This window comes from Amaranthus tricolor, chromosome 10 (genome assembly GCF_026212465.1).
Source record: "Amaranthus tricolor cultivar Red isolate AtriRed21 chromosome 10, ASM2621246v1, whole genome shotgun sequence".
Classification (NCBI taxonomy): domain Eukaryota; kingdom Viridiplantae; phylum Streptophyta; class Magnoliopsida; order Caryophyllales; family Amaranthaceae; genus Amaranthus; species Amaranthus tricolor.
This window is the reverse complement of record NC_080056.1, coordinates 8,479,481-8,618,016: the sequence shown is the minus strand read 5'-3', so window position 1 is coordinate 8,618,016 and position 138,536 is coordinate 8,479,481. Positions and strand designations below refer to the sequence as shown.

At 33.0% G+C, this 138,536-nt stretch overlaps 12 protein-coding genes and 1 long non-coding RNA gene across 22 annotated transcripts; 9 read left to right on the top strand and 4 right to left on the bottom strand.

Moving 5' to 3' along the window:
• Positions 1-12,641: 12,641 nt before the first annotated feature.
• On the bottom strand, positions 12,642-21,737 carry LOC130825259 (folate-biopterin transporter 1, chloroplastic). Its single transcript, XM_057690394.1, has 9 exons — positions 21,385-21,737; positions 18,366-18,601; positions 16,688-16,752; positions 16,429-16,591; positions 15,390-15,538; positions 15,052-15,306; positions 13,839-14,007; positions 13,665-13,757; positions 12,642-13,406 (listed from the first exon to the last, which is right to left on the bottom strand). Exons 1-9 carry the CDS (start codon positions 21,590-21,592, stop codon positions 13,107-13,109), a joined length of 1,638 nt encoding a protein of 545 aa, XP_057546377.1. The 5' UTR covers positions 21,593-21,737; the 3' UTR covers positions 12,642-13,106.
• A 1,663-nt stretch (positions 21,738-23,400) lies between these two features.
• Positions 23,401-29,554, bottom strand: LOC130825258 (U-box domain-containing protein 14-like). Of its 2 annotated transcripts, XM_057690393.1 has the most exons (5): positions 29,041-29,181; positions 26,970-27,058; positions 25,403-25,519; positions 24,875-25,288; positions 23,401-24,638 (listed from the first exon to the last, which is right to left on the bottom strand). In XM_057690393.1, exons 2-5 carry the CDS (start codon positions 26,997-26,999, stop codon positions 23,562-23,564), a joined length of 1,638 nt encoding a protein of 545 aa, XP_057546376.1. In that variant the 5' UTR covers positions 27,000-27,058; positions 29,041-29,181; the 3' UTR covers positions 23,401-23,561. The 2 variants fall into 2 exon arrangements, with proteins under 2 accessions (XP_057546376.1, XP_057546375.1); XM_057690392.1 differs by lacking the exon at positions 26,970-27,058 and having other exon boundaries at positions 29,041-29,554.
• A 1,767-nt stretch (positions 29,555-31,321) lies between these two features.
• LOC130825257 (pyruvate kinase isozyme A, chloroplastic-like) lies at positions 31,322-41,154 on the top strand. The gene is made up of 6 exons (XM_057690391.1): positions 31,322-32,178; positions 33,711-33,801; positions 34,070-34,263; positions 36,167-36,288; positions 38,418-38,896; positions 40,411-41,154. The coding sequence occupies exons 1-6, from the start codon at positions 31,657-31,659 to the stop codon at positions 40,710-40,712; spliced, it is 1,710 nt and encodes a 569-aa protein (XP_057546374.1). The 5' UTR covers positions 31,322-31,656; the 3' UTR covers positions 40,713-41,154.
• A 3,301-nt stretch (positions 41,155-44,455) lies between these two features.
• Positions 44,456-51,954, top strand: LOC130825256 (probable protein phosphatase 2C 35). Of its 4 annotated transcripts, XR_009046863.1 has the most exons (5): positions 44,465-44,759; positions 44,965-45,946; positions 46,705-46,836; positions 49,074-49,432; positions 51,037-51,946. XR_009046863.1 is itself a non-coding variant. In XM_057690389.1 (4 exons), exons 1-3 carry the CDS (start codon positions 45,038-45,040, stop codon positions 49,275-49,277), a joined length of 1,245 nt encoding a protein of 414 aa, XP_057546372.1. In that variant the 5' UTR covers positions 44,464-45,037; the 3' UTR covers positions 49,278-49,280; positions 51,037-51,954. The 4 variants fall into 4 exon arrangements, 2 of the variants coding, with proteins under 2 accessions (XP_057546372.1, XP_057546371.1); XR_009046864.1 differs by having other exon boundaries at positions 44,456-45,946; XM_057690389.1 differs by having other exon boundaries at positions 44,464-45,946; positions 49,074-49,280; positions 51,037-51,954.
• Positions 51,955-52,256: 302 nt separating this feature from the next.
• Positions 52,257-58,441, top strand: LOC130825255 (rRNA-processing protein EFG1-like). 2 transcript variants are annotated; one of them, XM_057690387.1, is made up of 7 exons: positions 52,257-52,726; positions 53,014-53,143; positions 53,238-53,365; positions 53,572-53,710; positions 56,922-57,036; positions 57,230-57,293; positions 57,905-58,441. In XM_057690387.1, exons 1-7 carry the CDS (start codon positions 52,571-52,573, stop codon positions 58,124-58,126), a joined length of 954 nt encoding a protein of 317 aa, XP_057546370.1. In that variant the 5' UTR covers positions 52,257-52,570; the 3' UTR covers positions 58,127-58,441. The 2 variants fall into 2 exon arrangements, with proteins under 2 accessions (XP_057546370.1, XP_057546369.1); XM_057690386.1 differs by having other exon boundaries at positions 57,893-58,441.
• A 4,633-nt stretch (positions 58,442-63,074) lies between these two features.
• LOC130825253 (glutamate receptor 3.3-like) lies at positions 63,075-67,561 on the top strand. The gene is made up of 4 exons (XM_057690385.1): positions 63,075-63,446; positions 64,971-65,241; positions 65,928-66,328; positions 67,144-67,561. Exons 1-4 carry the CDS (start codon positions 63,120-63,122, stop codon positions 67,417-67,419), a joined length of 1,275 nt encoding a protein of 424 aa, XP_057546368.1. The 5' UTR covers positions 63,075-63,119; the 3' UTR covers positions 67,420-67,561.
• A 2,940-nt stretch (positions 67,562-70,501) lies between these two features.
• Positions 70,502-83,683, top strand: LOC130825252 (uncharacterized). Of its 2 annotated transcripts, XM_057690384.1 has the most exons (11): positions 70,502-70,711; positions 76,382-76,570; positions 76,686-77,506; positions 78,329-78,458; positions 78,573-79,015; positions 80,101-80,181; positions 80,281-80,379; positions 82,135-82,293; positions 82,390-82,476; positions 82,594-82,665; positions 83,001-83,679. In XM_057690384.1, the coding sequence occupies exons 3-11, from the start codon at positions 76,772-76,774 to the stop codon at positions 83,316-83,318; spliced, it is 2,124 nt and encodes a 707-aa protein (XP_057546367.1). In that variant the 5' UTR covers positions 70,502-70,711; positions 76,382-76,570; positions 76,686-76,771; the 3' UTR covers positions 83,319-83,679. The 2 variants fall into 2 exon arrangements, with proteins under 2 accessions (XP_057546367.1, XP_057546366.1); XM_057690383.1 differs by lacking the exon at positions 76,382-76,570 and having other exon boundaries at positions 83,001-83,683.
• A 2,337-nt stretch (positions 83,684-86,020) lies between these two features.
• LOC130825251 (protein REGULATOR OF FATTY ACID COMPOSITION 3, chloroplastic) lies at positions 86,021-90,970 on the top strand. Its single transcript, XM_057690382.1, has 5 exons — positions 86,021-86,410; positions 87,440-87,494; positions 87,599-87,655; positions 89,238-89,315; positions 90,177-90,970. The coding sequence occupies exons 1-5, from the start codon at positions 86,117-86,119 to the stop codon at positions 90,623-90,625; spliced, it is 933 nt and encodes a 310-aa protein (XP_057546365.1). The 5' UTR covers positions 86,021-86,116; the 3' UTR covers positions 90,626-90,970.
• A 425-nt stretch (positions 90,971-91,395) lies between these two features.
• Positions 91,396-94,674, bottom strand: LOC130825250 (pentatricopeptide repeat-containing protein At3g48810). Its single transcript, XM_057690381.1, has one exon. It carries the CDS (start codon positions 94,571-94,573, stop codon positions 92,582-92,584), a length of 1,992 nt encoding a protein of 663 aa, XP_057546364.1. The 5' UTR covers positions 94,574-94,674; the 3' UTR covers positions 91,396-92,581.
• Positions 94,675-95,840: 1,166 nt separating this feature from the next.
• LOC130825249 (ferritin-like catalase Nec2) lies at positions 95,841-99,144 on the top strand. The gene is made up of 3 exons (XM_057690380.1): positions 95,841-96,154; positions 96,513-96,738; positions 98,653-99,144. Exons 1-3 carry the CDS (start codon positions 95,841-95,843, stop codon positions 99,022-99,024), a joined length of 912 nt encoding a protein of 303 aa, XP_057546363.1. The 3' UTR covers positions 99,025-99,144.
• Positions 99,145-100,941: 1,797 nt separating this feature from the next.
• LOC130825248 (uncharacterized) lies at positions 100,942-107,067 on the top strand. Of its 2 annotated transcripts, none has more exons than XM_057690379.1 (5): positions 100,942-101,115; positions 101,598-101,741; positions 104,557-104,752; positions 106,379-106,398; positions 106,729-107,067. In XM_057690379.1, exons 2-5 carry the CDS (start codon positions 101,638-101,640, stop codon positions 106,757-106,759), a joined length of 351 nt encoding a protein of 116 aa, XP_057546362.1. In that variant the 5' UTR covers positions 100,942-101,115; positions 101,598-101,637; the 3' UTR covers positions 106,760-107,067. The 2 variants fall into 2 exon arrangements, with proteins under 2 accessions (XP_057546362.1, XP_057546360.1); XM_057690377.1 differs by having other exon boundaries at positions 100,944-101,115; positions 101,633-101,741.
• Positions 107,068-107,160: 93 nt separating this feature from the next.
• On the top strand, positions 107,161-112,844 carry LOC130825247 (uncharacterized). Of its 2 annotated transcripts, none has more exons than XM_057690375.1 (4): positions 107,161-107,295; positions 108,320-109,144; positions 110,750-110,899; positions 111,524-112,844. In XM_057690375.1, exons 2-4 carry the CDS (start codon positions 108,494-108,496, stop codon positions 111,809-111,811), a joined length of 1,089 nt encoding a protein of 362 aa, XP_057546358.1. In that variant the 5' UTR covers positions 107,161-107,295; positions 108,320-108,493; the 3' UTR covers positions 111,812-112,844. The 2 variants fall into 2 exon arrangements, with proteins under 2 accessions (XP_057546358.1, XP_057546359.1); XM_057690376.1 differs by lacking the exon at positions 107,161-107,295 and adding an exon at positions 107,327-107,589.
• An 8,746-nt stretch (positions 112,845-121,590) lies between these two features.
• LOC130825246 (uncharacterized) lies at positions 121,591-127,489 on the bottom strand. Of its 2 annotated transcripts, none has more exons than XR_009046862.1 (4): positions 124,173-124,489; positions 122,382-122,571; positions 122,221-122,287; positions 121,591-122,125 (listed from the first exon to the last, which is right to left on the bottom strand). It is a non-coding gene; the product is annotated as an uncharacterized LOC130825246 (long non-coding RNA). The 2 variants fall into 2 exon arrangements; XR_009046861.1 differs by lacking the exon at positions 124,173-124,489 and adding an exon at positions 124,691-127,489 and having other exon boundaries at positions 121,594-122,125.
• Between the last annotated feature and the right edge of the window lie 11,047 nt (positions 127,490-138,536).

Below are 138,536 nucleotides of genomic sequence, written 5' to 3'. Positions count from 1 at the left end.
TTCTTAAGCCGATAGACTCTTTGACCGTACTCTCCTCTATAGGTATGAGTTGCCGTCTTTTTTTCCTCTCTAAACTCTGATCATAGTTTTTCCTCTTCAAATATTGAGTATGATGATGATATATAGAGTTTCAGAAATACATGCGGGTCCACAAACAAACCCCATTGTTATTGTTGGGACATGTGGGGTTGTCATTACATATGTAGGTCATAAGCTAATTAATCAAGGACCATTCTATCCTTTTTTTGATGATAAAAAAACATGACATTTATGATTATAATCTAAATTTAGGGACAGGGTTGGGAGATTCATACATGGATGAATTTAATTCATTGAGTAGCAAGCTAGGATGGAAACTAATGAGTAATGACTAATGACTAGCTGGAACACCAGCATCAAACACCTTTTCTCATTCACTTTTATTCACAATAAATGCACTACCACTATCAATCTGCAGCAAGCCTTCCATTTTTCAACAGCTAGCTACTAGCTAGACGGTATTATACGGGTTTGCCATATTACCCTTTACCTACCTCTTTTAATTCATGCATTTAATTTAAATTAATATATCACATTCATATGTATGAGTATATGTATATCCACTATTATCTAATACAAAAATTCTTATACCATTTTTAATTTGACTAGACTAGAAAGAAAAATATAGAGTAAGTTTTTCAATAGGCATTAAGAATATTATAAGTAGGTATTTAGAATCTTATAAGTACTTAAGAACTTACTCGGTGTGCATTAAGTGTATTTTAAGTAGACAGAATATGGTAAGTATTAAGAAATATTGTAAGTAGGCATTTTAAGTATTTTTTCGGTGGTCATTAAGTATATTGTAAGTAGACATTATGAATAATGTACGTAGGCACTAAGGATACAGTAAATGGATATTAAAGTTTAAGAAGTTAGGTCTAAGAGACTTCTTTTAAAGAGAGATCTCTCAAGAGACCAGCTATATCTAATATACTTTTTGACATAAGCGAATCTAAAAAGTAGTTTGGACAGTTAAGCGACAGCCCTCAAAAATTATTAAAAATTTAATAATACTGCAATAAAAAGCACCTTAGGAATCAAACCCTTCCACACATGGTGCTTCTCGATATATAACTGCTAAAATAAGTCAATTAATAGGTAATATTAGTGGCAGAGGCAGAGGCAGAGGAAGGGTGACTAGGCAGGTTGTGTTACCTTTCAAGTTTTGAATTTTCATTTTTAAATATGGATGTTGACATTTCCGATAACTATGGTCTGGGTTTTAGTGTCTCCTCATCTTAGATTATCGGTGTACCCACCATAGGTTTAAGGGGTGATGCAATGCAATGCACCCCCAATTACAAAAAAAATTGAGTCTTTTTTTAAGTAAAAAAAAAATCATAAATAATAAAGTATGTAATAGCATAGGAGATTAAGATTGTTAATTGATATCCTTTGATCAAGATGATGAGTATTAAAGTTTCTCGAACAAATAAAATTTAATCCATTATCTACACTACGATAAAATATAATTTTTTTATGAATATAATTACTACTAATAAAAATGTTGTACGAAAAAAATTCTAAAAATAGAATTATCCATTGCAACAAAAATACCCAATTCTTAAACTTCACTACTATTTTCATTATATCGCCACCCCTTTTTTTAATAAAAATTTACTAAAATGCCCTTAAATCTATTTTTAATTATAAAATCAACCATTATTATTACTAAACTAAATTTATTAATAATAATTAAATTAAAAATAAAAAATATTAATTTTAAAAACGAAAACAATTTTTTAAAATCGGAAAATAAACCTAATCACACGTTTTGTGTTAAAATTTTGGCCAAAACTTTTGGTAGGAAAATCTCACTACTGCAATATTTGCAGCATTAGAACCTAGACTTCAAGAACTTTCCAATGATATATTACATGCCCAATTTCGATAACCGAGTGAGAAATAATGATCATTTAAAATTTGCTTGTGTTAAAATTTAATAATTGTTCAATCTTTTGGGCATAACGTTTTATAAAAAAACTTATTAATGCAAGGTTTGCGGCATTAGAAACTAGACTTCAAGAGCTTTCCAACGACATATTATATGCCCAATTCTGACAATCAGGCGAGAAATGACAACCGTTTAAAGTTTTCAGTTATTTCTAACATTTAGTCGCGCGCGACCGGACTGCGGTGGAGTTGCGCGTTTTACGTAACCATACTGCGGTACGGTCGCGCGTGACTAAATGTTAAAAATCCCTGAAAATTTTAAATGATGTTCATTTCTCACTCAATTGTTGGAATGAGGTATATAATATGTCGTGAAAAGCTCTTGAAGTCTAGTTTCCAATGACGCAAATTTTGCATCAATATGACTTTTCTACAAAAAGTTATGCCCAAAAGATTGAACATGTATCAAATTTCAGCATAAACAAACTTTAAACGATCGTCATTTCTCGCTCGATTATCGGAATTGGGCGTATAATATATCATTGGAAAGATCTTGAAGTCTAGGTTCTAATGCTGTTTGCAATTATATGGTTTTCCTATTTAAAGTTATAGCCAAAAGAGTGAACATGTATCAAATTTTAGCACAATCATATTGATGCTCATTTTCGTTAGCCATTGTAATTCGATTTTTAGTTTTAGCCTTTTTTAGTTTAATGAGTGTTCGGAGAGAGTTTTTAGATAAATGTTAGAGATTGAAGGTTTGAAAAGTAACCAAAAATAATCTTGAAAGTAATGCCCAAAAATAAACTCAAAGAAAGCAAATTCAGATACACTCCAATAAAACAATTCCTTGAGAGTCAAGGGTCACGCCTTAATGGATATAGCAACACAGAATCTTTTGATGAACCAATAAATACGTATGATTAAAATTATCCTTAGGAATTCTGGTGCTATGAATTATTTTTAAAGGGCAACAAATTAGTTGAATCAATAATTTAATCTATGCAGACAACAATTTTTTCATTTCCTCATAATATTAAATTAAGTCCGACAAATTATTTAAATTTGAATATTCAAATTAAACAATTTTTCTTTTTTATTAAGAGTATATGATAGGCTAAAAGAAGAGAATTGCTAAAAGAAAGAATACCGAGAATGAACTAATGACATTAATAGAAGAAAGTAATACATACTTCAACTGATAAAATTTGAATATTTGGTTAACAATTTTTCTTTTTTATTAATCTCTTTGTTTTTTTGTTCTTCTCGTTAATTTTTTGGACTGTTTTAAAAGTAAATTTTGAGCCTTAGTATTTCTAAATACGCATCATAAAAATTATAAAAAATATATAGTAAAAAAGTATACATTAAGACGAATCTAATGAGATCTCACATAGATATACTTTATCATCTATATATGCCTTAAAATCTTAATTAAATTTTTCTCTCTAAAATAGTATATTCTAAACGGAAAAAACATTAGAAAATAGAAAAAGTATATAATAGAAAAAAGTGATACATACTTTAACCGATAAAGTGTTCGCAACGGGACAAAACATGTAAATGTAAACTTGTCTGGTAGGCATGTGCGCAAGTCGGAAACTTATTACGAATTCATGGTCAGTCTACGCACGATAAAATGGACTGTTGTGGAGTAGGAGTAGCCTCCTTGCCTAGACTTAATGTTTGTTTAATAGTAGTAAGTAGTAACTAACTAATCATGTTATGTTATACTCCAATGCTTTCACAAAAAGTTAAGTAGCCGCAAACAGAAAACTTGTCATGCCAAAATAACACTCCCTCTTTGTCCCAAATCATTCACAACAATATGATAAATATTTGTCCTAAACCATTCACAACAATTGCCAATTATGTCTTCAACTAACGGCTAAAATTAAGTTTTTCGGTTACATTTTAATACCCAATTTCTCACTTTATTCACAATAAATTAATCTCTAAGAATTTACTAGATGAATCATAATAACACTCACAAATAATAATGGTCTTCTTGTGATCTCTCTCAATTTGTAAATTTTTTGCGATCATAGTGAAATTATTCGATCTCGGTGCTGGTGGATGTAGCTACCACATTGATAGTGAACCACATTAAATCTTTTGTGTCATATTCTTATTGTTTTTGTTTGAATATCTTTATTGTTTCATTATTGTTCATCGATCTTGCTTCCGCTATCGCACAACAATTGGCATCAAGAGCTCAGGTTTTAGTCCTTGGAGAGTTTTTTGAGTGAAACAATGGCTGTAGATTCTACAATAAGAATTGAGAAATTTACCGGGAAAAATAACTTCGAGCTATGGCAAATAAAGATGAAGGCTCTATTGAAACAGCAGCAAATCTGGCGTCCGTTGGCTCCAAAGAGTACTACTGCAGGGTCGGAAGACGGACTAACTGACGGGCAATTAGCAGTAATGGAGGAAAAGGTTCATTCTACCATTTTGCTAAGTTTGGATGATCATATCATCACGGAGGTCGCTGATCAAGCTACAGCGGTGGAATCATGGTTGAAATTGGAGTCATTGTATATGACTAAGTTACTGACCAACAAATTATTGTTGAAACTGGTTGTTCAGCCTCCGAATGCAGTCAGGTACTCCCTTACGGAAATATCTGGAGAAACTTAACTCTATTTTACTAGATTTGCGTAATTTAGATGTTAAGATAGATGATGAGGATGCTGCGTTGATTTATTTATGTCTCTACCGTCTAGCTATGAGAATTTTGTTGAGTCTTTTGTTGTTGGTAAAGACTCACTGACCTTAGAAGAAGTGAAGGCAACACTTCATACTAGGGAACTTCGTCAGAAAGCTATAGGTGATAACGGGAAAAATGACAGTGGGTTGTTTGTTAAGTTTGGGAAATCTAAAAAGAAGAACGGGGTTAATAAGAGCAACAATACTGGGTCAAGTGCTAGAAACGGCAATGAGGGATCTAGTAAGACTGCGGGAAAGACCTGTTATTACTGTAAGGAACTGGGTTACTTTAGGGGTAATTGTCCAGTGAGGAAGATCAAGTCCCAAGCTGCTATAGTTGAGAAAAAACCGAAGGAGAACTATAATTCGAAGGAAGACTTGACATTAGTGAGTTCTGCTAAGTATGGGGATCTTTCTGATGATGGGTTACTGGATTCGGGGTGTTCGTTCCATATGAGTCCACGTCAAGACTGGTTTGATACGTATGAGTCTTGCAATGGGGCACGGTTATTTTAGGTAATAATGCACCTTGTAAGATTAACGGGTATTGGGTCCATGAGATTGAGGATTGTTGATGGGAGAAAGTTGACATTGACTAAGGTGCGACATGTCCCTGCTTTGGGGAAGAATCTGATTTCATTAGGTACCTTGGATGATTTGAGGTACAATGGTGTTTTCGGATGGGGAGCTGTCCATTTATAGAGGTTCGGAGTTGGTACTCAAAGGTATCAAAAGGAACAATCTCTATGTCTTTGAGGGTGTTACACTGTCTAGTTCTGCGGTTTGTGCATCGGTGTCTTTCCAAGAGATGACCAAGATTTGGCACATGAGACTTAGTCATATGAAAGAGAAGGGTATGCAACTATTGTCTAAGAGGGGCCTACTATCCGAGAACAAGGTTGCCAACCTTGAATTTTGTGAGCATTGTGTGTTTGGGAAGAAACATAGGTCAAAGTTCAGAAAGGGTGCTCACATTACTGATGATGTGCTCGATTATATCCATTCAGATTGTTGGGGTCCTGTAACAGACTCAAAACTCTTAATCATAATCTTCCAAATTATTCCGAATTTTCAATTCAAATCTCTAATCCTTTGGTTATCCATTTCAAACCATCTTTAATTCCTAAACCTGTTCCGATTTCATAATTTCTTTCAAATATTAAACTTAAAAAAAATATTATTTTGTTTAAAATCTTTTTATAAGTACTAAAATATTATTTTATTATTTTGTAGTACGAAAAGTAAAATTTTATTATTATATTCACGATTTTGTAAAACGTTACGTTTTAACTTTCTTCCTTAAACTAACATTACTACTTATTATTTTAACCTTATAACTTTGATTTAATTATTTTATATATAAAAATGAGTTGTATTTTTATTATTAACTTTAAATATAGTTTAAGCAAAATTTTCTAAGTAAACTACATATTTTCATTATCAAATTTACCCATTATTTTAAAGTATATTTACTTGTACATACTAGAAAAAAATTTGACAAACCAAAATCTTTTCTATTCATCACTTACACAAGTTATCACCATTTCTTTATACAAGCTAACCTTCTTCTACACTCCAAACTCTTACACAGTCACTTACACACTCTAACTCTTACACAATCACTTAGACACTCAAATCACTTACACAAGTTAACCTTTTTTTATACTCCTAACACTCTTTTTCATACAATCTAATGAACTACAAAGTTGTCCAAACCCATTATAAATATCCCCTTAGCCATGAGATCACTTACACCACCATCATCAAATCTTTCGAACATTCTTTCTTATATTTTCACTTCATTAAAATCTTACTACATTAATACCTTTATTATTAATTAAAGAAATTCAAGAACATGAAGCTTAGAACACTCTTTATTTAGCTTAAATCATCATCATTATGGAGCATTATTGAGTTATTACTTTGGGTACTTAATGTAATATTATTTTTGGAGTTTACATTTAATTATTTTGGGAGCTTAGAAGACCATCATTATTTTGAGAGTTTGGATTAATTATCTTTGGAGCATTATTATCTATCTTGATGGGTATTATTTCTTATTATTTTCTTAATTAGTACTTAGTACTAATCCTTTGTGTTAGTATAGTATAAGTTCTTACCCTACTTTTTTTGTGGAATTTTACATTATATTATTTTATAATATGCAAAGTATGAAATATGCTAATATGTTTTAGCGGAAAGTTAGTTTAATGAAAATTATGACCAAGATTATATTAAGTGTGTGTATGCTAAAAGTATTTTTTGGTATGTTAATTCAATAATCTTTGAACAAGTTTAGGAAGTTGGGTGCAAAATTATATTCTAGTGATATTAAGTATGATTCATGTTATAAACTAGTGCTAGTATGTTTATAAGTTATGTGTTATATTAGGAATGTTACTATATTCAAGAATTTTTATGTTAACACTTTATTAATATGTTTATGTTAGCCTTCAAATTAGTTTGTAAGGTAATAAGTTATTTTATGAACTTATTTTTATTAAGTATGGTTATATAAAGAATATTGTTATTATATTTTATTTTGAGATTTAAGTTTATCCTTAAGGTTATAGTAAATTTCTAAGTTATTGTGTAAAGTTTTTATTTTTTTGAAGTGGTTATGTTAATTATTTAAATCTAGGATCTAGTATGATAAATTAAATTAAGTCGTCCTTTTTATGTGAAAAGGGCCTAAAACACTCATAGGTCATTCACCCACTATCATATAAAAAAAAAGAGTTTGATTTACTATTTTAAATTATTATAACTATTTTTGTGATAATAATAAAATAACAATTTAAAAAGATATTTTTGAGAAATTTTTATAAGTTATTAAATATTGGAGTGTTTTTCTTAAATATATGAGATTTCATAATAAAAGTAACTTTTAATCACTATTTAGTACAAAATTTTATTTGCTAACTATTTGACCAAAATTTATGTAAAATGATGTAAAAGTATTTTTAGTATACTTGTCGCTCAAACTATGTGTGAAAATTGATTTTGTGAGATTCCAAGTTTTACTTGTTTTATAATTAGAAATATTGACTTTTGTGAAAATTATAAGTATGACTTGTTTTAAAACTAGAAATATTGATTTTTGTGAAATTATAAGTTTTATTTGTTTATAACTAGAATGTTGATTTTTAAACCTAATAAGTTTACTTATTTTTCTAAACTTGTAGAATTTTCGAAACTTATCCAAGTGATGCAATTTTAACTTGAATTTTAATTAGAATATTTGATTTTTTTTTTTAAGAGAATAAAGTCTTATTTATTGTAAAGTTGAAAATGTTGATTTTGGGAACTTATTTAAAGAGAAATAAATTTTAGTAGCTACTTGTGGAAAATATGAATTTCGAGACTATTGATAGAATATTAAGTTATTAGTGTGAATTTAGCAAACTATTAAAAATAAAGTTCTAAATAAAATTTAATGTGTAAAAATTTAATAATGAATGTATAAAGACATAAAGGTTAATTTTACGTTATGATTAAGAATTTTATTAAATAAAAAAGGTTATCACCTAAGTTGATCAAAGTCAAAGTCAAAGTCAAATTGTAGTAATAAAAATGTGATGTATTTGTGTGAATGAATATTGATTGAATGACCCTGATAGTAAGGTAATGTCGAACCATGGACCGGCATGTAAAATCCCAGCACCCGTGTTGGCCGGCACGTAAAATGCGGTGTAAGACAGGGGGTTAGATACCTATCCTACAGAGCTCGAGCATAAATTGTATTGGAGAGGTGACGATTCCCACCACGGTTAGGGTTTTGGACTACAGTCCTCATCTAACCAGACACTTACATATATCAGGTGTCATATTGATGTGTTTGTTGATCAGTGATAAACTTGATTAGTGTTGATGCTATGATGCATGGTACGGTTATGAGTATTAACCAAATGAACTTACTTAAGTGTTAAGATTACCGAATTGTATAAGTGGCAGTAACGTACTTCTGTCAGGATCGAGAATGGTATCTTAATGACTTAAAAGTATGGAACAGAAAAAGAATATGGTAAAAGTATACGCAGCTGTCAGTTAATTATAAGTTCGTACTTAAATTATTATTTTGTAAATGTAACGTATAATTTCCGTATTTTGAGCTGGATAGGAAGTTATGCTCGGCGTTAAGCGCTGACCGATTCAATCGGCTGTCATCCATATCATGGATGGCAGCATTTTGCAGGATTTAGTTCAGGTTTCGATCCAGGCCACAGCAATTAATATTTATCGAGAACTTAGCTGCTTTTTGTATCTTTGTTGATGATTTGATGATGATGTATTTTTTTTCATTTTGAGAAAACAATATTTCTTATCAGATGTAATATTTTACTTTTGTTTTAAACAGTTTCAGTTTTTATGATTTAAAATTTTTTAACAGTTCGGCATTTTGAGACTTTCGCAATATTTTTGTATTAAACATTATTATTATACGTTAATTATGTATCGAGATTGCCGCTCCTGTTACAGGTCCGTCTAGGGTTGAAGGTATGGGAGGTTTCTGCTATTTTGTGTCATTTGTAGATGACAAGTCCCGATGCACATGGCCTAGGTTGCTTAAGTCAAAGGATAAGGCCTTCAAAGCTTTTAAGCAATGGAAAGCTTTAGTGGAGAATCGAAAGGGTAGGAAGAAGCTACGAACAAACAATGGGCTAGAGTTTTGCAAAGAGGAGTTTAATCAGTTCTGTGTAGATGAGGGTATTGGTCGACATCATACCGTCAGGATGACACCACAACAGAACGGTGTTGTAAAGCGGGTTAATTAGACACTGCTTAAGAGAGTTCGATGCATGCTCTCTAATGCAGGGTTAGGGAGGAGGTATTGGAGTGAAGCTATGATGACAGCTTATTATATCATCAATAGGGGTCCTTATTCGGGAATTGACTTTAAAATCCCGTTTGAGATCTGGAGTGGTAAGTTGCCTAGTTTCTCTAATCAGAAGATCTTTGGTTGTGTTGCTTATTATCATGTTAGTGAGGGTAAGTTGGATCCACGAGCCAAGGTAGGGTGTTTTGTTGGGTACGGTGATGGTGTGAAGGGGTTTAGGATCTATTCACCTTCGGAGGGTGGAGTCATTCTTAGTAGGGATGTTACTTTCAATGAGAGCACCATGTATTCCAAGAAGAACTCGGAGTCTTCTGACTTGGGAAAGGAAGGGGAGAATTTGCTACAGACATATGGGTGCTTGAGGTACATCAGTCATCCATTGCTGAGTTACCTTGAGTGCAATTTATTGATGATGATGTGGAGGTTCCAGTGCCGGGTGATCCTGAACCTGAGGTTGTTCCATCTTCTCCTAACTCTGGGGAGGAGGTGGAACAGTCTAATCAGGGGACATCTAGTCAATCTGACACCATTCTTGAGTAACTTAAACGAGTTACCAAGAAGCCTGTTAGGTTGATTGAAGAGGTGGAAGGAAGGAACTGCTTTGTTGAGAATTTAACAGGTTATGCATTGTGTGTAGCTGATGATGTAGAGTCATATGAACCTGCCACGTATAAATAAGCAATTAGCTGTAGTGAGTTCGACATACTTCTATTCGTGGGCTATTGTCAATTGTGGCACATTATGACCTTGAGCTGGAGTAGTTGGATGTTAAGACGACTTTCCTCCATGGTGATTTGGAGAAAAGATTTTGATGAAGCAGCATGAGGGATTCGAGATTCCAGGGAAAGAGCATTATGCATGCAGATTCCTTAGGTCATTGTATGGACTTAAGCAATCCCCTCGCTAGTGGTACAAGAGGTTTGATTCTTCTATGGTTTCGCATGGATTTGATAGGAACTCTTATGATTGCTGTGTGTATTATAGTAAGCTGAATGATGGTTCCATGATTTATCTGTTGTTATATGTTGATGACATGCTTGTTGCCACAAAGAATAAATCTGATGTTGCTAGACTTAAAGAATTACTTAGCTCGGAATTTGACATGAAAGATTTGGGTCTAGCTAAGAACATTTTGGGTATGGAGATCTATAGGGATCGGGCTAGGGGTAAGCCTTTCTTGACTCAGAAAAGTTATATTGAAAAGATTTTGTCTCGTTTTGGGAAGGAGAAATCAAAGCCTATAAGTACACCAACATCTGTGAGCTGCAAATTGTCTTTGTCTATGTCACCTCAAACTGAGGAGGAGTTGGAGTATATGTCTAGAGTCCCTTATGCCAACGCAGTTGATTGTTTGATGTAGGCTATGGTCTATACTAGGTCGGATATTGCGCACGCTGTTAGTGTTATGAGTAGGTTCTTGGCTTGACCTGGGAGAGAGCACTGGCAGGGGGTGAAAAGGATTTTTCGCTACTTGAGAGGGACAACTGATATTGGTCTTGTGTATGGGAATGGTAAGGAGTATTTAGTAAGTGGATATAGTGATTCTGATTATGCAACTGATGTGGATATCAGGAGGTCGGTGACCGATTATGTGTTCACTTTGGTAGGTTCTGTGGTTAGTTGGAAGTCTACATTTCTGTCTTCAGTTATGTTGTCTATTACTGAAGCTGAGTATATGACTTTAACTTCTGCAGCTAAGGAGTCTATTTGGCTTAAAAGCCTTGTAGGTGAACTGGGTATTGCACAGGATTTTGCTACGGTGTATTATGATAGTCTAAGTGCCATTTGCTTAGCTAAAGATCAAGTGCACCATGATCGGACCAAGCACATTGATGTCAGGTATCATTTCTTGCATACTGACAAGAGGGTAAAGGTAAAGAAGTCGAAAACCCAGCTGATTTCTTTACTAAGTCTGTTCCATTTAGTAAGTTTAAACATTACTTAAAATTGCTAAATATTGATTACTATGTGATGTAGTAGGCCCTTAGGGGCGGTGTTGGGGAGCTCCTGTTGTAGGCATGTAAGCCTTAAGGTGGAGCTTGCCCAGGGCTTATGATGCAGGTGGAGCATTATGAGTTGTTATACTTGGAGACAAGTATGTGATGGGTCTTGGTTGAAGACTTGTCGGGATGGGTCTTGATTGAAGACTTATCAGGATGTACGGCTTATGCATGAGCTTTACATTGGGTTTTGGCTTGAGATATGTTCACTATGTGTTGATGGGATCGTTTGCTGACTACGAGTTCTCGTCAAGGTGGAGATTGTTGATGATTGGTGACTCGAATCGAGTCTTGATCGTGGTTGTAGATGAATTGAAGTCGAACGAGTGGAGATGAAGGTCAGAAGCTGAGCGACGAGTCGTCTCACATAGGCGACGAGTCGTAGCTTCTCCTCTGAAGTTGCATTTTTGGGTCAGAATGTTTGCCACGAGTCGTGGCTTTTTAGAGACGACTCGTCGCTTTTTTCCACGAGTCGTTGCTCACTGGAGACGACTCGTTGCTTTTGACGGTTATGCGTTTTGTCTATTTGTTCGTGGGTTTTTTGACGGTTATTTGAGTTTCTTGGAGCCCAAGTATCTTTTAGTTAGGTTTTTAGTATATATATCTTCTTCTATTAGTACTAGGGTTTCATTATTCACAAATTGAGAGAAATCACAAGAGAGCCATTATTATTTATGAGTGTTATTGTGAATCATCTTGTAAATTCTTTGAGATCATAGTGAAATTATTCGATCTCGGTGTTGGTAGATGTAGCTATCACATTGATAGTGAACCACGTTAATCTTCTTGTGTCATATTCTTATTATTTTTGTTTGAATCTTTATTGTTTTATTATTGTTCATCGATCTTGCTTACACTGTCGCACAACATTAAGGTTATAAATAATATATTACTTTAAAACAGTAAATATACATTGGATCAGTCCAATAGATATAGTCTCATCATGAGACCGTCGAATTTAAAAATTTATAAATATTTTATTTTAAGTAATAGCTATTTTTCATGCAGGCCCGCTTGGGCACGGCCTCTTATGACATGACACGGCACACACCATAGCCAGACATAACATGTCCGGTAAATGTTTACGATTTTTTGAAAATGGCGGAGCACAAAACCCTCAAGCCCGCCCTTTAAATGGTATTATACCAAGATAATTAACATACATGAAAATCAGATTCTAATACTAATTTCGAAAAATTATAAGTATGGTCTTGTACACAAATGATCCAAAGGGAAAACCCAACTTCGAACGGGTGCGATGAACTTAAACTAAATTGCCCCGGCATGTCGAAGAAGATCATTATAATCAAAGAACATAGTCCGCCAGTTGTACATGCTTTCTTTTTTGTTTTCTTCAAGATCAGTCTGGTTACCCAACCGGTCTGTCAACTAATCTATACACTATTGTTTCCTGAAATTTGAAAATACAATTCTCTATTAGATATTGTACAGGTAAAGGTTCTCTCAGTAGAGACCTGATATGTTCAATCATCGAGGAAAAGAAGACGCGATCTTCTGAATGAAATAGGCACCAGCAAGGTCGAAGCTTCATACCCCAGAATCAACAAAGGGCATCTGGGTTAAACTGCTTGATGCAGTTGCATCCATTTGATTTATTCGAGGGTTCAATTCGACTTCATTTCAATGTCACCCTCTTCATTCGTTTTCCCCTCGAAATCATCTGAAGGGAGAAGGCCAAGCAGCGGCAACGGAAACAATGAGCTGAGGTTGCATAGAATAATGAGGGCAGCCAAATTATCAAATCTGTCTTTGGTGACACCAAAGACTTGGGTCAAGCCAGCACCAATCAAGCCTCCTAATACACTTCCAGCATTTGATATAGACATTAATGTAGCAAAGAGAGTTGCTTCCACCCCTTCTGGACATAATTTTGCAGCTAAAACAAGGATAGGCATAAATGAAATCTGCAATAGAGAAACAAGTCTATACATCACTAATTCATCTTAATCTATTCAAGAAAGGAATAAATTAAACAACCCAGCTAAGCGACTTATGAAAGATAAGTAACTACATTCTAAAGCCCCAATGTTCCATTGCCCCAAATCCCAATGCCTTTGAGGTAACTCTTGATGAAAATGGGAGATATACTTGAATCTCTTCTCTTGTGATAGATTACACAAATAGAAGAATACAGCGAACAAAGATTGTATTAAGCAATTAACCTGGGCAAGAACAGTGAGGATCAAGGAATCTCCCATAGCAAACCACTCATCACTGATACCTAATAGACGATTCAATCCCGTTACAAGTAGAACCTGAATATTGAAACCTAAACAGTTTAGCACATGAGAATCACTTTCAGTGATAACGAGAAATAGAAATAATGAGTTGCAAACCTGTGTCATTCCAAGAACAGTTCCAGAAATAGTTGTTGCCAAAAATATCCTCCTCAGACTAACTTTCTTCAAAAATCCATTATAGAGTCCAACTCCAAGCAGTGATGCAATAGAAGTTACAAGTTTTACCCGTCCAAGAAATTCAGGGGTAAAGCCAAGTTTATTTGTTCTGAAGTTAAAAAATCCTTACTAATATTAATTAATTATAAACAAAAGTTCGGAAAGCTAGTAATTGCAATCTTAATGAGAAAAATTAGTACTGAAGACTAGACTTTAAAGAGTTGCTCACATAGAACAAAGTGAAAGGAAGTTCTGAAATGGCACAATGGAAGATCAAAGGACTAGTGACTAGTCTCAACTAGAATCTAAAGATAATGACACTGCAGACCAGAAACCCACAATCAGACAACACTAAAAAAGAGAATATCAAAAAGCTAATTAATAAGCTAAAACATCATATGCTCACACCAAAATAAAGATAAAAAAAGAATAAAGCTTAAAAATATGTTTCAGTAGCATTCTAGAAGAGAAAGGAAGGAGAAGATGCAAAGGGAGGGAAGGGAAAGAAAAGGGAGGGAGACGAAGAAAGGGAAAGAAAGATGACGGAAGGGAAAGGCAGGAGAGGGAAATGGTAGTGTGTTTTCCGTCCAGATATATCCATTGTCGAATGAATTTGGTTTGTAAAAAGTATGGAGTTCTTCCTTTCAATCCCCTACCTCCATTTCCCTCCCTTTCCTTTCCCCCATCTCCTTCCATCCAAAAATAGCATACCGGTACATATGGTACGTTGTTTCAGATACAGAGAGAAGAGTGAGGAGAGTAGACTTTTTGATGGATTTGACATGCTGAATAGTATTTGTACATAATATAACAGTTCGGTAGCTTACATCAATTTTTTCTAGGGTGTAGAGTGTGCATTTGGACAACTGAATTATTGTGGAATGGTCATTTAATCTTCTATTTACCATTGTCTTCTCTTGAAGAGCTATTTTGAAATCATAGTTTCATTGGGAACAGCAGGTTACTGAAATCAAGTCATGTTCCTACATATTTGTAATAATTGGGTTTCTTTGAAATCTCTCCTATGTCAATGTAAATAACAGATTGCATACAAGGCTATGTATGCTCGGATTTAACGACTCTAAATAAACTCAAAAATCTATTTTAATCTACTTTCAACAAACATAAATAAATTGAAAAATCAAATACATACGTAAAGTAGAACATGGCAGAATCTGACTGCGGTGTTGCCTGCCACAGAAAAACAAACAAGGTTGGATAGTATACATTTGGCTGCTTGACAGCTTCCCACAACTGGACAACACTCTGGCTGAAGCTTTCCAGTAAATTGATGCTTTCAGAACTACGATTGTAGTTCCACACAGGCCCAATGACACGTTGTTCTTTAACCAGAACAGCAACTGCAGATGTGATTAAAGGAAGCAATGCAGTGACGCCGAAAACAAATCTGAAATTCATAAGGAAAGTAAGTTCAATTTAGCAAGAGACAGAAAAGAATTCAAGACACCAAAGGTACAAATCTGAACAGACCTTACACCATAAGCATCCACCAAAGAGCCACTAAAATAGGCACTCACAATACCACCAAACGCTGAAGATCCCCAACATAATGACTGAAGAGAACCTGAAAGACTTTGTGACTCACCACGAGCTCTTTCTACAACCATGGAATCTACAACCTAAAAAATGCACCAATTCTTGACATTGAAAACAAATGGTATCATAAGATTATGTCAACTAAATTTTGAACCAACTCAACTCCACAAGATTTCATTAAATGGCTGACTAATTTTCATCACAAAATCAAAGGAATGGAAACACTAGCCTAGTTGATAACATATGAATTCAAGGAAAAATTAAAGAATCCGTAATTAAAGCTATTTGAATTTTGATACTCAGATTTGATCAACACTCCTACGCTAGAGGAAGGAACAAAAAGATAAAAATGTGAAAGCACCTCCATATCCGAACACAAGATAAATTTCTACAAGAAGGCAAATGTTGAATTTAATTGGTTAAAGGAAATTCAATTGTGCTTAGGTAGTACCAAAAATAGTAGTAGTACTATTCTAGCTTAGTAAAATAACTTGACACATCATTATAAACCTACCTTGAAATACCATTAGACCGTTGTATTTCAAGTCAACCCAAAAGTCAAAAGCCAAAAGAAACCAAAAATTCAACCCAAAAGCAAGCTACCAAACCCCCAAGTTATGCAACTATCAATGAAGGAAACTAACAATAATCAATATCCTTCACAAATCAAGTCAGAAAAAGAAATACCAATGTAGATAATACAAATAGTCAAATTACATAGCTATGAGTGCTCATTAATTTTCTATCATTGTAGAATTGCAGTGATGGCATCAAAATTCAAATTAAAGGAGAAATTTTCATTTTTGCTATACATTGAGAAACAATTTTGTGTTCATATTCAATGGTTTATGTTTGTGTTCATTATTTGCAATACGTATTATCTTCAAATTTTATTTCTTTCAAATTCAATAAAAACAGATTTGATTTACTAAAGCACAAGTGGTTTTAGTCAAAAGATGGTATGCAAGCTTACAACGTCAGAGAAAGCAACTGAAAGAGATCCAAGAAGTATGCAGAAAGCAGCACTATATTTGCTGTCAACAATAGTAGACATCAATGTCCATGAAAATGCACCAAGAAGCCCTGATAGTACTAAATATGACCTTCTCCGGTACCCAAAAAGAGGCATAGAGTCACTGCAATCATTGTAAATCAAGAAATAACGCCTAATTATTGAAATACAGATAATTTGACAGAAATCAACATTGATAAACACAATAAGATGCACTCACCTTATAAATCCGTAAAGTGGTTTGACAAGCCATGGAATTGAAGAGAATCCAGATATCACAGCTGTCTAGTCAATCAACAATCATTTTGTTATTAATAATGTATGGAATATATGACACATTAACACTAAGAATACATCGGAGACGAGATTTGTTTTTAAACTAATTGAAATAAGAAAATCAAAGCATCAATATCACATACAAATAAACCAATGGGCAACCTAGTGACTCAATGAAAACACATAATATATGGAATAATTATTTTAAAAAAGTCTCATCTTTGGGCCCTACGATTAAAAAGAATAAAAAAGTTAAAAAAAAACACTCACTTTTACATTAATATCTAATAATCAACCTTAATGTCACTTATATTTCATTGAAGTATCGAATGAACTCAATCATTACGCAACACATTTTCATTGTTAAACAATGTGTAGGACCACCAAATGCTTGATGAAATGCTTGACCAAAGTTTGACATGATGGAAATTGTAAATAAAGTACTTAGAAGTATGATAAAATTGATTGATGAAATGCTTGACCAGAAGTTTGACATTGTGGAAATTGTAAATAAAGTACTTATAATTGAACATAAAAGTGATTGCTCTTTGTTGGATATCTTTCTTCACTGTAATTAATTTCTTTCTGTGGTGCCCAGACCATCGAATTTGTGTTGCTTAGAGAAATAGAAGTACATGCTCTGAATGTGACTGGATCAATAATGCAAGGGTACTCTTGTGCCAAATTCCATAAGGCGAAAAGAAGCTACCTAAGACGGCTCCTAATTCCCACAGCTGCTACATTCATTTTTTATTCTGTTTTTGCCCTTTTAAGTGTAAGTTATTGTACGAACGCAAGTGGTTCCAATGTTTGTTGATGTTTCACTAATTGAATTGGGAACTACAGAGGAAGAAAAGGAAAGAAAAGGAAGGAGAGGAGAGATAAAAATATAGAAGTAATTTTTAACTTTTAAATTAAACAATAAATGGACCAATTAAAATATAACATGTGCCACATCATACCTAGCGACAAAGCTATCAATTACTACTCACAATAGGCCATAGACTCATAGCTAATCCAACACTTTAGTGGAATAAAGTCTTTAACATAGCATTTCGAACAAGAAATTTATTAAGTGTCAAGTATTATTTGTTAATTTAATTGTGCTTCTATATTCTAATACCCAATTTCACCAAGTTAGATGGGTGTCATTACTTTTGCAACCCCATTTCCTTTCATAAACTTAAATTTGCTATTTGTACAATGTTAATCATTACATGTACTTACAACTTGCTTGGTTTCCAATACAAATCTCCAACTCCAACAAGACATAAGACTTACTCTTTTGTCTCCTAGAAATTGCTCCAAAAGGATGGCACAAGGATTAACAAAAGTGGTGACCGGGTATTTTAGTGGTGTATTATAGGTGAAGTCAACTCTTTTAGTGGAATAGTTATAGGTTTTGATATATATAGAAAAAAGAAATAAGTTGTAGATTTTAGTAGGGGTATTGTAGGTGGAACTATATCCAAAAATTGTAATTGTGCAAACTCAAGGGGAAGATGGAGTACATGAATATCGTCATCTCATTGGCAAAGGGTATAAAAGTTTAGGCCTACCTTATGAAATGCATAATATTATAATAAAAATAAAGTGAACTAAATACACAGTCACATGCATACCTCTGCTGGATCTAGATGCAAATCATCTTTCAAATAAAAACTCACAGCAAGTCTTGATAGGCCTAAAACACCCTGAACAAAGTAAACCATAGCAACGGCAATTGTATCTGGTGACATGTCCACACCAAATAATCTAAACCAGCTATTAGATTTACTCTTGCGCTTGACTGGAATTTTACTCGTAGTGAATGACTCATTCTCCACATCAGTTGTTAAGAAATTTCCTTCTCTAGAGTCTGAATTGAGAACATATAAAGGACGATTAGATATTTCCAAGGTAAATATAATGATACAAACTGGAAGGTGAAACTAGCAAGAAATTATGTTATTTGAAAGAGCATCTTATGTAAATCATAAACCTCAAACTTGAAGGAAAATATTCAAAATGACAATTGATTTCTTCAGCAAACTCTCTAGACTACATAATTTTAGAAAGAAAGACAAAATCGATGAATCAATAAACTAAAGACCAAAAGACTCAACTGAGAAATGAAAGCACATATGCTTTTAAAGCTACAAATCCAAGACAATAAAGCAAAAAGCCATATTGGTATAAGACCAATGACTCTTTCCTTCACAAACCTATTCCTTTACCTCATTTGTTTGAACCTAGGTTGAACATATTTTTATATTTGTTCATAAATGATCGATTAGAAAGTCTTTGTTATTACAAGGTAATTTTCATACATCCAACACTCTAAACGGTGCCTAGGCAAATGACATCTTGTTCTTGTTTATTTATTTCTCGTACCTTAGACGCATCGAGGGAATCTGAATCTATATATATTAGATAAAGCTTTGGTTGAAAAGTAGAAACGCAATGAAGTCAATTGCCGAGGAGGCTAGACAAGAGTTATTTAATTTAACAAAAAAAATTCAAAACAACAACACAAACAAAGAGTGCTACCAAAGAGTGGACCAAGACCTTTAGCAAAAATCTTAGCCTTAAGGAGTCTATATGTTCTTTTCCACACTTAGTAATCCTTAATGTCACAAAATTCTCATCTAGAAGCTTGTGAGTCACATTTAACCATTACAAATTTTCTTCAACCATTATATATTGTTGAGCCAGGTCATTCTTAAAATTAACATGTTATACCCAAATTTTAAAGAACTACGCTTAAAGTTTGACAAGGCATATTATCAAAAGGCTTTAAGTCTATCGTTGAGTCAGTTTAACACGGACCAAACCAAAGGTTAGCTTCCCCTTCAAGTACTTTGAGAGTTTAGATCTTTTTCTTCCTTGACGAGAAAGTATTTGAATCCTGCATTGATTATGAAAAGAACTAAAGAATGTTGCGTGAATAAAGTATGTTTTAGCCTTTCTTTCCTTTGTCTCAAAATTGCGAATTGTGCCTTGAATTTTGGAGTACTTGAGAAAGAAATTTGAATTAGTTGGATGCTTGATTGGATTGGTCAACACAGTCCACCCACACTCGAAACTGCATCAGGTGGAGAAGCTTGAAGCAGCACACAATCACGAACCAATAACAGTTGGCTGATTTTTTATGACCCTGTCCCGCTGTCCGTTTTGTTGCTTAAACAGGGATATGGGGTTCCAACCATGTAAAATAAAATAGGGTTTCATGTCTTACAAGGGCTTCATTGTTCATTGTAAATAGGCTCTTTAGGGCTATTATTTAGAGAGAGCCAATCAGCCAAGAGCCAAGAAGTTATGTAACTCCACTAGTAACTAGATTTTGAGGAAGGTTATCCTCCTTCGCTGAGATTAGAGAGATCTTTGTTACTCTCTTTTCTTTTGTCCTATTATTCTGATTTCTCATGAAAGCTATGACAATCTCTTCCCTTGCCCCAAAATACAGATTACATTTAGTGAATCACGTAAATCTTCCATCATCTTAACATAGATGCTTCTCAAATTTATGTGCTTATATTGTTGTCTATGTTCGCAGTGACGAAAACAAATGTAGCACTTGCTATTATGAGATGCTTCCTATATAAGTGTAACATACCTTTTGCGGTGCAAAGGCCCGCTCTGTCGGTATATCACATTCCTTATCCAAAGTAGACTTCCTCTTCTCTTTATATACATCTCCTTTCCAAAATAAGCATGCCCAAAGCAAGTGTCACAATTAGTTTGAAACAAATACAGTGGTCACAAACCACGATTCAGAACCCAACCATTTCAGGATTACTAAGCTCATTATTTTTGGCATCTTTCATCAAAGCCTCATGTAATGAACAGGTTTATTTTTTTAAATGTTCATATAAAAGATAGTTTATGGTTTATACCAGAGTATCAAAACTCAATGACACATTGACATGAGCCCATGGCAGTTGCAAACAATTTACACTTCCAAGGAAAATGGTTGAGATTGTTATAGCAATCTGGATTGCATCAAATATTGATTGTGCCTTTTAAAATCCAGCACTAGACAGACAAGCTTAAGCTATATTAAAAGTAGTATACAAGGATCTTCAACCGAACTGACCTTTCAAAACCTTTTCATTACAGTGCCATCCCTTTGTATCTCTATAGTTCTGCACCCCTCCTCCGGAATAATATGGTTGCTCAAGATAAAACTAGGATAGTTCAATTCAATAAAATGAACAACTAGGCAGTGCACTTGTGCTTTTTTTCTCAAGTCAAATATAATCTTCCACTATACACGTGTTACCAAGGCTTGAATTAGCCTCCGGTACCCTTCTTGGTACCCTCACTCTACATAGACGCTTTCTGCACCCGACTGCCCTTTATATCCGCAATTTACCATTAAATAGAAAGCGTAATCAAACACAATCACACTAGATCCACTTCAATAATCATGAATTGCAAACATTAGTCACTTTAAACACAACAAAAAGGAAAAAGCCACCTAAACACAGCTCAATAGATTATCATTATTGTTACAATTGCAATAAAATCTACCAAAACATTTAGCAACTATTAAGAATAATAATAATGATAATAAATGAAATAGAATTAAAAAGGAAACAAAATAAACAAAATCTAGTAACAAATTTAAATCCAACAAAAACGGAAATTTGCACTAATTACCATTTACAGAAGCAAGAAACGGCTCGTCATCTTTATCACGGCGATGCGGCATAGCAATGGAGACTGACATATCACCTTCTAGAAGTTTCCGGCGATATTTCCGGCGAGAAGATTTGGCGACCAGTAAAATTTTCCTTGGGTGATTTTTAGAGAGGGAACAAATCGAAAATTGTGGAGTTATTGGTGGTGGTAAGATAGAGATTAACATGGAATTGGCCTAATTAATTTAAATTGCTGTTCAATTTATTCTTTTTTATTTTAGTATTTTTTTTTATTGAAGGACCGTACTATCCAGCACTTCAAGAACAATGCTCCAATTTTACGAGTGGATTAAGCACCCTAAAGTCGTTGCTCCACTCACTATCCCAATAAGAAGAAAATAGGAGCATTAAAACTTTTTTTATTTCTTAGATAATGTTTAAATTCTTCCAAATTTTTAAAATAAAATATAATTCCTCTATCTCATAAAATTAATTTTGATATATAGATAGAGTTAAAGAGGAGAATCGAGCCTTGTATCGAAACAATAACATTTAGTTTTTCGCTTCCCTCAGTCTAATTCGTAATCCAAAAAAATTAAAGAGCGAGTGACTTGCTCTTTAGTTGTTAAAAAGGATAGTAATTAATTTTAAATGGTAAATTTTAAGATATTATTAATTTTTAAAATAAATGTAATCCGTCTACCTCATTAAATTAATTTTGATGTATGGATAAGAGTTAAAGCAAATAATCTTTCCCAAATAATCTTTCCCAAACAAGGTCATGCGATTAAATCTCACTTAGCTTTCCTGTTCCCTCGACTTATTCTGTAATCCAAAAAAAATAAAGAGCGCATGAAATGCTTGTTAGTCCTTAAGAAGTTTATTAATTAATTTTATATAATAAATTAAAAAATATTATCAAATTTTAATTATATAATCATTAATTATACTTCTTTTAATTTTAACCAAATGTTGTCTCATTTAAATGTTGCACAAATATTAAAGTATGATGTAGAATACATGAAAAATGGTCCACATAGGCAAATTATGAAAAAACAAATAATTGGATTAACTTTAATCCTTCTATACAATTTTGGAAAACCAAAAGATGGGAATTATTTGGGAGGATAATTTGCCTTCTAAATTCTAAAATTTTTGCCTCTTTTGTTCATCATCAACAATAAAAACTGTACTTTAAATTAAATCATTGTAACTTTAAAATACTTTAACTAAAATTACGTAATTTAAACTGTCGCTTCTTCAAAGACTTCTTCAACACCACTTATGCAACTTTTGACAACAAACAACCCTCTCATGCTATGTGAATAAATAGATTTCATTTCTTTCATTGAATTCAAATTGAAATAAATTATAACTTGAGATAATTAGATATTTTCGGAAAAGAAAAAAACGAACATAAAAACAAAAAAAGACTAAATTTGACTTCAAAAATCAATCACAAATAATACTTTTTAATGGAGTAATCATTTTTATAGTCACAAAAAAAGGAAATTGAAAGAATATACGTATAAAAACGATAGTATATACTAAACCAAAAAAAATAAAAAATTGATAATATTTTTTTCTTGCAAACCCAGATCAATTAATTGATTTCTTCAAAGAAATATTAAGAATATGTATGAAAAAAATCAAAGGAAGAAAAAACAAAAATCAACTTAAGAGTTGTATGAGACATGAGGGACACGACTTTTTTTAAAAGTTATAATCTAGTCTAATAAGTGTTGTATGAGACCGTCTCAACATAAAATGAGTTCATATAATTAGTTATTTCTCTAATTGATAATTGTAAGATTATAAGTGATCACTGTAAGACTATAAAAAATAATCATTTTAAAATTGTAAGTGATCACTTTAGAGTTATATTGATTACTTTAAGGCAGTAAGTGTATATCGAACCAGCTCAATAAAAATGACTCACCGTGAGACCGTCTCATTTCAGAATTTGTGAATCCAGTTTACATAGCTTATAAGACCAACTTTTCCTAAGGAGTTTTGCTTGATATTGACCCATTACTTTTGATAAACGATCTTATATATAATCAAGAAATACATTGTGCAACGCACAAGTTTGATACAAATATTACAAGTATATATAAACTATTTACAAATAAAGCATATTTGCTACCTACAAACAATGGGACACCATAGAGTAAGACAACAGTTTTCAACCACTGCTTATTTTTGGTCATCAGCGTCTTCGACTCGCTCTAGGCACTCTAAAAGACTCAAAGCTTTTCGCTTGGCCCTATCAGTGCCATTCTCTGAAAGTTCACGAAATGCTTGTTCGGCATTCAGTTCCTTTGCTAGTTTCAAATGCTTGACATCACCCATGCAAAGTGACCAAATTACAGCAGCGGCATTCTCTCTGTTACGAGGCGATCCAGTTCTTATTAACTCGATTAAGTGAGGAATCGGCTCAGTCTGTCCAATTGAAATTTTTCCCTCAGGATGGCCTGCGATGACAGCTAGTATTGCTAGTGCCTCGTCGACCATACCACCATCAAATTCTTTGAGAAATCTCATCAAAGGATCGACAATCCCAGCTCTCACAGCCCGCACTTTGTTGCCTTGGTAAATTGAAAGGTTGAATATTGCAGTAGCAGCATCTTTCTTTCCTCTTGGAGTACCATGAATTAGTAAATCAATTAGAGCTGGAATTGCCCCAGCTGCTCCTATAGCCACTTTGTTCTCATCCACAACTGATAAGCTGAACAGTGTAGCCGCTGCATTTTCTCTTGCCTCCATGCTACCGTTCTTCAGGACTTCTACGACATCTTGAATAGCGCCAGCATTCACAATAATGCTCTTGTTCGTGTCATTGATGGAAAGATTAAGAAGTGCTGTTACAGCATGTTCTTGAGTCCGAGAATCAGGTGAAGATAGTAGTTCTACTAGAAGTGGTATAGCTCCTGCCTCAGCAATACACACCCTGTTGTCTGCATTTCTTTTTCCGAGCAGCCGTAGCTCCCCAGCAGCAGCCCGTTTCTCTTCTATGTTTCCATTGGCTAGCTTCTTCAACAATGAACCAATGGCTGCTTTGTCACAGTTGGAAGCAGAACTTCCAGTTTTCCTGTTTGTACCTTTTCCTTTTGTCCTAGGCAACTCCAGACCATTACTCTCGCACCACAAAGTAATCAGACTCTTCAGAACATAATTTGGTGTTAATGCTGTATGCAGAAGTGTTTGTTGAGTCTTGGGACATGTCTTGTGACCTGCATCCAGCCATTTCTGGATGCACGATCTTTCATACGTCTGTGCACAAAAATATGAACGTAAATTGCATGTACTTGACCCTTGTTTAAAAGGTCTCGATGCACTGATTCATGGAACACAGAGACCTGCTAGAAAAGATACTAAATGATCCACAATAATCAAAAGACCAACTAACACATTGATGAGTATTTAAAATTAACAATGAAGACTTACAAGCAAGAACTTAAATTAGGCTTCAACTATTATTGAAAAGAAGGAGATCTAAGTCATCTAACCTGTCCTGTAGACACAATAACAGGATCTTTCATTAGCTCGAGTGAAATAGGGCAGCGGAAATCATCTGGTATAACAGGAGATCTGTGCTTTATCATGCCCTTATCAACATCATACATGTCAACTTCTGGGTTTACAGTAAGTAGATAGTCATTAAGCTTCTTAAAAATAGTGGACATCTTTTCAAATGAATCACCAAGATTACTACTGCTTGTGATGATTATTTCATGAAAGGCTTTCGATTCAGTTCTCAGATCCTCCATAGTCAAAAGGTTAAGGCTCTGTGATAATCTTTTAAGAACTACAGCATCAGGCTCCGGTTCTTCCTGCACTACCGTTATGTCCATCTCCAATTGCAGATCAGATGATTCTGTTCTAGTTTTTGCACGTTGAAATTGTATATGAACAAGGCCGATCTAAATGAAACATTAACCAGAGCATGCAAATCATAAACTTAGGTAAATGATACTTTGTATTGAGTGCCTAAGAATCTTTTACATTAACAAGAACATTTGGATTAACAAAATTACCTGCTCAAGAACTTCCTCAGACAAATCAAGCTTATTATAAGAAACCTTTGAAAGTGCTTCTTCAATTTGTCCTGTTACGTAAAGAAACTTTGCTGAGATTTTCTCCCTCTGCACAGCCTGTCACATGAAAAATGTTCTGCTTATAGGTGTGTAACTAGGTCAAAATAGAAACACCCCATAAATGATCTGAACCGACCCAAAAAAAGACCCAAGCATACAAATGAAACCTAGTTCACATTTTAATTACGTACGCACTAAATCCAAAAATACCCAAACCAAAACAAGGACCCGACCAATGACCAAATGAATACATTTAATTATCTTGATTAACATAGTAACTCATCGCACTAGAATATGATATGCAAAAACTTTCTTAGAAGAGTTAAGATTTTTACAAAATGAGCCTGCAAAGTTAAAGAAAGAACCCATAATTGAAATAGCAGAGATGAATTACACACAACTAGCACTCCTAATCCTCTCTGAAAATATGTTCAGCTAGTTGTTATTGTGTTTAGAAATTCATAATTCATTTAAGAAGTTTGAATTCCATAACAACTATCCAACTATCTTCAATCAGTCCGACTAAAAAAGTTATTTATCTAATTTTAGTCATCTTAGATGAAGGCTGAGTGACTGACGCTAAAAATTTTCTACCAACTTATCCACAAACTCGCACAAAAGGAGGCATAAAGACACATTGGCAACTCAATTTTGGCCTCTTGGGTAAACTTTCTGAAAATTCATTACTCTTATTATCATGATCAAATCTTGGAAGCCTTCTCTACGTAAAAAATCAAATTTAAAGAGCAAATACTCAATTGCATTCAAGAAAAGTTCTTCATTTACTTCAAGTAAAGTTCGATTCCAATAAGTGCACTTCAGCCAAATTTAGCTCGCCAACTACTTGTTCTGTGACATTATCAAATTTCAGTATTAAAAAAATTCCAACTTAGTAAAATATCTCACTATATTTGTAAGCTTCTTCGGAAGACTAGACAAGGAAAATAATTCATTAAATATCCAAGTTTGTATATGGATGTATATCAATTTATTCTTGTTAGCTTTTTTATTTTACATTCATTATCTAGCTCGTTTTAGATACATATCAAGTGTGGTATCAAACTAATACAGTTGCATCCTTTGTTAGCAGAACACTACAAGGATGTGTTGAGCGTCCTGAAACTTGCCCTTATAAAAAGGACACTTCATGCCCAATGGTTTGAAGGCTCAATGAACACTAGGATGATAGGAGTTCTAAAGCCTAAGCACAAAGCATGAGGTGCAATCCTTGGACTGAAAGATTATATGTGAAAAATCAAGGTGCAAGTCAGTGCACTTTTTGTGGTTCTAAAACATCGGACATGCCATGGTACTCCCAACGTAAAAAGAAGTGGATGAGAAATACAGAGGAAAAAAAACTAAAAAAAAATAATAACAAACAACAATAAACATCACTATCCTTAATCATATAAAATAAAAAGGAGTTGGCTACATAAGCAAATATTCTAATCTCAATCCATAAGAATTCTCCTTCATACATTTAGACTTTTAGGCAAAAATTTCTCACATGCTTCGTCACCCATGTCATCCAAGTCATCTTTTGCCACAATCTTCCTTTCTTGAAATCTTGTTGGTTCCAACCTTCCAGCTTTCTTACTGGTGCCCAAACCAACAAAAACATCATCATATTCAGTATATTCACCTCATAAAAATTATGATCAGGATCTCAGACGGTTGCGCCCATATCCTTATCAAAAGAGATAAAGAGGTTGCGGCCAATGAGATCCTCGACTCAAGAAACACAAACCCAGAAAAACGTCATGGGCAAGACAAATAGCAAAACAAGACAAGTATAAAGACTAACCCCTTCCTTAGGTTCTTATTTCGAATTTATCATTCAATTAGTATGCTCATCCATTTTAGCATACATATCTTAGCTACCCTTATCAACCTACTGTGATTTTTTGACGATACGAAATCCCGCCCATAAAAATCCACGTTATAATGATTATTAGATAAAGTTTTCCTCTAAACATAGAGGCTCGATCACATAAAACTCCAATTGCACATCTATAAAGCCAATAACATTATACTATGTGTGATGCATCTTGATCAATATTTCTATTTCTCTAAACCCACATACTTAAAACATATCGATTGTAGACTTGTAGTTCCCTATTTATCCCTCAATCATAAAACTCCTCTAAGTTGGTTCCTCGATATGATTGTAGACATGTAGTTCCCTACTTATCCCTCAATCATAAACTCCTCTAACTTGGTTCCTCGGTATTAAAGCTGTACTTTTTTTTCAATTTCCCTCCTTTCATTTTCTTCTTTCTCCAATCCATGAGAATTTCATAAACATCCAATCAACACCCTCTTGTTCGCATCAACTACCCCCATTTCAAGTAGCTTCACACCCAGCTTTTCCCTACTGACTAGTCACTAACAAACACAGGAATTTGTCCCCTAATCTACCTCAAACCAACAAAGTTACATTGCAATTTGCAACCCTTGTTTAGAATTTGTGTTTCATTTGTGCCAAGCTACAACCAAAACCATTGGTCATTCATAATCATTATCAAATTCTAAAGCAAAATATTATGAAAAATCAAAACAAATCACTTAAGATATTTAGAATATTCCTCAGTGACCAATTTGCAAAAACCTTATCATTTTCAAATTCTTCAATTTCATAATTGAAATCTACAATTTTAAAAGACTTACTTGTTCCCAAACACAACTTTAAATTATTTATACAATTCCTAAGAATGTTAACACAGTTCCTGTCGTGCATGTCACTCTTAATCTCATTTTTTGGTCTTGGTTTTTGTGGAGTATGTAGTGCTTGGGATAAGTATAAAGGTTGCTACAAAGTGATAAAACAGAAACTGTAGGTTGCTCAAAATCAGAAGCTACTGCTCCCCTCCCCCCCCCCCCCCCCTCTCGACCTGCTCAAGCCTGTAGAACTCGACCAATCTGCTGGCCACTTGACCCACTCGAGCAGGTTGGCTCGACCCATTCGAGCAAGCTAAAGCCAGGCGCGTGTCGCATTCTGTTTTGCGCTTGCTGTCCATCACTCTCTTTAGCCTTATATATACTCCTTATGTACATCTTTTGTAGGTGACATTGAAAGTGTAATACTCTTGTAATCCTTAAGATAGTGAGATTAATCTAGTTAGAGAATGAGCCACAAATTTAGAATTCTTACGGTGAAATTTGGGGGTTTTCAATTTCCCTTTATTTTCATTCTCCATAGTTAGAGTTGGATTAGTACATTGTAATCAAGAACTCTAATCAATAAATTGTCTTCATTTCTTTGGGTAGGGTTTTATAGTCTAATATCAATTTGATATTAGGAATTCCTCAATTTCCAATTCTTGGTGTGTTAATTTCTTTTCATTTTGCAATCTTTTTAATCTTTGTTTAAGAATCTTCAAAGGTAAGAACATTAGCTCTAACAGTTCCACTACATAGAAATGTTTATACTATTTTAACTTACATGCTTTGGTGTAAAGTAAGAATTATAAAAAGTAGATGATATGAAAAAAGCATTAAAAATAACCTAGTAGTAAACAAAATCAATAAGCAATTAAGCAACAACATCTGTTATGAAACAAGAAAAGAAGAAACCTAACCTGATAAAGTTTACTTGATTCCAAAACCCATCTAAGAAGATCTTTGGCAGAAATTAGGGCAGCTAGAAGAGACTGAAAAGCTAGAAACTGATCAACAGGTATCAATTCCAGTTCATGATCCTCTCTATCCACCAATTCCTCAAAGAGAGGACTCAGAAGCTTCACTCTCCGCACCAAATTGGAGTACATTCGCTTAGAACTATTTTTACACTCAGGCAATGAAGAGAATTCTTTGATTATCTGGATGATTTGGGTAATTTTTACAATTGCACTACCTTTTGATGAATTTTCGTTTGGATTCATGCTGGAAAGTAGAAAAGAGGAATTGGAAATGGAATCTGTATGAATTTGAGAAATGTAGTGCAGATGGAAATTGTAAGAATGGCGTTGAAAAATTGAGGAGCATAGAAGTGAAGAAAGTCTTAACGCGTCTTCTCAATATTGGTTTTGATTACCAGGTCCAATTCCACTAGCGTCTTGCGGTTCCTACTTTCCATAATATTTAACGTTTAAGGCAAAAAATAATGACAAAAATTATAGTTCTTTCGCTTTAATTTATTTGTTTTTCGCTCCGTTAATTCTTAATATTTTTAATTATGTATAATGAAAAATTATAAAATTTAATATTAATAATTTTTATAATGAGACGAATCAAATAAGTTTTCACTTGACTATGTTTTTGCCTATAAATTAAAAACAAATTACAAATTAAGGGTGATGGATGAGTAGTGTCATATTTCTAATGTTGCAACTATTTTAAAACGGAGGAATTAAGAGTAAATTATAGTTATGTAGAAGTATTGTGAAATAGATAAAAAAATATTTAGCAAGAATATAAACTCTTTAAGAGTTGATCGGATGGATTCACCTACTTTCAACTGACATTTATTCATGCAAGACCAACTCCTTAATTTGTTATATTTTTCATTTGAGTATGTTCCATAAACATAGCTAGATTTTTTTTTTGGGTATAGGGTAGGGCAGAGGAAATGGGAGGGGCTAGTTAATAATCGAACTCAACATCTTTTTATAGAAAAGCGGTATTAGCATTTAAGAGGATGCATGCATAATTAACAAATCAACAAGCCAAAATAAGACAAGCATTACATTATTCTATTATTCTATGAACATGGAATGTTGTAGATGCGATGGATGCGGCCATTGTTTTACAACGTATCATATCATACTTTTTAAATACTTCAGCTTAAGCATAACCGTAAATTAGATTTTAATGATTATGTTCTTGAAAGATGCAGTTTTGTTCTTCAGAGCATTCATGGATTACTTTGTACTTATTACCTGCGTATATGTGATTTAGTACAAGGTGGTGCTATTTGGATGACATATATCCGCTTTAAAGAGACATTGAGATACAATTAGAGAGAAGACACCAACAATGGTGTGCGTAATGCAAATGCCGAGGATACGAGGTACTTTCAATTATTGGTGGATGAGGTCCTTAGAGCACACCTCGTTTTTGTTTGATATGTCTCAGATAGTCTAAGACCATCTTCATTAAAATCGTACAAATATACCAGAGGCATAAGATAGTCTACCACGCAAAGAAAGAGCTACAATCAGTAAATCACTTAGAAGACAACTTAGTTCAGTTGAATACATAAAATCCTCTTTGAGAGGGCGAGGACGTGGATCTCGTTCTTCATTAAGATGAAGATTAAGTGGGCGATCAACTCAATCAGCAATTAGTTGGAATTGACTTCAAATTTAATTTATTTGTTATGTTCATTTTTTTCTTTAATATTGATAACTAATTCTAATATTTCTTTTAATTATAACTTCTATTTTATAAATGTATTAGGTCGAGATGTCTCACTTTTTTTGTGATCGAAATCTCTTCCACATATTCGAATTGGTGTTACAAGAAATGATAGTTGTTTAGAGCATCACCGTTACAAGTACTACTTAGGACTACCATGGCAATGGAAATACAAGTACATAGGTATTTATTTATTTGTCAATAAGTACTACTTGTTATTTATTGTACCTTAAACTATGTTTGATATGGTCTCTTATTGTAATATGACTCGGTATATCCGTTTGTATTTATCAACAGAAGCAATAGACGATGACTAGTACATGATTGGAGGTCACATTAGAGGGCATGCACCTTGTAGACATTGGTTGAAAGCTCAGTGTGGCTTGTACTCTGTAGCGATTTTATCTTAATATAATCATATCTTTTGAGAATCTTTTTTAATACGAGAGACTTTTTGGCCGCATACTTTTTTATAGTATGCGTTATCATCTTCTTTCGCTTCTCCAGACTTTGATTATAGTTTCTATGAGCGGGATACATTGAATACGGTGATATGATGGAGAATTTTTAATATTCCCTTTTTAAGAAAAATGTAGCGACACATCAAATGCAGCTAAGAAGCGGGTAAAACAAATGTCTTCTATTTGGCATTTTCCATCAATTTTCAGTCACACTTGTCTTTGTCTGCATTTTGCAAGTGATTCTGGGATGCGATAACTACAAGGCGAACGCCTACCGATATTTTAACACTCACCGCCCACCGCACACCGCCCACCAGGCCTCCCGCCATCATCCTCACTTACTCACTTCATTCATCCTCAATTCAATACCAATATACCATGTCAATCATTTCCGCTCCAAATGCAGCCCATTTTATTTTCCCATCCGCAAAATCCTCACAATTTCCACTCTCAAACCTTACAAATTCAATCTATTTCTTCCCAAAAACCTCAATCAAAGCTTCTTCCTCATCTCATGATCTTATATCCTCGGACCTTCCACCATCTTACATTCCAATTATCACAGATTCTTATACGGCATCGTCGGGTATCGAGGTAGATGCAGTTACAGAAGTGGAATTGAAGGAGAATGGGTTTAGAAGCACCAGACGAACCAAGCTTGTGTGTGCGATTGGGCCTGCTTCTTGTGGGTTTGATCAACTTGAGGCTCTTGCTGTTGGTGGGATGAATGTTGCTAGGATTAATATGTGCCATGGTACTAGAGAGTGGCATAAAAGAGTTATTGAAAGGGTGAGAAAGCTTAATGAGGAAAAGGGTTATGCTGTTGCTATAATGATGGATACTGAAGGTAGTGAGATTCATATGGGTGATCTTGGTGGTGAATCTGTTGTCAAAGCCGAGGTTACTCTGCTACTTACTACCTTCCACTTTTATTTAAATCAAAATCTGTCTTTGTTGTGTGGATTGTTTTGTTGGCTCATAAATCAAGTTCATTTTTTATTCATGAATAGTTACCCATATGATGTTGGTTATTTTGGTCAATTGGAAACAACCTCATTTTTATGATTAACAAGGCAAAGTTGTTTAGTTACCAAAGTTTTTTCAATCAAGATCTCTTTGATGATGTTCGTGAGAAGAATTAATCAATGCGCATTAGCATAGTGGAAATGAATGAGTGATTATGTTGGTCCGTCCATGCCCTATGGAGGCTTTGATGTGAAAGAGAAATGAGGGAGAGTGTATTTTGAATTTTACACAAGCATATGATTTATTGGACATATGGAAGGCATTAAAACCATTTAGTGGCTTATAAGATTGGATTGAATGCGACCCAAATCATTTACTTGACTAGGAGAAATGTGAGGACAATTGTTGTAAGGTAATAGTAGGTAGATGTGTAGTCAATACTCACCCAACATAAATTATAGTTGGAGAAGTGATTGGACAAGTAGGGAGGATAAGATAAATTATAGTTGGAGAAGTGATTGGACAAGTAGGGAGGATAAGATTCAACAATGAATGAAGTGTAGTATTTATGCACTAAGGACATCCTAGGAGAAACAAAGTGTGGTATGGTAGTGAAAAAGGAAATAACGTGGAATGAGAAAGTAAAAGTCGTGATAAAGAAAAAGAAAGAAAGTTATTCAGCTTGTATATGTTTTGGGTAGATAGATAACAAGATGCCTTCAGAATAGAAGAGATGCACAAGATTGTTCCAACTACTCGAGAATTGCTTAACCTATCCAAGGAGAAGGTCAGTTCACGTATGACATTGTATAAGTGGACAAAAGGAAAGATAAGACGAGATGAGATCAATGCTAAGTTAGAGATGTAAAGGCAAGTTTGAAGTTTGAACCAAATTGATGTAAGACAAATTATATGGATTGTCAAATTGGCATGGAGGATCATTGTAAAGGTGTTGTAAAGTTAGTTGCAAAGGAACTCTTTCCAAGTGCCTATTTTAGGTACCTTGACTCTATCAAGATGTTAGCATAGATTTCATTGCAAGTGACTTAAATGAAGAGCTCCAAAAGAGGAATAAGTAGGCCATAAATGACTTGGATAACCGGAGTGAAGAAAGACATAATGATTGACTTTTGAGGAGCAAATGGCATATATAAAAATTAATGGAAGAGGAGAATATACATTGATGATCATTGGAATTGTTCTTAGTTGTAGATTAGCATTTCATAGGGCCAAATTAAGTAAAATCTTTGTTAGCGACAATCTGTCATGTCGATTTGTTTGTTTCTTGTTGTCTACCCGATATTATTAGGATTAAGGCTTTATCATTGTTCTTGCTTAGCTAGATTACATTAGACTTGTGCTGCAAATAAAACTCAAGATTTCCTTTCCTATCTGGGTAGAAGTTAGTTTTGTGTATACACATAATATATTGTGTGATATTGTTTCCATCTCTTATCTTGATTCAGGATGGAGAAATGTGGACTTTTACTGTCCGTGCTTTTGGTACCCCACGACCACAACGCACTATTACAGTGAATTATGATGGTTTTGCTGAGGGTAATAATCTTCAACATTAGTGTCACTTGCGTGTAATAGTAAAATTTTGCTTCATGTTCTTGTGATAAAGATTGGTTTTATGAGAATTCACCAACTGTTTGCATCTCATGAACATATTAAATCATCATCCTTTTTTTTTGAAATTTATTTTTTCCTCTTCTTTTGGTACAGTTTTAGACATAGATTGTTCTACATTAATTCTATGGCCAAACTATAATATATATGCTATTAATTGTTTAGATATTGATTGGTGTTTGGTTGGATACAGATATCAGGGTTGGAGATGAGCTTGTTATAGATGGCGGAATGGTAAGGTTTGAGGTCATTGAGAAATTTGGTCCCGACGTCAAGTGTTTGTGTACAGATCCAGGACTATTGCTTCCACGAGCAAACCTGACATTCTGGCGTGATGGTAAAGTAGTGCGTGAACGTAATTCCATGCTTCCAACCATTTCGGCCAAGGTAAATTTCTTTTCCAACGTTTCATTTTTGTAGAAATGTGTTTTTATTGGCTGCATGTGATTGTTTGCCTTCTGTAATCACTGCACCAAAAAGACCAAGGGCCTGGGCTCCCCAAATCATTTTTATTTCAAGTTCACCAATCACTTTCTCTCTCACATTTTCACTACTCAGTAAGTTAGCTTAATCGAATTAGCGAGAATAGGCCCTAAATATTGTTTAGATTAGTGTGGGCAAATTGAGCACTAGTTTCCCATTCCCTTTATCTATTGTTGTGCTCTCCTTAACAATGTAGAACTCGTTTTCGATTCTAGTACATTATGATGAAATTGAAATGAGTGAGTGGACTATTAGTTACCATTTTAAAGTGTTATTTCAGTCTAGTTAATGTCCTTATTATGGTGGAGAACGTCTTCCTTTCATAATTCATTTCATATTTCCTTGATGATCCTCAAATTTGAAAAAGTCCTAAATTTTAGGGTGAACTAATGTCGATTGTGGACTAGAGAATTTTTTTCTAGTATCAAGAACATGAGGAATCCATGAGTGCTTGTAACACCCTTAAAAATTAAACGACTATGTACTTTAGAAAAATCTACTCAGTATACTAAAAGCATTGGTTCAATCCCTAAGAGTGTTATCGATGCATCTATTGTTTGAGAAAATTAATGCAATTCTAGTAGTTTTAAGTTAAAATTTAAATAAAATTGTTACTTAAATCATAATTTAAAAGTCCAACATAGTGAAAGTAATCTAATTTAAATTTATTGTCATTAGAGAAACCGAACTCTTCTAGATGATCCCACTATATGGAACATTCTCACTATCCCCCAATAACAATAACATTATAAATAAAAAACAATAAGAGAAACAAAGCTCCCTAGGTCGCCATCACAAAGTATCAAAACATGGTAAATAATTAAATACTTGGCAGTGTTTTCTAGTGTGGATGTCCCTTCTACTGTGATCATCTATTTTTGTATTTGTCATCATGGAGAGCTATTATTAATAGCAGGTGGATCTGATAGTTAAATGTTTCAAATCAAACAGTTAAAGTCGTTTCTTTAGGTATTTGAAATTAATTTCAGAATTGTATTAATAGATAAGTTGAAGCACTTGACATTGTGGTCGAGTGTGGTGATTATACCTCTATTAAGGCTTTAGCTTTCCATTATAGTTAAAAATTGTAATGTGTCCTATTTTCTTTATTACCTTTTATTTATAGTAAATCAGGGGATCTTACAGTAGTATTACATGTCGTGTAGCTCTCTTGATGATGTGAAAGTGAATGATCCTAATCTAACTAGTCTTACACTCCTACTTTTTAAATTGATTGGACAATGAGATGGATGATGATGTTTTTCAAGATCAGTACAGCCTACCTGTTGGATGAGAGAATTATTTTCCATTATACTCATATTCAGTTCACGCCAAATATGAAGGGCCTATGTATCTACTATTTTTTTGTCACATCTTGTGTGTTGATTGTATGTTTCTGTATTGTACCCACTAATCACTAATAAAGACCAGGGCTAAGAGAGAGTAAAGAGTTAAAAGGGAGAAGAAATAACAGAAAAATAAGAGTAGAGAAGGATAAGTTTGAGAGGAAGAATTCATTTCATATTTCCTTGATATCCTTACCAATTATTACATTATCATATTTATAGCTAACAAGCCTAACAAACTTGTTGCCATTTGCTAGATTGGTTACATGATATTCTTTTTCTAGAAACTTCACTAAAAGACCGTTCTACCCCTCATATGTTCATTAAAGTTTCTCTGCTGCATTGTTTCTCCTTTATGAAAATAGCAGCTTGCTGATATGATGTGTGTATATGTTTTAGTCGCTTTCATCAAATTTAAATACATATTCTGATTTGAGTTTTCACACTCTCTGTCTACTCAGGATTGGTTGGACATTGATTTTGGAATTGTGGAAGGTGTTGATTTTATTGCTGTATCATTTGTCAAATCTGCCGAAGTGATCAATCACCTAAAAAGCTACATCAAAGCTCGTTCTCGGGATAGGTGAGTCCTGATGCACATGCTCTCAGCACTGATACATTTGTTTTTATTTTACTTTTCTATTAGAGATATCTTCTCTGATTATGGTTCTTTTTATCATTTTTTACTCATTTAATTTTTTCTTTAGGGTGTTAGTTCCTCATATTTAGCCGACCCTAATCCTTTGGTATTAAGGCTTAGACATTGTTGCTGTTATTGGAAGGAAAAATTGTTTTAGTTGGGATCTACCGTCTACGTTGCTCCTTCCAACACTAATAGGCTGTACTTTGTGAATTGCATTCACTGAGTTGAACCTTGGGAGTCTTATTTTACAAAGCAGGTTAACTTTTCTAAAATCAAAAATGTTAAAGATAAAAAAGAAAAAGTCAAAATTAATTCCCTCCTCCCGGCAGCTATTTGTACAATGTCATACCATTGGTCAACAACATAATTATGGTACATGGTGGAAATTTAGTGAAGATCATCTTTCATATAGTTTAAATTACTGGATTCGTTGAATTCAATTAGCTCATCAATTTTCTCATGTGGGTATATCTAGACTTACTCTTACTCATGCAATAAGTTTAATCCCAAATTTTCCTGATTCAGCTATTCATCACTTGAAATCAATCAAACCCAGACAAATGGAAGGTGGGAATTGCATGAAAAGTAAGGATAAAAGTTTTGATTGTGATAAACAACGGGTCATTCATGAAGCCATGATGAAGATGAAAGGGATTGAATTGTTGATTTTTAGGCTTTAGTTGTGTGGATTAAGTGAAGTTTTGGGGATTTGGGTTTGGGAAATTGTATTAAATTGGAATGTTTTGATTTTGTATTTGATGAAAAGTTAATGGTAAAGGAAATTGAAGTAGGAAAAGAGATTAAAGATGGTTTAATTGAAGGAAGTGAGAGCAAAAGAAGTGAAACAGTAGCACAAGAATTGAAGAAAATGTGCATGAAAAACCCAAAAGTCGTTGGCCAAACCGAAAAGTTAATGCATCAACCTGTAGGTTTTGGGCATTAATGGAACTGACGCCATTGATGGAGATCGGAGGGTATGAACAGAGTTCTGGGTTTGTGTTCATGGGCTGCTATGGAAGGGTTTAGGAAGGATAAGAGGAGGGACGGGCCGGTTAAGGGTGGTGGCTGCTTGGGAAGGGAGGGTGAGGGGGGAGGTCTGGGAAGGCCTGAAGGGAAAGATTGTTGTTTGAACTTTAATTACTTATTAAAAATCTAATTTGTACTAAAAATAACTAATTAAAGACTAAAAAATTTAAATAATCAATTTTTATTAATTAAATTTAAAAATTTAATTACATTTTTGAATTTTTTTTTAATTCAGAAGTTAAAAAGTAATCAAAAAAGTTAAAAATACTTTACATTACAATGAAAGTTAAAAATTAAAAGGTTACGTTTGCCACATATACTAGCACATATATTGCCCGTCTTATTAATGGTTCTCGCATTGTGACATATCAACAAAGCGATGTTGCATGTTAAGAATCGTTCACTACTCAATGATAAAAAATGACCACAAAGTTGAACCTAATTAATGCGATTCGCAATAAGCCTATCGGTGTTGAAAGGGAGCCCAACTAAAACGATTTCTCCTAAAATAAAAAAAAGGCTTTGTGCTTGTTAGTTTCCAATCGGCAAATAGAAGATGTGTGTTTCTAGATGAATTTGTTTATACTAAAATCTATGTTATTCGAACTTGAGACCACAAGTCCAACATATATACATACTAAGTCATCAAGTGTCAAGCTCCACTAATTTATGGATAACTTTAGCTAATGATCCGAAATGATTGTTGAAGCGTCCTTACTCATGCTTGAGTTTCAATGATCTGACATAGGTTTCTGAAATAAATTGAAGAGATGTAAGTAAATTGGCTCAACTATAAAAGTAAATGCTTAATTTTACCCACCTAAATGCATAGTTGCATATGTGATTAACTTAGGTCTATTTGAGGCACCCTGTGACCATGCAAAATGGTGAGTCTATGAAGACAATTGACAATGGGAGTAGCTTGCATTTGTCTGCATTTTTTATGGCAGATATCTTGAACCTGAAACATCTTGCATTGTGTCGCTCAAACCACTGATATCGTTTCCTCTAATGTTTGTTATATGGTCAATTTTTCTATGCAGTGATATTGCTGTCATCGCAAAGATAGAAAGTATAGATTCACTAAAGAATTTAGAGGACATCATTCAAGCATCGGATGGAGCTATGGTTGCAAGGGGAGATCTTGGTGCCCAAATACCACTGGAGCAAGTTCCCTCGGTCCAAAACAAGATAGTTCAACTTTGCAGACATTTAAATAAGCCTGTTATAGTTGCTTCTCAGTTATTGGAATCAATGATAGAATACCCTACACCTACTAGAGCTGAAGTAGCTGATGTTTCTGAAGCTGTAAGACAAAGAGCTGATGCGTTAATGCTCTCTGGTGAGTCAGCCATGGGCCAGTTCCCAGAAAAGGCATTGGCTGTTTTGAGAAGTGTTAGCATAAGGATTGAAAAATGGTCGAGGGAAGAGAAAAGCTATGAAATCATGGAGCTGAATGAAGTAGCATCATCCTTCTCTGATTACATCTCTGAAGAAATTTGCAACTGTGCGGCAAGGATGGGTAAGGGACAGTTTGTGTTTTACTTTGATGGTTTTTCTAGTAATTTTTTGACTTATGCTTTTCATGCTAATTATGTGGAGCAGCTTTTCTAATAAGCTGTTATAGATGAACACTATAAATTGAATTTGGAGTGCATGATGATCGGTCTTTGGGTTTCAATGTTACTCTGGAGTTCAACTTGATATCCATTTTGACTTCCATTGAGCAACTTGTCAAATTACTCCTTCCATTTATCTTGATCTTTTCATCTTGGACAAGAATTTTAAGTTGTTTACCCTTGACACACTTCACCCTTTTAAGATCCTTTGTGATTGCTTTTCTCCTTTTTCCATTATCTTTCGCCCTTTCTCTGAAGTTCAACTTGTTTACTATTCGTACGCTAAATTTGTCTCAGTTACCACTTCTTTTGTCTTCGTTTGAGCTTTTTTCTAGTTCAAAATGTTCTCCTCACTCTTACATTTTCCTAGAGTTTGGTAGCATTCTTTCTTTTTCATTGCGGCCTACATTCAATCTTGATGTATCTTTTTTCACTACCATAGAATATCCTTTGATGCAAGAGTGATACAAATCTTAATTTTCGTGTTAGTGGAATCATCAATTGCTTATGAGTTATGAACATCAACGACAAAAAGTTTATGCAGGGTGAATGCACAATCACCTAGTATTGTGACCTTACATTATAGGCAAATTCCCCTATCTTTCTCCAAGTCAAGAAGTTTATGCAGGGAGAGTGCACATTGGGTATTTAAAAATCTCTTTCAAACCCAGATCTCCAGATCTCCATCCAACTATCCTTGTAAACTTGCTAGTTATAGGAGGCCAACCCAACAAATTGAAAATCCTGAAGTTTTGTAACCACTCGAGCCATGTTTGGTTCACCTTATTTAGGATAGGTTAGAGTGTATGATTTCACCTTAATGTTTTAACTGACTACGTTTACAGTTTTCTGTAATGGCAGTTAAGCTAATGTGAGAAGATACCAATCTGTACAGGCCATCTTAACTGGCCACGGATTAATGACTTGTTTGATCGTTTTGTTTCTTAAATCATTTTAGATGATGTTAATTATGAGATTCTAGCGCTTAGGACTTTATTCTCCACCATTTGAACTAGGTTTAGCCTTTATCTGAGTTTTCTAACCCCACTTGATGTTGGCTACGCAGCCCCATTTGTGTTTTGTTGTTCTTTTGAGAATTGTGTTTTTTGTTTCTTTGTGATAGTATAATAAATGGTTTAGATTAGGAGAAAGAAAGAAAAAAGTGAAATGAGCGGTTGAGATGTGTTTTAATTGTAAGTAGAAGGTGGGGTCCATATCCCGAAAGGAAAATGTGGCTAAAATTTTGAGACAACCCAAACTGGAAAATGTAGCTTAAATTATGGGGCATAGGTTGATTTGAGAGTTCTGTCAGATTTATCTTACTTGACATTTAAGAGCACATGTTATTTACTTTTTGATGCCAAAGTTTTTGAAGAATCATTGTGTAGTATTGAGTTTGATTTCTGCAAATTTACAGCCAACAATTTGGAGGTAGATGCTATTTTTGTGTACACAAAATCGGGGCATATGGCATCTCTCTTATCACGTTGCCGACCTGACTGCCCAATATTCGCCTTCACGACAGAACCATCAATAAGGCGTCGGCTTAACCTGCAATGGGGTATAATACCATTTCGGTTGAGCTTCTCTGATGATATGGAGAGCAATCTAAATAAAACATTTTCTTTGCTCAAGGCCAGGGGTATGATTAAAACAGGCGACCTCGTTATTGCTGTTTCGGATATGCTCCAGTCCATCCAAGTTATGAGTGTACCATGAACTGATGAACCACAGTTTTTTGACTTAAATATGAACATGAGGAAATGGTATTCTCATACGCTGCGTCACAAGATTGAACTTATCGTCTAAGTGAAGCGAGCTGGTATTTGAGCTTTGTAATTCAATAATGTAGTATCTAATCAGTACGTAGTTTCATAGTCGCCTCCATAATGCTGTAATTTATTAACTCATCGGTTTTTAAACGTTTGTAATAAAGAAAATAACTCGTCGGTTTTTGACTGTTTTGGGTTGTTTTTTAGTTTTCTCTCATGAGTAGAGAGTGATGACAATATCCATTTGATGGTGGAAAGATAGATAAACGCGCAAGCTAACCAGGGGTGAACATTGGTGGGCTGAATATTCATCTCTACATGTGCATTGAATCAATTCGATTATTATTGTTTGACGTCATATTTACACAATTCTATATTATAAGAATTTCAATCAAATTGCTAGAGTTATGGCCTAGACAGACTCGAACATTAATTGTGCTACGACTATCTAAATTTATCACTAGTTCGCAATAAAAATTTTTTTGTTCATCTTTGGCATAGAACTAGCTTGGACTAGCTATGGTGATTAAAACGAGAAGAAGATAAGAGATAGGAGAGGATAGCCTGGACTAAGTAATTGCCTTTGTTCAATACTTCATATCTGACAAAAAAAAAAATAATAAAAAAAATAAAAAAATAAAAAAATAAAACTACTCTAAATTTCCTCCAAAAGTCCAAATCAATTTAGTTATCTCATTTATTTTTTGGCACTATTTATCAATTACTTTTATATATTATTCTTAATCTATAACTTAAAACATAGTTAAGTGTAATCTTGTTTGATTTTTTTAAAAGCAATGGTCACTAATAACAAATTTTTCAAATTTTTTATAACTTAAATTAGAGATATTAAAATTTAAATAAGTACATTAACATATGTGCATTAACATATTAGTTTTGGAAAATAATTTTCATTATAACAAAAACCCTTATATCTTACCATATAATCATACCATCATACCCAACAAATCTTGCTAAGTAGCAAGATTCGGTGGTAGAAGACAAACACGTGATATCCAAACCCTCCCTAAAGAGAGGGTAAGAGAAATGTGGTCAAAGAGACTTTTAAATAGAGAGCCCTACACTAACAACGTAAGTGCTGTTGATGACGCGTATAGAAAAAAAACCTATAAAAACCAACACAAGTTAGCTATAATATAAAAAATAAAAATGTAAACATATAAGCAAGTATACACCAAAACAAAAGTTGTATATACAATAAAGGATAAAATTTAAGACACGTATACACAGTCTCCAGATCCTTTAAGAGGTGGAGCTCCTACAAGTCTAAAAAAATTTGCTGCTCTTACGTTATCTTTGACTTACCTTATCTTCTTCTATCCTCCACTATAAAGTTTTCCACCATTTTCCACGAGTGCATCGACAAATTTTTTCTTCACATACCTAAATTGCCGCAACTTATTTTAACACATCTTTACTAAAAACAATATTTATTTAAAACAAATATTAAAGTAAAAGTAATAAAATTTAGACACCCAAATTTAAATGAACGTTCGAAATCCAAATAAAAAACAAAGTGAACATAGCCCAAAGCAGTGGTACCTAGTAAGCACTACATTTTCATTGTCCCACGCCCAAAATGATCAAAACATGGAACCTTGCGGCCGCCATATTGAGGCTTTGAGGTTTGACAAGCACAACAACCAGAAGTTCCGCTAATATTCGTAAACCCAAAAGATTTGCCCCTTCATCTTGGCCGTGTTTCCAATGCCTAATTGTCCGTTATACTCCATTTAAGTTGTTTGTTTTCGAGGGATTACAACAACATGACATTGTACGTTAAGAAAATATTAGTGTTGATATTTATGGATAAGATTAAAAATAAATATGAATTAAATAAAATTGAAGTTATTATCCAAAATAAAAATATAATAAAATTAAAAAGACGGAGTAAAATGAAAAGTGTTGATTTGTTGAAGAGAGGGAGTAGCTTGATTGCTCTTTTTGTTTTCTCCCAAGGATTTGTCCTTTGTAATGGTGGCATAGTATCCATGTCTTATTTATTTAAATTTATTATTGGAAGTGAAATTTAGTAGGAGTACTTAAAATAAAATGTTATAAAGGAAAATGTTATATATTAAAATTTAAAATAGTAGGAGTACTAAATAATACTCCCTCTAATTTAAATTAAATTAAGTATTTAAATTTTCGATGTTATTTATTAATACTCTTAATTTGTATTTTATTCTTAATTTATAAGCTAAACCACAATTAACTTTTATTAATATCAACTTTTTATAATTTTAATGATGCTTAATAAAAATTAGTTAGAATAAGTTAGTAAATTGAAAAACATTCAAAATAAAATTGGGCAGCTTAATTTAAGTAATAAATAGTTATCAACAATTTAAGTAATAATTTAAATGAAAGAATATGAAAATATACATCTCACAAATCAAAATGAAATTCTCATCCCACTATAATTTTTCTCATTGTTATCAACAATATACAAAACAAAATTAAGTAATAAATAGTAAATGTGTACTCGAATCTCAAATAAATTTTAATTTTAATACTACATTTTAGATATAGCAATTTTCATGTTTTATATATATATAAATATCTTATCTCAATTTGAACTTATCTTACTTTCTACAATAAGATTTTGAGTTCCACTCCTAAAGTTGTTCAAAAGTGATCAGACTTGAAAACCCGAATCAAAACCGAAAGTAAACCGACCCGAAAATGTGTTTCTTTTTAGGTTTATTGAACCAACATTAATCGATCCGAAGTTATACCCGAACCGGTTGACAATCGAAAATGGGAAAACGGAACCCGAGTTGTAACCGATTTTTGTAACAAACACATAACCGTTAACCGAGATTACTTGAACCTAATAATGACCGACCCCAATCATGCTCGAAATCAAACTCGATCCGGCTAAAACCGACTTAACTCGAACGAAATTTAGATCGAACTGCTGTAAACCTGAACCAATTTTTAACATAGAAGTATGATGGACTCATATTCAATCATCTTATTAGTTATTCTAATAATGTGATAAATATTTTAATAAAATGAATTTTATAAATACATAGTTTCATATTTAGAGTTAATAATCAATGGTCCATATTTATTTAACTACTTTTAATCGAATTAGATGAAAAATAATAGAACTTTATAATTTTAATTTCCGGTCAAATAAGTAAAAGTAATAATGTAATAATGATCACTAATTGATTTACATTTTAACTATTTTGCTTTAAGTAAAGGGAACCTTATCATCAATTAAAAAATGACTAACTTAATCTGATACTAACTCGATCAATAGTAATTAGTAATTCGTAGCCGAATTCTACTTGAAAAATACCCGAACCCAATCTGTACCCGGTAAAACTGAACCAATTATTAACCGATGACAACTCGAGACCGATTGAAATTCGACACGAACTTCAACCAACACTGAACTGATGCTAACCCGATAGCTCGAATAACCGATCTTCAACCAAACCGTGACTAATCGACCCGACCCGACCCGAGTGTGACCCGTCGAAATACCCATTTGAAATATAACCAATTCAAAATACAACCGAAGCGAATAACAACCATTTAAAACCAACCAAATCACCTCAATGAATGACTCTTTAATTTTTTCTCATCCCATCCTGTGCGAAAAAAAAACTTTTTTTTTCTCTATACTTTGAAAATTGAGACCCCCAAAATATTTGTTTTGACCTCAGACTGAGTCTATGCGTGGGAGGGGAGCGGTAGATTATTTCTTTAGTCTTCTTGTCCGTTGTCGCACTTGTTTTTTTCACCCTTTTGCACGTTGTCAGAGGCAGACAGAGAAATTTTATAGTCTTTGAGTTTTGGATTTCAATGGTTTCCTCTTTCAATTCTGATTTTTGATATTTGCTCTCATAATTTCTTCTTCATATTCTACTGTCAACATTTTCATAGGGATTAATCGAAAATTGTGTTTCATCAATTGAAGAATTAAGGGTTCGTACTTCGTTCCTGTACTGGATTCTTGGTGAGGAATCGCTTCTTTTGGTACATTGAATTATTTGTGATTTACTCTCTTTTTGGTACTAAATTTTTTCATTTTAAGTAAGATTATACTGTTTATTTGATCACCCATTTGGCTTTTCCTGTTAAGAAGTGCAATTATTTGGTATGATTGGTATTCATACTGGGTTTATTGTTATTGTTGTTTTCTTTTTGGGTTATTTTTCCAGTCCATTGTCTCGAACATGGCGAGTTTACTTTGAAGATGTAGATATTATAGACTAGATAGGCAGTGTATAAGTTATGGGTTGTGTTTATGGTAAATGCTGTAAACGTCATCATGGTAAAGGTCGTGAAAATAGTGAGGCATATGGCCAATCAGGTGTCCATGGAATACCTGTCTTTGCTGAAAGTTCATTAGAATATGCTCCTGTGCCTTTTCACAACTTTTGTTTGGAGTATTCCGTCCTTACTCAGCGAGGGCATTATCCGGACTCGCCTGAAAAAGAGAATCAAGATTGTTATATAGTTAGGACACAATTGCATGATAACCCAAATATTCATTTCTTTGGAGTGTTTGATGGACATGGGCAATTCGGTGCTCAGTGCTCGAATTTTGTTAGGGATAAGTTGGTAGAACTTTTGTGTAGTGATTCCACTCTGTTAGAAGATCCTGTAAAAGCTTATAATGATGCGTTTCTTAAAACGAATGAGGAGTTGCATAATAGTGATATAGATGATGCCATGAGTGGTACAACAGCAATTACTGCTCTTGTTATTGGGAATACTCTTTATGTTGCAAATGTTGGCGATTCTAGGGCTGTAATTGCGATTAAGAATGGGGATAAGATAGTTGCACAAGATTTATCTCATGATCAGACTCCATTTAGGAAAGATGAATATTCGAGGGTAAAGTTGTGTGGGGCTAGAGTGTTGAGTGTTGATCAAGTGGAGGGTTTGAAGGATCCGAGTATACAAACATGGGGCGATGAAGAGACTGATGGCAGTGATCCTCCAAGATTATGGGTTCAAAATGGAATGTATCCTGGCACAGCATTTACAAGAAGTGTTGGGGATAGTACAGCTGAAAAAATAGGTGTTATAGCTGCTCCAGAAGTATCAGTGGTTCCACTTACGCCGGATCATTTGTTCTTGGTTGTTGCTAGTGATGGCGTTTTTGAGTTCTTATCAAGCCAAGCAGTTATTGATATGGTATGCACATCCAATTGCAGACTTGCATTTGTGCTCTTAGTCTATTTCATATTTCTATAATCTATGTGCTATTGCCTCTCTCTGTTGGTGCTCATAGTTTGTTTCATTCTCTTTGGTTGATTTAAAGTTTTATCACATTGACTATTGTTTTTTCTCTTTTGTTCTGTAATTATATTTGGAAAGTGTCCTTCATCATGCATTGATTCTCTTGTTAGTATCCATTTTGATTTCTTAAATGCATTGATTTGTAGCTTTTGAGATTTGCTTATGAACAGACTCAGCAATACTTATACTACTGGATCAATTACAAATGACATAACGTAGTTGTACAGCTCTAGTGCTCTACAAATGTTTAATATTTTATCTGTTTTGCATAAGTTCCTTTGTGTACTTTGGCTTATAAATTTCTGTTGCAAACAACTGCCTGAACTGTGCATGCTTCAATTGTTGGCTTGATATGTTTCTCTTTGAGTAATCAAAACACTAGTGAAGAAGTGATTTGGGGTGTCAGATTTTGCTAAGTTCAGTGTTAAGAATGCCTGGTTGGAACCCAGAAGAAGTAAAACATACATCTTTACTGTTACTGGAATTCATTCTTTTTTCCAACATGCGATTGCTGTTTGAATTAAGTTATAGCAATATGTGCACATAAGTTTACCAGCATTTTACCAGCAGTTATGAAGCTTGAGCAAACACAATAGTCCTTTGTTGGTCATGTCAACCTAATTCTATTTTCATCTGTTGACATGTGTGCTTAGGTTTCCAGTTATCAAGATCCTCGGGATGCATGCTCTGCAATAGTAGGAGAGTCTTACAAGCTATGGTTGACCCATGAAAACCGTACAGATGATATAACTATCATTATTGTGCACTTCAAGGGTCTATCTAGTGTATGTATTCCTTTTAACTATAGCATGATTTCGTTTGCTCTCCTTATATGAATACTTGCATTGTTTTTTTGTATACTTTCTACTTTCTGGGTAAGTATTCTATTTATTTTTTGTACTTCATCATATATAAGCTTCTCATATTTTTAGACTTAATACATCAAAGAAGGAATGGAATGGAACTAATTATGCATGTGTTTCCTGTATAGTATAATATCTTTTTTAAACAAGTTCCATAGCTTGGTATATGTTTGTGGTTTTATTTACACAAGTAACACTATGGTAAAGGTGGTATTCCAGTTTTACACCGAGTTTCAGGGCAATGCATAAATTTCAAATCCCAAAGCTAATATTATGTTAGAGTTTCTCTCGCTGTGATGGCAATAAGCTTTTGGCCTCTTGCATTATGAGTTGTAAAAGCTATATTTACCCAAGTTTTGAGTTGTGCTTGATTTGGTAAATGGCATGCCATGTTTTATTTGATATTTGGTAAATGGTTCATCTTAAGTAGTTGGTTGTGCTTGATTTGACAAGTGCTTTGACACTGTAAAAGTGTTTGGGTAGAATTTATGCTAATAAAAATTCATGTGGTATATCTTGTCATTTTCAAGCGAACTTTGAGATGAGACTACACAACTCAATCAACTCATGAAAATGCTCTTGAATGGTTTTTTTCCCTTGCATTTTGAAAGTTTTGAGACAATAAATTTGCCCACCCTTTATTGTACTAAATGCCGTAAATACATGGTTTGACCATCAAAACCTCCAAAATGCCTCAAATAAGCTTACTTTAGTAACCTTTGTTTTACGTAACACAAATTTTGTGATCTAAAGGGATTAGAATTGGTGAATAATGAAGACAATTTGGTGTGTTCATTTAATTTGAAAGGAGTGGTTAAGAAAGGGCCTGAATAAGAAAGTAAATATTCTGAATCAGGTGTGCCCTTTTCTTGTGCACAAATTCTTGCATGAGACGCACCCTATTTATGGGTTTCATAACCCAACCAAAACAAATTATGAGCATATGGGCTCTTTGTTTTCTCACAAGAGTAACTCTTTACAATGAAGAATAAGTGTGAATATATGGAAGGTGCATCACCTCCTCTCCAGCCCAATGTATTTAATGCTCTTGTGTCACTCATACCCATTTAATATCGATTTTTACGAGTATATTTCAATTAGGTCAGTTGAGTGGGTAATTGAGTACAATCAAATTGACATCTAACATAGTTTTACTGTTTCACCTTATCTTTCTCTCACATCATCAACTTTTCATGTCACCTTTTATATTATTTGTTCTCATCTTTTGTCTCCTCTTTCAGTTGCACCTTTAAAGTTGAAAAGCTTGAGAGTGTTAGTTATTGGTTATGTTTTTCTTTTTTCCTCTTATTTTTCTTTAAGTCGCAAAGCTTGCGAGTGTTAGTTATTGGTTATGTTTTTCTCTTTTCCTCTTATTTTTCTTTTTTCCGGTGCACATTGTCTCACTTCATGCCTAAGAGGTCCTTCGACTTAAGGCTACTCCAAAAATAAAATTCACCAAGCACCTTCATTTGTGAAGTTCTTAGCAAATGAGTTTCTTTGAATAGAAGATGCACCTTATGAATATGGGTTATATTATTCGCCTTTTAATACGTTTTCCTTTATGATCTTAACATGAGGTGTTACAAAGATGGAGAAAATTTTATATCAAAAATAGAAAGATTCCTAAGTGAACAAATAAAGAAAAAGGTAAAAAAATGAAAAGTTAGACTATCAACTGACACCACATGACCCATCAACAACTTGAGCTACAAAATCTGAATCCGTTACTTAGATAAACCAAACGATGTATATAGTCTATAGATGTAACCTTTATTGTTTTCGTTATTCCGTCTTTTCTAATTCATTCCCTTTCCATTCTAATTCAGTAATTCTTGTACCAAACACCCCAATAAAGTGATCAATTAGAAAAATGGGTTGATTGTATGGACTCGTCTCATGGTGAGATGGTCTCATACAAGACTTAGCGTATTCTTGGTGGTCGGTCATGCATGCTTTTGATGATGATCTGTAAAGGAAGTAAGCCGTTGCCTGTGCTTTGTAGAATTAGTGTTTATAATAACAAAGTTTTCGTCTAAAAATCCCAATTCCATATTAAAATATGTAAGCGTCTTGTATTATTGATTAATGTATTTGTTTCTTCTATGTTTTGTTTTATTTATTTGTTTATTTATTTATCAATATTTTCTTATTTGCTACAGTCAGATGTAAGGCCTACTGGTGTAATGACTAAAGCAGAAGCAAAACTTGTTGGTGTGAGGATAGAAAAGGCTACTTCTGACACGTCCACTGGATCGGAGTTCATCCAGTCAGCAGGAAGTATTTTAGCAGATCAGTATCCTTGTCGACCAATGATATCTGTGGATGGTAATGTTGTTGATGTATCTCCGTCTCAGCCGGCATAAAGGGTGAGGTTCGTCTGCATCTTCTATGAAAAGGTTCCCTCTTTTTGGTATTTGCAAGTTGGAGATGATTTTTCTGTGTCTATTCACGGCCGGAGGCCATCTTAGATTGATTCCAAGAAGCGAGGTTCTTTTATATTGATCTATTCCATGAAACGGTAGGATTTTTATTTTATGCGATGCACTTATTCTATTTACATGTTTTGTTTGGTACCTAGTTGGATTTTAACTCATTTAGTGCTCTTTTCTTTTTTTTCTTTTTTTTTTTTTTTTTGCCGGAACCTACTTAGTGACAGATTAGACTACTACCACCTGCTATTTTCCATCAGCTTTTCATTTTCTTGTATTTTGAAATAATTTATCTATACTGAGAAGTTGAAATCTGTTCTAACATTAATCAAAAGCGATGGTCAGCTAAGTTTTAAGCTGTTTATTATTAACTGAATATACTCCCTGTCTCTATATAGTTTATGCAGTTGTTATCTCAACTAGGTCTATGAATGATACTTTAATTTTTATGAACTTTATAATGCTATAGTAGGTGGATAAGCTGTTAGTGGAGGTTTAATGAAAGAAAGAATCGATGATTCCCATTCAGGAATTATTTATAATGCTATAGTTAAATGTTGGGTACTTGCTGTAAAAGGAAATAAGTACACTACATGAGGACAAAACAAGTATGTCATATGTGGGTTATGAGGGCATTATGGATATTTTAGTATGAGTTAGTTAGTATGTTCTAGAAGGGGGGAACTTGTATAAATAAGATGGGAGAGTAGAGAAAGTTATCAGAATATTTTGCAAACACTTTTGGTTTAGTCCTAAACTCATTCTTGGGAGAGTGCAAGCCAGTCGAAAGCTTGTATCACTACCATTGTATTTCTTGAATCTCATTAATACATCAACAATTACTCCCTCCGTTTTTATATTTTTTCTCAAATAGAATTTACTAATTTTAGTGTCAAACTTTGACCATGATTTCTCATCGATGTATATGAAAAAAAAAAATTCATGTGGGATCTTGATAGATTCGTCTCAATATTAACTTTCTAAATATCAACTTTTTAGAACTTTTAAAAACTTAGTTAAAATTATTTGATTTTTAAGTTTGCATTGTGATCCACGAAAAAAGTGAATGGGAAGAACAAATGAAAACAGAGGGGATACATTTCTACTTTCTATTTTGCAAGGGTGAACAATGGATTGTTCCAGTTCATTACAAAGTAACCCCCAAAAAAATCTACTAGCTGGTAAAAGACAGATCAATGTTCTTTCTTCCTTGCGTTTTGCCTCGCCCCCTCTAGTTGCTTTATTAAGGGAGAAGGGAAAACTATTGGGGAATGTGAGGTGACATAGAGAAATGTAAAAAAACCGAGTGGATGGTTTTTAGCCAAAAAACAAAAAGAGAAATGGGTAAACAGTTGCAGTATGCTCAAATAGCGAAAGGAAAAGAAGGGGGAAGGGTTGATGAGAGAGAAGATAGATGAGTTTTTCTTCAAAATCCTTCCATTGTTGGAAAGATTTGTTTCTCAACATATGGAGTTCATCTCTCAAATTCCTTGCCTTCCAATTCCCTTACCTTTTGATTCGTCATTCAAATGAACCAAATTTCATCTCCCAGTTCTTTTTCGTTCCGTTTGCTTATTTTTTTGGGTAAATACCAAGAATGGCATACATTTAGGGATTGTGGGCGTACTATTACATGTTATTACGATAAAATTCTGATTGTAATCATATCGCTCGTTATTTTTGTCTTTGACAGGTAGCTGAAATGGATAGTCAAAGAAGCTTTCAACCAGAAAATGGAGAATGTTATATCCAGTATAAAACATTCTTTGGCCGGGCTTGCTATTTGTGTTTTTCCGTTCAATAATGGGAGTAGTGTGAAATCAATAAAGATGGGAGTTAGTATATAGCAATAGCATTCTGCCTTCATGTTTGCATGTTTTAGTTGATTGAGCAAGTCTAGATTTGCCTGTCAGAGTTGATCGTCAGGCACAGGCACTTCAGCAGTTTATCCATGTTTGGAGTTCGGACTCTCGATTGTTTCGGTATTACATCCGAGATTATGCATCGTCTGTAATGTATTTGTCGACTCAATAGTCAAGTCTATGTAAAAGGAAATCCTGCTTCATCACAACTTTTCAGTTTTCTGTAGGATTAGTATTTGTGGGATATTGAAATTATCCATAATGTATGTATATTTTCTTTCGAGCTGTTCTTTTGTGACTTCAAAACTAAGAGTCAATATGTTAATATTTGTGTCAGTTGGGTTATTCAACCCATTTTTGGGGAATGTTTTATGATGAGACTGTCTCACACAAGAATTTGTGTCCAACTCGTCTTGTATGAGACCATTCCATACAAGTCGTAATGAAAGAATTAATGATGGAATTTGATTTGTTTACAAAAAAAAAATCATTAATACAACATATAGAACAACAACAAATTCCACGTTTCAAGTTTTTTGGGAAGGACAAGAATATCAACACCATGAAGGTAGTACATCTTGAATCTACAAATGTTACTGATAATGCGTTCATTTGAATTTATCATTTGTAGTTCTTTTTAATGATCGTTTGATCATTGTTACTGTCTTTATGAATCATCAATTACGAACATAATACTCCTTCTTATTCACCCTAAATTTCTTATTTTCTTAGTCAAATCACCCTAAATATCTCATTTCTATTTTGGGCATGTTAGCTTTACCAATTTATCTTTATTAAATTTAACTTTTTCACACCTTTACACCTACTAATCTTTCTTTCACATGTGGTCCCATTTGAATACTTAAGTCAAATAGGACACATTTGGTGAATAGGAGTGAGTATGTACTAACAACAACAATGACATTACTTACAATTATCAACCAAGTGAGTCCGTACATTTAAATAATAATTCCACGGTGAGACAATCTTTATTAAACTAACCTAAAGTTCACTAACACTCTCACAATAATTATTTATAATTTAAAATGATCATTTACAAACTTAAACTGAATAATTATAAACTTAAAAAAAATTTTTAAGGTGATCACGTGATCACTACTAATTTTAAAATGTTCAATTAAATAATTAATTGATTATATGAGTTCGTTTAGAGGAGACCATCGCTTTATAACTTGTCTTGTGGGTTGGGGCTTGGTTGCTTCGACAACTACTGCGCTATGGTCTGTAGTCTGTACCGTATCCAGTTCAGCATTTTTCGTTTCCCTTTGATCATGTCGTTGAGTTCCCTGCTGTAGTCTCTCATCCTAAACCCTAATTTCTCTATTTCGCTTATCTCTCTCCAACATGCCGCATGGCGGTTATGGAAAACGCCGAGTTGCTGGACGGAAGACCACTACCAGTACCAGTCATCGTTCCAAGCTTTCCGGAGGAGTTAACAAGAAGCCCAAGGCTGCATCTCTTAAAAATCAAATTCGTTCCACTGAGCGTTTGCTGCGCAAGGTATCTTTCTTCTTTGAATTTTATCAAGTTTTCAACATTTTGTTTATAATTAGATATAAGAAAATTTACATTTTTTTTTTCTTTTTATTGATTGAAATTCATAATTTTCGCTTTATTTTAGATATTAGGACATTAAACTTTTGCCTAATTGAAGATTATTTGGCGCTTTCAAAATTTATCTTGGTGAAGTAGAGTTATTGTGGAGTATTTGGGTCACTGGCTGTAATTTTTGCGTCAAATATGGAGTCATTGATGATTGGTTTATTTTGTTTTGTATTATCATGAAGGAACTTCCTCCTGAAATCAGATTAGCTCAAGAGAGGAAGCTAGATGAGCTGAAGAAGCAGCAGGACCTTCACATTCGATTGGCTGTAGAGCGCAAAATATTTCTTCGAGACAGAAAGATCAAATTCTTTGGTGAATTTCTTATTTTTAATTTCTTTCTCTTTTAAAAGACTTAATGCAAGTATTTGATCATTAATTTGCTTATCGTTAATATTGTAATTCATAGAAAGACGAAAGATAGAAAGAAGAATGAGGCGTTTAGAGAAGCACCTACGATCTTCATCTGGTCAAGCGCAAGAGAAAGAGATTTCTGAACAACTTGCCCATTTGAAAGAAGATCTGGAATATGTTAGAGTAAGATATATATCAAGTATTAGTGCTGTCAATAATACTAGATTGTCTAACTTTTCTTGCTAATGACAATATAAGTCCGGTTATTAAGTTGCACCATTTTACATTTTACTTCTAGCTATTGTTTTACACTTGAATTTCTCTTTACATTTTCTGCTATTTATGTATTTTTTACTCACATATTTTTTTTTTACTTCATTGTGTTGCAGTTTTTTCCCAAGACAGAAAAATATTTGTCTTTGTTTTGTGGCGACGATGACGCAGAATTAGTGGAGAGGAGAAATAGATTTAGGGAGCAGATTAAAGCAAACCTAATTGCTGCCGCTGCTACTGGGAAAGACTTGGAAGGTACCACTTTTTTATATTTTCTTTATTAGCTTCTACTTACTGGATATAAACCCTGTAACATGTGAATTCACAGAATACCTTAGTAATCTATAACTCCCATATGTAGTTAAAGTGAGATTCAAGAATAAATTCGTGCTTATTGTAAAAAGGAAGGATATGAAAGTCTGTTATGTTGTATAAGATTGCTTCTGCAAAGGATGAAGGTTTATATATATGATAAATTGAGAAATGATCAAAGAATATTTAATCATGTTAGGTTGGGAAGTGATGGTTTTCTAGAGAAATTAGATCAGGTTGATAAATAAGTAGTAATGTATTCAATTATTTCCTTTTCTTAATCTAGCTTATTACATATTTTGATTTTGTTTGGTTGGAAAATAGGTCATTTAGTTTATTTATTGAATTAAATTGATTATCCTATATGGGGGTCTTTATAATCGTGTAAACATCTCATGTGCAACACCAAATCAAATAGTAAAATGTAATTTGCAAATCATGTGTTTATTCTATAGAGGGAGATAAATAGTCAGAAGTAGAGTTAGCAAATTAATTAAGTCTTATGTTTTTTGCGGACTTTTAATGAGAGAGGAGCCTCGAGCTTAGAGCAAATCCATGGTTTAGAATAAACTGTAGTTGTCACATATTGGAACAAGTCAACAAGGAGCCATGGAGAGATAATAAGATACTGTTGAAGAAGGAAAACTGGAGGTAGAAGAAAAATACCATCAACACTAATGAAGATAAAAAAGGAACCATTCACGACATATTTAAGTGCAATCATAAGGACTCTACCCATGTATTGTATCCACATCCATGTCGAGTTAGTTGGATTCAGGTTATGGAGATTATGAAACCTAATTTTCTTACTTCTGTATTTGAGAATAGTTCAAACACTTACCTTAGCTTATTGTTTTATGCTATGTTACTTGTACATGGGTACTGATGTTGGGTACAGGTATGTGTCCAAGTGTCGAATACGTCTAAATGTTCTATTTTACGCCAAAATTCAAGTGTCTAAGTGCCATCCGATGTCCAAGAGTATCAAGGATTGAACATGGGTACTTGAAGCAAAATGAAGAGTCCGATTAACATAGGTTTTATGATACTTCTTCCGGCTTTTAAATGTGCCATTTCTGCCAAAGACGTGAGCGTTTTTTGGAGAAATGTGGCACTTAAAAAATTCTTGGGAATCATAAGTTATTTTTGGGTCGTCAATTGTAAATTTGATGGAAAGGTACATGTGATTGAAGATAGAGGAATGATCTAAATTCAATACATCCCTCCAACAAGTTACTTAGGCATTTAGACTTGTGAATTAAAACTCACTTCAATTTTTACAAAACATGCAAAATGTGAAATGATAGAAAGTAATTCTAGATAACTCAAAATCAATGGAGACTCGGACTACTTAATCAAGGCATACTCAAATTAAGCCCCTATTTTAATAACTATTGATAAACTCAAAGTTAAGAGAAAGATAGTTTACGAGATACACTCATATTCGAGCAAAAACTCACATTTTCATATAAACTCAATTGCCACTGTTTTATTCTTTTTATCCAGCCATATCTATAGTGGATACAAGCATAGCTAAGCAATTCTGAGACTATTAAGCTTGATAAAATAACTCTTCATATGACTCAATCAAGTATGAATTGAACTTGTCTCTCGAGCTACTACATTACTCATTTGAAGTGACATTTGTTGCTCCATTTGCTCTTCACTAATGTTGATTTTTATGCCACACACTAGGAGGCTCGTTAATGCTCTTAGTGGACTGATTGAACACTCTTTTAACTACAAAAATTATGCCAGTTAGATTTTTAGGTCCTTAATCCCTCTTTCAGTCACATCATGTGTAAGGAGAAACAAGTTGAAGTTGTGACTCCTGTGTAGCTTGAGTTGGATCAATCTCTGAACTGATAACATATAACTTAAAGTCTTAAACTCTTGTATTTACGCCCATGTGATGCACGTTATCATTGTTTTCCTTGCTAATTATGCTTGATCATTTTGCATGTCTACCTTTCATTAGGTTGTATACAATGATCACAAGTTTATTGTAAACAAACAGACAAAAATAGAATCAACCTGCAATGGTTATATACGGACCTCATCTCCATAGTTGGACCAACTATGCTTCTTAATTTTGTACTTGAAAAAAGCTTGTACAAAAGATAACGCCTAAGAAATGGATTTCAGAACTATTTTGGATATTTTAAGTTTTGGTTCAATGAGAGAATTATTAGAACAATTGTTGATCTTAAAGATGAAGATATCGTGAACTTGTCCATGATTTGATCTGCAAGTTACACATTACCTTTTTTTTGGCTTAAGCTCAGCCTGTGTTCTTCGAACCTTCACATCAGACTAGTGGTGTTTAAAGTCATGGGCTATATGTCTTTGTACTCTATCTCAAATGCTAATTGTTTTGGTGGGGATGGGAGAGGGAGAGAGATCTCCTTAAAAAACTAAGGCTCTATTTTGATGTTTCACGAGTTAGTGAGAGATCTTTGAACCATCTTCTGCTAGCCACTTATTTTTTTCTTTTCAAATTTTAGTTCGATTGGATTAAGTTATAATCTTCAACTTTGATAAATGGAAGTAATATTTCATGCAATTGGAAGAAGCGGTACCATAAAAGGTCATATGAACATGGATTACCAAAGAGGCATTCTAGGGCTTGAAACGGTGTTTTTAAATTGAGTGTCCTTCCCTCTGTGTCCTGGTATGAAAATGAGTATACGGTTCACTTTAATATGTATTGCTGGATGTCTGAGAGAATAAAATTAAAGGATACTTTTGGTTTTCAATATTAACCTTACGTTTGGCTCTGAGGGACAAATTCTTGCCTTTTTTTAGTGTAATTTTTGCTTCATTTTGTCAGCCATTGAAAGTTAAATAATTTAGTGTTTCCTTCAGTGTCGGATTTAAAAACTTGAAAGTTATATGCTTTTTACATGATTTTAAGATTTTGTTTTGATTCCCATGTTTGATAAGGAAGACTCTCTTTACCTATATCTTGTTTTAATCACCTCTATTTGGGGCTGAACAATAAATGTAGTGTCTGTCTGTAATACTAGACTCGTCTGATAATTCTTTTACATAAATTCAAGTATGCTATTGTGGAATTTAGTTTAGTGCTTTCTTGTTAAGTATTGTCTCTTTCCTTCAAACTAAAGCTTATTGTTGTTTACTTTTGCATTTACAGAGACAGGTAGTGAGGATGATGGGCTAGCAGATATGAGTGATGATGATTTCTTTTTATCAGGGACATCAAGTGATGAAGCAGATGCAGATGATGAGTTAACAGATTTAAGTGCAAGGTGCCCCCCCATCCCCCCCCAAAAAAAGCTGCTTCTTTTACCACTATATCATGGTTGCAGGATGCGTGCATTGTGCACCTTTATTTGCTTATCTTAGGCTCTTGAAAAAAATTAGTTTTTCTATCACTGTTTTGGTGCTCCTCGTATCCAATTTTTAGCTAGTAAGATTAAAATCCGCATGGTTTACTGTCAGGGAACAAGCATCCAGTGCTTCCGGCAAAGCTGCATCTGGTTTTTCAAGTGACGACAAAAATCAGGTGCTTTCTGTGCACATTTTAATGTTCTGTACATTAGTGAAGCATTCTTTTTGGGAAATTCTATATGGTAACTGTAAGCATTCAGTTAAATCATATATTTTGAGAACTAGCAAAGGCATAAGGAACAAGAACTTATTGAAAAAGGAGCTGCAAGATGGTTTTAAGTGAATATATTCTTTATTATATTTTGTTAGTTGTTAGAGGCTATATTACTTTCTAGGAAAGGGTTTTGCTGAGCTCTACTGTTAGTAATATATAGATCTTACTTTGAACTATGTTACCTAGACTCTTACACCCATATTTGACTTGCGTTCGTGTCCAAATGTTTGACTCGGGTACGTGTCCAAGTGATTCGGCTCGTGTCCATTGTCTGAGTCGGCTATTTTATGTAAAATTATAGTATTTTGAACCAAATTGAAGTTTGCTAGTGTTACCCATGTTCAATGTCAAGAGTTGGGTAAATGGGGGCGCTAGAAAATCGTTTTTCACAATGTGGGTTCAATAAGATAGTAAAGGAACACACTTTTCTACGTACTTGGGAATTAGAATTTCAAAATTTGTTTTGGTATTTTTGTTTTATATTAGTTAACCTATTATAGATGTCAATGCAGAAGCAGAAATCAGCTCGGTCTTTAATGCCACCTCCTCGACCTCAGAAATCATCAACACACAGGAATGTGTACGCATCCAGGAATACATCACACCCAAGGGCCGCATATTCAGGTAATAGAGGATCATCAAATTCACAAACGGGGCAGAGTAGTAACATGAGTTCCAATTCTGATGCTCCCAAGCGGAAAAGAAAGCGTAGACCTAAAAAGAAAAAGCAGTAAGGGCCGCATACTCGGGTAACAGAGGATTATCGGATTGACAAATGGGGCAGGGTAGCAACATGAGTTCATCAGTTCCAATTCTGTTGCTCCCAAGTGGAGAAGAAAGCGTAGACCTAAAAACAAAATGCCGTAGGTTTTCGTTTGTACTTGCCAGCTTTGTTATGTCTACGACTTAATTGTATTTGTTGAAGCAGACTTAAGTGCATTCGAGAAGGAATCTATCTCTTGACAGGGTTGTACTAAACTTGTGGAAACTATTTTTATGCCATGTATTTGAGCTTGAATTGTTATATTGTAAGTCGAGTTTTTGAGTTATTTGGTTGCGAGGAAATTTATCGTTACTTTGCCTAATGTGGATACCAAATTTATACAGCTTAAATTAAACTGATTGTGGCTTCTGGTTTAACACTTCTGTCTTTTATTTGTAGTATTACTCTCAGGAACCTCACTTGAAAATCTACAGAACACAACTATTTTTGGGATCATGGCCTGCTTCCTTTTGTTACTTTTTTCTGATTTCCTTGTGTTTTCGTTTAATCTGTTTTGCTCTCTTTTGTATTAGGAACAAGTGTCCTTTCTTAGTGGTTTAATAATGTGTCTTGTATAGGCAGAAGAATAATCAAGAGAATAGTAACAATCTCATATCCTCATCTTAATGTAACACTCTGGCCCCATGGAGGCTGTAGACGGGTGCTATAGACTAACACAAGTGCTTTCAATGTACTTTGGCTTCACTATGAAGTTTTTAGCAAATGGGGTTCCTTGAAAGATTTACGTTGTTGATATGGGTAGTCTATCAATCCTTTTTAAAACTCAAGTCGAGGTATCACAAATAGCTTGCGACTCCATGGTATAAGAGCTATTTCACCTTGCAAAACTCTCACACTTTTACTTCGGTCTACGTAGATTACTTGATTAGGCATTGAAGTGAATAGAAGTCCTGCAAGTATTTTTCTTTCTCAACATAAATACACCCAAGAATTGCTCTCAAATCATAACATAAATCAATCCTACCCTCTTAAACTACTAACTGGATACAAATAAAAACTTCATATTAATATAGATTATCCTCTTCCTAATCCTATTGTTCATCAAAGCTCATTTTACCTGACCATTACAAGGCCCGACATTGCATTATTTACTGTCTACGTGCTAAGCCAATTTATGCACAAGCCGGCAACCATCCACATACATGCAACAAAGATAGTTCTCAGGTACCTTAAAGTTCTCTCCTCACAAGGTGTCCCTGTAACACCCCGGCCCATCAAACCGACAGTGATTATTTATAGAGGTTGTAAACTGGCCCTACAGACCAACTCAAGTCCTTTTAATGCACTTTGACCACACTTATACGTACCTTAAAAAACGTTTTAGGAGGTTACCCATCGTAAGATTATTCCACACCTTAACTAGAATAATTAAGAGAATGGTACCAATCATATTTCTTCATTTTAGTTTTGAAATCACTCATTATATTACTTCAAATTTAATAATGTGAGATTGCAATATATAGTGATAGTTTTCGAAAGTCAAACATAATTCAACCCTACAAAGCACAAGCGTGTTCAAGGTAAGAAACAATTAATAACATGAGAATAAATGAATGTTATTTTATTTTGAGAAATGATAATTTGTTGAAAATTAATAAGCAACTTGTTAATTATATATATGTATGTAAGCAAAAAAGAATCAAGAAGAAAGGAATGATTCTTTTATAAGCAAGTTGTAGTTATTAGTAAGTAGCAAATTGCAAGGTCAATGCATCTCTTATGTTTTCTTCCGGAATGCACGTCGAATATTCATCCAAAACAAATACTCCAGATTATCGATAAAATTTGTTATTGAGCTTGTAACACAATAAAATTTACATAAGAGAAGAGTTGACTGTATATAAATTCGATTTGAGATCTTATTCTAAAACCAATTGATAATAAAAGGAGTATCCATTAACCTTATATGTTAGTCTACCTCTCTCTAATTTTTCGATGCGGGATCACATATAGGGTTATTTTTCCAACAATGATTTGACTAGCAAGTGAACCATTCCTCTTTTTATAATAATAATAATAATAATAATAATAATCTCTATTCAATTACTTGTAGCATTCTCTATTTAAATTTTCGTATGAGAAAAAAAAAAAGCTTTTTTGATCCGCATGTTAATCCTTTAGTTAGTAGTAAAGTTGCACCATTGTCATAATAACAAATAATATTAGATTTAATGTTAAAAAAGTTTCTAATCTTGTTTTATAATTGGCTTATTCTAATGTAGTTTTGTATTCTTATATTAGTAGTTGATTTGCCTGTGTTTTAGTCGTTTATGTCATGTTTTTTTAATAAATTGATTTATTGAATCATAGTAAAAAGATGAGAGTGCGTATAATTTGAAATGATATAAGAAAGGGTTTAGGAGTTATAATTATATTGAGAAAAAGATAAAAGGTTTAAGATGGTTTTGTGGATAAATATATATATTCTAATCTAAATGGGACAAACAATAAAAATTCTGTCTTTTTAAGTTTGTTACTGAAAGTGATATAATGTTAGGAAAATTATCACTTTCAATACCAAATTGAAAGAGATTGAAAAAGTAAGTGATATGACAATTTGATTTCTTCTTTAGTATATGTGTTCTATATATTCCTCAACCCCAGCCAAATAGTCTTATTTACTTTTCATACAGAGATTAAGAAATTGAGTATAATGAGTTAAATTAGTAAAATATTCAAAAATAAGAGCAAAAATATAAAAGTAAAAGTGATGAGTCATACCCAAAATATAAATGACAAAAATTCATTAGGACAGACTAAAATAAAAAATAAGGCAAATTCATTGGGAACATGGAATATATGTACTACAGTAATTGAGTTAAATAATTATAAATACTACATGAGGGATTATAGAAAAACTGCTGAGAAAAAGAGAAATTTAATATATAGAACTATTGAGTACTTTTACACTAATTTAATTCTTAATAACTCTAACTGTGCATGATTAAAAATTATAAAAATTAATAAATTTTGGATTAAGATGAATTAAATATCTCACGAGTCAGTGCAAGTTTCAAATGAGACATTTAAAGTGTATAACTATGTATTAAGAGGGAGTAATACAAAACAAACCTATGGTATTACCTTATTATTAGTACAACCTAAAATATAATTAAACAAAATATTATATTTGTAAATCATTTAGATTGCAACTTAAGTAGAATAAATAAAAATTAAGATCAATAAAAATGTAAAATGATCATTTTCTTTGAAAGTGAGATATATCACATAATATATGTTTGACAATACAATATATTATTGAAGCTCACTTGGACTTGTATGATGTTATTGAATAATAAGAATTGGTAATCATATAAACGCGCTTTACTAGTGCTAACTTGGCCAATATTTACTTATAATCTAATCCCCACCTCTTTTTTCATCAATTATTTACTTAACTTCCTCTGTTTTAAATTATTTGTAACATTATAAATAAAATATTATTTATTTATTACTTTTAATTAATTTTTGATTAGTACATAGTCAAGTAACATCTTGTATAATTTGTCTTGATATAAAAATTAGTAATATAAAATTTATATAATTTTTTATTATCCATAATTAGTAATATTAAAAATTGTATTTATCATGCATAATTAGAGATATTGAATATTAAATATTGAAATACGTAATTTGAAACAAAATAAGTAATCATTATGATATTTCCATCGTGTCACAATTACGTTACTTTCTTGTTTAAGCTATTTCTTTTATATGTTCTACTTTCATTTTATAGAAAAAAAAAATTATACTTATTATCAATATTTTATCAATATAAAAACCCTATACGATTTTACTCACATTATTATTTTTGTATTACTATAATCTAATCAAATGTTTTATTTGATTTCGTACACTTGCTGATATATTATTTCAATCCTAAGTATCTCAAATTATATGCTTAATGAAAATTATAAAAAATTCAGAGAGATCAAACAAAATTTTACGTGTCTATGTTTTAACTTATAAATTTAACAATAAAATATAAATAAAAAAATAACTTATAAATTTAATGATATTCTAAATACACTTCCCAAAACACGTTTGATGATGAGAAAATTTGATATTAATAATTGAGACGAATAAAATAAGATTTCATATGACTATATTTTAACTTATAATTAGAAACAAAATATAAATTAAGAGAGATTAATGAATAATAATCAAAAGGTAAATGGATAAGTAGGAACAATAGGGATCCCTTGGATTGAGAGCAAATATTTATGGGGTAAATAATAGTCAAATTAGAAAAAACAAAGTTAATTAGATAAATGATTAAAGAGATTTGATTGTTACTTTATCTTTATTTTTAGTTATTTGTACGTATTCTATTTATTTTTTTTATAAGTTGCAGGTTTCTCTCTCTTTGAAGACCCTTCTCAAATTGAGGGATTCTTTGCCTGCACTCTCCTCTATGGGTATGAGCTGTCGTCTTTCTTTCCTCCCCGGACCTTGATCATAGTTTTCTATGAGCGGGATACACTGAATGTAATGATGATGATGATTGTTAAAGAGGTGAAAGAATTGATTAGAAAGCAATGAAAAATAGAGAATGCAGCAATTAATTACTTTCTTTTAAGGTAAAAATTTACCCTAGGAAAGGGTGGGGGAATTCTTTACCTCGAAATCAACTTGTTTTTTATTCATTTTTTTATTTTCTCTCATCTTACCTCTATCACAATTATTTCAATAACTTTATTTGTATCTTTAACTAGCTTTGTTACATTAGTTTGACTTTTTTTATCTCCTTAAATATACGCTTTCAATCTTAAATATACACTCTCAATCCAAGCGACCCGTACGAGGGAATAAAAGAATTGATAAGAATAAGATAGAAGCTAACCACCGAGTATATTATATTAAAGAAGTTGAATATAAATGGGCAAGAAAAATAAAGGAAGAAGAAGTTGCATTAAATTATCACAAAAAACGAAAGTAATTTAATGACGATGAAGAGTAGCGGAATAACAAGCATATTAATAAAATTATGGTTGTTACCGATAATTGTATTGGGTCAAGATGGTATTAATACTAATAACCAAACAAGAAGCAAGCCGTATCGATTTGCAGTTCCGGTAAGAGAGTTAAAAGAATTTGTTCAATACGACGTTAAATCGGGTAATTTTACTGGTTTTTCCATTGATGTCTTCAACGCCGTCGTTAAAGAGCTGGGCATGTTTCCGTCTGACTACACCTTGGAACCTTATAAATATTCTGATGGTGTTATGAGAGCCACTTTTGATGATATGCTTCAGGACGTCCATGATAATGTTTGTATTTTTATTCCTTACTTTTTTATTTTTCTTTTCTTTTTTATTTCACCTCAGAGATGGTGCTAATTAAATTTAGAAAAAATTATCTAGAATAATTTGATTTTTTTATGATTTTTCTATGATAATCGCACTTATTGATTAACCATGAATAATCCTAACTTTGGAGGGTATTTTAACCTGATGACTTGTTATAACAAGTTCTAATTTTTTTAAAAAAAGATAAACTAAAATAAAATATCAAAAAAAATGTTACAAAAATGTTGAAAAAAATTCTGATTTTTTTTATTATTTAGAATTTTTTATGCGAATTTTTAAAAATTTTCTGTAATTTTATATTTATTTTAAGTTTACTTATTTGGTGAATTACCTATTATAGCAGGTGATCGGGTTACCGAGTTTACTCTAGGCAAATACCTCTAAAGTTAGGTTATTCATAGCTAATCAATAGGTTGGATTATTGTAGGAAAATCATGAATTATTCTAGGTAATTTTTCCTTAAATTTATCTGATTTAGGCCCTATTTAATTCATCTGATTTTGACTGATTAAAATTGTTTTTTACCGATCAAAATTACCTGTTATTTATTGGAAACAATTTTTATTGATTGTAACTGATTTTTGCTAATTAAAACTTATTTTTATTTATTAGAACTGATTTTATAAGCTTAACTAAACAAGGTCTTATTCCCTTTAGCCTTTAGATAATGATGATGATAATTTTCACTTAAAATCTAGGAGACACACAAAATTTCTATTTCCTAGTTTTGCCTCTAAATAGAAAATTAAAAATAACTTATACTTCCTTATTTTTTTTTATTTGAATCCAATTCAACTTTGTGTTTATTATTTTATGGTATTTTATATATTGTGGTCATTGTACACGAAATTTCATAATTATGTGGGATCTGGTTTTATTCATCCTATCGCATATTCTCATAATATAAAATTTTTATAATTTTTAATTATGTATAACTCTAAATATAAACGATTCAACGACATTGAAATGTAAAAAAGATCTTTGGGTGCAAGTGAAAAAAAGGAGGCATTACATAGTAGTACAAAGTTGAAAATTAGTTACATTTTGACTTTTGTCTAATTAATACTCACTTTGTCCCAATCATTAAGCATTGTTTGCTATTTTAGTTCGACCAACTTATTTTCCATCATTTTTATTTTTAGGTATATACATTTTAACTCACTTTTAATTTCATCAACAGATTCACCTCATTTAACAAATAATTACCTTTTTTCCTAAAAAAATACTATATCTCTCTTTGATACTAATTCAAAGGAAAGGAGGCGTATATGTTGGGAATATGTTGGGAACTCCAACCCTGTTGGATCCAAAGAAATGAGATGGTCTCTAAAAGAAACGCATTTCATATATAATTTAAATAGTTTTTGTAATACATATTATGAAAATATAAATTTTTATTTTGAGATTTTCTTATCGAGATACGGTCTTTTACAAGAGTGAATCATGTTGATAAATGGTCCACGTACATGTATATAAGGAGTGCAGAAATACGATGGAGCAATTGGGGACATATCAATACTATATGAACGGGAACAGAGATGGGTTGATTTTACAATGCCATACTTAGATTCGGATATTGGCTTACTGGTTCGTCTGCCCGAACCCAACAAGCTTGGTTTGTCTTCTTCCGCAAAAATAATTCTGATTCTAAGCATCTTTCTTGGATTTGCCATTTTAATGGCAACTTTATTTTTGATTTGGAATCTATGTTTTAGACACAACAATCATGCATCCTCAAAGATAGACGGCTTAGCTAGTAAGTATCTACCTTTTTTTTTACATGGTTATTTGTGTTTTTTTAAAAAAATTTAAATTGATAAGAGTATATTAATAAAAAAAGTCATATGATATGTATAAAAATAATACAAAATACTACATTAAAATAACAATTTAAATTGATAAAACTACAATCGTTGTGAATGATATTCACTTTTGTATGTTATCTTAATTTTGTATAGGATTAAATCTGACGCAATTATTTGTATGATAAAACTACTCATTATTGCTAAATTTGAAATTGAAAAATATTTGCTATAGAAGATGATTCATGTGTACTAATAAATTTGGCTTTACATTCAAATTATTATGTCATATATTTCATGATTTCCAACATTTTTTAAGAGTAACCTTAATTCTTACATTAAGGGGCTCGTTATGTAATTGATACTAAATAGTGAAAATTGAAATGAATTGTAGTATAATTTTTTTATGATATGTATCATGTTATTTCCATAATAATACCTAATATCACTTTATCAAATGATAATAACATAATGTATTGAAATGCTTTTTGTGAAGAAAATGAGATCATAACAAATAAACTTATCAAGAGATATTCCTATCAAAATTACACTAAGTTTTCATTACCATTTCCACTATATAATACCGATTAACAAACAGGGGCGTAAAAACATTATTTATTATTCTATGATATGCATGCAGAGACGACATATGTGGTGATAATACTACTCCTTATGGTGTTACTTCTCGCAATATCTTCCTACATGCCGCCCCAAACTTCATCAATATCCTTTCCATCATCGTCATATGTTAGTGATATAAAGAGCTTGGAAGACCTAAAACGCAAAGATGCACAAGTGGGATATCGACAAGGAGCTTTTGGAAAGAATTTATTGATAAGTAAAGTTGGACTATCTGATTCACAATTAGTTGAGTTAAGTTCAGAAGTAGAGATGGTACAAAAGCTTCGAAATGGGGGTAAAAATGGTGGTGTTGATGCTCTTATTGCTGGAATACCTTATCTTAAGTTGTTACAATCTAAACATTGCCAACAGTTTTCCCTTGTTCCTGATCTTACTCTACAATCTACTGGCTTTGGCTTTGTAAGCATCTCTTCCCATTGCTACTTTTTATCTACTATTGGGCAAAATTCTCTACTCGACCCATCATATATTATATACTCTATCGATTTGCCCTCCTCACACTAGAGCTGGCCCTTTCGCTAGAAGAGTGCGTGGATGTAATATATGTCTTCTTGTTAGCTCTGATACCATATTAAAAAACTAACTCTACTAAAAATTTAAGTTAATGGGTTAAGACGTAAGATTTGTTTTATAATACTCTATGATACACACATAATTTAACATAATGCTTATATTATAACAAAGTCTAATAAAACTAGAAAAAAATTATTGTTTAGGGTAATTTTGAAGATAATTGCCTAAGACTATAATAGTGATATGTATATAGTATAATTAAATTGGTTGTTTTGATGAGGTTTTGATCTTATCAGTTCCTCTTGTTTGTGACTGTCTTATTATGAGATGGAACAATACAATCAGTTTATTTATATAATTGATTCCTTTAAGAGTGTAAGTGTTTACTTACTCAAAGATTATAAGTGATCACTTTAAGGTTACAATTGGGTATTTAAGATCGTAAGTGATCACTTTAAAATTATAAATGATCAATTTAAGATTAAAAATATATATTAAAATCAGCCCAATAAAATTAATTTCAATATAAGAACATCTCATAAGAAAATATGAGATATAAAAGTTATGTTCTTACACTACTTTCTTATTGTTAGGCTTTTTTATATATAGATTCCCATGTAAAACAGTAATATCCATAATCCATATTTAATTTCTTGTAATTGTGCTTGTTCAATTTGTATTTTAACTATTTTTGTATGTAGGCTTTTCCAAAAGACCAATCTGAAAGTGAAGGTTTAGTAGATAAATTCTCAGAAGCTATTTTAAAGTTGGTTGACAATGGAAATATTGCAAATATTCAAGCAACCACGATTGGTGATTTGAATAACATATGTCAAGTCGTAAATGGTGGGAAAAACAATGGTTCCACATTTCAAGATCGTCTTTCTCTTTGGCTTCCCGTCTCAAGTGCCATATTTGTTGTCACACTCGTCATTCTCATCTTTCTTTCCATCATTCGTTTAATTTCATCCCATTAACAACTCGATTTCTCATATTTAGATACTTTTTCTGTCCCTTTCAGTTAATTACACCATAAAATTTAAAAAAACTTTTATATATTTAAATTTTATAGTGAGTTACAGAGGGAGTATATATGAACAATTATTGATCAATATTCACTTCTATGGTTGTTGTATAGTTTGGCTTTGATCTCCTTTCAAGTTGTACAAAAAATCTTAATGTGTGAATTTATGTAAATTGATTTGTCTTTTTATATTTATATTTTATAATTAGAATCATATATATTACATTTTGTTATTATATATATATATATATATATAAAAGATTACAAATAAAGAATGCTAATTAGATTAAAATTACAAACAATAAAGGTTAAATTATTTTTAAATATATTAAGTTTACAAATAATCAATTCTTAAAAAAAGAATTCTATCCAACTTACAACAAATTATTAAACTAATTACATTACAATAGTAAATACTAAATAATCTAACTTATCTCTAAAATTACATTAGGAATAATTAATACAAAAAAAATTCTAACATAAATAATGTTTTGTTGCTTCCTCGCCTTCAATTGCTCGCCTTCAATTGCTCGCGTTCAAAGTAGTGCTGGTGTTCACTCCAATATACCAATTTTTACTTCATTAAAAACAAAAAGAAATTAGAAAATACAAACTAAACTAAAAATAAATAAATAAATAAATAAACTTGACAATCAAAAACAAGTTTAGAGGTGAGATAAACAGACGTCTCTAAATAACACTTAAAAGCTTAAAATGAAAGACAAAGTAAAAAGACAGCCGATAAACATACACGAGTTATTTCAGGTCAAGTCGTACTCGATTCGTTTAATCAGGTTAATTTACAACTCTAGGTAAAATGTTATAGTAATATTTATCAATCATTTTGAATGAGTATAAATGTATTTTTTCTTTCAAATACGTTATGTTATGACTATAAGTTTATAATAATTTTTTAAAAATATATAATTATATTTTCAAATACGTTATGTTGTAGAAAACTTGTTGGCAAGTACCAACAAGATTGTAAATTTGTTTAAAAGCTATTGGTATTTTTCAATAAAAACAGCTTGTAGGTAAATGCTTATTTGTAAATCAGATTTTTTTTATAGTGGGATCTCCAACATGTTTGTCATGAACAAAGCTTGGGTATAATTACTATTTTTTTTTATAGGAATTTACTTTTTTGGAATATAAATTAATTGCGTGTATTTCTCTGTGTCCTTTTTTGAAGGGGGCATGAATATGATATGCCCGCAATTCTCTTTTCTTTTAGATCCTGTATTGTGCGGAATATTGAGTTGTTGACTATGAGTATGACTATAATATGAAAAAAAGATCTTTAGCGTAATAACATATTTTGCAAAGGTATCAAAAAAAATATAGGAGAATAAAACAAAATCACAACCAAATAAACCGTACAATATTCCAATATTTGCCTAAAGGTAAACATAAATATTGGCTAAGAGATACAAAAATAAACAAATAATAATAATAAAATGAATTAATCAAAAATATGTCATATTAAATTAAGAAACTGATGCAATATTTTGATATCATTGACTTTCATCATTAATAAGTCAACAATCTTTCCCTTAATGAAAGGTATCAAAATATGCATGTACCGCAAAACAAAGGTTAGAACCAAGGATAGACCAATAAAATTATTTTTAGACAAAAATCTAGAATCTTAAAATTATACCTACAAGGAAAATAAAATAACAAATCGTGTCTTTGAGAGACAACTCCTAAAGTCCAGTCCACTTTATTTTTAAAAAAATGTATACCAAACTTTCTTCAAAATACGTGCACGCATTTCACAAAACACCTACTAAAATTTTTAGACGGTATTGTGAACTAGTTTAGTAGGCATTTGAACTAGTTTTGGTAGGTATTTTTATATACTAAAGTAGGCATTTGAACACATTTTTAGTGAACATTTAAAAATAGTTATAGTTGATAATTTTTGCAAAGCATAAATTGTTTCCTATTAAAAATAGACAATTTAAATAGTTGATGTAGGCATCTTAAATTAGTAAGTATTTTTGCATACTGAAGTAAACATATAAACACCTACAACACATAACATAAACTCCTACACCAAATAACCTAAACACCTACAATACATAACATAATCTCCTACAACACATTGCATAAATACATATAACAAATAACCTAAACACCTAGATCATATAACAAAAATACCTACACCAAATAATCTAAACACTTACACCACATTAACTTAAACCCTTACAACAAACAATCTGAACACCTACATTTCATAATACTTACTTGACAGCTTCAACATGCTAAAAATACCTACTTGACATACTATGAACCCCTATTTGATGTCAGCTAAATTCCTACTTGAGGTACCCTAAAACCCTACCGAGTAAGTGTGCAGTTGCACTATATTTTCCGTCTTTATTTTTAAAAATATAATAAAACGATCCATAAAATACAATTTTTTTAAAAGACCGTCTCTCATAATTAGTGAATAACAAAATATAAATATAACTAATTGTTAGTTTTTCCCCTCAACATTCCTCAAGAAGTAGGAAATATAGGATCATGCATAAAAAGTTTTTCCCAACCAAAAGTAAAATAAAGTTTGAACCCACAAACCAAAACAATTTACATATAAACTAAAGTAACATTGTTTGGAGAGCATGGGCAAGAACAGCTGAACAGGTCCTGGAGCTAGCAATTACTAATCAATTTTCACAATTTCAATGCATATATTTCACACAAGATAGACCAGCTATTCTTGTGAGAGATCATTTTTTGCTAATACAACTTTAAAATAAAAAGCTAATAATAATATTAAATGAGCTATTCAGCCCATATATAAAAAACATTTGAAGGTGAGACTGTCTTCGAAATAGGATAATTACAATGGGAATATATAAATTATTATGAGAGACAGGCTCTCTGAGAAACGCATTAAATATATAGACTAAATAGTCTAATTAATATAAATTAAAGAATAAATAAAAATACAGGTTAAGAGACGATCTGTCGTAAGAGTAGCTGATCGGATTATTTTGTGTGAACCCCACCGTATTAGTGAATCAGTGACATGAGAGCAGGGAGCCAGGGAGCAGTATTCTTATTTGATGCTTTTTCTCTCCATCTCATCCGCCGAAAATCTTCACTGCTGTAATTGAAATTTATAACCTACTTTCATATATATCTTCAACGCCATCTTTTGATGCTGTTTCATACTACTACATCACTAAATCAACGCCGACTTCCGATTGCTCTCAGAAACCCTAATTTTTAAACAGGTAATTTTCTGAATTCAATCAACTCTTCCCTCTTTTTTCATTAATTTCTTGTTGGATTCATAGATTTTAGTTGATTTTATTGTATTTATGCTCGAATAACGGTTTTTCTTAGTAAAGAATGGAGCTTGGCATAATTTTTTCTGTTTTGTAATCGAGACTTGTGGTTTAAAGTTTATTTACACTTCAGTTTTTCACCATTTTTCCTTTTTGTGTTAATTGAGTTGGTAGGTTATCATCAATTGATGAAACAAGCAAAGAGGTAGTGATAGGGAGGATGCCTGTATACCGTTTTATTTTCACATGATTAAGTAGTTAGGAAATTAAAATTTTGGTGAAATTTAAGTGTGGTTTTTAGAGCTCTGGTGATTTATGTTGGGTAATATCTTGGTATGCTTTAGAAGAAATCGTATTATGAACTTAAGGTGAGTGGACGTAGGCATATATGCTACACAAACATTTGGATACTTGGGTGAGTTAATTTGGGCATTATTTTTGGTAGAGAAGGATGGAATTGAGAATTCGGATTAAGGGGGTGAAAAGAAAGTCTTTAGAACAACCAACCTGATATTAGGGAATGGAATTGCTAACCATAATATGGATTTCAGGAAGTTACTAGTTTGTTAATACCCCTTGTGAATTTGGTATGTAAGCATTTGGATACTTTTTCATAGCAAATACATGAGTTGCCCCATTTTGTCTTTTAGTTTGAGTTAATGGTGTTGGTAACTTTGTTTGTATGTAAATGCATTGTAGATTTCTTCAAAAATAGGAATATAACAATTTGGATGGGACTTGTAGAAAATTGGTTAGGACGGAAGGATAAAGGGAGTAGACATTTTGGGTTTTGACCTGCCACAATACCTAGATGTTTGTGAGGTTGTCTGTTTTTAAACATTTGAAAAGGAAGTTTGCAAGGACTTGAAGCTATTGTGAAACAATTGTTCGCATCATGATCAATTTGTATAGGATTTTAAGGTTACCGCAACCAATTAAAGGTTGTGACTACCTTGAACCATCTGTTTGGGCCGCACAAGTGACAATCACTTCATCGCAACCTCAAATGCGACCAACTACATCCGAAAGTTTACACTATGCTTGGATATAGAAGCAATGACTTGCCGAGGTTCATGTAGCCGACAAGACGTACCTTGTTTATGTTAGTCGAGGGTGCTTATTAAAGCTAATTGTGCTTGCGAAGCTTAATAAAAGCTATATTGAAAATTTAATTCTAAAAATTTGTACCTCTAGGTTTTTGTTTTTATGCATAGAAGACAAGTTTTTGATTGAACTAGAAAAGCAAACATGTGTTTGCTCTAATTACTAGATTATAGTCACAAATCTTTTGGAGTTTTGGTGTGGAGGAGAGATTGAGTTTTTACCTTAACTTTTTTAGAGAGCGCCACCTAAGATTAGTGAACTTTATATTAAAACTTGTTAAAAATTGATAGCAAGGAGACAGTACTATTTGTGGATAGCATCTCTAATTTACTTCATTTTTATTAGTTGCAAGCTTACGACATTTTTATCTATCGTGAGTGCAAAACAATTAATGTGATCATTGGAGAGGATTTTCCCAAGTGGCCCATGTTTTAAGTGAGCAATTGGTGTCCTTGCAAATTCGAACATTAAGGGTATTGATTTTTGGGGTGACTAATATGAAATAGATAAATGTTGCAACAAAGACTTTTTAGATAAGGAATATGTTGTTAGTAACCAAATATGGAAGGAAGTATTTTCTAGGGGCTTCTCGAAGAAATTTTAAAAATGCTTTTGAAATCTCATTGTCTTGTTTCTAGCTAAAATTGAGCTTGAACCTTGAGGGTAATAATTCTGAAACCTATGATTTTCTAAAGGCTCTGCTATATTGCTTGTGCACATTTTTCGACTGATTTTGTTTATAATTTTTGTCGCTTTAAATATGAAACCCCCATTCCTTTGTATGGTTATGACTATCATCTTGAAGATGGATCGTTGACCTCCTCCTTGATGATTTCCCTTTCTTGCTAACATATCAATACTAAAATGTAATATTTATGATTTTTATAAATCTCCCCCTCACAACTTTTTTTAATATGAACATTCTTTTTTTTGGATGAAGATATCGTGCTCTCATATTTAAATTATTTTTGGGCATATTTGAATAGTATTATAGGAAAGTAGGAATTGGAAGGATTTTCTTCATTGTATTACTTTGGAATATTGAATTTAACATCATGACTTATTTATTACCACGTTATTTTTTGATTTATTTGAAGGTAGTGCTTCTTTGGAATTTATATTGAATAATTAAGTCAATTAGTTGATTGAGCAAGCTATATCATACATCACACGATCTGATTTGGTCTAGTTTGACATCAAAATTACACCAAACCATAAATATGGTATAAAAATTTTAGACTTCAGTGTATCATATATGTAAGGTATGTATCATATATTAAATGTGAGGTATATTGATGGCTAGCACCTTGTGCGAGCAGGACTAGGCAAGGGGATTCCTTAAGGCAAGCGCCTTTTAGTGCTCAAAGGCAAGCACCCCAGAAAATAAGTGATGTGAACACCATCACATGTGTTTTCTCTTCTTTATTCTTTGGATTTTGGGAAATTCCACGTGGTAACCCTGAGGTTTTGGGTTTTCCACGCGGTAACCCTGAGGCTTACCCGATTAAACCTCCTTTGACCTTTTTAACTAAAACACGTTTGGAAACCATCTATTAGTAAGGATGCCAGGGATTCTATACATCAAAAATCATACCAAAGATCACATTTCCTCTAATTTTCTCACCCTAATTCCCCAATTTCTCTAACTTCCAAACCCTAATTCCTAACCCTAATTCCCCAATTTCTCAAAGTTTTATAGCAAATTTCTAGCATTCAACTGTTGGTGGATGAATTCAAATGTTTCTAGGTAAATTTCGTTTAGTTTACCCAAGAATTTCGTTAGGTTTGGCAAGAAATAAAAGTGAGTAACTTTAATTTACAAGAATTCCAATTGTTGGTGGATGAATTTTGAATGTTTCTTGGTCAATTTCAATTCTTTTGCAAGAATTTTTGTTAATTAACTGTTGTTGGTTTAAATTTCAATTTGTTGCTGGGTTAATTTCAAAACTCTAATTTTAATTTGTTGTTGGGTCAACTTTGAAACCCTAATTCAATTGTTGGTGGATGAATGCTCGAAATTTTTTGTCAAACTTTGAGAATTTGGGGAATTAGGGTAAGGGAATTAAGGGAAATGTGATCTTTGGGATGATTTTTTGATGTGTTGAGTCTCAAAAACATGACATTCTTACTAATAAACGGTTTCCAAACGTTTTTTAGTTAAAAAGGTCAGAGGTTTAATTGGGTAAACCTCAAGGTTACCGCGTTTCCTTAGATTTTTTATGGATTATTTTAGGATTTTATATTTTTTGATTAGATTTAGAGGCGCTTCTGTTGTTTTAAAAAGTGTTAGGCGCAAAAGGTCCTTAGAGTCTAGGCGCAACGCATTGGGCGAAGATGCGAGCTTTTTGCAGGCGAAGCATATTTTTCCGCTGAAGAGCTTAACAATCAATTTTAAAACATATATAGTACTTTAAACAAAATGGCATTCCTATTTTAATAGCAACAAGCTTGAAAAACATCCATTAACCTTGCGGCAAACACCACTTTAGCACCTAACTATTATAAGTATATGAAGATACCCGAAGTTATTTTGCTTCTTCACCAATTCTTTTTTTCTTAAAGAAGCAATTGTTCTCAACTTTATATTCAAGTAAATTTGGGTTTTGAGTTTTTTTCTTTTTTAAAGAAACAAGCATGACTAATTTACCCAACTCAACAAGGAGGCGCACACGCCGCACAAGACGTGAAGCGCATCGAGGCACTCAAGGCGCACACCTTTGTAGTGGGCTTTGCCTCACGTAGTTGAGGCGTTTTCAGCCGAGCATGAGCTCGAGGCGCGCAAGGTGCAAAGCGAGATACACTCTTTAAAACTAAGGGCTCTTTACACGCAAAATCTGACGCCGTTTCCATGTCCTGAGAGCCTAGGCTTTAGGGGTCCTTAGCACCTTAGAGCGTCCCATGACTTTTAAAACTAAAGTGTAACTGTACCTTAAGTCTTGTTGGAAATTTGATATCAGGGAGACAAATTTTCATTTGCGGTGATCTCTTTAAATCCTTTTGTGTAAAAATTTTTTGGGAATATTGAGTTATTTTGATATGTATTATTGTGGACAATAGAATCCTATATACGTTAATGTTACTTGAGTGTCTCCATTGAGTTTGTTAAGTGTTAAGTTTTTGACTATAGTTAGGGAGGGGAGAGTTGTTAGGTGTAGTCCTCTCATGGAGCTTGAATAGAAGACCTTTTGGAAGACTCTTTTAGCAGTATTCAACTCTCGTCTTTTGTTATATTTTAGTTTTAACGTCTCCTTGTTTAGGTTTGTTATTATTCTCGGTCATAATAGGCTTTATGATAACTTGTGCGAGCTGCCTTTGCCATTATTTGTCTAGTCTATATTCTCTTGTCATTACAGCTTCAAAAAGGATATACCTATCTTTTCTTGCTTAATTTTTTTTTTTTGCGATTTCTCGTCAGTAGTTAGTGCAGACCACTTGTGCCTTTTTGTGTGCTCATGTGGTGATTTCTAAAACTGTTTGAAGTTTGGTCTTTAATGTGTTAAATAAGACTCTTCATTTCACCTTATTGTGTTGCGTAGCTTTGCTGGATCCTTGACACTCTACTTGGGTATGAACTCAAACTGCTTTTGAAGCCAAAAAAAAAAAGGAAAAAAATGTCTTTGGGTGTAATTGTTTTCAGAGTTTAACAATAGTTGTTGGTTGTGGGATTGAAAATCCAAAAGGGTTGTCGTGAGAAAAAAAAAAGGAAAAAGGTAGAGAAAATGTTTGAAAAAAAGATGGAAATAAATTATTTTGAAGTATGGTAAAGAGAAACGGAAACAATTAGTGAAAATGAATGGTGATTATTTGGAAAAATTGTTTAGTGAAAATAAACAATTAATAGAGAAATTCAGAAATAATCACCAGATAAACAATTAGTAGAAAAATTCAGAAATAAACAATTATTTTGGAGTATGGTAAAGAGAAATGGAAACAATTAGTGAAATGGAAGCAAGAGGAAATTGTTTCCATTAATTTCTGAATTTAGTAGTGATTATTTAATTTGCACAGCTTGTAGTTTTGTTTCTGCTGTAACTGTTTTGGGTCTATATTTGGTTTGACTTGCAATGATAAATCAATTGATATTCAATTGTTTGCTAGAAATAAAAGGAACAATCTGTTGAGTAATTGAATGAACTAGTCCCTAAAATTATCAATTTAGGGTCACACTAAGAGTCAAAAGAAGGCATGCTAACATCCAAAAGAATGGAAAAAACAGAAAGCCATTTATGGCAATTGATAATATTTTTTGGAAGGAACTCATATCCGTAGTTAGAAGTGTTTAAGTGGATCAAAATTTAATGAACCCAAAAATGATCCGAATCAAGCAACCAAAATTAGAGCTCTTTCTTGTGATGAGTTTACTTTCAATAATGTCATTTTTGCACTAATTACCAAAAAAAAATGTCATTTTTGTAGCGGATAAAAGTTGAAATACCATTATGATCAATTGTTTTTAACAAAAACAATGTTGCTATATCAGATAAAAGTATAAATTTAATTCTGATGTTACAGGATTAATCAAACCTAAAGGCGCAGATTAACCAAGCAATCAGAACTAGAATTAAAGAAAGGCTGGGTAGGATCTGGCCGGACTTACAAGTTCAGACCATTTTCATCCCGTCTTAATTTATTTGAGCCCAGCCCAGCCCAGCCCAGCCCAGCCCAGCCCTTATCCGGCCCATTGAACGCCCCTGTGTACATGTACACTATCATTTGGGATGGATGGTTTATCTAAAATTAATGCTTTGATTTGTATATCCACCAAATTGTTGTGAAATTGTACAAAAACTGATTGCCCCCTTTTTTCTGATTGCAGATAGGAAATTGTACGGATGACCATGTGATTTGGATTTTGGCGTGTCATTTTCTTTTTTGTGCAGCTTTCCTGCAAATTTAGTGTGTATGGCTCGGCGAGGAAATCAACCAAAAAGGGAAATTAATCAGTCTTCTTCAAAAACTAAATTAAAAGAGCCTGATGAGCTTTTGGGTGGTGAACCTCTTAACTCCTCTTTGAAAGAAGCTGCTAATAGGACCTCTGTTCAAGGGGATGGGAGAAAAAAGAACAAAAAATCTAAAAATGTGCCCAAGAAAGATGAACCAAAGGTGTATAGTGCGGATGCTGGGCCCTCTATCTCTGAGATTAAAGCTTTTGGAGAGTGTATGGAAAATCTTTCAAGGGACTGCAATATGTCATGTGTGGGTGATCTTAGCTCAGAAAGTCACAATGGGTCTTTTAATCATACTGTAAATGGATCTCATGCAGCTGGTAGGAATGAAAGGCAGTTTTTCCATATTGTGGTACTTGAAAGCCTTAGACATTCTACACTGTCGATTTTAAGGACATCTCGTGGTTGGCTTGAAAGACAGAAGCCCGTTTTGACTGCTTCAATGAGAAACGTTTACATAATTTATGATTACATGCATTTGAAAATATTTCAGGCGTACCCAATTGTTTGGAAGTGGCTTTTCCATCTGGGTAATATACTATTGTTGGTATCAATGGTTTGGTTGGATTGTGCTTTTCGTGGCATGGATTCCTTTCTAAGGATGGGAACAACTTCCTTTTTTACTATTATATGGTTCAGCATTCTTTCAGTTATTGCAATGATTGGGAAGTTTAAATTCTTGCTGGTGTTGGTAAGTCTTGTTTTACACTATCATGAGTTAAAAGTAAATCCCTTTTGCTCTACCCTTCAGATTTTGACTCGGTGTATATTTCTATCTTTTCTTCTTTTTACATTACATATATCATGCAATATTTGTGTCATATGGAAGCTAGTATGGGAATATATTTTTTGTTGACTAGTAGAAAAGATGGGGTATAAACCAATGTTATATATATTAAAATCATCTGCATGCAGCAATCCTCTCTTTCAGTTTACTTCGTTCTAGTGCAATTTGATTTTGGACATCTATTGCCGTCCTTTCTTGCTTCCGCTAGCCAAGTTATCTTTAGTCTCCCTCGGCTTGTTCATCTTTGTCCATCTAAATTTCAGTCAAACTAACCTGAGCAGCTTTTGGTCAACATTGCCCATGTTCAAACTAATGAGTTGCCCTTCATATATCTTTACGAAATGTAACTCCCAACATACTTCATGTTGTAGAGAAAGGTTGACCGACTACAGATTTTTGCCTCTAGACATTGTTGTAATAATTCCTTCTATAATAACATCCCATCATGAACTCCAATTATAGTTGAAAAACAGGGAGCATATTATCTATGAAATTGGGAGCTTGGTTTTGGGAACTATTTTACTTGCCTTTTATGTATCGTTTGTATGGTGTGACTATGATCACCAACTGATTCATAAGCTTATTATAGTCAGGAAATAATTTTAATGTTTTTAATGGTAATTCAAGTGCACCATGTACATTATGTTGTTAGGCTTTGCTAGTGGACTAGTGGGCTAGGTTTACTTGTATGATTTAGCGCTTTCTTATTGATGAAATTCTATATAGGCTTTTGCTGCATTGCTTGGATATTTTGTGGGTCTGATCATTGCATTGCTGATCGTTGCTTTTGCTGGAGCCATTTTTCTATGGCTTTATGGAAGTTTTTGGACCACCTCCCTTATCATTGTTCTTGCAGGTGATACTTCTGAATACTTAAATCATTTAATGGATCTCAATTGACATGATATTTTGAAACATTCTACTACCATATACTGACATTTAACATTTTCTATTCATGTAAACTCTGCAGGATTGGCATTTATGCTGAGCCGCGAGCGCATTGCCTTATCTATCACCACTTTGTATTCATTGTATTGTGCTTGGACATATGTTGGATGGCTTGGGGTGCTTTTGGGTTTTAATTTATCATTCATTTCAAGTGATGCACTCATATACTTTCTGAAAAATAACATAGATGAGCAGAGAAGTAAGCCATTCGAGCGACCAGATGGTGCTAGGGGTGATCAAAGATTTTTTAATGGTGAAGCACACTTCCATTACTCGAACGCTGGTTCAGGCCAGTCAACAGATCGTAGTCCTGGAGTTGCTTCAACCAGTGGGGATGATTCTGAGTTGACATCTGAAGATGAAGTTGTTCGTTTGTTAAATTGTACTGATCACTATTCAGCATTGGGCTTGTCCCGATACCAGCAAGTAGACGTGTCTGTACTAAAGAGAGAGTACAGGAAAAAGGTGATTTTTGGCTTCTCTGTGCCTGCCGTCGAATAATGCGTTTCTATGTACTTCCTCTGTCTGGAATAAATTGTCACATGAACTCCCCATTTTTAGGATATGTGAAAAGGTCCCCTTATAAAATACTGCTCTATTTGTCCCAAATTTAGTTCTTATTTTCCTTTTGAAATTTGCCAAAAAACCCCATATCCTTTTTCAAACTCTGCTGTTGGATAATGGGTTTCCTTCCCCGCCCCTCCTCTCCGTCAATATTTCTTTCTATCCTTTTTTTTTTCACTCTTAAATCTCAATGTAATAGGAAATGTATATAAATGAAATAACCTCTATAAAAGCTTTTTTTGTAACACTATGCAATTAGTGAGGTTTGGACAGTCTACCTATGCATATATTAATGGGAAAATGCAAATAACGGGCTGAACTTTGGTCAAAAATGATTAATCATGTCGAACATCAAGTATTGTGTTCGTTAGGACGAACTTTGAACATAGTTCTCATCCAACATGCTTTTATGTGTTAGTGACTTGACGACATGGGTGTTCACGTGAGCACCTTTTTTACATGTGGCAGCCACGTCAACAAAAGATATGATGTTCAGTTCTCCAATGGGTAAAAGTCTATTGGACTAAACTAAGTTCAAAGTTAGTCCCAACAAACACAATACCTAAAGCTCAATTCGATAAACTATTTTTGACCAAAGTTTGACATGTTACATGCTGTTTTTTCTATTTTAATAAATGTAAAAATTTTCCAACATGGTATCACCATATTAATTCTAGGAAAGTACTTGCTTAGGTGTCATTACAAAAGCAATTAAAGTATAAGCTTCTATATCAAAACAAAAAAACCCATATTACTAAGAATATTGTGCTAATAGTTTAACACTAGTATGACAACTAATGTTTGATAAGTGTATATATGATTTTGTTTGCCAGCATGTGTAGCATTATCTGATCTGATTTTTTTCCTTGTTAAATAATTTTTTGGTAACCTTGCTTTCTTACACTCATATGTGTCTGGGTGGGCTAATGCTTGCTGATCCCCTTTTTTCCTACAGCTAATAGGTGTACTTTGTGTTGTATCATCAGGCTATGCTTGTTCATCCTGATAAAAATATGGGAAATGAGAAGGCTGCGGATGCCTTTAAGAAACTTCAAAATGCATATGAGGTTGCAATTTTTTCTTGTTCTTGTATTTTGTATTATGCCTAGTGTTTTCTTTTTCCTACTTTCTTTTTTTGCCTTACTGATTTTTCGTCATACAAATAGGTCTTGTTGGATTCTTTGAAACGAAAAGCATATGATGACGAACTTAGGAGAGAAGAATTGCTGAATTATATTTACCAATTCCAGGGTGCTTCTCATAAGGTCATTTTCATTCTAAAATATTGAGATTGCTTTCAAAGATTTTGGTCATCATCTGGTACTATTCATCTCACATAAAACAGCAACCTGATTTGAACATTGTATCTATCCCATGGAGTATGGAAAAGTCCTTATTTGTGCTGCCTTATCCCTTTATCTCTATCTACTATACCGCACATGAATTTTTTGAAAAAGAAATAATGATGAGAAAACTAATGTAAATGGTATTTACTGTTGTAAAGGTCCATTGTATTTATAGAATTAGCTATCATAATGCAAACCATATTTTAGTTTGAGAAACCTTTCAGAAAATTATACTCGAGATGGAATTATTGACACTAGTAGGATTCTAGCAAGGAAACAAAGTGACTTAGAAAAGGCATGGTATTTGGGAGGAGGACTTGGAGGAATGAGAAGGTAGGAATATTGAGACGCCTAAGTCACTGCAAAATTTTATAACTTACTAATTTAGTGTAGACAAGAAGCAGTGAGAAGGAGTAGGGAAGAGCTGAGACTTCCCCTTCTGCACACCTAGGCTACTGAGCAAGCTGACCCCTTTTAAACAGCTTTACAAAACCTGGATTCCCTGAATACCCTATGAACATTTGTGTCTTTTGCTAGCTCTAGCATATCAATTCATATGCAAAAACCATGTCGTATTATTTTGGGTTTTCCGCTTCATCTTTTGCAATGAGACAATCTTTCAAACTTGTCTTTCTTCTCATCACCCTAGCTAGTGGACATCATCATATTCTTGTTTCTCATGTCTTATTGTCGATCTAGATGATAACAATCTTGTTCTTAATCTGTATCTAAAGTTACCTTTTGTGGGAAGGTTTTAGGCATCCTCATCTTTGGTGCTTTTAGTGGACTTGAGCTTAGCTACTGAAAAAGTTAAAGTGGAGAATTCATCTGAGTCTGATCTCTCATATTTTATTGTCTATTGTGATGATATCCATCTTCTTCTTTGTCACTGTATTTCTAATTTTACTGTTTTTTGTAAGACATTACCATTTTAAGCTTCCCTACTTTTTGCTTGAATGTGGGCTTGCTTTTTGGGAAAATTTTCAGCCCCTTAAAGGACAATTTGATAGTTACACATTTAAGCTGTAGGAATTATTCTGGAGTGGAAGCTGTTTCCCAGTTGTGTGAAACTCTGAATGTGCTTTTCTGTCCTGGCTATCCTGTCATTAGTATAATACTTGCATAATTTCTTCATTTTGCATTCTATAGTTTATATACATGGATTGAACTTCTCAAGAAGCAACACATTCATTATTCTTTCATATTGACCTTCTTTAACCTTTTTTGCTGCCCCCCTGAAATGTGCCCAGAAAGGCCAAAACTTACATTTATGAGTACTGATTACAGTTGTGGGTTGATTTAACACTTTGGACACTGAAATATGAATGTATACCCAGCGTCAAACCACAAATTACGTAACGATGCTGACCTACAGGCTACAGGGATATAGTAGTTATCTTATGTAGATAATTGTGCTAACTGTTCAATCCAAAGTCAACCGTTTGCCTTATCAGCCTGTTTGGTATCTGGTCATAAATAGGAGGTAATGGGTATGAACTTTTAGGGTAATTTTCTGGGTGAATTGCATTGCCTTGGTAATCAGATGTTACTTTTATTAATTTTTTAAACTAGAAATGATACTACTAAATGGGAGTATATGAATTTTGTAATGGAACATCTATAAATTAAACATGAATTTTTGCCTTATATTCTGAAATGTTTTTTATATGCCAGAATGGACAACGTGGCTTCTTCCCTAATGGCTTTGCACGTCCAGAGGGTGATGGAGAAGACACTCTAGAAGAAGCAAGAAGAATTGCATGCAAGAAATGTGGTAGTTTCCATGTATGGTTCGGGACCAAGAAATCTAAATTAAAAGCAAGATGGTGTCAGGTTAGTCCTTTTCTTGTATAGTGAGTTCACCCTGCTGGCAAGGGGATATCTTTCATTGTCTAAAATTTATTTGTTATTGTTTATTTAATACTGAAGGATTGTGAGGATTTTCATCAAGCGAAAGATGGAGATGGATGGGTTGAACAGTCTTCTCAACCTTTGCTTTTTGGAATACTGCGGAAGGTATTGAAGACTCTTTTTTCTATTTATATAGCACCGATTTCTGGCTTCTTGTGTGAAATACACTTGGATATTTTGCTTGGACTGAAGGTTTTTCCATTCCGATCTCTCCGCTTGCAGGTTGATGTTCCTGTTGCTTATGTTTGCGCCGATGGCAAAGTATATAATGCCACTGAATGGTATATTTGTCAGGTATGTTTTTGCTCCCTTGTAAATACCTTTGAGATTTAAAGTGTTGGAATACTCTTGAGCATGCCAACATTTTTATTTTGGTTTGTCACTTTACTTTGCAATATTTCCATTTTGGGTAATATCCCCACTACTTTAATTCTTATTTAACACATTTTATCTTATTTTCTATCCCTTTCAATCCTATCCACACGATTTTAGTGTCCTCTCCATTTTCTCAGCTATTCGTGCGATTGTTTGCTGTGGTAATCATAGGGACGGTGGTAGTTATTTTGAAGACTGATTATTTTTGTGCATCTTCCATGAGCCTGATGATTTACTGCTGCTAAATTTTGTAGGGAATGAGGTGTCCAGCTAACTCACACAAACCAAGTTTTCATGTCAACACTAGTGTAATGAAGAGCAATGGAAAAGGGTCTTCACAAAGAGGTGGCGGGGCAACAGCATCAAATATGGAAGAAAATATGACCGAAGAAGAGTTCTTCGAGTGGCTACAAAGTGCTGTGCAATCAGGAATGTTTGAGAACTCTGGTGGAGTGAATCCGAATGAGAGTTCACAAACAAGTTCCAAAAACAGCCCGAAAACTGGTAATCCGAATACTGGTGGTGCGGGTAGCAGTAGCCGTAGAAAGAAGAAGGGTAAGAAGCAGTGGTAAACTTAAGCTATCGCATCTTAGTACTGAATCCCGACTTCCATAAGTGAGTGGGAGCGACAAAGTACATTTAAGAGTTTCGACTTACTGTTTACCCAGATCTTGTAATGTGATGTGAAAATGTACACTGCTATTGAAATAGCTGTGCATAGGTTGTATAGTTTCTAATTCCTATTGTCTGATGGTATTTTAAATGGTCATAAACAACAAAATGTAAAAAATGGCAAATGGGAATTCAGTTTTTTCTCAGAATCTTTTGATCAACATGGCAAAATTACAGAAGAATTCCTTGGCTGAGCCAATTGAAAATATTTATGCTGAAACTGTTCTACTCCTCAAATCCTCATATGACAATTTAAGCCATTGATAAAGCCATTACAAATAGAGGTGTTCATTAGAGTGATTAGCTGATTTGGATTTAGTGTTTTGGATCAGTTTGAAATTAAGTTTTGTCTCTACATTGATTATCTATGATTTTAAATTTATTTTGAAGTCTGATTAAAATCGGATTTGATTACAAGATTAGGTAAATATAATCTATTTTGAACACTTTCAATTGCAAATTAAAAAATGTGAAGTTTAGCGTTAGATAATGGAACATACTTCTATATGATTAAAGAAGCCATGATGAAATATGTGTATTATGTGATTTAACAATAAAGTAGTTTTATAGAAGTTTTATGTGCTTCTTAGAATTGCAATGAAATCTAATATGAAAAGTACATAAAATATTAATGATAAAGAGGTTTTATAACTCTTGATTATAATAAGATAAAAAGTCAAAAGTTAATATTGAGAAAGAAAAACTTAAATTGTTGGACTTTTCGCACTATTTCTCACCTTACCTGTAACGATGCACACACAATAAAAAAAAGTTTCTATTATAAAAAGTTCTTTTTTTTTTTGAAAGAACACTAAAAAAAAGTTTCAAAAAAAGAGTAAAAAAATCAAAAGAAAACAAAGTAGAAGTTAGAAAAAATACATTTAAATTTGTAATTGCCGTGGTTAGTTAATTGCTATCAGCTCAAATGCTTTTCTTGACTCAAAAATAATGTTAATGATCAATTTAGATAATCATAGAAAATTACCAATAAGTTCGAAAAATTTAATGATAAGAAAATAATTTAGGAAAATTTGCTTTTAAAAATATCACTTTTAGATAGTTATTTTTTTTAGAAATCCCATTTTTAATATATTTATGAAAAATCTCAACTTCGACACATTTTCTTTTAAGTTTAAATGACCGTTAACCGATTAAATAAGTTAATAATTTACTGGGGGAGTTTTTAAAAGTAAATTTACTAGTAATTTATAAAAAAAACTTATTGTTCTATTGAGCCTATTCAAATTCAATCAACTAAAAACAACTTAAAATATAAATAAAATCAATCTCAAAATTAGCCTGACCTACAAATAACCCAATTGAAAATAAACTCGATGGACAATTGTGAGTTTTGACCCCTCATTCATAAAAGTTATAAACTTATGATTAGAGTTTGAAGAGAATCGGAAGACCATATCCTTTTATTAGGCATTTATAGGGGAGACACAAAGCAGAAAATGTTGTAACAACTACTTTTCTCTCTTCTCCTTTTAAAACCCCATTTGGCCTTTTTTCTACTGTCAATTCTTGCTTGGTAATTCTACTTTTTCAAATTAAGTATCAATTTTTTTAATTTTAAAAGCGCATTTTCAAATTACATTTATGTTTGATAAACTAATTGTCTACTTAATTATAGAAATCTTTTCCAAGAAAAAATATAGTTAATTAGGCATATGTTTCAAAAATATTTAAATAAGAACAAATAATAGAAGATTATGTTAAAATCAGTCAAATAAAACATAATTAATTTAAAACATCATGTCAATTATTGTGCTCGGAATTATATTTTGATATTTATTATAAGAATAAAATTGATTGCAATAAATGATTTTCTGATCATATTGTTCAAACAAATTTATTTTTAAGATAAAATTAAGCTTTAGATACAATTGTTCTATAAGGAATTTATTTGGTAATAGTACAATCTACCATTTTTTTAAATATATTTTTCTTGTAGATTATATTTGAAAGTATTGTTGTCACGTCAAATTCATTAAACCAATAAGATTGTTGCATTTAACAAATAAATGTTAGATTGTCATTTATCATTTAATAGCAAAATTAATAAATAGTATGATTGACTTAAATGTTTTTCTTGACTCAAAAAATAAGACTAATGAGTAATGATCCATTGAGTGAATCATGAACCTGATATAAAAATAGATTTATCTTAAAATTAGCATGACCTATAAATAATCCGACTAAAAATAAATCAATCTAAAACATATCTGATAGAGTTGTGAGTTCTAACCCTCTTGTAAACGTTATGATTAGAGTCTAGAAAGGATTAGAAGACCATACCCTAATTAGGCATTTATAGTGCATAAATTTTTGTGAGAGATGGTCTCTTTGAAAGATCAATTTTAATTGGGTCGACCCATTATATATTTTTTAAAATATTATAAATAGACATTTTTAAGAATGATGTAAGTAGATCTTTAAGATATTAAAAGTATGCATTAAAGATACGATAAATAAGCATGCATTAAGAATACAGTAATTAGATATTAATCTTAATGGGTTGAGCTTGAGATAGATCTCTCAAATAGACGATTCCGGACTAACCGTTTATAGAGGGACACAAGAAAAAATGTTCTAAAGTAACAACCCAATTGAGTCCTAAGTCCCAAATTAACAGAAGAAGGCGCGCTGTATGTGACTGTGTTATCCACATTCACCAAACAATCTCCCAGTTCTAATGGAAACCCTTGTGAGTTCATCTTCTAAACTTGCAACTACTTTTCTCTCTTCTCCCTTTAAAACCCTACCTGGGTTTTCTTCTACTGCCAATTCTTGCTTGGTATTTCGACATGGGAGTATGAATATTTCATTTAAAAAGGAGCTTTATAGAAGCAGTAGAAGGTCAATAATGGTGGAAGCTAAAAAGGGTAATGACAAAAAGAGCAAAAACAGTAAAGTTGACACTCATAGCTTTGCTCCTAAACCTGATGAAGCTACTGGCCCTTTTCCTGAATCTGTTCTTCTTAAAGAGGTTGTTTCTAATTTTCCCTCTTTTGATTAATTTCTCTTCATTCTGAATTTCATACTTTTGGGATGATTATGAAATGTATAGGGGTCCTACAATCAGCTCAAGCTTTTTGTCGAATTGTCGAATTGTTGAATTATTTGTTTTTGCTCTTAATTGAGGAATGTGTTTGAGATTTTTGAGGATTTTTTGTATGAATGTGGTGTTTCTGGAGATCTTATTTGATTCGTCCCAATAGAAAGAATATTTGTATCACATTTTTGTTATTTTTTATTATATAATTAGAGATATTTAGGGTCGAATTTGTGCATTAGACTGTGAAAAGTAAAACGTTGCAAGTAATTTGGAATGGAGGAGTACTTCATATCTTGCTGAACTCGGATTTCCTAAGATTATCGAGAGAGATTGATCAATGAAAATAACTAAAATTGAGGAGTTTTTATTATCTAACAATCTGAAGTCTGAATTTTCATTTGCAATTTATGAAATAGGCTTTTTGGTGGTCTATTTATCTGTATCTGTGTTTTTTTCTTGACATTCTAAAAGAATTCTATTAAATTGAGGACTGGCAGTAATTGTTGCGAAAGTTTTGAAGTGTTTCTTAGCTACAGCCATAATGTGGGAATGGTCGCGATCATGATAAGTAAACGTTGATGAGGGAACAAAAGTGATGTCCTTAACGTAACACATAAATATCGGTTGAAACCATAAGATATCCCTTGATACGGGCCAAAACCCGATTTTTTTACACCTTTACAATGCAGAAAATGTCGATTTGTTTATTTTGAAAACCTTTACAACATGGCCGATGCGATGCGGCCTTGTTTTACTCTATGGTTACAGCCTTTGGGCTGATTGTCTTTGGTTAGTTCAGTACAGCTTATGATTAGAATTTCTAAATTACACATTGTTTTGAATGGTGATGAATAATGAAATCATGACTATTATGAGTGAAGTCCCCATTTAGTACTTTGTTCCTGTTTGCATTCTATTAAAATTAGTATAATTTTGTATATTGTTGTCTTTTTTCTTTAGAAAAAAGTTCAAGAAGATGGTAGAGCTCTGCCTGAATTTGCAGATGAAGAAGAACGTAAGTATTTTCAGTATGAAAGTCGAGACTTGATTTTTGTTATCGGCGTAACTTGAAATGTGGATTGATTTTGCTATGGCTAAATATGTGTTTATGTTTTGCAGAAGAACTATTCGAATTTCTTAACCTTCAGCTAGAAAGCGATCTCAATGTCGAAGAGAGTAAGCACTTTAACTTTAAAGTTGTTCCTTTAAGTTTGTAAAGCTTTATTTTAAGCATCAGTAATTCAGTATCTCGGTACTTCTCTCAACTTCTAGGCTGCAATTGATTTTAAAAAATACATATGTAGTCTCATGCTACTTGGACACCAATATTGAGGACAAATTCCATAGCTTCCGCCTTCTATTAACATGGTTTTGTAGTATAATTTGTCCCTGCTCCTTATCTATAAATGCAGTTTACCTTTGTAGAAAAATCATACAACTAAACTTACCTCTAAAAAAGGTTTTAATATATTTGCCCCCCTAATAACAGTCGACCCGTTAAAAGCCCGCCCCAACCTAGTAATTTTTAGAATTGACCCGACCCTTTAAAACAAATTAACAGGCATGACCCTTTTAAAATGGTCCGGGTTACGGGCTTTTAGCGGGTCCCCAGCCCATTAAACACCTTTAATCACCCCCAATACCAAGAAAGATGTGCCCATCTCGGAAAACCTTGCCTTGTAAAAACAATGAGGTTGCTTGGTGATTTAATTAATAGTTTATAGTTTTATCCTTGTCATTCTGCAGTCTTCCACTTTCACTAGCTAAAGCCTCAAATAGTCTTTCAATTTCATTTCTGGGTTTTGTTTTTGCAAATAGTGGTTAATCAACAAAAATGTACTCATATGATGCTACTGACTAATTTAGATCGAAAAGGGTGCCTTCTGAGAGAATGATACTGAAATCACTAATTATATACCAAAGATTTTCCCTTTATTCTCATTTTTTTGTGCAAAGTACCTTTGCAAGAGTTTTTTGATACCAAACAATTGTTTTTTGTTGGCTAGTTTTGTGATTTCAATTTTGTATTCTGGATAAGAATGTTGTGGGTAGCTGGAAAATCTAAGAGTTTTATCTCCGACTTCAGTAACTTCGAGATATCTTTGAAAAAACTATTGTTCTAGCTCAATAAAATTGGTCTCTATGAACTGCAAGGTTGGGAGGGGATAAGCCTAAAATGACCATTTCCCTTTAATCAAACCGTTGTTTCTGTGCTCACGTACTTGTGTGCCCTTGGGGTTGGCCAGAGCTACCATTGAAGCTATCTTTGATCTTTTCTAATTACCTTATCTATGGAGTTCTTATATATAACATCATAGAATTTATTTTATTTAATGCCTGAGTGACTCTAACACTTTGATGTCATGTTGTGCAACTTTAGCTTCTCAAAAGCTCAAGCCCCACCAAACATTCCTTTGTGATGTTATGGTATGATGACTAAATTGAAGTAATGAGCCTAAGTTCAGTTGCAGAAAAAACTGTAGTAACCTGTTAAACTCTACACCATATTGCAAAAACAAGGCCGCATCACCGTTTCACGTCCGTATTGTAAAAGTTTTTGAGTTTACAGAAATCGAAATATAGGTCACATTGACTGCGAAATCATCTGTATTGGTCGTGAAATCCGTTGTGCGACCATCACCGCAACCGTGATAAAAAACGTACTTTGGCACTATGGTCTACACCTCAAATGCTTCTTTTTGACGCCCTTATTAGAATATCTATAAACCGTATTCATGTTTTTCCTTTTCTGATGTAGTGCGCCATTATGAAGTGGTTTATCTGATTCATCAAGACTATAAGGAAAAGGTTGAAGAAGTAAATTCCAAGATTCAAGGTAATTCTCGGCTTGCATTTTTATTTCAATGTTGATTCTGGTGTGATGAATTTTCTCCTCCTCGTTTGGTAGAAACTTGAAAGCCCTTTATGCTCACTGGAAACCGGTCAATGAAAATCTACAAAGGCATTATTTTCTTTTGACACTTCAAATTTTACGTTCATGAATATATGATGTAATTCTTCTCATGTACAAAATCACAAATCATGCCCACATATTCTAAAAGATATATATAAGCTTACAAGGGTGAATGAAATTGTTTTGCTATCTTAGTCAACAGCAGCACATTGTTCATCTCAATTCGAATTCATTTGTTGTTAACAGAAGATCCTTTCAAGGCAACGGATTTCCAAACCATAACTTTAGGGGCCGTTTGTTATCTCTTTTTGTTTCCATTTTTCAGTTTTTAGTTCAGTTTTCAAAATCATCATATTTTCAATAATGTGATTAATGTTTTATTCATTACAGGACATATATCATGACTTTGAATATCAAAATATCAAAAAAAATCAATAGATATTATTTTTTTGAGATTTTACCTTTTCCCATTTCGTAAATTGAAATCCCTGTTGTTAAGTAAGAAGAAGAAACTTTGGTTGAAAGATACATTGATCTATTTGAGTTCTGATATAAATAGCGATGCTTCGTCCGCACTAGTCTTATATAGGCTTATATAAAACATGTACTGTGTCATAGCACGACAGTGTTTAGATTTTGTTTAGAACTCACACTTTCATATTCAAGCCTGATTTTTATTTCTACAACGTCTTGTTTTTCCGCTCTTAAATGTTATGGTCCTTTGTGCGCCTGCAATGAATTTCAAACAAGTTAAATTATCGTCATTGTGTGTACTATGTGCAGACTTTCTAAGGGAAAAGAAAGGCAGAGTCTGGAGGTTTAGTGACTGGGGCATGCGAAGACTGGCTTACAAGATAAAAAAAGCGACGCATGCCCATTATATTTTAATGAACTTTGAGATAGAAGCCCAGCGGATTAACGACTTCAAGCAGATGTTAGATCAGGACGAGAGAGTGATTCGTCATCTTGTTATCAAAAGAGACAAAGCGATAACCGAAGATTGTCCACCCCCTCCCGAGTTCCATACATTGCGAGCCAATATGGTAGATGAGTATGAAGTTGATGATTACGAAGACGATGCAATTGATGATGGTGAGGAGTGGTATGATGAGGATGAACGGGATCTTGAAGGGTACGAAGATGATGATGTTGATATTGAAGATGTTAGCGGTAAAAAGGTAATTAAAGGAACTAGTAATCAAAAAACTCTTGTGACTAACAAGGGCAAATGAAATCTGAAGCATGAGAAGGCACTTAGATAAACAGTCGATGCAGCTCGAAGCTTCAGATACAGACGGAATTACTCAGTCATTTTTGTTCGAGGCAGTGGGGACTGCTCCTCTGCTGGTTTGCTGCTGCTAGTGAGAGCTATATATGAATATAATTATGATTATGTAAAGTTGCTAGGGCAGCAAATGTACTTGTGAGACTCTTTTGGTGCAGTGTTGTTTACTTCTGTTATTGCCCGTCGTATAGTCGATATGTATCCGATATACTCCTACTTGAATAGTTTATATCGGATACACATATTGTAAAATATACGGAATACTATACGTATCCTCATTCTCGTTCTCATATCAAGCGGAGGTCTACTATGTACAATCCCAAGTGTAGGACCGAAAATACACTTAAACTTGTATGAATGGCTCGTTAAGAACAGCCAACAGGTGTGCTGCCTACAAGCAAGATCAACTCGAGTACACAATACTGATAACTCTATGATCAACAACGGAAAGCTTTATACAAAAACATGGCTACACTATTCTTTTGGTTGGTGTTGATGCTAAGCTTCTTCCCAATGTCTACTACAGTTGAAAATAATATCTATGGTTTTCCTCGATGAGCAAGATGCATCTTTATGATCTTGCTCTTTTGAATTTTATTGGTATGCCTGAAACTGAAAGAGAAGACACTTGGAACCAACAACGGTAAGAAGGAATGTAAAAGATGATGAAAAATAGAATATAAACGATACAAATGACAAACAACACACACAAGATTATTAGGTATTTTGGATATCTCCTCCTAAATAATGTTAACTTTTATTATTGGATTCAACAATAAATCAATGAATAAACTTTCACACTTGAGAACAAACTTTCAACACAAAGATCCCATCTTACAATGGAGATCACCCTCAATAGTAAGGCAAAGAAAAAGTCATTTTAGCCTCCTCTCTATGTATTAGCCCCTTTCACCTTACTCATTCTAATTAAGCTCTAAGCCCTTCAAATATAGCATACAACATTCTAGAACAACAATAACTCGTAGCTTTCATGGCAGCCTTAAGAAAAAAGCCGAAACACAAAACTGACTGTTTGGCTTCCTGAACTGCCACTCGAACGAGCAAGCCACATTGCTCGAACGAGCACCCTACTCCAGTCATTCAATGGATGTCACTAACTGTGTTGTTCAAACGAGCCCAAGGGTTGTTCGAACGAGCAGCTTCTCCTACACGCTCAATGTTTGTTGCGTGCCTTTGCCTCGTTCCAGGCAAACCTCCCCTTGCCTTGCCTCTTTCAAGGCATGGTCCAACACCTTAGTAAAGCCTATTCTTGCCATGATCAAAGCTTCCCTTGGTTTGCACAATGTCTCTCATTTGCTCCACATTCTTGTTCTTTATTGCACCATCATCAAGACACACCGAAGACCCTCTTGTGTAGCTCCCTTGAAGCCCCACTATTAATGCACTCAGTTCCTTTACACCCTCATCATTGTTCACAACATGATGTGCTTTGGCTCGAGTTATCAAGTCATCACCGTCACATATAGTTGCTTTGGCACTAACACTAACAGATTCTGAAACAAAATTTGTAAGCCCAAGTATGCTTAACCAAAATTCATACCAGCCAAATGATGATTGATTAACAGAAATTGTTGTATGAGATAGTCTCCTGTGAGACGTCTTTTATACATGGGTTAAATAGTCCAACTAGTACCAAGTAATGAGTATATGTGCTTTTTTTTTAAGTCTATCACACCAAGAGACAGTCTTTCACAAAAGTAAATGAATATGTAAAGAGGGATAAGCAGCATTTTCACAGTAAATAACGGTGGTTCGAGTATACCCAAAATAAGACACCCTGGTTATATGGTGCATCCTTTACCCAAAATAGAGTAGGTTTCCAGAAGAGGTCGCTCAGTTTCACAGTTCAAATGAGAAAGAGAATACACATAACCTATCAAAGTTATTCTCTTAAGACCATATGCAGATCATTAATGGTTTCTTGGTAGAAACATTTAGTGTAGCTTAACACGGTTCGAACCAAAATATCCCATGTAGCTATGTTTGGAACAAATCCTTCATCCATCATCTTTTGTAAAAAGTTCATAGCATTTCCTATACTATTCCACTTACAGAAACCATGTATAATGCAACTGTAAGAAACTACGTCTGGGCGAAACTCTCCTGCTGTCATTCCATCCATTAATCGAATAGCCCTTTCGATGTCTCCATGCTGACAGTAAGCACTAATCAAAGAATTGAACGTAATAATATCGGGTTTAGTCCCATTTCTCAACATTTTTCCTACCACCAGTAGTGCCTCCTTAAAGTTTCCCAGTCGACACATCCCATATATAGTTGTATTGAACGTTGTTAAATTCCACTTGGTCTCGGTTTTTTCCATCTCCTTATATATCCCAACAATCTTTTCTAAACAGTTTGATCTGAAAATACCATCCAAAAGCTCATTATACGTCGTAATGTCAGGAAAGCAAGCATGCCTTCTCATTGTCAAAAACGTCTTCATAGCCCAATCAACTCTTCCACCATGGCATAATCCTCGTATGAATGTGTTAAACGTCAAAGTATTAGGCTTGCAGTTTCCGCGCAGCATATTCTCAATTAGATCTTGAGCCTGGCCAAACATTTCGGCTTGACAAAGGGTATCCACCATGCATGTATATGTAACAACATTTGGGTGGCAGCCACTTTGAATCATCCGGTTCCATATTTCAGATGCACCAGACAAATTGTTCGACTTTGCAAAACCACCTATAAGGGTACTATAGGTAGTCACATTTGGTATGCAGCCCTTCCTCTCCATTTCATGAAGAAGAACCGCAGCTTCAGCCATAAAACTATTCGCGCATAGCCCATGTATTAAAGTGTTATAAGCAACAACATTAGGTACAACTCCCTCCCGTACCATTCTCTCCCACACATAATACCCCTCACGCCGTCTACCTCTAAAGAAGAAGCCCTTGATCAGTGAAGAAAATGTATAAATATTGGGTTTGCATCCTTTCATAAACATTTTCCCTAATACAGCCATTGACAACTCAACCTTCCCAATATCACAAAGAGCATTGATTATAATTGTGTATGTTATCTCATTAGGATCGACACCTCTTTCCGAAATTTCATCCAATAAGGCAAATACCTCCTCAAAGTTGCATTCTTTACAATAACCACTTATCAAAGCATTATAAACGGGTACAACCGGGTCGAAAGACTTTGAAAGCTCCTTAGCTTCTTCAACTTTCCCATTCTTGCAAAGGGATGAAATGATTGTTGTGTAGCTCACATCATCCGCATTACAACCCTTCTTAGACATTTCTACAAGCACCTTACGTGCACCATCGATTCGAGCATTTTTGCACAATGCTTTTATTAGAACATTATAAGTGAACACATTAGGCTCTAGCCCATCTTTTTTCATGTTACTATAAAGGGGATTTATCATCTTAAACCTATTCTCAATCAACAAAGCATCTAACAAACAATTATAAATCTTAACTGTTGGCTTACAGTTGAAATCCCGAATCCTATAGAACATTTTCAAAGCCTGTTCAGCTAAACCCACATTCGTATAATAACTAATCAAATCAACAAACATATCCTCAGAACAACTAACACCTTCTAATTTCATTTGTTGCATCAAATATTGAACACCATCTAAATCCCCATATTTCCCAATTTTTTGAGCCATAATTCTGTAAGTAAGTGGGGTATGTCTGAAAATGTTTGAATTGGAAATATAATTGAAATAACTCGAGGCTAAGCTAATATCAGGTTCATTTATCAAGTTCTTTACTACTTGATGTTCTTTGAGATTGTTTTTATTGGTTTCAAGGTAAGGTTTAAGATTAGGGATTGAATTTCTTTTGTTGAGAAGAAATGGGATTAAGGGTTTTTGAACTTTCAACAATAGAGAACATCCATCTTTTAGATACATGTTAAATCAAATCAAAGAACTGGGATTAAATTAAGCAAAAATCAGAAGTACCCACAAGTAGCAATCAATGAGAAAGAATTTGAGAGATTTTTACCTGGAAATGATGGTCTTGGATTTTCACTAGCTAGAGAGTTGAGATGAAGGAAAAAGAGTTGGAAATGCTTGATTGATCGATGAATGAGGGCCGATTGCGGATGGGATTGTTTTTGCTCGGTCGGTTCTGGGTCGAGTCTTATCGGATTCAGGTTGAATTTGAGTTGACTTAACAAGCAATAATTTTTAAAATGCATTTTTTTATTGCAAAAAATATATATTATAATTTTTATTAATTTTTTTTTTGTAAAAAAGATTCATAGGAGTAGTTATTTTAAGGCAATAATAAAGAAATGTTGACTCTAGATATAAAAATTGATAGAAATATAGTAAGTTTCGACTGGAAACAATGATGTATAACTGAATATGGTGACATAGAATTGAAAAAGGATCAAATCGACTGGTTTTAACTTTCGATCGGATTTGATCCTTTTTTTTGATATTTTAAGGTATGATCATTTTTGGTATTATAGGTCAAAATTTCTTTATTGTGTCCCACTAATTTCCGATTGAGTTTTGTGTCAATTTCAAGTCAAATCAATTTTTGAGTTCTAATGAAGATAGTTGATACTACTCATTGATAGCTTAGTTGTTGATTTAAGACTTCTGTTGAAGTGTGTCTTCTAAAAATTGCTTAAAGATGTCAATTGCTTATAGATTTGTGAAGAGTGCTTGTTAATTTGTTATCAATTCACCACTTTTCTATCTTTTATCCTTCATGTTTTTAAGCTTTTTAAAGATAGATCCTACTTTCCTACTCCATACATACTGTTATATAAATAACAAGTCACAAGTCAATATTTAAAATAGAATTGAATTTTCAAGAAAAATAAAATAGAATTTTCAATAAAAACCCTTGATTGAAACAAATTAGTTTTTCTTAAAAAGTTATTATACAATAATTATAGATCAAATAAAACCATTATTGGTGGAAATAGAGCAAGTGTAAAGAGATAGATCCACAAATCAAATGCCAAGTTGTTAGATCAACAAGACCAAAATAAGTAACATACAAATACAAAGCTAACTAATCACATAGACTTTGGATCTTCAATAAACAAAAACCACATCATTAACTATATATAAATATAAAGTCCTAGAATAATTACAACCAAATAAACACAACATTACATGTAAATTTCTAAGACCCAAAATTACTATTGACCTACAAAAAATGGCATTGCCCTTGGCCTTCAAATTCATAGTGATACCATTCTTGCTCTTAAATTGTGTAGAAAGCATTGATCAACACCCAAAAGAAGAAGGGATTTGGGAATGGGAAGAAGATTTGTTAGAGTTTCCTTTGAATTTGGAATACCTTGAAGCTGAGTTCTTCTTGTTTGGTTCAACTGGTTTTGGTTTGGATAAGTTTGCTCCTGGTCTTACCCAAAATGGTTCCTCTCCTATTGGGGCTAGAAAAGCACTTCTTGATCCTATCACTAATGATATCATTTATCAATTTGCCCTTCAAGAAATTGGTCATTTGAAGTTAATTTTCTAAACATCTAATTAGCTTTTTTTTTTTTTTTTTTTTAATTTGAAAGCAGGTTAGAAATTTATTTTTTATAAATTATTAGAAGAGTGAAAGAAAAAGACTTCAACTATTAAACTAATAAAAAATTTTAAGATACAACTAGTCTTATATTAGACCATTTCACCTTGAGATGAATTCATACAAACAGTCTAATTAATGTCTTTTTAAAAAAAAGTTAATTAAGTAAATGAAAAACTTTTTTTTATTTTTTAACGAATATTAGGTCAGTCCATATCAAGTTTTCTAATGATAAGACGATCTTAATACAAAATTTATCTACTAGTGAAGTAATGAGTTTATTGTGGATTGCAGGGCAATCAAGAAAATGGTAAAGGGATTCCCAAGACCAAAATTGGATCTAAGCAGTTCCAAATTTGGTGAAGCAATGAACTCGGCATTTGGAAGTCCACTAATTCCCCCATTTGACCCATATATTAATTCGATAAATTACCTGCTTGCTTCTTATTTGATTCCCTATGTTGGCCTTACTGGTTACGTGGGTACTAGTCCCAAACTTATGTCACGTGATGCAAAAACGGTAAATCTCCTTACTTCGCTTTTTTTGTTGGATTATCCCATATTGATAGATTTAAGATGATGTACATATTTTATGAGTCATTGGAAACCTTCTTCTCGTTGTCATATGGTTTTGAAATGCTATTTCCTTGGTTTATGAAATGTGTGCAACTCGTGTTTCCCCGATGATATTTTGACATTCACATTATGCTCGATCTAATTTACCAAGGTATCAAAGCCGATGTTTCGATAAAAAATTAAAATGGTAGCTTCGAAAAAAATTATGTTCTTTCCCTAATTGATTACACTCACATGTAACATGTAAACTTGACGGGGGTTACATGTGAGGGGGTGTTAGGATGGTTTATCCTACGTCGATAAATAAAGGTGGTGTACACTTTATAAGCCATTGGAGTCCTTCATCCTTTTACAATATGGTTTGAGATGGTATCTCCTAGCTTATGAAGTATGTGCATCTCATGTTTCTCCGGTAATATGCTGACGTTTACAAAGTCTGTCATATTCAACATAGTATCAGAGTCGATGGTTTGATCAAAAGTTAAAATGGTAGGTCCGAAAAGAATGACGTTCCTACCCTAATTGATAACTCCCAGATGTAAATTTGACGGGAATTCGCATGTAAAGGGGGTGTTGGGATGGTTTATCTCACATCAATGAATTAAAGATGGTGTGCACACTTTACAAATTATTGAAGCCCTTCCTCCCCTTGCCATATGGTTTTAGAATGTTATCTCATTGGCTAAGTGTGTACACCTCGTGTTCATCAGATAATATGTTAATCTTCACTATATTGCAACCTAACTTAATCTTTTTTTGAAAAAAGAAATAATCAAAGTTCGAAATGATGATGTCCTATCTCATTTAAGAATCAAAAATGTTATGAGCTTGATTCTCAATATCACCTTATCTACTTTCTTCCCTTAGTCTATTTTATAATTAAAACTAATTAAAAATTGATTATGATCTTGAAAGTTGTAGACTTTATAATAGTTATAACAAATTAACTCAAATTAATTTAACAATATTCAAATGAAAATTTTCCAATCACATTGATAGGTTTAACCACAGGTTTATATATAAAACAACATTAATTAAACGGATAATTAAAGATTTTTCTTTCCATCCTCACAGAGAGTTCCATTCTCTAACAAATATGCTCATATAAATGCATCCATTATTAAGCATATTATTTTACTTGATAGGAAATCACTATCTTCAACAAAATATTAAGAAAATCATCTTAAATTTAATTGGTTAAATAATAAAGCAATTAATTATACCCTTTATTTTATGCTTGGTCACATATATAGGTTAGAAAAATGTTAATGAAATTTTATCAAAAAATTGATTTTAATAGCGTAAAAATAATTTATCCCTTAATTTAAACCTTTAAGATTAATTTGACAACTTTTTTCAATCAAAGCTGAAATTTTTCATTACCCAGTAGACTACGCACTAATCACTATAGTAATGACATTTAAAAATTGTTTATCAAAGCTACTGGTAATATTATTATTAGGAAAAAATAATCTTAATTATTGTCCATTTTGTGTGTATAATTTTTACTATTAATTTCTAAATAATTCAACGTTCATATATTTTTTGCTGACAAACCCCTTACCACATTTTAACCGACTATTAGGTACCTACCACTCAAGATGAACAAGGTAGACCAACGAAAATGCATGAGAATATAGAAGTGAGTGTAGCGACTAATAAATACTTATAGTAGTCGGTTAAAATGTGACAAAGATGCTGTAAGCAAAACATATACAAAATTGGATTATTTAGAAATAATAAATAGTACATATTATTCACAGAAAATGGGCAATAAATATGATTATGGGGACAATTTTTCTTTTTATTGTTATAATTATGCTTAAGTGCATGTACCTTTTCCTTCCTTAAAAACCAGCTGGTAGCAGGACTTTTGGCAGTGGAATCAGGCCAAGATGCAGTGATCCGAACAATGCTTTACAAACGACGCTTTCAAATGGTGTCACCTTACCAAATAACAGTCCAAGAGTTCACCAACCGAATTTCCGAGCTCCGTAACAAGCTCGGAAAGTCGGGTTTGAAAGACGAAGGTTTATTTATAGACCCAAGTGAAGGTGCAGAAGGCAAAGTTACGGGTAATATACTTGTTGGGGACAAGTACTCTATGGGGTACCCTAGAACTCCTGAGGAGGTATTAAGGATTGTGTATTCTACTGGTGATGAACACAAGATTGGTGGGTTTTACCCTAATGGTGCTTATGGATCCATTGCTCGCAAGTATCTTGCATAAACCATCAACACAATTCTCGTATCAGACGGTCTTACTGCATGAGACGCACCTTATATATGGTGAATAGTCTAATAATACAAATTATTAGTATTTAGACTTCTTATTTTGAAATCATCTTGCCGGGAGACAGTCTCTTAATTTACTTCATTTAGATTTAGACTAGTTAGGTCATTTTTATATTTAGGGTTTTAATCGGAGAAATAAATTAATTTTGGACGGTGTTTGTTGTTTTTTATGCAATTAAATTTGGATTTTGTTTATGGAAATAGGCGATTTGTTATAGACGACATTTGTTTTTCTCAATTGGTATTTTTTTGATTAGTTGTTCGAATTGAATTGGATTGATCTGAACTTGTATGATTCAACTTGATTCTACAATAATATTGATATTTGATCTCATCAAATTGACATGTAAATTAAGAAAACTCGAAATTTAAAGGCTATGAAACTCCAAACGTTATACTGAATTTTTCGTTATATCCACCTTGTATCCTACATAATTAGCTTCAAAAATAACATACTAAAGAACGCCACTCATCTTAGGATACCATAAATCTAAGTCATTTGCACCATTCAAATAACGAAAATATCCTTTTCATTGTTGCCAAGTGTGATTCCTTTTAAGTTTGTGTAATATTGGAACTTATAAATTGTTAACTACACAATTAAATCCTACTTAAACAACTAATTTGTGCAAAGTAAATTTTATGAAATGTAAGTAAGCTAAGAAATGAATGCAGTAAAAATCAAACCTTTGGACCTTGAATGGAAAAAATTATACATGATCCAACCGAGATATTCTCGTCAAAGAGATTACTTAATCTAAGTTACTCCATGATGCTATGTGACACACAATTTGCCCTATTTTGAATTTTTGATTACTTATATAAATTTTTCTCATTTTTATTTAGTAAAATTACCGAGAATAATCCAATCTATTTATGATTTTTCTACAATAATCCCATCTATTGATTAACCATGAATAATCCCAATTTTGAAGGGTATTTTCCTAGAGTGAACCCGGTGAACGGATAACTTGCTATAGCAAGTTTTATTTTTTTTAAAAAAAGGATAAATTAAAATAAAATGTCGAAAAAAATATTTAAAAAATATTCAAAAAAAAATTTATGATTTTTTTTATTATTTAGAATTTTTTATGTAGATTTTCAAAATTTTTCTCTAATTTTAAATTAATTTTCAGTTTATTAACTTTTTTGGTGAATTACCTACTATAGCAGGTCATCGAGTTGTCCAAGTTTACTATAGGTGGGATTATTCATAATTAATCAATAGGTGCGATTATTATAGGAAAATCATGAAAATTTTAAATTATTCCAAGAAATTTTTCCTTTTTATTTTAACATATTAGTGAAGCATATTTACTTTTTATATTCTCGCTTATTTCAAAATATTCTATCATTTTAACTCAATATCTCAATTTATTGACTATCTATGATTAAAAACCAACTGGAGCTAAATAGCCCATATAGAGAAATATATTATTGCGTCATCAAATGAAGGAAAAATTGACTATTTATATTAAAACCAACTTTTGCTCAATCCGCTGAAAATAAACTCAACTATTGTTTATTTGTAATTGCTTAAAGAGAATTATGAATAATAGTTAGGTTTATTTTTAACGAATATAACTAATTGTATTTAAAAGTAAACAGTAATAAATTCATTTTCAACAAATAAAAAAAAAACAAATTCTTGTATGAGACATTCTCACCATGAGCCTCCTATATGGGTTAAATAGCCTAATAATAAATGGGTTAAATAGCTTAATAATAAAAACTTTTAGCTTATGGGCTTTTTTTTGAAATCGTGATGGGCTTTTTTTTGAAGTCGTGGTCTCATACCAGACGGGATGAAACAAAAATTGGTTTATTATTCGCATAACCAGGCCAAAGTAAAAAAAAAATGTTGTGTGATTGTGTCCTGTGAGCTGTGATCTCTCTACACTCGCTAGATTCAATTCAGTTTGTCTTCAGAGAACCAAACTCAAACTCACAAGTCTCCTCTGTGTTTTCTTAGGTGGAGAAGAAGACAACGAAGAACCGGCGCACCGCACACCTTTCTCTTTCTCTGGTAAATTTCTCTCCAACAACTTCAGATCTGATTCTTATATCTATTTTCTTCTTGATTAGGGTTTAAAGTTTGTTTTTAATGACTGGAACTGGTAAATTGGACTGTCAATCGATTGAGTTTTCTTACTATTTGCTTGATCAGCCCTAAAAACATTTTGTTAAACCAAAGTTGCGTGAATTTTGATGATTATTCAAATTATGTACTTGCTAACAAAGTTATTGTGTTGAATATGAGATTATTATTTGGCAATCAATTTCTATTTGATGATTTTGGGATTACATAGCTCGTGAATTCGATCTGTACGCTATAATTGATGTGGCCATTGGCCAAATTCTTGTAGATGTTGGGTTCACTAATGTTTGGATTAATGATTGTTAACTTATGATATGGAATTAATTTCATTTCCACAGTTTAGTTTCCGATAGATTTCATTTGTGGCTTCAGTCTACTTACTATCAATTGATCATAAGTTCTACTTTTAGTTTCTCAGACTGAAATTCTTGTACTGGCATAACAGAAGGTATGGCTGTACAAGGTGATTCTGGATTTTCTAAAGGGTTCTCTGATAATGCACCATACATCAATGCTGAGAATATGCAGAATAACATGAAAGTTATATATTACAGGTACTTTTTTTTTAATTAGCTGGTTGGTTTGTTTCAGTTATTGTCTGTGTTGACATCTGTATTTTCATCGGTGTGCTGTTTGAAAGTGTGTGACTTGAGTTTAGTGATTTTTGGTCATGGTAATTAGAATGGGACTAATCCTTGGTGATCAAGGTAAATTAGTATTAGCTACAGCCTACAGGTGTTGGAATATTGGTTGGGAGCAAAGGTGGACCAATAGACTACATGGAAGCAAGCAAGCAAGCAAAGATCAGAAGCAGCCTGACCCAACTCGTTCGACAAGCACAAGCCCTGACACGTTTTAAAACGTTTTTGGCGCAGCTTTGTAAATTTGTCTTAAACCCTACTTTGGCCTATTTAAACACAACATTCCCTTGTATGTTAGGTGAGACAAGCTTAGAGCTTGAGCTCTCATATCCTCTCCTACCATTTGTACAATTTTATACTCTATACTTAGGTCCTCACACGCTCAAATGCTCAATTTGTTGTAATACCTTCGTGATTGTATTGAGCTTTTAAACTCTTTTATCCTTTAAACATATAATGAAATACACTAGACTAAGATGATGGATGTAGCTTATTATTTGGTGAAACACCTTATTTTTGTTTTATTTGTATTATTCCATGCTTACTCACTTTATTACTTGCAAAATAGTCTTATTTTATTAGTGCACCTTCATTCTACGATTTCAACACCTTTCTTGGACACCTTAGACTACCGCTTCCACTCTCATTAGGGCTCTCAAACACTATTGATCTGTAGTTAGTTTTGTGCTCCAACTTCAAAGAAAAGAAGTGTAACTTTTTAACTGAAAGAAAGAAATTTGGAGAACTAAAAGGGATTATTTAAAATGCTAGAAGTCTTATTAACATGAGTGTAAGAGGTAATTGTGATTTATGACGTTCTAGGAGGAAAGGATTTCTTAAATAACGTTTGTACAATATAAAGGGGATTTTTTGTATACACTTCTTAAATAACTAGATGTTAATAGGGATATAAGATAAGTGCATAGGGCAACGTTTTATATTCTTCGTTGGTAAGAGATAATAAGAAGCAACTCTTTCAAGAAGTTTATGGAGGAATCTGAAGCTACAAATGCTTTGAGTTTACCCAAATTGTTGACTAGATGGTATATTGTTGTGCTACCTTTGTTGGCTTTTGAGAAGTTACCAACAAGATTTACAAAATTGCATAATGTTGTTCAATGCTTGCACCCTGTAAGTTTAATTTGAAGGGGCTGACAATTTTGGCTGCTAGTAGATTTGGTTGACTTTGGTGTTGATATCTCCATATCTTATGGTGCCTTGTTTGGGTACATATTGATTCATGTTCTTGCTTTAGAAATTAATCCTAGATTTCTTAGCTCTTCTTTTGTGGTTTGGCCAAGTCCTCATGGTGAGTGAATACCACTTCTGAAATTAATTGGTTTTAAGTTTGCTAATTAGAGGGTGACGGAGGTTTGTCGTGTTTAAATAAAGGTGTATAACTATTTTTTAAAGGCTAGATTGCTAGACCTGGTTCTGAATTTATGATATATTTGTTTAACAAGGACTTTTTGGGATTAAAGGAAAATGCGTGCTTGTGTCATTAAGATGAGGGTAACTATAATCTAAATTATAAGCTTTGAAGAGGAGGATTTGGGATATCCTACTAGGGAAAGTTGGATGTGAAAGAGTCGGCGGTTAGATGAAATGATCACTACTTGTCAAGGAAAGCAAAGTTTGATAGTGGAAGTCACTACAATTGTTAGTCTCTATATTGAAGATCTAATGGAATCAATAAGGTAATGAGTTGAGAAACTGATTTCCTATTAGTGTACTACTAGTTTATTCTTGTTAGAAGACAATAAGTTCATATATTCTGATGATTATATGATGCTAAGTTGGGAACAAAGGCATGTCATCATTAATTGTTTGTTTGGGTACTTTTTAAATACACCATTTTGCCTGAACATGCAAAACAAGGAACGTGTTTTTGAGAAAGTTGCCACTTGATTGTTAGGATAAAAGCGTCAAAAAGTACTTGTACAAAAGTCGGCTCCGTGTGGGTATTGTTGTCCACTGATAGGAAAGTAAGCTACCAAAGAAAGATATAGTGCAATTACTTAGAAAATTCTTATTTTGTGCAATTAAAATAGAATGTAGGAATAGGAGGGAAGGAGAGTGAAAGGAATGTACTCAATAAAGGGAATGTAACCTGAAAAAGGAAGGGAAAGAGGGAGCTAACATCGATCATTGATGATTGCAATGAATAACGAAAGCTAATTGAGTTTCTACGAAAAGAAAAATGTCAAGCAAAATTATCTTGAGAGAGTGTGGACTTGAGGTAGAAAATTGATGCTGAAGAGGGAAAAAGAGATACGGACAGAAGAAGGGGAAACAGAGATCATGATTTCTGAGTATAGTAGCCTATGTTCCATTTTATCTCTAAGTTGGTAGATGATTTTTTTCATTAAGAAAGAAGAGAAATTTATCTCACTTTGACCAACTATCTGATGAGGGGAAACACATCCTGTATTTTCTCCTCTTTTCCCTCTCAATTTAAGGAAAATTTACAACTAAAAGACTTTCCCTTAACTATGAGAATAACAAACTCATTAATTGCAAAATAACAGAAATGTAAAATATTCTCGTTTAGAAGTTTATAGCATGATAGCCCTCTGCTGTATTTTGCCATATTTAATCATTCACAACACAAAATTTATGGATGCTGAGTGTGATGATTTTTTTATTGGTTTATCATAAGTTCCATGTTAGTTTGTAAAAAATCCAACAGCAATTTGATAAAGGATCATTATTTTATTTCATTTTGCAGCCGCACATTCATGTCAATAGTTGGAGGAGTTATTGCTGGGATTTTAGGGTTCACAGGGCTCACTGGGTTTATCTTCTACCTTCTGGTGATGGCTGTTACTTCAGTGGGCCTCACAGCCAAAGCCAAGTTCTCAATTCATTCTTACTTTGATGGCTGGAATCGGGTTTTACTTGATGGCTTCTTGGGTGGCCTTATGGTAATTTTTTTATGCTTTTAGTTACTTGTATCTTTGATTTTAAGCTCTCTTCATGAAATTTTCATGAGTTTAGTTGATTATAATCTATGCATAGGACATACAAAGAACTGAAAGAAGTTGATATTCATATATTTAGGACAGACAAAGTAGCTGAAAGTTCTCACTTTAATACTATATTTGGATAACAATATAAAAGAGTAAAAGGAAAGAAAGAGAAGGGGAAGGGAAAGAAAGGGGAGGGAAGGGAAAGGAAGGAGAGAGAATAATGAGGAAAGCTTCCCTTATTTGTTTAGGAGGGAAGAAAAGGGAAGATAGAGGAAGAGAAGAATCACTTTCCTTCCAAATCTTTCTCCTTCAGAGAGATTAAGCCATTAACAAAATTAAGAAACTAAGTTTTAAATTCCTTTCTTTCAAATCTTTCCTCTCCAAAATTGCGATGAATAAAAGATAATTATTTATAATGTAAATTTTTATGCAATGTATCATATCATTCTCGTGGTGATAAAACTTTGATTATAAAAAAATTTCACAATTTTCCATTACCACCTAATACTAAATTTTTAAATGGTATTGTGTTGGAATGAATTTTTTGAAGAAATTGAGATGACTCAAATATAACAAGAATGACCATTAAACATGTTAAAGGGATTTTCCTACCAAAATATCAACTTTTTATGACTATTTCCTCTATCTAATACCGACAACCAAATGAGCCGTAGAAGCTATAAAGCTAACATCTATCTTCATAGTTAATAGTTACTCTCACAGCTACTTTTGACGCACATAGTGTATTAACTGCTTTTTTGAGCTGGAAAATGATATTAACTGGTATAAAGTGAGCTAAGAAATTCTTAAAAAATACTATCACAAGATTCAGAGGCCTCTCTTTTTTGTCTTCCCCTATTTATATATGTTAGCTTCCCTTTCACACCACTTGCTAGCCGACTTTTGGAGCAATTCCCACCTTCCCTTTGATGCCTGTTTCCTTAAGATCCCAAACCCATCATTGATCTCGCATGCACCAAAAGTGATGGCTGGTTCCTTAAGATCCCAAACGCATGTTGATTCTGTATGCACCGAAGGTTTCATTGCTGAGGATGGGCTAACAAGTTGGTGGATTGGGATTCACAACAATGTACCAAAGGGTTTATGTTTACCTTTGTTTTACTTTCCTCTTCCTAACCAAGCAATACAAATTTATACTGTGTTAATGAATCTTCCCTTCCGGTAACTCTTTTAATCAGTTTCCATGAAGTGTCGTCATCATCATCCTACCCAGTGTATCTCACTCATAGAAAAACTATGGACAGGGTCTGGGGAGGGAAACACGGCAGCAACTCATACCCATAAAGGAGAGCGCGACCAAAGGAGTCCCCCGGCTCGAGAAAGATACTAAGACGTAGCTACCCGGAAAAGATAAATTAAATGCATATAACTAAAATAAATAAGTAGAACCATCTACAAAAGAAAACAAAACAGAATACAAAACTAATAATAAAAGAAACGAGAGAAACAAGATGGCAAGAACATCCATGAAGTGTGCTTTATATAATATGATGTTACTGAATTTCATTTGAATTCTTTTTATGATTGTTTCACTGATGCACTTCTTTTTGTCTTGTGCAGTCATTTGTGCTGTTTTGGACGTATCCTTTATAGAACTACTATAATATTTTTCCTCGACTTGGCCGATAGATCTGCTTGATTTCAATTTCTTCCACTGTTTTTTTGAATTTCCAGAGTTAAGTTTTTTGTGTCTGTAATGCATACCCATTACCCCTCTCCTATATAACACTTGGTTTCATACATGCATGTCTGTTATGTGCCCTTTAACTGTGTTACTAATCTGAAAACTGCTAAACCATAAATAGGTCACTTCTAACTGAAGGAAGAACAGTTAGCAGGAAAATTCCCAAATTTCGAATTTTTTAAAAAAATTCCTTGTGATGTAGAAGTATTTCCTTGACAATAAATAGATTTGCGTACGATATTGTGCACATTTTTTGACCGACTATCCTACAAAAGAATCTCGGATGTATTGCTGCTACTGCTGCTGAACTACTATCAGTTCTCGTGCATTTTCCATATTCTGAAGTCCTTATGGGAATCAAGGGCTTTTTATTAATACCCTAGCTCTATTTTATTAGTTTCGTTTTCCTTTTTTAAGGGAACTTTGAGCTCAAAATTTTTCTTGTTACACTCATGGTCTTTTTAATTATTTTTTTTTATAGTAAATGTATCAAAATTAGACAAGGGAGTATTTGTTTAGGATTTGGGTAAACAATAACTTAAATCCCATGGAAAATTGTTTAATATAGTAGAGGAGTATCGTTTGATTTTTATTTGTGCTTCTTTACTGCAAAGATGCTGTTGCTAATAGTTTTAGATATTTATCAAAGGCTATATTCTTATTATCATAATATGGACTTGAAATAACTTATGAATACACTTTCTTCAGGTTTTGATCTCCCTTTGGCCTACATTTCTGTACAAAAGGGATTCATATAACTGAATTTTATAGGATTTGTTTGATTGAATTTGAGGTATGTCTACACTTTAGACAAATTCATTCATTTTTTAGCATCAAACTCGTACTCGTAGAATTTGAAACTTTTGGCTTACATTTGAATTCACCATATGTGACTGGTCAAAGGTCAAAAATAGGTGTTAGCCTCATATTTTTACTCCACTATTTAACAATTTTAGAGTCCAAAATGAGATTAATGACCCATAATTGCTTTGGACCGTGATGATAAGGTAGTCATCTAATAAAGTTCTCAAGGTCAAGGATTGAAGAGCTCTTGGTGATATTCAGTCACGGGGATATATAATACGTAGTGAGATTCTATCTATATAAGTTTGAATTTTTGGTTGCTTCAAGTAGTCAATATTGGCACATCTACTATGTTAAACTTATGAATAGATATGGACACAGTCATTCCAAAATGTGTCAAGGTAAATGACTATGTGTTATTGGTTTTATGTGTATTTAATGTCTAAGTTGTTGGATAGGCTAGTTGATTCAATCCACTGGGATATCATTCTAGTTCGATGCTTGTGAAGACTTTTATACTAGGCGTTAATTCAATTCGTAGAGACATTATTGTTGATGCACGAAACGAATTATTTACTTAATGTGTAAAAGAAGAAGGAGGTTCGATTATACTCTAAATGGGGAGGATTTGTAACACCCCATTATTTATTATGCCATAATATGCATATTTTAATCAATATAAAAAGAATTAATAAAATTAAAAATGTGTTGCATTAAAAATAATTAAACGAATTTTATTTATTTACTATCTATATTTTATATGAAATACACTCATATTATTAATATTATTATTTTGCAAAGTACTTAATCGACTGGTCAACTCCTTAAGTCGCTGTTAGTAACAGCGACTTTGCTCTTTTAATTTTTTTTTTCCTCTTTTGCTGTTAGTAACAGCGATTTTATCCGAGGCTAGGCTTGGATGTACGGAAGCTTATTTTGGGAAATAAGTTTTTCCAAAGCTTATTTTGAGAATTAAGTTGTTAAATAACTTTATTTTTTTCAAATTTTCACAGGCAAACACCATAAACAGGCCTAGGCCCAATTCAACTTGACGGTTCAGCGCCAAAATGAGTCAAATATGAACCGTTGAGAATTCAAATTCGAACATAATTAAATATTTCTCTCATGTCAATTGTCATCCTTTACAATTTAGAATCAATCCCTAACTCTTAGAACCAAAAGCCGCCATGAAAACTGTGCGTGTTTCTCCGCAACCAGTGAATAAAATCAATCCCATTTCCATGGAACACAACAATCGATCCCAGTTCAGAGATGAGAGAGAAACAAATTACTTCCCTGGGTGCCGCAAAGACGCCAATTGCAATTGCAAAATGTGTTTAGAAAGCATAACAGCTACTTTAGATCTTATGCCTATGAGTGTTCAAAGAAGCTCTCTTACTAAGCTTTCGGCATGTAAACCTACAGTCGAGATAACCCCTCTCTCAATTGATCCAACTCTTCTGTCTACTCCCACATCAAAGATTCCTCCTGTCGTTGAGACTGCATCTTCAAAAACCGTTCTTCGATCCACTGCGACAACAAGGAATTTCAAAAAGGTCGAGTTAAAGAAGGGAAAAATCGGGATGAAATTGAAGGTTTTCAAGTGGGTTTTGTTGTTAGGGTTGATTATTGGATTTGAATTCGGGTTTTCTTGGGGAGTTCCTCGGGTTTTACAGCCCGAATTGTCAGGGGAGATGGTCAGAGATGTGGTTAACAATTCTTCTAGTTTTGAGAAATTGAATGTAAGGTTGATCTCAATTCGGAAAGAGTTAATTGGTTTTGTCGCTGGAAAGGTTTGTTGCTGTAATCTTGACAATTCAACCTGGAGAATCAATCAGGTGAAATTTTAATATCTTTCAACAATTCAATTCATTGTATTTCATCATTTTCCTAACTATTAATAATAATTATCCCTTCAATATCTTTGTATGAGGTTTTGTGTCAAAGTTAGGTTTAAAATTTTCATTAATTCCTCTGCTCTTCATGAATCAAGACCCATTTGGTACATTTCTCAAAAAAAATTTATTTTGACTTTACTTTACTTCATTTTTCGAGCTATAGATGTAATGAAAATTATGAATAATGATATGTTTGGAGCTGAACAATAATACCATTGCTTCTTATTTAAAGTTAAGTCGAACTTATTATCAATATCAACATATAAATTGGGGAAATATGAGAACCACACACTTAATAACTTAATAGGCCAACGAGATACTATCTCAAAATTATATGGCTATGGTAAGAAGGGTTCCAATGACATATAAAGTATACACCATCGTTAATTGGAGTAGGGTAGCAACATTATTCTTCTCGGACCTATTTTAATTTAACATTCGGCTCATATACTATGTTAAATTGAGTTGGTCTTATTGTCAATGCCAACCTATTAACGGGAAAACACATAGTGCACACACTTCATAAAATAAGGAAATACCATCTCAAAATGACATGGCTATGGGAGGAAGGGCTCCAATGACTTGTAAAATGTGCACACCATTGTTAATTCATTGATTGTGAACAAACCGTCCCAAATTCATACGGGTTTGGAAGGGAGAGCTCAAATGATTTTTAAATTGAGCACACACCTATCTTTAATTCATCAATGTGGGACAAATCATCCCAACAACATAACATAGGACTTTGTATCTCCTTTGGCTTTATATCTCTAAGGTTTGTCTAGCTAGAGATTAATAATTAAATTCTAAATGGCTCGGAAACATTAGAGACTAGTAATGCCCTTGTTTTACTGAAATAGCTATAAGCTATTAATGATGAAAATTTCAGGAAATGTAAAAAAACAAAAGCATTTGCTGAACAAATGTAACAGCTATACAAGCCATTATGATGTAAATGTTTCTCTTGGTCAACTTCTTGATACTGGAAACCTTATTTTCTTGTCAAATGGCAGTAAATATGTGGCAAAGTTTTGATCATCCTGTAGCACATTTGAAGATAGCATTTTTATGAATAATAGGAATGATTAGAGCAGGATAAGCTTGATGATAAACTTGGTTAAGCAGTTTTCTAGCTAAATAACATTAAATTTTCATTCTCATTTCAATCATTTCATACAAATAACCAAACGAGTCGTAAGTCATTTATTTGCTTCATGTAATAGCCTCCAGATCCTTCAAAAGAAAAATTTACTTATGTTATTGTTCATCATAGCCTTTCTAAGAATTTCATCTGAAATCTAGAATTGTGACCTTAGGATGGTCATATGTTTTTGGGATTTCAAGCTATGTACTGGTATCCATCTTGAGACTGAGAAATATTGACTTTTCCCTTGATTTTGATTTCAAAAGTTCTTGTAACTACTAAAATAGATTTGGTTTGTTCATGTATATTGAGAGTTTGATATTAATAATTTGGGAACAAGACTGTATCAATATATAAAATATGAAAAGCAGCATTCCTAAATGTGTTGTATATGGTCTCAGGATGGGCTGATGTTAATCTCTTACTGCATATTATACCAATCAGCAGCGGAGGAAGTAGTCATTAGAGGGTGGCCTCTGGAGACTGCAGGTCTCTTTACAGCGGAGTTTTCATCGCGATCCTTCACTCTGTTGTCTGGTAGAATCACAGAGGTTAGCACTAAATTTTCTCAGGTTAAGACATACTATATATAGATGCTCATATCCCCTGCTTTTATCAAGAGTTAGTTGAGCTAAGGTCATAGATAATTGCCTAACAAGCTCACTTGCCATCTACCATCTTTTGTCCTTCAGTAGTTAGTGAAATATCATCATCTTTCATCAACATGTTGAGCTATGAGTGCTTGACAAATGGCTGCTGGTTAGAGTTGGTTAGTTTGACCAGATGGAAGTACTGGCTTAAAAGTCAGTTTTGATAAAATTGTTATCGGGCTTGTACACCACTCGACCTGCATATAATTGACTGCACTCAAAATCAATGAGGCTTTATCCAAAACCAATTGGTAATAGGAGGAGTAGCCCATTAAACTTATATGTTAGTCAACCTCTCTCTAATTGATTAATGTGGGATGACATGTGGTTTATTTTTTTCCAACACGCTTTAGCTACATCTATTGTCAATCAGAAAAAGCCAAGAAAAAGTCATCTACACAAGTCCAACTAACTGTCCCTTAACAAACACAAGCCCAACCAGTTATGTGAAATGATCTTAAAAAGAAATTTGAATTTGCATGAGTATGAAACAAGAAGCTAATTTATGTTCCGTTCTAATGATAGTGGCCTGAAGGACAAATGAGCAGTGTGATTCGAGAGGTGAGCAGCACATGGATGATCAGAAAATGGAGTGCTTCAGTGATGCGATTTGAACCAAACACTTGGTTAATCGAGTACAGAAGAAACTGTCTGTTGGAGAATCATAATGGTTTGGTGCTTGCAGTTGAGTTCATCTTCTTTAGAATTTCAAAATTGGTGCAAATAGTGAAACGAAAGTTTTGGTATTTGTCTGAGTTGAGATACTATACTTCTTCAACTTCAAAAGCTACTGGTTTTAGTGTCCCTACTTGAATGAGTATGCAGCCTTGTACTTTTTGTACATCTCTTATCATAGGTAGATTACTCTTCAACTGTGTATACTTGAATTTGTCAAGATAGGTACTTAGGTAGAAGTATATCTATTGTATTACCAACCATCCAATTCTTTCACTTTGTTTTTGCTTATAAATTGCCATTTCTGTGAGTATTCCTCTCTCGTTCTAGGGTGTTCTAGAAGCATCTAGAACGCTCATGAAGGTTCTAAAATGTGTTAAAAACACCTAGTACATTCATGAAGTACTAGAGTATGCTAGAAAATACTAGCGTACTCAAGAAAGGGTTAAATGGTGCTAGAAGGTTGTGGCACTATTTTATAAATACTAGAACATACTAGAGTAATGTAAAATAGTGTGGTGTGTACTAGAGTGTTCTGGGCATGTCCAGAACCTTATGGGTCTTTCTACACATGTGTATAATTCAGGACAGTAGTGTAGAAGATTCTAAGGAACTCCAGGTTAGGAGCATTCCAGAATGGCCCCAAGGTCAGGGGGCTTGCCTATAAATAGGCACTTAGGTTCATATTGGCATCTAAGTTTCAACAAGTTTCAAAAGCTCTTGTAAAGCATCTAACTTTTTTGTAAAAGCATTCTCTTACTAATACAAAGCCTTTTCTCACACAAATACTCTTTTACTAAGTCTTTCCTTAGCAAGTCTAACTAAGCTCATCGACTTGCATACTTAAAGGGTCAAGTTTGAGGCTGAGCTAGTGCAATTGTTAGTCATTGATACTAGTGCCGCACGGTTTTCACTGGGTAAATAAGTAGCCTCGTGACACTTGAATAGGCATGGAATTCTTCTTATGATAAGTATTATTCATGGCTGAATTATTATATATGATTAGAATTAATAATGAAGCATTATATATAGCGTTTGATCGAAGAAGTAATTAAGAGAAATATAAAAAGTAATCAGTTAATTATTTGCTCTAAATAAATCTCACTATATGTCTTCTCTCTAACCGAAGAACTTGCAATATATAATCTTTTAAATCTATTAAACCGTTAGAGACGCGACAACCAATACAATACTATAAATATGCTTATCAAATAGTATTTAAAAAATATTTATTTTAAACAATTATAAAAGGGAAAATATAATAAAAATAGTATGTCAAAACCTATGAAATAGTCAAAATTAATATAGCAAAACCTTAAAATTAGAATTAACTTTTCCTTTTAAATAAATAATTTTCATACCATTTATTTTATTTTCTATCTAAAATTATTTATTTATAAACTTCCATCGTAAAAGTGAAAAAATAAAGTCACTCAACCCTATAAATATGCCTATCATAGCATTTCAAATATACTAAAAAATAGCTTTATTCCTTAAATCGTCTTTTATCTTTTATTTTAAACAATTATAAAAGCCTAAATTTAGTAAAAAAATAGTACATTAAAACCTATTCGGCCAACATCAAAAAGTTGTGCTATCTTTAAGACAAATTCATTGAATCATGCACATGAGAGGCAAGTCAAAATCCTGAGGGAGGTCAAAATCCTGATTGGGTTAGAGCCATACAAATAGAAGAGGAAATCGAAGCTCTGAAAAAAAATAAAACTAGGGAAATTGTAAATCTTTCTAAAGGTAAAAAGGCTATTGGCTGTAAATGGATTTACAAAGTAAAACCAAAATCTGATAGAATTTTAGAAAGGTTCAAAGCAGCAATCAAAAATATGGCATAGACTATAAAGAGACTTTTTTACTAGTGATAAAAATGTATATTAGTCATAGCAGCTAGCTCAAATTGGAAAGTTCATCAATTGGATATAAATAACGCTTTTCTAATGGGGATTTATAGTGGCACATCAAACTTTTAGATGAGTTGAAGTCCTCAGGGTATGTTCAATCAAAGAATGACTATTCCTTTTTTTAAAAGAAATAAAATGGTAAAATTACTATTATATCTGTATATGTTGATGATATCATCGTCACAAGGGATGGCATTAATGAAATTCAACCATTAAAAAAGCATTTGGATGATATCTTCACTATAAACGATCAATTTAGGTGAGTTGCACTATTTCCTTAAAATAGAAGTAAGCCATCGGGTAGATGGGATAGCATGTTGTTACTCCTTTACCTTTTAACACAAAATTATTTTCAAATGATAGAATCCTTATGGAAAATCCAACTCTTTACAGAAGCCTAGTAGGAAAATTGAAAATCTAACATATACAGTACAAAGTCTGAGTCAATTTATGCAAAATCCTATATCTTCTCATTGGAAAGCCCTTTTCCATACTCTAAACTATGTTTTTTCAACTTATGGGCAAGGCATCAAGGAGAAGACAAGCTTGCTTGTTTTACAAGCATATTCTGATTCAAATTGGGGATCTTGTATAGATACAAGGAAGTCCATTACAGGATACGTGATGATGTTAGGCAATTCTCCTATTAGTTGGAAAAGTAAAAAACAACAGACTGTGTCACGATCTAGCTCAGAAGCAGAATATAAAGTAATGGCCAGTACTGCATCTGAAGTTACATGGATACTTAGATTACTTGAAGAACTCAATATTCCAATCCAAAAACCTATTACACTCTTCTGTGACAATCAATCTGCAATATTTCATAGGAAAGAATCCTGTGTTTCATGAACGTACAAAACACATTGAAATTGATTGTCACTTTATAAAAAGTGTTTGAAGGTTTATTACGTCTTGCATAACTACCTACAAAGAAACAAATTGCGTATCTATTCTCAAAGATTCTTGTTTCTGAACATTTTAAGGAGCTCCTTAGCAAACCCCTAGTTTGAGGGGATGTTAAGATGTATACATGCTTTATGTTGAGATGTATACATTCTTCACCACCTTCTGTATTCAAAGTATATGTATTTGTAAACATTGCTTGACTTATGAAAATAATCCTTACTTAGATGAACACTGCCTATCGAACATTTAGGAAGCAGATACTAAGGCAGCCCAAGCAGCAACCAAGACAGCAACATGAATAAGCAACAGCTTCTGGTGATCCGTGCACTTTGTACTTGTGTTGGAGCATAATCCGTGCACTCTTATATCAAGGGATGAGATCTATCTTCATCTAGGGTCTTAGTTTGATGCACACGTGTTTTTTTAGCCGTAGAAAAGTTTGTTATAACGGATTGGTAAGTTGTTATAACAACCTTGGTTAACCCTTAGTTAAGTAGCTGTAGTAAGTGTTCTCTCGTATATATAGGCTTGTTCTTGCATTGTATTTCAAGATTTCAGAATCAATAACAAGAATACACTTTATTGTTGATCCAAATCTGATTTTCTAATAAGCTCTAAAAGGTTAAGCAGCTAACCTCCTATCTTACTCTGCATTTTACGTGCCGGCCAACACAGGTGTCGAGATTTTACATGCATGTCGGTCTATTAATCGACATTACCTTACTATCAGAGTCATTCAATCCATACTCATTCACACAAGTACATCACATTTTTATTACTACAAGTTGACTTTGACTTTGACTTTGACTTTGACCCAATTTAGATGGTAAATTCCTTTATTTAATAAAATTCTTAATCATAATGTTAAATTTACCTTTATGTCTTTATATGTTCATACTAAATTTTTGCACATAAAATTTTATTTATAACTTTTTTTTTTGAATAGTTTACTAAATTCACATTAATAACTTTATATTCTATTAATAGTCTGCAAATTAGTATTTTCCACAAGTAACTACTAAAATCTACTTCTCTTGAAATAAGTTCCCATAATAAAACTTTATTCCCTTCAAAAATCAAATATTATAATCATAATTCAAGTTAAAATTATATCCTTTGAATAAGTTTCCAAAATTCAACATGTTCACCAAAAATCAATATTTCAAGTTTAGAAAAACAAGTAAACTTATTAGGTTCGCAAAAATCAACATTCTAGTTGTAAAACAAATAAAATTTATACTTTCACAATAACAATATTTCTAGTCAAACTTATAATTTTCACAAAAATCAGTATTTCTAATTATAAAACAAGTAAAACTTTTATCTTTTAATATTTTCCTAAAATCGAAATTTCACACATAATTTAAAAAGGTATGTTCAATAGAAACACTTGTACATCTTTTTACATAACTCTTAGTCAAATCGGCAACTAAAGAAATATTTTGTACAAAGTAGTGATTTAATATTACTAAATTTACTTTATTATAAAATTTCATACATTTAAGAAAACACTTTAATATTTAATAATTTATAAAATTTAGCTTGTAATAATTTAAAATAGTAAATCAAACTTTATTTTAATATGATAGTATGGTTGAATGGTCTATGAGTATTTTGGGCCTTTTTCACTTAAAAACGACTTAATTTAATTAATCATAGTAAATCTTAAATTTAAATGATTAACATAACCACTTTAAAAAATAGAAACTTTACACAATAACTTTAGAAATTTATTAAAACTTTAAGGAATAACTTTAATATCAAAATAAAGTACAAAAACAATATTCTTAGTATATAACCATACTTAATAAAAAATACGTTTGTAAAATAACTTACTATCTCGTAAACTAGTTTGAAGCTAACATAAACACAATAACGAAAATTCTAACATAAAAAAATTCTTAAATATAATAAAATCCTAATGTAACACATAACTCATAAACATTCTAACACTAGTTAACATGAAATATACTTAATATCACTAAAATATAATTTTTCACCTAACTTCATCTTAAACTTGTTCAAAGATTACTATATTGATTTACTAAAAATACTTTAAGCATAAACATACTTAATATAATCTTAATCATAATCTCATTAAACGAACTTCCTACTTAAACATACTCAACATATTTCATACTTTGCATATTATAAAGTAAATATAAATGTAAAATTCCACATAATAATTAGGGTAATAAGTTATATCATACTTCCACCAAAGATTAGTATTAAGTACTAACTGAGAAAAATAAAAAAAAATAAGATTTTTCAAGTAGTGCTCCAAAATAAATACTCCAAGCTCCAAGCTCCAAATGCTAGTACTTTCAAGCTCCCAAAATAAGTATCCAACTTCAAAATTAATGATTCTCTAAGTACCCAAAGTAATCACCCTAAAATGATGATAATTTAAGCTGCATAAAGAGTGTTCTAAATTTCATCTTCGTGAATTTCTTCAATTAATAATAAAGGTATTAAGTTAGTAAAACTTTAATGAAGTGAAAATATAAGAAAGAATGTTAGAAAGATGGTATAAGTGATTTCATGGCTAAGAGGGTATTAATTATGGGTTTCAAACAATTTCTAGTTCTTAAGATTGAATAAAAAAGAGGTTTAGAAGTATGAAAGAAGGTTAACTTGTGTAAGTGATAATGTGTAAGGGAATGTGTAAGAGTTGCAGTGTGTAAGTGAGCGTGTAAGAGATTGGAGTGTAGAAGAAGGTTAGCTTGTGTAAGTAATGGCCGCGCTCTCCTTTATAGGTATGAGTTGCCGCCGTCCTTCCCTCCCTAGACTCTGACCATAATTTTTTATGAGTGGGATACACTGGGTATAATGATGATGATAACGTATAAGTGAATATACTTTAAAATAATGGGTAAGTTTGATCATGAAAATATGATAGTTTACTTAGAAAATTTTGCTTAAAACTATACTTAAAGTTAATAATAAAAATACGACTCCTTTTAGGTATAAAATAATTAAATCAAAGCTATAAGGTTAAAATAATAAGTAGTAATGTTAGTTTAAGGAAGGAAAGTTAAAACGTAACGTTTTACAAAACCGTAAATATAATAATAAAATTTTACTTTTCATACTAAAATAATAAAATAATATTTTTAGTGCTTATAAAAAAAATTTAAAACAAAATAATATTTTAAAGTTTAATATTTGGAAGAAATTACAAAATTGGAAAAAGGTTTAGAAATTAAAGATGGTTTGAAATGAATAACTAAAGGATTTGGAATTTGAATTGAAAATTCGGAATAATTCATCAGTGATAAATTTGATTAGTGTTGATGCTATGATGGTACAGTTATGAATATTAACCAAATGAACTTACTTAAGTATTAAGATTACCGAATTGTATAAGTGGTAATAATGTACTTCTGGTATACAGTAAAAGTATTGAATAGTAAAAGAATATAGTAAAAATGGTGTCGATTAATTGTAAATTCGAAAAACAGACAAACATGAAATAACAAAAAAATTAACATTATCAAAATTTCCCAATTGGTATGAAGAAAAGAATGCATCAATATAATACATGATACTTATTACTTTATATAAAAAGGACTATATTTAGCACACAAATATCTCGAGATATCATATTGGCGTGTTATTGAAACAGCCCAAACCAGCGTAACAATATAATAATATTGTCTATAAAACATAGCGGAAGACTTATAGAAGTCTGGGCTGAATCCGACCTGTGGCTCGATAGCTACAGCAACCAATATCAGAGTATTTAAAAACTTTACATAACTGTAATACAGTTACTTACAACCCAGTTATAAACTAAGTTAATACATTATAAAATATCTAAATTTTTTTAAAATTTTTACAACACATGGTTTGTCAAAATATCATTATAAGTTAACTTTTTGAAAACGATATCCTCGCTATCGCAACACATGACACATAAATGAGCAACACATCCATCCGCACTAAAGTTGGCAACCTGAAACTGGATCTATCACCCGTAAGAGATAGGCCCTATCAAAAACTGTCAACAATTGAATTGTTGAGTAATCCAACAAACTATTACATTTGTGTACAAGTCATTAACAAACATCTCCAATCAAATTCCTTGTTCACTTGGTAACCATTTATAAACATTATTTTATCCAAATCAATACTCTTTTAAACGACCGTTTGGTATCGACATAAATACGGCTATGAACCTTTAGTTCATAACGAATCAAAACACGGCTATAACTTTACAAGTTAATAGCGTAAATCGAAATGCGACTATTACTTTACAAGTCAATAGCGAAACAATACGGCAAATGACAAATATGATATCATTTGCGAAACAAACAAAACTTTATGTACCAAATGTATTTATTCAAAACTCATGTTAAATCAATAATTTAACAGCACTTAAAACGTGGGAATATATGGACCGTCAGGAAGTAGGCTTGATCTAAATCCTGAGAACACGGGTGATCGTCATCACCGAAAATACGGTTCTTGCAAGAATGAAACGGGATTGGGGGCTCGAGACCGATCCGAATTACCTATTATCAAGCTATAGGATTTCACAATAATCCGGATATAAGTATCCTTTGCCAATTCCCAAAAACGGACATTTTTCAATGTCGAACATTTCAATATAAAACAAAACAATAATTCAATTGATTTTCTTTGAAATCAACAATCATACCTTATTTTCATAATACAATATTTCAAGACTCGTATTTTATAAGTTAGTAACATACAAAACATGCTTTTGTAATCTCTTTAAATAAATACAATATTTAAAAGCTCATATATAAAAACATATGAACATTCAAAACATAATTTAATCAAGGACCAGGAGCAAGGTCAAACAAGGTCAAAATCTAAATTTTCGAACACCAATAAACATACGATTTTGTTCAAATATCAGTAGCAGTAATACCACACCTTATAAAATATAACTTAAACTTTGAAATACTTAAATTAAATTTAAAAGATAAGATAGTAGTTTGCTTGTAGGTTACCTTTCTATGGCATGAATAACAATCAATAATTAAAATACCAATCAATACATCATCAACCATCAACATGTAAAAACTTGAGTTACTATCAATGGAGTTTACCCAATTTTAAATCCCAAATACCCAACTTATATCATATCCACCTAATACCAACTAATCAAATACCCAATCGATACTTATGTTCCCAAATTTGATACTAAAACCAATTACCCATACTAATCAAATAAGAACCCATAACTCAACTATATCAATCAATAAAACTCAATCGGATGATAAATAATAACCCTAAACACTTGGAGTACTCAATTTGAACCCCAACTTTAATTATAAACAAGCAAATCCAAAATGTTATTTTCGGATTTTCAGGACACCCTGTTAGTATTTTGGGCGTAACTCTCTCATTTTGGGGCGATTCAAGTGCCCACGCGACCGTGACTCGGAGCTCTACAAATCATATGCAGAAAACAGAACCCAGAAATGGCTAGAAGAGGCTCTAAATCAGCCAAGAACAGTGAGGACAGAATCTGATTTTTTTTTAAGAACTCTAAATGAACTTTGCTCTTAAAGTTTGAAGATGAATCAAAACTCCAAATTGCAACCACTAATCAAATACTACCACATGAATTAGAACTCAAAGAGAACCCAAATGAATCCAACATCAACACTAGAATTAATTACCCAATTGATGTAGAAATTAAACCCAAATAATCATCACTAATCAACATTAAACAAGAAACCAATTACCAATTGAACTCATATACTCCAATTACACTCAAGCTGATGCTTAAATTTGAACTAAAGACCCAAATTAAACCATGAATACTAAACTACTACCAAAATTCAACAATCATTGTTTATACTTAAAAACGTAAAACTACTTTAAAACATTCAATTTATACTTAAATAAGATAGTTTGTGGATTACCTCAATCGCCATTGAAGGACCTTTCAACTTTCAATCTTGAACTTCAATTTGAGTCACAAAATCCCCAATTTAAACTCAATAGTGATCAACATGCATAACTTTAACATTCAAATAAGTAACATAAATCAATCTTAAATCATACTATTAAATATAGTAAAGATTAAAATTCAAATAAAACTTTTAATTAGAATTGCCCCAAATCACCATATCCTACAAGATCAACATATACTCCCATCCAACAAAACACGTCATCATCCAAGTAACCAAAATTCCAAGCTCGTTATCATAATCACACTTAATTCATCTATGGCAATCTCATATTCAAATTCATATTCATATTTCTCATTTCAAGTTAAATCCCGATAGCAAAATATACTAAGTTATAATAACTAATTCATAATCCTTATTTTATCTTTGATTTGCAATTACCATATACCTTTTAGTTAATTTTGACAAACGACTTATGTACATCCATTCATAACAAACCAATTCAATCGACACTAAGCTTGCAATTGCTTCAAGTCCAAAATGATGCTTTGCAACATAATCAACACCATTAGTATTTCCATACCACCTTCCATCAATTACTCATGATAAGATTAAACCAAATTAATACACAAACAACACACAACCCATAATTTCTAATCACATTTTAAACCCTAAATCATAAATATGTTTAGTTCATCAATTTCTAATCGACCGTGGCTGCTAAAGTGAAGGAGGGGCGGCTTCACAAGGAGAAGAGGAAGAAAGAGGGTAGAAGGAAGGGGTGCCATGGGGTTTTTTTTTTTTTGAGTGTGAGGGAGGGGTGTGTCGGTTAGAAGGGGGAAGAATGGGTTTATTTTTAGCTTTGACCCATTAAATTCCATTAAAATCGTCTCGTCGTAAGACCGTCTTATATAAGACATGCTGTAAGGGTATAATAGGCAATTTATGAAATAAGTAATTGGTCGTATGAATAAGGATTACATTTAGGAATTTATTTTTCAATACTTTATTTATCTTCATTTTTATAAAGATAAGATAGTAATCAATTAATAAAATATAATCAAAATACACTTTTATCGAAGTATTCTTTATATAAATTTTATACATTAAATAAAATATACCTCTTTCTTAAAAATGTTAACAAATGAAATACTTGAATCAATATTATCAAAACAATAATATTATTACTCGAATTAACTTACTTAATAACCACAATTAGCTTAATAAGCTTATAATTAAGCTTTATTAAATATAGTCCATTTTATTTATTCCTAACATTCAAAAGTAACAAGTGTTATTCAGCAAAGCATCATGTGAAGTCGAGTGATGGAAATGATGGAATAGATAGCAAGATGTATTTTCGACTATAAAGATTAAAAACAAAATCCTAATATCAATATGATATTAACCTATAACACCCTACCTATAACAATTTAATGGATCTTACCCAAATGATTCCATGAAAAAAATGGAAAAATCCCTTAAACCTATCACTAGAAATCCTAAGTTTATTGTGGCACTCACACTCTTAATTTCCAATTGATTTGATCAATTTGATCAATTTGATCTTCCTTTTCTATACAAAAGATATACATCAGCCTTTTGTAGGCTTTGGAACAAGAGGAAAGAGAAATGAATAGCTCTTCACAGAAGCTTCGACATATCTGCTCGACCGAGTCGAGCGAATAAAATGAGGTCAAGCGGCTAGTTGAGCGAGAGATTAGAAGATATCATAATGGAACCTGAAATGAGTTTCAACATGATCAGAAGGTAACTTAATCACTACTTTTAGTCGAATATCGTATGAGCGAAGTACTCAGAGAATGATCCAACTCACCATCGTTTTGACCAAATGCATTTTTACGGCCCTCACATCTGCAATTAATGGAGCATCCAACACCAGCCTTGAACAAGAAAACATATTCTTTATGAGATAATTGTCGATATATAAATCTAAATATATGTGTAAAGAGAAGTACAAAACCTGATAGCACTCACAATATTTTTTCACACAACTCGATATTTTGCAGTTGGATCCTCGCTGACTTTTTGAAGCTAGAGTTTCGTTACGAGATTCAATCTTCTTACGAGTTGCAAGAATAATATCTTATTAATTGGTCTGTTAAAACAATCTTGATAGCAACATGACTCAGTACAGTAATCACCAGCAGCAAAGCAATCACAGTAGCTGCATCCAAAAAGTAATTTGTACTTAAATATGATGAATAAGCAAAAGTCTAAGCAAGCTGTAATCAATGTTCACATCAAAATCTTGCACAATTTCAAGCATATATGCATGTCAAAATTCTTGGATTTCTGTATAACAATAATTATTGTATCAATAAGTAGAAACCATCAGCAATTTGTACAATAACATAGGTCTCAATTATTGCCTCAAAAGTCTTGGAGAAACAAGGCATGTAGAGTAGCATGCAAAAAGATACATAAATGAAATCTTAAAAAAACTATCTTCCAAGAAAAATATAGAAAAAAATAATTTAAGTAGTTATACTTAATTAAAACATAAAAAAAACAACACTAAGTGAATAAAATTCATAAATGAGATTAAAAAAAAAAGAGAAAGAGATTAAATTTATAATTGATATAAGAAAACGAAACGAGAGATAAAAACCATGACCATTCATAAAATATAGAAAATTATCTGATAAAAAATTATTGAAAATTCAAATGAAGGACTGAAAGTTTAGCAAAATAAAATTGACAAAAATAACAAAGAACACAGTTCTGTTGTGTAAGTGTGCAAGTGCAACCAGTGTAAAAAGACTTCGCAACTCTGCATTTGGACTGATCACAGAAAAAACATGTAGAGTAAAGGGCAAGTAGTATAAAGTATGCAGTATGTGACACCATATCTTAAGAGGAGTCGTATTTAACACAAACTAAGATTTTATTCAAACATATAAACTTCAGAAACATAGAAGAGGGTTCCAATCATTATAATTTATATCTGATAGTTCAATAACAATCCATGGTTCATGTTTGTATATAAACACATCATAATTTGCATGAAATAACATCCCAAAACCCATAAACCCTATCTTAATTATCATACATGTATTATCAAAAGCAAAAAGAATAATGCATTGAATTAAATTATAAAACAACAATGTAAAAAAAATGACATCTTGAAGGCATTGAGGGGTCTGAGTGGCTTTGTATGGTAGGAGTGATAACTCGAACCCCAATGCAATATTATGAATTTGAAAATATAAATAAATACTGTAGTGAAGATTATAATAAAAAATTTATTAATTGTCCATGATAATAACTATCCAATTGCTCCTCAATCTCTCTTTCTTTACTCCCCAAAATTCAAAATCTATTTGCAGTTCTTGATTGAATCTATAAAACCCAAAAATTAGTATTTTTCAATTATAATTTTTAGTTAGGAAATCCAAGCAATCCACACCTGAAACCGCTATTAAAGATAAGCGATCGAGCCGATGTGGAATCGTATACAGTCACGAAGAAAAAAGGTACAAAATTTGTTATTTTTAATGAAATAATTTTAATAATCATAAAAAATTGAACTAAAAGACAATAAAACAACAATGAAATGAAAGACAATCTCATTCAATCATAGGAATTTAAAAACAAAAATAGGAACCCAGAAAATAAAAATGATTATGCATAAAACAAGCACACTCACAATAAGAACATCAGACAAAAATGAATCATCAACAATACAACACTCAAGTTGATTTTCTGGAACTTAATTAAAAAGACCCTTAAAAAGTTAATTAAAATTGAGAAGAAATGATGATGAACCTGCAATTCAGACAGAGTTCGTTGGATCTCATTCTTCTTAAGAGTATTCATGGTTGAATTATTATTATTATCAGATTCAATAAAAGTATAGCATTTAATTTGTGGGGGATAGAAGTGATGGAAGAGGTAATTAATTAAGAAAGAATATAAAAAGTAATCAGTTATTTGCTCTCAATAATATGATTTTCTAACAATATATCTATCACTAATACTATTAATTTAAGATTTTTATAAACAAAAGATACAAATAAGCCTTATTAGTATCGTTTGTATAAACAAAAAAGAATAAATAAACGTTATTTGTACCATTTGTTTTACAAATAAATACCCTATTTGTATCTTTTATTTAATTAAATGATTAAATGATACAAATAAGGTTAATTAATATCTTTTGTTAGAATAAAGGATACAAATAGTTTCATTTGTATTTTTTATTTCATCAAAATATACAAACAATAAGTTACAAATGAAACTTTTTCTACTAGTGAACAATAATTCAATCGTTTGAAAAGGGTCACCTGCAACCACAAAGAAAGACTGATTCGGACGTTGATTTTCCGAAAGTGTCTCTGATGCATAAGTTAAACCTGGCCAAGATAATAAAAATTAGACAGAGTATTTTTGTAGAGAAGAATTGCGTAACACTTAACATGTCGATTAGAGGAGCTATTTCAATGATCTCCTGCACCGTTTTTGGGGTTTATCTGATGGAAGGTGAGAGTAAGTGGGTAGTTTTTAAGTGAATAGGCAGTTTTCTTAGTGGTAGAGATAGGTGGGAATGGTCGAAAGAAGTGGATAGTTAGGGTTTTCATCTAATAGATATTGGGTAGTTTGAATTTTACCTTGACCTTAGACTAGGAGTACATTTGTAATTTCACAATAAAAATATTTTTAGTCCCTAACAATTTATAATTTTTGAAAATAAACTCTTTGCTTTTTTTTATTTCATTTACATTTATACACTCTAATACTCTTTAAATATCATCCACACAATTTGATTTCTCTTTATTTATAACAAATATTTAGTTTTTCCTTAAAAACAACTTATAGACAATCAATTGAACCCCGTAGGGGCCGAAAGTACATCCTGCATTCTATTCCATCATTTCCTTCACTTAGTCCTACACGATGATTTGCTGAATAACATCTTTTTACTTTTGATTATGTTATGTTCTACGAACTTTGACATTTATATATGCTTGAAGTAGAGCAAGAAGAAGAGCGATTATAGATTACTTAAGCTTTTGTTTATTCGTCATATTAAGTAAAAATCTAATTCTGGATGCAAATACTGTGATTGCTTCGCTGCCGGTGTTAGATGTACTTAGCAATGTTGCTGTCAAGATTGTTTTAACAAGCCAATTAATAAAGATATTGTTCTCGCAACTTGTAAGGAGATTGAATTCCGTAACCCAAAAGCATTTACTCTCAAAGTGTTCAGAACCACATATTCAGCGCAAGCAATTGGGATAAGGAAAGAAAGAAAAATTCGCAATATTTTATTTCATACTTTTACTAGGTAACTTAGTCATGTTTATGACTTAAAATGTTAAATATTAGCTGGTAGATTCAACCCAAACTCTAGCTTTAGAACATCACAAGCGAGGATGCAACTGCAGGAAATCAAATTGTTTGAAAAAATATTGTGAATGTTATTAGATTTTGCAATTTTCCTTACGTATATTTAAATTGATATCGAAAATTATCTCATTGGAGAATATTACAATATCAATCTATATCTATATATACGTAAGAAGAAGTGCAAAACCTGAAAACATTCACAATATTTTTCCAGTCTTTGATTTCGTGTAGTTGTATCCTCGCTCGTAATGTGCTATAGCTAGAGTTTGGGTTAAATCTTCCAGCTAATGTATAACATCACAAGTTTAAACAGAGCTAAGTTACCTAACTAAAAGTATAAATAGAACATTGCAAACTTTTTTCTCTCTCTCCTTCCCCCAACTTCATGAGTTGAATTTGTGGTTCTGATCACTTTGGGAGTAAATGCTTGTGGGTTACAAGATTCAATCTACTTACGAGTTGCGTGACAGTATCTTCATAAATTGGCTTGTTAAAACAATCTTGGCCAGAACATGGCTCAGCACAATAAACACCAGCAACGAAGCAATCACACTAGCTGCATCCAAGAAAAAAAATTTGTACTTAAATATGACGAATGAGCAAAAGCCTAAGAAAGCTGTAACCAATCTTCACATCAAAATCTTGCTTTGTTTCAAGCGTATATGCATGTCAAAGTTTTTACATTTATGTATAATAAAAACCCTGAAAAGAAAAATTGAATCATAGGCATGCAAAATGATTAAAGTATAAAACAAAATGATTAAGAAAAATTGAATCATAGGCATGCAAAATTGAATCCGGAAATTAAAAAGAACCCTAAAAAACTTAATTAAAATTGAGAAAAACTGAGCAATGATGAAAGTATGATGAGAAATAAACCAGCAATTCAGATAGGGTTGTTTCAATCTAAATCTTATTAGGTGTATCCAAGGTTGAATTACATTCAAAAAAGTATGTCATTTGTCGTGTCTAAATAGTAGGAATATTTGCTCTGAATCTCAAATGTCTTTGTAACTGAATAATGTCAGGTAAGAGAGAAGCGGGAACAGGACCATTTCTAAGTCGTTGGCTAGTTACGAATTTGCCAAGGCCAAAGCTGAGCCAAATATATCGAATCTAAGCCATTGGCTAGTTAGGCATTTAATAATTGAAAAAATAAGTTCTTAAAAAAATTTACAAAATAAGCTTCGGGAAATTTCAATTCCCAAAATAAATGTCTATGTACGCGAGCCTAAAGTCAGGGTAACAACGAACAAAAAAAAGACAGTCATAATTTTTAAAATGACAAGAAAAAAATAAATGGTGTGTTTTGAACAAATAACATGCATTGCTCTTTTATTTTTTGCGATATTCTACACGGTAAGCACAAACTAGTACAAAAGGTTAGTGTTAGCAAATTTTTAAAAAAAATTCACAAAATAGCATTGTACTTTTGGAATTCAAATTGCCGTACCATTATGTACATAAAAACGTTTGATTTTCTGTTATCTTGGGAAATTTCATTTTTGCCCGTTCATCCATTTTTTCCATCTTCATCCATTCCTCTATCTTCTTTCATCCATCTTCTTCTACTCCTCTCTCCATCTTGATTTGTGTTTTTTAGTTTATCCTAAAGCATTTTTCTAGCAAATTACGTTACGGTGGGTTGTTGGGACTTGTTGTAATTTTGTATGTTGTAGTAGTTTTGCTAATTTCTTTGTTTTTTTTTGTGTTATTATCTGCTTTAGATTGACCAAAAGCATTTGTGGCTCAATGGATAGAGCATCTGCATGTGGAGCAGAAGATTCGGGGTTCGACCCTTACTAGGCGCAGGTATCAATTGGGGGGTTTCTTGACTGCGCGCATCTCTCTTTAACCTTGCCTTGTGCGGGATACTGGGAGTGTCCTTTACTTTACCTTTTATCTGCCTTGGATTGGACTAAACAATGATTGATATGATCTGAGCGATGCAAATTTCTCAGGCTATCATTGTTTGAAAACCGATAGACCAACACTTTTGGCAATGGTGGTGATTAGGCCTAGAAGTTAGTGTAAAATTTTGAGTGGGATGCTGCTGGGTATTGTGGAGATAAAAGAAATTGGAAGATGGTATTCGAGAGATATGAAGACAGACTGGAATAAGGTGCGACCAATGATACAGCAGAGGATAGAGATGGGGCTAGAGGATATCCAATAAGAGCCTTGATTCCTATTGCAAAGGAAGTTCTTCTAGCAACTCTCATCCATGGAGTTTCTACACTCCTCAAGGCATTACCTGTTGTCACTTGCAAGTAAACTTTGATTTTAATTTTCAACTATTGATTTGATTGCCTCTCGATTTTATTTTTTTTTCATTTTTTTGCTACTTTCCAGCTTTTATTTATTTATTGTAAATTTGGAGAATCTAAATGTTTGAAATGGGCAATTAGAAGTACTAATCAAAATCCACAGTGATATTGAAGTTGTTGAAAATGGAATTTCATGGGTCATTTATGACTTCTCAATCACTTAGTTGAATCGGGAATATGGAGACATTCGATCGCTTTCTTGTATAAGTTACACCTCATGGAGCAAAATAGAATATATTGTTAAGGAAGAAAGAGAAGTTTGTAGTAGAAATAAGTTTCAAATGGACATATGATTATTGGCAATTATTAGCAAGCAAAATAGAATCTATTTATCTCTAAGAAGAAGAATGGAGGAGGAAGAAGACATGGGTAAAATGATAATTTCTCAACTTAACGGAAAATAAATGTTTTTTCCCTCATAATACCTGTAGTTAATTGTTCAACAGTTGAGTGCTATTTTATGGAAAAACTTTTAAGAATTGCTACCACTAACCTTTTGCAATAGTCGGTGCCTACCATATAGAATATCCCTTAATTATTTTTTTAGCAGATGTTATTCTTAAGGTTTAGGTTCTTCCCTCCCTGAATTGTCAGAAATTTCTGTTACCTACGGCATCAAACCAAACAAAAAAGGAATAAATAATGCCAAACATATAGAAAATAATCAATGTGGAGTAGTAAAGCTCACAACAACAACAACAACCACCTAGTCAGCAAACTACAAAGTAAGAATTTCTTCGTGGATGCTTGTATATTTAGTACTGCTTTTTGGATAGAACATAGGCAGAAAAAAACATAGGCAGCAAACAACAAAGTAATAAGCTCACAACATCAGCAACAAACTTATTACAAAACATGTTTGATTTTATGATATTGGAATTATTAAGTCTTTCTTTGATTCTAATTTCATGTTTGATTTTATGATATTCTCTCAATTGATCATAGTCCATGTTATTACAAAATAATGCAATTAATGGCGAATTAGGAAGAAAAACACAGAAAAACTAATAGCTAATACTAGTCCATTGTTATCACAGCAACCACAGCTGATATATATTGGTTTCAGTTTTGGACAACTACTAACTAAGAAAGTTTCTCAGGTTACCTTGGTCACTTGCTGCTCTTACCTACATAGAATAAAACCATACCAAACGCCCCCTAAATCTTTTCATTTTGCCAATATCAAAAATGGGAATCTAAAGTCTCTTTATAAAGAAGAGCACATTTTTCAAAACTTAGAAAGACTTTGAATATCTGTACAGCTATACAAGACTACAAGGTGCACCTTAACGTTAGATACTTAGATCAACTTACACAGAACAATAACCAAAAGCCAACATTTACAGAGAGTCTTCGACAAAGCAGAGTATATTATCAATGTGCAATAAGGTCATAATCAAGCGTGTTCCACTCTTGGGAAAGAAAAACGTGGCACAAAATTGCGTGCACACACACATTTGACAGGAATATGATGCAGATGATATTGCATAACAGAAATAGTATCACAGAAAAAAGAGCAAGTTGCTAGCTTGCTAGAAACCACTCTCCACACACGCCTTCAACCACACCAAGGAAACATATGAACTACTTTTTAAAGCATACTCCCTTTGTCCCTGAGAGATTGTAACAGCATGATATTGCACACATACTAAGAAATTGATGGGGACAATTAAATTTGAGCACAAGCGTTACGAAAACACTTCATTAAAAAGCTTTCAAAATTGAACATAATGGACTGATCTAGCGACACACAAAAGCCCCTCGTTTTACTTTGTCACAAGCTATATTTGGTTCTTCTGGGTTACTTTCTGGTCACAAGCAAATGGAATATAGCTCAGTCAAATAATAAGGTGCACCCACATAATCAAGAATACCATAGATCCTGGCCCCTCGCTGATTCAACATATTGGATCTTTAAGGTAGGTACTAAGGTTCTTCACTTAACAATTTTCTGGCCTCTTGATTTACCCACATACTTAAGAACTAACATCTCTCCTAAACTGCTCTACTTCACTCTATAATGTCTCCACTTCAGCATAACAACTCCAAAGTACACAAAGCACACAGAATTTAGGCAAGCGTTATGTGTATAGAATAAAAAACAACAATTAATCTTAATAGCTCGCTTTTTCAGACCCTTGAAATATAATAGTTGGTATTTTCACTAATTTTCAATGAAGCAGCTATCTCAATTTCATCCCCATGGCACCGCTGAACAGAAGTGAGATTATGTTACTAATGCAATAATAGTTCGGTGTTAGGGAAAATGATAAAGTTTTTCACACACCCTAACCTAGTATACAAATTATAAAGAGACCTACTAGAGTAGAAAGAATAAGGAAACCCAAAAGCAATAAACCAATAATTGCTACCCCTTCAGGACTTTTTTTCCCCTGCCCCTTCAGGATATTAATAACAAGCAGAACCCATTTTGAGAAGAAAAAGGAAATAGTAATTCTTTCAGAGGAAAATATAGAGGTCATAAAGGGACATCAGAAGTTGGCTGTGCTAAAGAGTTATTTTCAACTTTCTGCTTATGCAGACAAATATTATAACCAAGGAGGAGCTGGAGCCGTTGTTCAGCGTGAAAGAGCTGTTTGAAGAATGATTTTTCATTTTTATAAGTTATTAGTTTGGTGGACTACGGTTCTCTTATACCCATATTCTGATACATTTTCTAGGCTACGGCCTGTTTTGTAACAATTTCTTTTTTAATGCATATTCTTGTTCATAATCTATGCTTTATCGATAACTGATTTGAAAATTTCATTGTCGCATAAGATTGCCTTACACTCGGTAGTCCGACTTACTTGCCCCCTAAGTATCTCGTTGAAGGAAAAATTACGAAACGTGTAGTGCCGACAATGAGGTATCCGACTTACAATGTCCGAATAGGAAAACAAAGAAATATGCCACAAAGAGATCTTAACATCTGAGTGTTTGAACTAAATATAGAATTTCTTCAAGTGGTCTGAATTCCACGACCTAGGTAAGGGTTTGCCGTTGCCTTCTAGCTCGACCGGGAGAACGACTTCAGTGCCGAATACCAGAGAGAATGGTGTATGACCAGTGGTTTCCTTGACTGTGGTCCGACTGGCCCACAGCATGCTGGGTAGCTCTTCTAACCAATTACCACGGCTCCCTTCCAGCTTTTTCTTGATGTCGTTGAGTATTGACTTGTTTTCAGACTCCACCTGCCCATTCGTCTAGGGGCGAACTACAGACGTAAACCTGATCTGTATGTTAAAACAGCTATAGTATTCTCTGGTCGCGGCGCTGTTAAATTGCCGACCATTATCGACAATTATGACTTGTGGGATGCCATACCGGGTGATGATGTTCCTCCATATAAACCGGCATATCCGTTTGCTTGTGATAGTGCTAAGGGCCTCAGCTTCAATGTACTTCGTGAAATAGTCTATGGCCACCAGTACAAATCTTCACTTCCCGCTGGCTGGAGGGAAGGGACCCAGAAGGTCGACTTTCAACCGGTCGAAGGGGAGAACGACATGAATTGGAGAGAGGTAGTTGGTGGGCCAGCGAGGCACTTCTTCATAGAACTGACACTTTTCACAAGTCTTAACTAACTTTTCAGTGTCGGCCTTGAGACTAGGCCAACAGTACCCGCTTCTCAAAGTCTTCCCAATTAGGGTCTGTATCCCTTGATGTGTGCCACACGCCCCTTCGTGTATCTTGCACATAATGTAGTTTCCTTCGGTCGGGGTTACGCACTTGAGGTGGGGGTAAGTGTAAGACTTCATATACAGCGCCCCGTCATACCATTCAAACCATTTCGCCTTTTTCGCGATGATCGGCCTTAGCTCAGGGTCCTTTGGTAGCTGTCCGTCTCTCAAAAACACTATGTAGGGATCCATCCAAGAGTCAATTCGATTTACTCCTTCTATAAAGGCGTTGATGCTCGGACTTGGTAGTACTTCCTAAACTATACTCCGTGGCTCGTCATTTATGGCCGAACTTGCAACATCAACAGGGCATCGACTCGTGCATTCTCGGATCTAGGAATGTGAAGAATTACCACCGAGTCAAATTTTTCCATTGCTTCATTTACCATGGCAAGGTACATCTTCATGCTGTCATCCTTCGCCTCATAATCGCCATTCACATGCCCTGCGATAAGCTGCGAGTCCGTATGTGCAACAACCTTTTTTGCACCAGATGCGAGGCATATTCCTAATCGGCCAGTTGAGTGGCCCAATCTGCGACACAGGCCGACTGATTTTTGCTTTCCAACAGCTTTCTCATAGGCTGAGAGGTTCGCACAACTAGGGATGCAGGCGGGGCGGGTCTAATAGGAGACCCGCCCCATCCCCGCCCCATCGGGGCGGGGATGGGTCCCGGTTTGATGGGTCATGGGGCGGGTACGGGTATAAAATTCATACCCACCGCGGGGATGGGGATGGGGATGGGTTTTAGGTGATATTAAGTGATGATTAGACGGGGATTTGAAAATAAATATGTGACACAGATGGGTATTAAGCGGGGATTTGACGGGTGGTGGGGCGGGTAAAATGGGTATTAGACGGGGATGGATACCCAGATGGGGATGGGGATGGGGATGGTATTAGGTACAAACCCATCGGGGCGGGGACGGGGAAAAAAATTATACCCGCCGCGGGGATGGGGATGGGGATTCATTTACCAGATGGGGATGGGGATGGTAACGCCAATACCCGCCCCGCCCCGCCCCGTTTGCATCCCTACACACAACAATGGGGTGTGACTGGAAGTATGGCTTAAGCTTTCGACTGGCTATGACCAAAGCGAAGAGTGATTTATCAATCGGATTGTAGCGAGACTTAGAGGCCCGGAAAGCATTGTTGATGTAGTAAACGGGCACTTGTTGCTTATGTCTTTCTGCCACCAATACCGCACTTAATGAATAGTCCAAAATAGATATATATAGATACAAAGTTTCACCCGGCAAGGGTGAAACGAGCTTGGGAATTTCGGCGAGGAATTTCCTCAGTTCAATAAAGGCTTTTTCGGCCTTTTCATCCCATTTAAATTAGCTTGCTTTAGAACACGGAAGAACATTGAACAGCGATCAGCCGATTTTGACATAAAACGGCTCAAAGCTGCGATGCAGCCGGTGAGGCGTTACACCTCCTTGACAGTTTTCGGTGACTTCATTGCCAAGATTGCTTGTATCTTGTCCGGATTAGCCTCGATTCCTCTTTCATCAACGAGGAAGCCAAGGCATTTTCCGCCAGTGACTCCAAAAACACATTTCTCCGGATTAAGGCGCATTTTGTTAGCAAGGAGGTCGAACGTCTCGCGAAGGTGTTCAGCGTGATCCTCGACCCTTTGGATATCATGTCATCAACGTACACCTACAAATTACGGCCGATTTGACCTTGAATATCTTATTAACCATCCGTTAGTAAGTTGCCCCCGCATTTTTCAGGCCGAAAGGCATCACCATGTAGCAATACACTCCCATGGGGGGGATAAAGGTAGTGTGTGACCTGTCTCCCGCGGCTAGCGGGATTTGGTTATATTTGGCGTTGGCATCCATGAAACTCAATAAAACATGGCCGACAGTGGAATCAACCAACTTGTCTATCTTAGGTAGTGGATAGACGTCTTTTGGGCAGACTTTGTTCAAATCCATAAAGTCCACACCCATCCTCCACTTTCCGGATGGCTTGTTCACACGGACCACATTAGCTAACCAATCCGAGTACTTGCATTCATTAATAAATATGGCTTTCAACAGCCGATCAACTTCTTCTTTGGCGGCTCGCGCTCTCTCTGCACCTTGATGTCGTAGCTTTTGCTTAACCGGCTTGTAGTCGGGTTTGATGTATAGGTAATGTGAAGCTATCTCGGTTGGGATCCCAAGCATTTCTTCGACGGGAACACCTTCCGGTATTTCCGAATAACAACTATTAGGTCTTCCCTTAAGGGTCCGACTAAATTCTTGCCAATACGTATTTCTTCCACGCCCCAAATCGCAACTTCTCTGGCTGTTGAAGGGTGCAAATAGCTTGGACCAGGTTCAGAAGATGACCTGCAAAACGAACAGAGTTACTTATCTGGGGGCGGTTTCCCGGAAAGCCCCTCCGACGCTCAAGTCAATGATCGGTAATATGAAACAAGAAATGAATGCAAGTAGTTGAGGTTTAGAGAGAGAAAACGATATATTTATAGTGCAGTAAATGACCTTGGAAGACTGACTAGGGACATTTTGGTAACTTCCCCCTTCGGGTGGGTCTTCTGGTAGCCTGACTGGTTATTTGGGTTATTGGGCCTTTTGGCTTGGCGTATCAAATGATAGTTGGTTGACCCAACAATAATGTTGTTATTCTTATTATTGTCATACAACTTATTACAAGGACTATTTATTAGTAGACCCAAGCCATCACAAACTTTCCCGCCAAAACAAACACATCAACTATTTCTAACTAACAAAACTAACAAGTCATGAACTATACTACATTAACAACTGAATTATGTACGTAACTATAAGATGCTGTAACAGGAAAGAAGAACTTCCCCCAAAATGTCGAATCGATTCGAATCAGTTATGATTTTGATTTCAAAGTTGCAAACTGTTGTGGTACTTCACGACGAATCTTTGTGCTCTTGAACCTTTTTTTTTTTGTGCTCTTAAACATTGATGAACCCAAATTCCCTAAAACAGATGTTAATTTTTACTCCTGTGTCCTTTATACTCTTATTAAGGAGGAAGTTTTTAAATGTTTGGTAATAACCAACGAGACAAGAGATTATATACAGCTAGCGTAGAAACTCATGTAATGCACGGTTTTGTAGCATCCGCGTATATACACATATAAAATTAAAAAATAAAGTTAGAGATATTATGTAGCAGTAATAATCAATGTTGATAATTATATGTGTTAAATTACCCTGTAATTTGAAAATTATCAGCAATATATTATATATTATGCAGTAGGTTATATCCTTTAACTTACTTAGTCATATCATCATAATCATAAATACTAATTAAAGAGCTGGAAATCATAATCATAATTATAAATCATAAATCATCATAAATACTAATAAAAGAACTGGAAAATAACACATGACGTTTTTTTAGAGTTTTGTCAATTATAAAAGTATTAATTTAATAGGACTATAATTGATTTGTTTGCATGACAATATTTGTTTCTCAGAATGAATTTAAAGTTAAAATAAGTAAGTATTTAAAATATACTTTTACATTAATTCTTCATATCTAAATAAGAATCTTAATGACATGAATTATTTCAAAAAAAATATTTTATACGAAAGTCAGAAATTATTTTTGAAATACATATTGATTTGAATTATCTTTATAATCATTAATCATAAATTTTATCATCATATTATAAATACTAATAAAAAAATTGGAAAATAATACATGACAGTTTCTTATTGTTTCGCCAAATCTAGAATTATTTATTTAATAGGACTTTAATTGAATGTGTGCATGACAATACTTTTGTTTTTCTAAATGAATTTAAAGTTAAATTAAGTAAGTATTTAAGATATATTTTTTCATTAATTCTTTATATCCAAATAGGAATCTTAAAGAGATTAATTGTTTCAAAAAAAAATATTTTAAACGTAAGTAAGAAATTATTTTTGAAAAATATATTGATTTATATTATCATCATAAATCATGAATATTAATAAAAAGAGCTGAAAAATAACAAATGACAACTTCTTAAAGCCTTGGAATATTCTTTGAAAAATTTATTTATATATGTCTCTATATTAAACTTTGTGCATTGCACAGACGTTTAAACTAGTTTAACTATAAATAAATACTAGTCAAAGATACTTTAATGGTAGAGATATTGCTCAAGATTAAATGTCATGTCATTTTTCTTTAGCTAATAATTGAGTTTTATTTGGCAAAACTCTCTTTAATTGTGACACTTCAAATTTTCCAAGCTTTTTGGTATAATGTATGATTTGATTCGTAATGTTTCTACTGAGATAAGACTCTCACTTAAAAATAACTGAGTTAAGACTCGATATTTTTCACTGATATTATGTTTATTAGAGACACTTAATTGTTTATCTTATTTAGGTCGTGTTCAATGTAATAGTTAAGTTTAATGCGAGTAAAATGCTACTTATATGAAAATGTCACTATGCAATAAGGTAGTACTTTAAGTAGCATTTTAATGGCGTGGATAATTATTTTCAAAACGTTATAAATTCTAGCGTTCTAGAACAAAAGTAATGATTTAAAAATTTCTCTCTATTTTCCTCAACAAATTATGACATCTAGTTTTTACCCAATAAAATTAATTTACACAGCTAACTAGATAGCTGCATGTTTGACAATTATAATTGTACAACTACAGCTACCGACAACTACAACTATTTAGATAGCTTTACAGCTAAAGATTACCTTGTGGCGAACCGACTCTTAAGCAAAGAATATCCCCAAAATTTCAATGTTATGTAAAGATCTAATGTTAAAACATAATAAATCAGTCTTATTGTCAACATTTTCCGGTTGAAATACGTAGTTTTTATTTTTTATATTGATAACTAATGAGATTCTCAGCGATTTTATTTTAAAAGCACTATTTTTTTAAGAAAAAAAAACTCAATCCCACATGATAGGTGTTGTGAGAAAAAATATTTGGACATTTGTATTTTACAAATTTGGGTTTATTGAGGCATTAGCTCAGGAAAATGACGTCTTTTGCTAGTACTGCCTCTTGGCTCCTACTCTTTAGTAAATGGAGAATTTAAAAAAAATAAGATTATTTAACAACTTAATTCCAAAAACAAGCTCTGTGAAAACTTATTTCCCAAAATAAGCGTTCGTACATCCAAGCCTAGGTTCGGCAAGAGTCGCTGTTAGTAACAGCAAAAGAGAAAAAAAAAATTAAAAGCCCAAAGTCGCTGTTACTAACAGCGACTTAAAAAAAAATAAAATAAAAAGCATTAATTCGCTGTTAGTAACAGCGACTTAATGCGTTTTAAGTTTTCTATTCACCTCAAAGTCGCTGTTACTGGGTGGTTAAGGTTTTTTATTAAATGTTTACTGTTCTAGTAAACTAATAAACCATGCATTTCTTTGTTGTATTTTAATTTATTGCTTATATGTGTCTGCATTTCTAAAATTATTCATTTTATCTTTCAGGTTGTCTGATATATGAAATCTTTGCTGGTATGAAGCTTAACAAGACAGAAGAACTCCGAAATACTTCTTCAATTCCAAAGGTATCACATATTTTCTATGTATGATGTCGTTTTATGTTATAGTCAAATTCTTTAAAATAGCTACAGAATTTAATTGTTAGTAAGCACGATTTTCTTACATATGCAAAATTATGATGAATTGGCTATTTGGTCCTCAAGATGACAACAATTCTTTTTGTATGTCTTTTTATTATTGTTCTTTCAGTCATTGCTTCCAGATTATCATAGATTATTGAGTTCTATGCCGTCCAATAGATTAAATACTTCCAAGCTTATTGAAAATTGTGGTAAGTTTTGAAAAGTTTCTAGTACCAAGGTTATGATTTCTCTGATCCTTTTACTTTATTCAAGGAGGGATTACACATCTCATTCTCTCCATATGCAATCCTGGAACTCTATCTATTGGACAAGTTCATTCATGCCGATACAAGCATGTACAAATGGCCCCATCTTAGTATTTCCCTTTGTATTGTCTAAAATGTAGGTTACGCTGCTGCACAAACTTGGTCATGTCAAATGGGACATGTTGCTGTTACTAACAGCGACTTTAAAAAAAAAAAAAAAAAAAAAAAAAAAAAAAAAAAAAAAATTTAAGTCGCTGTTAGTAACGACTTTGGGCTTTTAATTTTTTTTTTTTTAAGTCGCTATTAGTAACAGCGACTTTAGGCTTTTAATTTTTTTTTCTCTTTCGCTATTACTAACAGCGACTCTTGCCCAACCTAGGCTTGGATGTACGGACGCTTATTTTGGGAAATAAGTTTTCACGGAGCTTATTTTTGGAATTAAGTTGTTAAATAATCTTATTTTTTTCAAATTTTCTTACTAAATGTCCCATTTGAGATCATATTGTTGGACATTTAGTATTAAAGTCCATACAAAAAGTGCTATCTAAATTGTGGGACAATAATAAGTATAAAAACTTAGGTCCAAAGAAAAGTCAAAACAAGTGGAAACAAAACTAAACTAAACTAAACTAAAAGTTGAGTCGACTTTTGATTTGCCAGGATAAAGTCGCTTCGACTTTAGATGCTAAAAGACATATTGAGATAGCACCTAAAGTCGAGTTGGCTTTAAGTTTTCTCAAGTAAAGTCAAGTCAACTTTTCTTTCTAGAAAGTTGATTTCGTAGGGTGTTGAGGATTAGGGTTAAAGGAAAACCTAATTCATGTCATTTTATTAACTCCTGGGAAAGTGGGAGTCATGCTTAAACTCCTATACAAGAAGGTCAAAGTGACACGGCTCAAACACAATTGGATCGGTTCACGTCG

Coding starts and splice junctions, on each gene's coding strand:
- LOC130825256 (XM_057690389.1), top strand. CDS start 45,038: ATGGGTTGTGTTTATGGTAAATGCTGTAAACGTCATCATGGTAAAGGT. Junction 45,947..46,704: donor GCCAAGCAGTTATTGATATG/GTATGCACATCC, acceptor ATGTGTGCTTAG/GTTTCCAGTTATCAAGATCC. Junction 46,837..49,073: donor ACTTCAAGGGTCTATCTAGT/GTATGTATTCCT, acceptor TATTTGCTACAG/TCAGATGTAAGGCCTACTGG.
- LOC130825255 (XM_057690386.1), top strand. CDS start 52,571: ATGCCGCATGGCGGTTATGGAAAACGCCGAGTTGCTGGACGGAAGACC. Junction 53,366..53,571: donor AAGATCTGGAATATGTTAGA/GTAAGATATATA, acceptor ATTGTGTTGCAG/TTTTTTCCCAAGACAGAAAA. Junction 57,037..57,229: donor TTAACAGATTTAAGTGCAAG/GTGCCCCCCCAT, acceptor GTTTACTGTCAG/GGAACAAGCATCCAGTGCTT.
- LOC130825259 (XM_057690394.1), bottom strand. CDS start 21,592: ATGTTAATCTCTATCTTACCACCACCAATAACTCCACAATTTTCGATT. Junction 16,753..18,365: donor TGCATCTAGATCCAGCAGAG/GTATGCATGTGA, acceptor TTGATTGACTAG/ACAGCTGTGATATCTGGATT. Junction 15,307..15,389: donor GTGGATGCTTATGGTGTAAG/GTCTGTTCAGAT, acceptor TATGAATTTCAG/ATTTGTTTTCGGCGTCACTG.
- LOC130825253 (XM_057690385.1), top strand. CDS start 63,120: ATGACGATGAAGAGTAGCGGAATAACAAGCATATTAATAAAATTATGG. Junction 63,447..64,970: donor TTCAGGACGTCCATGATAAT/GTTTGTATTTTT, acceptor TAAGGAGTGCAG/AAATACGATGGAGCAATTGG. Junction 66,329..67,143: donor AATCTACTGGCTTTGGCTTT/GTAAGCATCTCT, acceptor TTTTGTATGTAG/GCTTTTCCAAAAGACCAATC.
- LOC130825250 (XM_057690381.1), bottom strand. CDS start 94,573: ATGTATCTAAAAGATGGATGTTCTCTATTGTTGAAAGTTCAAAAACCC.
- LOC130825257 (XM_057690391.1), top strand. CDS start 31,657: ATGTCAATCATTTCCGCTCCAAATGCAGCCCATTTTATTTTCCCATCC. Junction 34,264..36,166: donor TTCCAACCATTTCGGCCAAG/GTAAATTTCTTT, acceptor CTGTCTACTCAG/GATTGGTTGGACATTGATTT. Junction 38,897..40,410: donor CAACTGTGCGGCAAGGATGG/GTAAGGGACAGT, acceptor GCAAATTTACAG/CCAACAATTTGGAGGTAGAT.
- LOC130825249 (XM_057690380.1), top strand. CDS start 95,841: ATGGCATTGCCCTTGGCCTTCAAATTCATAGTGATACCATTCTTGCTC. Junction 96,155..96,512: donor CAAGAAATTGGTCATTTGAA/GTTAATTTTCTA, acceptor TGTGGATTGCAG/GGCAATCAAGAAAATGGTAA. Junction 96,739..98,652: donor TGTCACGTGATGCAAAAACG/GTAAATCTCCTT, acceptor CTTAAAAACCAG/CTGGTAGCAGGACTTTTGGC.
- LOC130825258 (XM_057690392.1), bottom strand. CDS start 29,343: ATGAATCCAAACGAAAATTCATCAAAAGGTAGTGCAATTGTAAAAATT. Junction 25,289..25,402: donor CTGAGGAAGTTCTTGAGCAG/GTAATTTTGTTA, acceptor TGTTTCATTTAG/ATCGGCCTTGTTCATATACA. Junction 24,639..24,874: donor TTATTGTGTCTACAGGACAG/GTTAGATGACTT, acceptor TTTTGTGCACAG/ACGTATGAAAGATCGTGCAT.
- LOC130825247 (XM_057690375.1), top strand. CDS start 108,494: ATGAAAACTGTGCGTGTTTCTCCGCAACCAGTGAATAAAATCAATCCC. Junction 109,145..110,749: donor CAACCTGGAGAATCAATCAG/GTGAAATTTTAA, acceptor ATATGGTCTCAG/GATGGGCTGATGTTAATCTC. Junction 110,900..111,523: donor TGTCTGGTAGAATCACAGAG/GTTAGCACTAAA, acceptor TTCTAATGATAG/TGGCCTGAAGGACAAATGAG.
- LOC130825252 (XM_057690383.1), top strand. CDS start 76,772: ATGGCTCGGCGAGGAAATCAACCAAAAAGGGAAATTAATCAGTCTTCT. Junction 77,507..78,328: donor TTAAATTCTTGCTGGTGTTG/GTAAGTCTTGTT, acceptor AATTCTATATAG/GCTTTTGCTGCATTGCTTGG. Junction 80,380..82,134: donor TCCAGGGTGCTTCTCATAAG/GTCATTTTCATT, acceptor TTTATATGCCAG/AATGGACAACGTGGCTTCTT.
- LOC130825251 (XM_057690382.1), top strand. CDS start 86,117: ATGGAAACCCTTGTGAGTTCATCTTCTAAACTTGCAACTACTTTTCTC. Junction 86,411..87,439: donor AATCTGTTCTTCTTAAAGAG/GTTGTTTCTAAT, acceptor TTTTTTCTTTAG/AAAAAAGTTCAAGAAGATGG. Junction 87,656..89,237: donor CGATCTCAATGTCGAAGAGA/GTAAGCACTTTA, acceptor TTTCTGATGTAG/TGCGCCATTATGAAGTGGTT.
- LOC130825248 (XM_057690379.1), top strand. CDS start 101,638: ATGGCTGTACAAGGTGATTCTGGATTTTCTAAAGGGTTCTCTGATAAT. Junction 104,753..106,378: donor GCTTCTTGGGTGGCCTTATG/GTAATTTTTTTA, acceptor TGTCTTGTGCAG/TCATTTGTGCTGTTTTGGAC. Junction 106,399..106,728: donor TCATTTGTGCTGTTTTGGAC/GTATCCTTTATA, acceptor GACAATAAATAG/ATTTGCGTACGATATTGTGC.